Source organism: Cryptomeria japonica, chromosome 3 (genome assembly GCF_030272615.1).
Source record: "Cryptomeria japonica chromosome 3, Sugi_1.0, whole genome shotgun sequence".
NCBI lineage: Eukaryota > Viridiplantae > Streptophyta > Pinopsida > Cupressales > Cupressaceae > Cryptomeria > Cryptomeria japonica.
In genome coordinates, this window is record NC_081407.1 from 207,465,857 (window position 1) to 207,610,035 (window position 144,179).

Here is a 144,179-nt window from a genome sequence, read left to right on the forward strand (position 1 = left end):
ATAAAGTGGTCAAAAAACTAAAGTTTGTGAAAGAAAATTTTTAAAGGTGGAATAAGGTATGCTTTGAGAACATTTTTGCTTTGAAAGCTACTATTCTTTCATATTTAAAAGATATTTAGGATGAGATTCATAATAATGGATATATTAATACTTCAAGAGATGCTGAAGATGAAATTCTTATGATATATCATGATATAATAGCAAAAGAAGAAACTTTCCAGAAACAAAAGGTCAAGAAATGTTTGGTTGAAGGAAGGGGACAGAAACACTAAATACTTTCATATGATCACTTTAAAACATAAGGCCATCAATAGGATATCACAGATCAAAGTTAATGGTAGAATTGTTGAAGATGAAGAATCTATGAGAAAGGTTGCCATGGAGTTTTTCTCCAACCTCCTTGCTAAGGATCAAAATTTGGATCTGCAATCTCAAAAGAACCTTATGGATTGTATTTCAGCTATCTTGGAGGATGACCAGAACTCTTACCTGATTGCTATCCCTTCCAACGATGAGATTCTGAAAGTTGTCAACTCCTTTGAAGGTAACAAGGCGTCGGGCCTGTATGGTTTTCCCATGTTTTTTTTCAAATGTATTGGCATATTGTTGGAGATGATGTTTCCAGAGCTGTGAAAGAGTTTTTTGGTGCTAGAAGAATTTTGAAAGAGATAAATGGCACTTTTATTGCTCTTATACCCAAAAAGATGGGAGTCGATTCCATGGATCTATTTAGACCTATAAGCCTTTGCAATTCTCTATACAATATTATCTCTAAGGTTCTAACCTCTAGAATCTTGAAGTTGCTTCCTTCTATCATTTCTCCTCAACAAAGTGGTTTTGTCCCTGGAAGACAAATCTTGGATTCGATAATTTCAGTCCATGAAAACATTCACTCTTTGTCTAGTGCTAAAAAAGAAGGCTTTCTTCTGAAGCTTGACTTAAATCCAAAGCCCACGATATAGTGGACTAGGATTTAATGATGAAAGTTCTTTTGACTTTTGGTTTTTGTTTTAGAAGTATTAGTCTTATTAGGAAATTAGTCTCTTCGGATTATTTTTTTGTCTTAATTAATGGGTCTCCTTCCCCTTTTTTCAAGTCCTCAAGGGGACTCAAATAGGGAGATCCTCTATCTCCGGTTATTTTTATTATCATGGCGGAATGTTTGGGGAGATGCATTGGAAATTTGGTTGAGAAGGGGGAGTTTTGTGGTTTGAAACCTTCTTCAGCGGATCAAGTTTGCTCTCATCAACAGTTTGTGGATGATTCTATAATAATGGGGAAGGCTTCAATGCAGGATTCAAGGAGTTTAAAGAAAGCATTGGACAATTACGGGTCAACTACTAGGCAACTTATTAATTGGTCTAAAAGTTTTGTTTACTTCATCAATACTCCGGAGAGAAGAAAGATAAAAATAAGCAATATTTTTGGGTGTCAATTGGGGAGTCTTCCTGCTTCCTATTTGGGGCTCCCCTTATGTCAAGATCCTCCTGATACTTTTTGGGGAGCCTTGGTGGACAAGTTCCATAAGAAGTTAGCAGGTTGGAAGGGTTCTCTTCTTAGCCAAGCTGGTAAGGTTCAACTATTGAAATCAACTCTTCAAAGTATTCCTCTTTATGCCATCAACCTTTTCAGAATTCCTGCTAAGTTTGGAGAGGCTATTGAAAAAATTCAAAGAACTTTTTATGGACAGGGGTCGAGGAGAAGAAGAGAATAAATCTGATTGCATGGGATAAGATTTGTAAGCCAATAAGAAAGGGAGGTCTAGGTCTAAGAAGAATAAGAGACATGAACGAATTTCTTATGACCAAGCAGATTTGGAGAGGGCACAATAACCAAGGAGAATGGAAACTGATATGGGACAACAAGTATAAAAAGCAATATCCTACACTTCTAAGCTTCCTCAATGCAAAAGATATCCCAATTGGATCCAACATCTGGAAAAATGTGTCTAGAACAAGAGATCTAATTGCCAAAGGTGTGAAATGGAAGATGGAGAAAGGGAACCTTATCAAATTCCGGGAAGACACCTGGTTGCTCGAGTCCCCTTTTAGTGAAAGTCCTAATTGGAGTAGATTTCAGAACCAGTGCAAGGAAAAATATGGCTCTATGGTGGGTGACTACTCGGAAGATGGATAGTGGAAGGATTTATCTCAAGTTGATCCTTCCTTGGGAAGTCTGAACAAAATAATGAACTCCATGGTGGTGGTGGAAGATGAAGATCAATTAATCTGGAAACTCACAACAAATGGTAAATTTATTGTGGCCTCTCTTTATCATCAACAATTTTCTAAAATGGAGAACCCTTGTTGGGCTAAGGCTTGGGTTAAAGGCTTAACCCCTAAAATTAATATTTTCTTCTAGACAACCCTTCAAGATAAAATTCTAAATATTGATAACCTCAGAAAAAGAGGTATGCGTATGCCTAGTGTTTGTTTTCTTTGTATGCAGAATGAGGAGACCATCAACCGCCTGCTCTTTCATTGTCCCTTCTCTACTGTTTTCTGGGGAAGATGTTTGGATCACTTCAATATCAGTTGGAGTTTCCCGGAATCAGTTCAAGAGGTTTTTAACTCTTGGTAGCACCCATCAAGGAACAAGTCTACTATTTTGTTGTAGAAAGTGGCTTTACCCCATATGTGCTGGGGTATATGGAAAGAGAGAAACGAAAGAGTGTTCAAAGAAAAGGTGTCTAAGGCTCAAATTGTGTTTGAGAAAATAAAAAGAAATATATTGGAAAATATTAATATCATAGGTGATATTGCCAATCCTCAAGACAAGGATGATCAAATGATCTTCAAGAAGTGGAGATTAAAAGGAAGTGATCACTTTCAGACTAATCCTAGAGAGGGTGTGAAATGAGAATGTCCTCCCAATGGTTGGATGAAAATCAACTTTGATGGAGCTTCAAAGGGTAACCTTGGTATTGTGGGATGTGGTGTGATCCTAAGGGATGAACGAGGAAAATGCAAAATTATTAAATGCATACCTATAGGAAATCAAACTAATCATGTTGTTGAGGCTATGGCAACTTATCATGGGATGGTCCTAGCAAAGGAAGCAAACTGTACCAAAGTCTAGTGTGAAGGAGACTCATTGAATATAATAAATTGTTTGAACAAGGAGTTCCTGCCATCTTGGTCAATAAACAATGCTATTAAAGCAGCGAAGAAAATAAGTGACAAATTCGAAATGTGTGTTTTCACACACATGTACAGGGAAGAAAATTCGTGTGCTGACTGGGCCACCAACCTGGCCTGTCAAATGAAGGAAATCATTACTATTAATGGTGAGAGAGAACTTGCATGTGAACCGAAATCCTTGTTCGATCTGGACTGTATCCAGACAAGGCAATGTTGCACCATCAACCATAATTTCTAAATGTCTCTTCCACTTATTTCGATGCAGGTTTACAATGGTGGTGATAACATTTATTTAAGTGTCTTTTCATAATTGCTTGGCACAGATTCAGGGTTGTTTTTCAAGGCAACTACAGAAACCATAGAAGAAGAATCGGAGCCGAGAGAAGGAAATTCAGTGATTGCGAAGGAAAAATGGGAGGGAACAAAAAAAGGTTCGAACCTACCTCTTGCTCGGAATGGAAGAAGAACAAAGAGGTTTGGGAAATTCTTTAGAAGGGGGGTCTAAGTGTGTTTATGGAGAGGCTTAGTGGGAAAGATCCAACGGTCACTAAGCACTTTATCAAGAATTGGAAGAATGGTAAAGTTTTGGTGGGGACCCAGATGATGACTGTGGATGAGGAGATTATTGTTGAAGCCATGGGGATGATGACAAAGGGTATGAAATTTTACAGAGATCGTAGCATCTCTGATAAGGCGGCGGACAAATTTCTTGTCATGGAAGGTGAGAAGAAGAAAATGGTGAAGGTTGACAACTCCCATCACTCCCCAAAAGGTATATGCAGGCCATGGAGGTTCATTTTATTTGCTACAATTACCTATATAACGTTGGATGGCAGGTTTACGAGAGCTTACGGGCACCACTTTGTATTGCTCAATCATTTTCGCCATGGGGAAAAGGTAAGCCTACCATATTATCTTGCTTGTTCCATGGACCATACTATCAAAGAGATACAGAAAGATCCCAAGGGAGACCATGCTCTTCATCAGGGTTTTATGGCTCTTGTGTATAAAGTGCTGAAAGGGAAATGCATTGAAAAACCTATTAAAGGTAAAAATGCAAGGGATGAGGACACAGAGAGTGAGGTTAGTGGTTTTAACTTCGATTCAGAGACTGAAGGCGAGTCAGAAGAGCTAAGTAAAAAGGGGAGGAATAAGGGTAAGAGGAAGAGGATAGTGGTGGATTCAGATATTTTGGAGTCTGAGGCCGAGTCCTTCGAAGGTAAATTCATCAAAAACAAGAAAGGGAAAGGCACTAGAAAGCAAACCCAGAGGAAGAAGAACATTAGTAGGGGAGGTAACAAAGATATTAATCAAATTTTAATTGATTTTGATGAGGAGGCAGAGAAGGATATAAATGATAATGTGCAGGATAAGGAGGGGGATGAGAATCCAGTTGTGGGCAACAATGAGGATTTAAATACCCAAGGTCTGTAGAAAGAGGATCAAGAGGACAAAAGGGGCAAATCTAGTGACTGTGTTGGAGAAAATGAGAGTATTAAGGGTTTTTCTGATATCATCAGCACAATGGTGAAAGACATAGGTAGCCTGAAGAAGGGTATGAATACTGTCAAAAGAGCCACGATAAGCGACAAACCCCTATTTGAAAATGTCAAAGAATTGCCGGTGGCAATTAATAATGCGGAAGCCATTGAAAACATGGTGAGTAAAATTATTGCAACTGAAAAAAAGGTCAAGGAAATGGAAGAAAATAAGGAGGTGAAAGGGATGGAAATTTCTATGAACAATCTGGGCAGCAGAGTTGACAGGATGGAACTCACAGTAAAGAAGATAGATGAACAAAACTTCCAAATTCTCAAAGCCTCGGTGGACAACATGAACATTTTGATTAACAAATTTGAAGACATCAAAGATAAAGAGGGCAACAAGGATCAACCACACAAAAAAGGTCACGAGAAAAGGACCAGAGCCAATACCAGAAATAAGGGCGACATCAAGGGTCGAGAGCTGGATGACTTAAAGACCTCTGCAAACAACATGAAGCAGATGGTGGTCCATGCTGAAGACATCATGAAAAATATCTGGCTGTCTGGGTCTGGGTCTGGGTCTCTGTCTTTGTGTTGTCTTTTTGCTTTCCTTTCGCTGTCTTTTTGTGGTTCTTCATGTTATGTGTGTTAAGATCCCTTTTTGTTCGGACGGGATCAGTTTTTATAAATGGAGTGATTAGACACGATTCTTTCTAGCTCTTTTGCTCTCCTGATATGTAAAAGGTTCAGGTTCCTTTCAAAAACCTGTTTTTACTTAATCAAAACACAATGATAACCTTTGAATGAGATTATTATATGGTAATATTTGACTCCCATCTTAGATCACCTGATAATCTTCTCACACCTATCCTTACATCACCTAGAAACTTTCTAACTCCTATTCTATAGTCTCCATCTCCACTAGTTTATTAGCCACTAAATAAAGAAGAATAAGCTGCAATAAAATTTTCAACAAGAATGAATCCAAAATGGAGCCACATCCATGTATTTATGAAACACAATTTTAAAACTCAAATTGGGCACCCGAATCCCACTACTCAAAATAAAGGAAACTTTCCTTTTGCCAAATGTTTCCTATCATCAACAAACTCCGAATGAAAATGCCAACTTCACCAAACTGCTAATCACCACTACAAGAAAAAATACAAAGTTATGTAAAAAATCCCAAGTCCCCATGCCAAAAGGAGGGAAAATATTTAAATTTAAATATATTTGGTATTAGGCAATATTATAATCTCAACCAAATCACCAAAGTTATTATTACATCCCAAATTGTCATCTGATCCCGATTTTCTATTTTGGGATTGTTGACTTACTATTTTTAGTAAGTTGCCATTTCTAGAAAGTTTTTTAAAAGGGAGATGACTTCACTTGTTTATTGCGATTAGGATTACTACCTATAAATTCAAAAAGGAAGAGGTTGTTGCATCATTACTTTTAGAGGATATATGAAAGAAACTTCTAAATTAGCCTAGGAGGCCCTATCTTTTCATGGAAGATTGAAAGAAAAAGGAAAAAAGGAAAGAGGTAAGATGAGTCTAGATCCAAATATTATGGGAGACCTAAATTTCCTTGTAATATCAAGGAAAAATCTTGGATTTATTTAAAAGTTGGTCATTTCAAAAGAGACTACAAGGAAGAGAAAAAGAAAAAGAAGAGCAATTCTAATGATGACTTAAATTTTTTATCCAAGGATGATGGTGATTCCTTTGCGATGACCTTGGCTACACGTGAATAAATTGGTGCATAATTGATAGACTCTAGTGCCTCTTTTCACATTTGTTGCTCCTATAGCCCACTTAAAATTATTTTTATCCCTTCTCATTGTTTCAGTTAGTGGTGCACAAATACTACTAAAATTTTTGATAAAGTTTTGGTAAAAACTTGCCAAACCGTGAAAATGTCTCACCATAGTAGCACTCCTTGGGGTAGGCCATTCAGTGATATCCCTCACCTTCTCTAGGTATATTTTAAGACTATTTACTAAGACAACAAATCCTAGATACACTAACTCCTTCACAAAATTGTACTTCTTTAAATTAATCAACAACTTCTCTTAACTTCTCAAAGACTCTTCAAATATGTGTTAAATGATCCCCCAATGTCTTACTAGAAACCAAAATATCCTCCAAGTAAAAAATAACAATTTTCCCAAAAACTCTTTGATACCTCATTCATGAGTGACATGAATGTGCTTAATGCATTGGTTATCCCAAAAGGCACAACTAACTACTCATACAATCCCTCCTTGGTTTTGAAATTTGTCTTCCATTCATCCCCTTATCTAATTTGGATCTAGTGATATCCACTCTTCAGATCTATCTTTTGTGAAGTACTTAGCTACACTCAAACAATCCATAATGTCATCCATCCTTGGCAAGGAAAATTAATACTTAGTAGTAATATTTTTAAAGACTTAGGAGTGTGTACACATCCTCCACTCTCCATCCTTCTTCGGTGCTAGTACCATAGGTATTGCACATGGACTCAAACTCTCTTGAAGTGATCCCTTTAGCAATAGGTATTGCACTCGTGTATACAATTCTTCATTCTCTATTAGAGTAATTCTATGGGTTATCTTAGTCTTCAAATTCGATCTTGGGATCAAGTCCATCTAATGACTAATCTCTCTTATTGGTGGAAAACCTTCAGGTACATAATCAGATACAATATCTTGAAACTCATCCAATAAATTTTAAACTTCTATTGGTACATCTTCTACTTCCTTTTTATCGACTTTAGGATCAAAGTAGAACACATATGCTCATGCTTCATACCATCTAATTTTTTTTTCTTTAACTAAACAAATTATTGCAAGTTACTACATACCTTTTTCTTCTACCTCTTTAGGGGCTTTAATTTGTCACAAACTTCATCCTTTTTCAAGGAATAAGTATTTGCATATTCATCATGCACTACATATTTGCTAAATTGCTACAATTTCCCTAATAACATGTGTCAGACATCCATTGGAATTATATCACATAGTACCTCATTGTGATAGTTCCCAATCTTGAACTTCACCAAACAATGTTCATTGACCAAAGCTTCATGGTCCTCCTTCAACCATGCAATCTTGTTAAGATTCCAAGGGTTTCAAGTGTGCCTCTTCTTTCCATTGAGTTGATTTGATTTAATTTTTTTAAAGATGTTGAAATTAGGTTAAATGTGTGTAAATTGAAGCAATTATGCATAAACAGTGAGCTACAGTCATCAAACGGAGCCACGAATTTGGATCTGAGAAATATGTGGGTGCTTGGATATATTCCCACAAGGTCAACTTGAATTGTTAGGATCAAAATGTTCGTCACTCCAAGCCTTTGAACTTTTCGCCATCCAAAAGGGAACCTGTTCATCTCTGCGAATAATGTTGATCTTGAAAATTACAACTTTATACCTATTTCCTGCACACAAAAGGGGAAATTGTTGGGATAATGGGTTTGCCTAGGTCAAGCCCCGATTTAGGAATTAACCTTGAATGAAATAATGCAAATGCTGAAATAAATAATAGAAAGATATACCTCAGATCTACAATTGTTGATGATGATGCTTTGCTTCTTGGATGTAATCACATATGTTGTATGAAATGACATGAACATGATAAAACCCTAATCACACAAATATGTTTTCATATGAATGATATAATTCTGCTCCACAATGGTTGAATGAAGAATATGGATCCTTGAAGAAATCTGAAAAATGCTCGATGATGGATGCTTCACAGATGCAAGAATGTTTGAGGATGGATACTTAAAATGGATAGATGAAATTAGGTTGATCAAATATCTTTATATAGGGGTATCTAGGTCATTTATTCATTAGGCCGACCTCTAACGGTCATGCAGAGCCACAAAAGTGAATTCCCATCAAAGAGATAGGACCCTTGCCCTATTTCAAAATTGGGCCCAACTAAGAGGGACCGGGGTGATGGGTGCCCTGATCCTTCTCAAAAAGGGACCATAATTAAGCCCTTGGGAGAGGACACCCCCCTAGGAGATCCATCAGTGGATGTACATGACATCAAAACTGGAGATAAGGCACGAAACAAACTTAGATAGGAGATGAGGAGGGGACACACTAAAGTAGGGGCATAAATATGAGGTGTAAATTGGCCTGGTGACAATTTATGATGCTACACTCTTCCTCTTTTATCTCCATTATTTTGTTCATGAGGATGGTAGGTGTTATCTCTCTTCTGGTTTTGAATGGTACTAGATTCTTTATTCTTCTTTAGGTCTTCATTTTGGCCTCCATAAGACTATACAACAATCATTTTGGCACGAACTTCTCTTTGCTTGTTCTCAAATATTCTATTCAATTTCTCTCATACCTTCAAAGTAAATTGATATGCACCTTCAATGGTAGACATTCTTACCAAACACAAATCTTCTTAAATACTTAGCTTCAACCCATTTATGTGATAGGCAACTTTCTCCTTGTTGATCTTGGAATGACTTATTCTGATCAAGACTCAGCTCTTTCTTTTGTATACTCTTTAACAAATTTTCTCACTTGCTTCAACTATTGCATCTTCTTTAGCAAATAAATCTCATTGTCAACATGAATGAACTATCTCCTCAATTTTTCACCATTCGATCCCATCCTATTATTTTCTTTTTTCTTCTTCTATTTCTTTTCTACCTAAACTTATTTCCGCCATATACTAGCATGACAATTAACTTTATTTTTGCGAACTTGGCCCTCTCAAGATCTTCTATTTATTCATACTTGAAATACTCCTCCATATCATTTATCTAGTTGATCAACTCTTTCAGATTTCATTTTTTGAAAAATCTAGACTCTTTGATCTTTGGCCTCTTCCCAATCTTGGAAATGCCCCTAAAAAATATATCTTCTTTAGGATTTCTTATCACTTGTTCTTCTTCGAATTGTTCTCCTTCACATTCATCCTCACTTTCATCTCTTCCTATAACATCAACTAGTCTATGAAACTCCTCTTGTAGTGCTTGAACTTGTCTATGGAGGGCTCTAAAACCCTCTTCTATCACAACAATATTTCTTCCTCCATGATTCCTTCATAAAGGTATTTTTATCACTTTTCTCACAAACTCACAATCATCATCCTGGTACAAACTACCTCACATTCAACGATCTGTTTACACACTTAAGGAGATTCTACTCTAATACCAATTGATAAAGGGTACTCCCCTTACAAAACCAAACACACAACAACAACATAAAAATAAACAAACAAATGTAAGAAAGAAACACTTTCTCTCTATTATCCCAATGAAATAAAACTACAACACTAAAAAATAACATGATATAGCCACATGGGCTTTCTCATTACAATAATCTACAAGTCACAACCACAACCTAGACTATTGGAACTGTCTTTTGTCACACCCCATTTGCCTTCTGTATTTGGACCATATAGTAGCCCTAGAATATTCTCGAAAGTGTTATTCCCCATTTTTGGGTGCCAAAAGTCTAACCATCCATTTTGCCGCTCAAGAAGATATATTATTGAAAATAAAAAATTTAGAGTTTTGGTAGTACAACTTATAGAAGTCATAACTTTCAATCCAGTTCTTAGATCTTTACTCATTATATATTGTTGGTAATATCATGAAGAGGCTTGCAATGCCAACACAATTTATTTTGTTGGTGTTTTCCAACCGAGTCTCCTAGAATCCTCTAAAGACTAGCCTTCACTTTGTATCAAGAATTTCTAGGCTAGTGGCCAATGAACAAGGCTAAACCCTAGTTAAATCTTCTGCACTTTTATCTCTACAAACTAAGGATGGTGATCCTATGGCAATACCTTATCGATTCAACCTTTAAACAATGATATTGCATCTATTAGAAAATATATTCTCACATGCAAAATCCAAATATCTAATGTGTCCTTCAAGGCTAGATTATCTTGGATTTGGTTATCCTAATGATCAAACAATACCAAGTCCTAAAACTAAGCAAATTTAAAACAAAAATCTAAATGAAATGAATTTTTTTTTAATTTTTTGAAACTTTGAATGCCTTCAAATCCCAACCCTTGAATTACTTAGACTAATGCCTTATAGGGTGATAGAGTCCAACCTAAACAATACCATCTACAACCTTTACACATATGGTTTCAATCCAAGGGAAACTTGATTCAATGCCTTACACTAAACCACCCAATGCTATTTGAAATGCAACTCTACTTTGAGATCCTAAACATCACATTCAATCCCTTATATCTTGACCAAAGCAATTTAACTACTTCCTTGCAATAGAGAAGAAATCAAAATACACAGTGCATTATAGAGGGAACTATTAAGCATTACTTAAACATTCCAAAAGGATTAAACACAACATGCAGGAAACAATTGCACCAAACAATTTTGTACTCCATTTTTAATTATTAGATATAAAAACATGTTTTACACTTGCAAAATGATATGTTTGTCCTTCACTATCAAATCCTATTACAACACTACTCCAAGCTCTCCTAGAGATCAAAATTTCAAAAGCTAAGAAGAAGATACAATGGCTTTGAATTCCCTTTTACAAAAGCAAGAGAGTGAACAAGTGTCAAGCTCATTGTACAATTGTTGTTCATACATTTGAAAGTCATAAATGGCCATCATCCTAAGAATTAAGATGTCAAAAAGTAGTGGAGAGTTAAAATAGAAAAGAAATCAGAGAGGGGAGAGTATTCTTTTTAGTTACAAAATTGGTAGTGGACTCCATTCCTTGGAAGAAAGTGTTGACTGATGCCCAAAAATAGTATATTGACATGTGAATTCAAAGTCAATCTTCTCCATACTTCTCATCCCACTATGCGAATGTTGCATTGTCAGGCCAAGGATAACTCAACACCACCTTTAACTTACCAAGGTCTCCTAAATATTTTGAATCCAAAATTGCCCTTGAATATTTTTGATAGCTTTCACAAATGATCTCAAAAGCAAAAAGTTCATCCAACAACTAATTCAACTTTTCCATGTTCATTTCATTCTCCTCATATACAATCGAAACTACTTTTGACAATAATGAACTAACTTCAAACTTCCACTAATCCAATAACTTTAGATTGCCTTGATCATCCATTATATTTGATAGCACCTTGCACTCCATTTGCTCAATCATCTTCAAAATTTGCTCCAATTGTGCTTTCAACTTCATGGAGGATGACACTACCTCCTCAAGGATCATCACATGATCAAATGTCTCTTTTAGCTCTAGTGGCGCATTGTTGTCATGCTTTGACCTCTTAATCATGTCTACTAGAATTTGAGTTCTATTTAGCCACTTTTCCTTGACTAGATCCAGTTGCTGCATATCTTAATTGTACTTCAATTTTGCATCTACAAGGTCACAATATCCCTTCTAAGCATCATCAACCCTGAGATTTATCTTTGACAACCTACGACTGATCAAACCAATCACTATCTCTACTATCAATTGCTTCCTTGAGGTCCTCTCCTTCTCAAATTCATCTTTCAATTATTTTACCTCAGTTACCAAGGACTCCCTTTCTGTAAACTCAAACACTGAAGGTGTAGGAGCTTGGATTACTAAGATTATTCTTGCCTCCAATATCTCATTTTTTTTAGTAGCTTTTGATTTTCAATCACTTGTTGCATATGTTTCTCCTTCAAAGCTTCATGATTAGTATACAATCTATCAATGACTGCCTTACTGAACAAAGCATTGCTCACCATTAGGTTTGTTGCCTCAAGAGTTGAAGCATCAATCACCCTCTTGACCAATGCACTCCCCCTAAACTGATCATAGCTTTGAAAATAATTTGGCTTGTCAATGCTTGGTAACAAAGCCCATATTGGCCACAATCCAAAATTGGAGCTGAAGATTGAACTTGACAAATTTTGCTCCACCTCCTCCTCTAAACGGTAAATTCTCTTTTATTCTTTTCTTGTAGATAGGAATACCAAAGCAGTGGCAATATCCCATCTAGGTAACAACAAAACTCCTGCATCTTTCACTATTTTCTCTCCTGGTCCAGGATTATATTGTTAGCATTAAATCAAATTCTTGTTAAAATAATATTTCATGCAACCTGTACTTTTTAAATTTAGATTTAAGAAGTTAAATTTATTCTATCCCACATTTTAAATTTTTGTTATTAAATATCCTTCCTCTGATTTTTTAAAATTCCTCATAATTTTTAAAATTTAATGATACAACTATAAATTTAACTTTCCTTATTGAATGAAATATAAAAAAAAAATCACACCTCTTAAAATTTTAAATGTTTAAGGCTACCTATAATTACAAAAGCCAAATAAATATTTGCTATTTAATAGTAAAAATAAAACGATTCACTGGTATTCTAAATCCCAAAAATTCATGGTCTTGATCCGAATGAAAGGCATTCATAACATTTCCCGTAGAAGTTTGGCCCTCTAATCCTGCGACTGATCTTTCTGTTTTGCGTCTGTTTCGGAGGGAATGTTATAAGAATTGCAATAAAAAAGTATGAGCGGCAAGAGGGGTTTGTTCTTATTAGCTGGATCTTTCATTGCAGGGAGGGCTACGCTTCCTGCTTGCCCCGTACCAGCTATTTTGAAGAGGAGTTTTTGCAGCGCATTAACTAAACGTGTGGGTGCATTGAGGGTGGAGGAAGTGGAGAAGATACTGGGAGAAGTGAGGGCGCAGGACGTGAATAGCATCTATGTGGGCAATCACTGCGAGTGGGCCGAATACATGGTGCTTGCCACTGGCAAATCGGATTGGCATGTTCGCAACATTGCCCAGGCCATACTTCACAACATCAAGCAGAAGAAAAAGAACAACAAGGACGGGGACGAGATTTATTTGCCCGGTATAGAAGGGCGACAGGGAGGGAAGTGGTTGGTGATAGACACAGGCAGTGTTATTGTTCATGCCCTTCATGAGAATGCTCGTGAATATTACGATTTGGACTCTCTTTGGAGGAACCGCGGACCATCAAATCAGGTTAGCAGCTCCATTTTATTCATATTCATCTGTTTTCTAATGCAATTTTGTCATCATTGTCATACCCTTAACTCCGTTTGCAGCAAATAAAGGGGACTTTACAGTCATATCTTCCTAGATTGCTTGTCCTCAAGTAATTTCAACTTAGTTCTAAGATCACTATGCTGAACCAAGCTGAAACTGAGTATGATCCCAGAGTCCCAAGTCAGTATAGAAGATCTGTTCCACCATTTACTCCAAGTACTGTCCTGCTGAACACCTGTACAAGAGACCTCAAGAGCAATCCAAAATTGCAAAAATTCGGTCTCCTCAGAGAACTGCCCTTCGAGGATTGCGATCCGAGGCACCATAAGAGGAAGCTTGAGAAATTCATCATAATATAAACCCAGGAAACAATAATCGTTTGGGGAATTAATCGGCAAAACAAAAGTATTAAGATTTTTTCAAAAAATGGGGAAAAAATCGGATTTACAAAAAAACATAAAAAATTGCAGAAAAACAATCAAAAACTACTTTTTTTAAATATTTTAGGGCATTTTTATAGCATAGAGATATTGCAGGCAAATAAAATAGACACTTGAACACATGAATTGCAGGAAATAGATTTTCGTTGTTTATATCCATATCACTGATTACGTTGCACAAAATATTCTACACCATAAATAATATCCAGATGGTGATAGATGTCAAAATGTCAATTACAATATAGTTTGTGATTTTAAACAAAGTCAACCTGTAAACTAAGTACAAAATTCCAAAATATCAAATGTAGGCAATGACATGCTAGAGGGCAGGAGGCCTTGATGATGAAGCTCTTGGGTAAGAGCCTATCCTAATTCATTCAATCCATTCAGGACCAAGTTGGCTTGCCTCATGAGATCAAAATTTTCAGTCTCAAGCGGACGATCAACAACAACATAATCATCATCAACATCATCAACATCATCAGCAGCAATCAACTCACACTCTGGATATATCTCATTGAGGTCAATTGACAAGCTTTCCTCAATAGTTCTTGATTTTGCCCATGTAGAAATTAGTGTTTCTCTTACAAGTGAAAAACACAATGAATAGTGAATACAATTTTAAAAACTGCAACTATATATTAATATTCTCACCTTGAGCTTTCCTTATCTTCAAGCGAAGGTTGTGATGAACAAATACTAAGTCATTCAGCCGTTGTTGTGATAGGAGGTTGCGTTTCTTGGAATGTATGTGTTAAAAAACACTCCAATTACACTCACAAGCTGATGAGCTGCACGGTTGGCTCAAAATGCGCACTGCCATCCACCTTAAATTTGGTATTTCGTCTCCAAAAGAAGTCCACCATGCAGCTGAAAAACACATTATATGGAGATGATATTGTAAGACTAAGAATATCTTATAATCTTAACAAGCTTAATGAGCATGTTGGCAAAATAAAGAGATTGTCAAAAGTTTATAGAGTCTACCTGATTGAATAGTCTTTCTGCTTTGTATAGCAGCCCTAGAAGAGAGAAAACCCTTAGCATGCTTGTACACTTCCAACTCTATCGTAGCCGCATCAAATTTTTCCAAGTTTGGAAACATTTTTTCCATGCATTTGAAGAAGTCTTGTTTGATCTCAGCATCAATTTCCAAGAAGTCAATCTCATAGAATAACAAAGGATTGAGAAAGTATCCTGCAGCATGGAGAGGAGTGTGCATCTGTCCATCCCATCTCCTATCAATTATGTCCCACAATGGCATATACCTATCCCTGTTATTTTCCATCTTACTCCTTGTCACCTCCTTGGCCCTATCCATGGCCTCATACACATATCCCATGGGATGTTTTTCCCCATCCACTAGTCTCAAGACTTTTACTAAAGGCTTTGAAAATTCTACAATTTGCTCAATTGATTCCCAAAAGGTGGTAGAATACATATACTCTGCCACTGCTATGCCATTTGCTTGAGTTGTGAAGCCAGACTCCATCCACTCAGCTGAAACAAACATTCACCAAAAATTACCTTTCTGTTCACATAATTTTTGTAATGCAAGGAAATATGTTGCAAATTTCGTTACCCCTGGTCGAACTAGCTCCTTGCCTCCTGTGAAAGAGCACATTATAGCCAAAACCCTCGTGTGATTATAACCAAATTTGGTAACCTTGTGAGCCTTGTGAAATGCCGCCTTAACCCATTCAATTTTTCCAATGTCCTCTAGGGTTAGATCAAGGCAATGTACTGCACATGGTGTAAAAAACACGAAAAAGTATTTATCTGTCAGAAGTCTCCCTGCAGCAACACAAGCAGCAGCATTGTCTGTCATAAATTGAACCACATTTTGTGGCCCTACATCCGTAACTACCACGTCATACATCTCAAACAATGCATTTGTGGATTTCATCATATTAGATGCATCCATAGATTCCAGAAAAAACAGTGCCAATCTCACAAGAGACAAGGAAGTTAATGAGAGTTCGGTTCCTTCTATCTGTCCAACCATTTGACATGATACTGCAACCAGTTCTAGCCCACTGTAACCGATGTTGTTTACCAACATCTTGAACATCCTTTACTACATCTTTTAGCATACCAACCCTCAATGATTCATAAGATGGGGCTTGAAACCTAGGTCTTACAGCTGCAATAGCATCTACCATGGGTTGCCAATATGGATTTCTGGAAGCATGGAATGCCATGTGAGAGGAGTACCAAAAATTACCAATTGCCTTCTTTGCTTGTTCAATGACAGTTTTCCTCCATCCTATACTCTCCAAAGTGGTTTGTGATCTTGGTGTAGTACAAGGTTGGAAGAAAGTATTAATGTTTCCTCCACCTATGTTTGGTCCGCGTGCTATAGAATTAGGTGTTGACCCACATTCCCTGAAATTCCCATCTTCGCCATCCTCCTCACCCAAATGGTTCATCCTGGGATCTGCAGAACTAGAACCTAGTTCAACCCCAATTTTTGCCTTTTTGGCCTTACTCTCAGCAATCCCGTCAAGAGATTGCTTTGCTGATACGAGACATCAGCAGGGCATGCTTTGCATATCACGGTGTTATTTCCTTGTTCTTTGGACAAATGTCATTTGAAACGATAAATTCCACCACTGATCTCTTCTAGACACCAATTGCACTTGACCTTCGTGCTACCAGGAACTGTTGTGCAATGTGTCCACGCAAAGTCTTTTTTAAGTGGCATTCTGATCAAGAATCAGATCTATAAAAACATCACACTCAATCTTTAACTTTTGAGGGATCTAGGGTTGGGCTTGTGTATAATAATTGCATTTGAATTACATTGACATGGGAAATTGGAAACCTAAATGTAATTGAATTTCAAGTTTACACCAATGGTATACTTCAATCATTGCTCAATACATAATCTAGTAGATGACCACAAACAACAGTGACATTAATTCATAAATTTAGGACATCAAGACAAAGAACTAATAGTAGAAGTCACACACAGTTATATGGGCACCTATATCAGACCTTTGACACTTAAAGAAGCAATGATATGTAAGGTAGATGTAAGAGCAATGTATGTGACAATGTTAAGAGCAGAGTTAAGAAGAGTAAAATGACTATTGGAGGAGGACAACATTACTGTGACATTTGTTATAAGGGCATATTAAAGAATGGGATTGGGTCAAGTATCAAGCTACAAGTCTAACATTCACCTTCACTAATATATAATATAATGAGCAAAAAGACAGTCCATGATGGTTATTAGTTAACAATTGGAAGATGCCATGCAAAGTTATATCAAAATCAAGATCTAATAGAATATTAGTTGGGCAAAGCTAAGACTTCATATTGTCACAAGTCATAATAAAGACACAATTTCATAAGCATGTTAAGTAGACTGGTTTCCAAGCGCCCTATGACAAGTAATTCCCCATCCTTTGTTAGGATTGATGATTAGGAAATAAGTAAGGATTGGGGCTTAAGTATAGTAACTGCCAAATGTATTATGAATCCTAATTGTTCCTTAATTTTTATAATCTGATTTAAGACATAATAATGCAGTCATTGGGAATTGGCCTTAACTTATGAATTGTTTTCTATCACAAAAAACCAAAACAAGGAAATTCTTAAGTGATATGGTTGAGCAGGTAGGGTGTCAGTGGTAGGTTACCCAATTTTATAAAAAATATATAACTATTTTTTGTACAATTTAAACTGTATAAATTAATAGAGAAAATGGAGTTTAATATGATTTTTATTATATAGAAAATAGAGTAAAAATATATATACAAAAAACATATACAGAAAATATTTTTAAATATTTTCTGTATAAATTTCCTATATATACTTTATTTTCTGTAAAAATTTATACAGAAAATATAGCCACTGTATAAATTAGTGGCTATATTTTTTGTATAAATTTTTACAGTGGCTATATTTTCTGTATAAATTTATACAGAAAATAGAGTATATATTTTCTGCATTAATTTATACTAAAATAGAAATTAATACTATACTTTCTGTATACAGCCATTAATATAGAAAATTAATACAAAAGATTTATAAAGAAAAATTAATACTCTATAAAATACATAAATATACAGAAAAATATTCTATTTTTTGTATAAATTTTCTGTATTAATTTTCTATAAAATACAGAAAATTAAAATACAGAAAATTAATATAGAAAAATTAATACTCTATTAATACAGAGAATAGAATATTTTCTGTATAAATTTATACTGCAAATCACATAAAAAATATTCGATGTCATACAATCAAATGTAGAGAATTTTCAGCAAAAAACCTGGCAGTTGGCAATGGCGCAAGACCTCACAGTGGCTCTTCTTCCTGTCAGTTGGCAATGGCGCGACCTCACAGTGGCTCTTCTTCCCGTTGAGCTCCCATCGTCCAAATTTTGCAGTGGCTTTCGTCGGTTAATTTGCAAAGACACCTTCCGTCGCATATTTATAAAAAATTTCACCTTTTTTAACGTTATGCGTCGCGTTTAGGGTTTGTGTGGGTTATTATTCTGCGCTGGCGATTTTTAATGATTAATCGAGTCTCACTTGTCCGATTTTTTGCCCGATTACACCCGAAAAAATCGTTGACCGATCAAAACGCGATTTTTTGGGGGAATTAATCGGCCAGACCCCCGATCAATGATTAATCAGGTATAATCGCGTTTTTTTGTAGAGTGTTGCTTCTATGATATAAACTATCTCATTCCCAACACCCTGCACTTTTTTAAAATAACTGACATTGAAGACTAATTTGTTGTTCCAAACATGAGTGCGATTTGAATACAAGCAGTAATATCAATTTGATGCCCAAACATCCAACCAACAATCAAATTGATTAGCCAAATCAGTCATCAACTCCATCTGGGACTCAAAAATAACTCTTTCATTGAGCTGATTGGACTGAAAGTGCTCAAATCTGCAGTTGTACAAGTCTTAATTTTCAAGTTGCAACATTTGCAAAGAAAAACTATCACTGAAGAACTGAAAAATCTTGGTCAAAATAAAATTTCCACTTGTAACCAATGATCCTTGCTGCTATGAAAAGAGCTAAACTAGAAGACCTATAGTCTTCTAGTTTAGCTCTCTTTGTAGCAGCAAGGGTCATTTGTTACATGTGTTTTTTTTTGGAACTTTATACTTAATTTGTAGGATGATTTTGTACAAAGTAGAGTGAAAATTTGAAAACTATTAGCATCTACACAGTTGAATCCTAATAAAAATATCTTAACTTGACACGCTTCGGAAAATACTCCTACTTATCTATTGGTATCTAGTTATTATTTATTCGTTATGAAGTACACATTATGCAATGCAATGTAATCAGTGATATGAACATAAATTACGAAAATCTATTTTCCAAAATTGATGGGCTAAACTCTCAATTATATTTGTTCTCTATATCTCTATGCTGTTGAAATGCCTTTAAATTTAAAAAATGGTAGGCTTTTCTTCATTTTTCTACATTTTTTTACCTTGTTTTCTAAATCCAATTTTTTCTCATCTAAATCTTTGATTTTTTGAAAAAATCTTATACTTTTGGGTTATCAAATTTATCTTCAAAAGATTTTTGTCGCTATGGGTCAAATAATCATTCCCCTCTACGAAAGCATGAATGAGCTTGTAGTTTTGCATTTTTTGCTTCAATTCTTGACGTGAAATTTAATATTTTAAAACTAATATAAATTGTATTAACTTCTAATATGTTTAATTTAACGTAATATATTTAAATTTTAATATTCTTTTTTATTTAATTTTATTTGTAAGATGTGTTTATTTATTTATTGATAAAAAGCTAGTACATCATTGTAAGCCCTTGATATAGGGATGTTACAGAAAAGGCAACACAAATCTCTGTCAACATATCTTTCTAAAAATGTCACACTAAATTGCAGCAAACAATAAGCTGTGTTCTCATTAATACCCTTCTCTAAGAGACTTCCATCCTTTCCACTTCTTGGCAGATCTTAGCAACATCTGGTGCTTACCAGAAGGGGTTTTCTTTCTTTTGACCTCTGTCCACCTATGTTCATTGTGAAAAGAGGACCATGTTGTTTTGGTTTATTTCCTCTGGGGGGCTCTTCCCCCCCAAATCTCTTTTCTTGATCCAACTGAGCTACTGGCTTGGTACTCAGTCCTACCACTTTTGGGAACCCGAGGAGGCGACTGAAGGCTCTAAAGACGCTAGGGCTTTACATTCTTGGAGTTCTTCTGAAGCTTAGTAGGGACTACATCCAAAGAAGCTCGTGGATGTTGATGTTATTGTAGCGGCGGGAGATTCTTTCTCCCATCAAATTCAAGATCAGCAGTGTACAAGACCTGATTTGGTCACAAGCATGGGCATATTCAGCGATTACCACAGAGTGGTATCGGTCCATTAAAGGAGATATCGATATACTGCCGCCAATATGAGGAATTGATTATTTAGGAATCGACGGAGTACAAAATTGATTATCATTTGTTAAGAATACGTTAAGTGATAAACAAGGGTTATGAGATAACATGATCATTATCAAAGTAATATCATTAAGTAATGATAATAATTAAAGAGATGAGACACATCCATTCTTATGCCTTTCCATCTCTTAATGCGGGTATATGAAGACACTCGACTTGTCTTCTCAAGGGTCGAATATTGTTTATATGACTTGTATCCCTATTTGGGTTTGCTTCAGCCGAGCATCTGCCTTGACACTAAATCGGGTTGCACGGATTAGAGTGACAGTCAGGCACCGCACCATTATCTGCATACCTCAAGGAACAATCAGACACAGTGAATTAATTATTATCACTATGTGTAGCAAAACAGGACCGACAGTATAAGTATACAGTTATATTAGAAACAGTAGAAATATATTATAGGTATACTGTAACTTACAATTCTTATTGCAAGTGGTATTTGCCATTTTCTACTACAAGGTTGATGTCAATTACTTCGAAGAAGTCACTTGTGAATAAAGTATAAGCTAATAGTCTCATATTTCGAAGAATTCACATAACGGGACATTACACCTTCACTTCATCATTATATTGGCCTTGAGATTGGCCAAGTTGTAAAGGCAAATTTTCTGTATTATTCAATAATATAAGAGATATTATTGGCTGGGTTTTTCTCCCTCAAGAAGGAGGGTTTTCCCAGGGTATTTGCTGTGTTCAAGTGTTTATCATTTCTGTACTTCTGCTTATTTTATTTCTGATCCTAAAACTAACAGTGGATAAGCCCTAGAATCCATCCCTTGAGGATTTTCTGTAAGATTAGTATTAGTATTAGTATTTGTGCATGCCATTGAAATAGGTTCAGAGGAACTCTCCTCAACTTGAGAAGAAATCAGATAGTGGTGAGATTCTGCACCAATCCACCAAGTGGGGGTGCTACACTCAGTCTGTTTTCCAAAATCAAAATTGTTTGGTTTTGGACATTGATGTGTTTGATGCTCAGTTGAGGAGCACTTCCTGCATCTGAAGGCTATCTTTTCACAATTTACTTGCTGTCTCCAATTTCTCTTGCCTACTTTTAGAGAAATCTCTGCTGGTAAACCATTGGAGAGATCCATCTCTAGGCAAATCCAAGCATAAGTGGTGCTCGCATATTTGAGACTCTCTTTTGAGGCACATAAAAATTTGCCCAGTCCATTGCCTATGGCTGCAAACAATCCAACTCCCAGAATTGAATGGGAAGATAAGGTAAAAGGACCCACATAAATGTAGATGCGAAGATAGAGTTCGGGGGTTGAAAGATGGGTACCAAGCCTTCATACACAAAAAGTCCACTTGAAACACCCATGGTCCATTTTTTAACATTTTCTCCTTTTCTTCCAGGGATTCAAACTCAAGGATGAAGAAACCCTTTGCATAGAGTAAAATGCTAATCTCATCCTCTAAGCTATCTTTCCAATGGGTAGTGATCCAAGCATGGAGATTGCATAGCTTGGGCCACCTCTTTACAAATCTGCATATAAATGCATGGTCCTCAAGAAACTATTCCCTATCATGCACTCGACCATCCACACCTCTTTGGGATGAGCCTAGAATGATGCAGAAAAAAAGGGGAATGATTTTTGTCTCTCTTAGCGGTAGAGGAACCCACAATCTTGTTCCTCTCACAGCCTTCCCATTTCCCCAAATCTAAAAACAAGGAGGGTGTAATGTCCCCTTCCGCCTAGAGTCAATCAGGGTTAATTTTGCTAGACTTAATTATTCTCGGAGGCTAGAGCAAAATAAAATTACAATGGAATTAAGTGATTAATTAAATATGAAGTTATGCCAATGCACAAATTAAAAGTTGTTCTTGTTTGATTAATAAGGTGGGCCCGTTTACAATATTGTGAGCGCCTAAGTTAATTATTAATGGGGAGCGATTTATATATATTGGACAATTAATTTTTATAAGGCAATTTATATTAGTGCCTAAATTGCTCATAACTAGCAATTAAATGATGAGCCAATGGTTATAATTTTAATGAAGGTGATCTCCTTATTTAAAAGCCAATTCAAAATGTTTATATTTTTAAAAAGGGCACCGATACATGAGATAGGCAATTTATAAGGAGGAAAATGGTGGTTTGGAAGGAATTCACGTTCATTTCTTTCTTTGAACTTATTTGAGCACTATTCGCGTGTTCTTCCTCAGCCTTAGGATGAAACCCTAGTGGTCTTCGGGCAGCCTGGACGCAATCCCAGGCTATTCTTGCGGTGGCTTCAACTCCGAATCACAGAGAGTTCTCAGTTCTGCAGGCTCAAGGCTTAAAACAAGTATCGCACAACAAGATGGAGACATCTTTGTTTTGGGGCTGGACACTAGGAGTAGAAATGGCTTCATACAGCTAGCGTCGTTATTGTTGGCAGTGGTTTGTAAAATCAGAAAATTGCATTCCTGCTGTGGGAGTCAGGGTAGATAGGAGAACTTCTTAATGTACCCGTATCTTCCAGCTGATCAATAATCAATTTCTCTGCCAGAGTGTGATATTGGATGTTGAACTCAACTACATCTTAAATAGCTTCTGATCTTTTCCTCATTTTTGGAGGGCTTTAGAACTAAAACATGTCCTCAGCTCTATAAAGTATATATTTTGCTTGACAACAAAGGCAAGACATGTTGACAACGTTTTGGGACAGCATCAGAAGAAGAGGTACCAACAACGATTACATGTACATCCTGCTTGCTGAAAGAGCAATGCAAATAGTTGTTGGTATTTTGTCTATTTCAGGTCATGCTTCTAGTACTGGGTATGTGTATGACAAGACCTGTGAATTTACTGGTCTGGTGCAGTAGAATATATGCAATGTAACAAATATATATTTTCCTTACATAAACATTAATATTTGTAAGTTTGTATCTTCCTTGGAAAATTCTGTCCTTAATCTTTCTTTGCAAGATATATTGTTGCATACACAATGTTAAACATGCTCTAAAACAAAACTTCATATCAAAACCAAACTCATTGCAAACTTCACAAGTTTAATTAGTAAGGATATTTCAGAGGGTTCATGAATCTTACCCTTAGTATTAGGCAAGGCATTTGAAGTCTCATTGCTTGAATCGTTTTGCAGGGGCTTATTACTAGGTCCAAAAACGGTAGAGGGGCCAAACGACCCATTCCCCATTGGTTGCGAATCTTGACGAAATTTTTTGGAGCAGAGAGGGTGTCTCTTAGCTGGATGAAGTGAGTTGGGTTTGCAAATCCTAGCACCAGACTAGGGGACTTCCACGAAGCTCTTTTCTCTGTTCGGGCCTAATCCCATACATGAAGAAAAAAAACCATGGCCTATAGTGAAAGGATCAAAGCTTGAAAATCGTTCAATCCCATAGCTAGAATCACTACCGCTGGATCCATGGCGTCCACACGCAAAAGGAGGTCAAGGGTAGGTAGAGCACAACATCGCGATCAGCTTTTTCTTAGAGTGATTTAAATTCTAATATTCTTAATCTAATATAATATATTCAATTTCAATATTTTATATGTAATTTAATATAACATATTTAATTTTTAATATTAGATTTATATTTGTCAAACTTAGTCACAAATTTCTTCTTGAATTTTATCAATTGATAAAATTGTTCAAATTTTTTCCCTTCCAGACTTTAACACAAATATGAACCTTGTGACGTAGCAACACGTGCCAAGGCACAAGCCACTGCAACCCTAACCAAGCTTGTTGAGCTCATTTGAAACAATGAGAGCAGCACCCATGGTTAACAAACAACATACCTTGTTATGAAAAGCTTAAATCAAACTCAATGTTGAGAAAGATGAACCACAAGCCATGGCTGACTCTATGCCATCATAAACAAAGAGAGTGGAGATAAACTCTACAATGTATGTCTTCTTTGTCTCGAACTTAAACACCTCATTGAAGTTGCGAAATTATGTGCTCAATACCATCTTGATTACAAGGAGCCCTCTTTGAGCTATTAAGTTTAGAGATGAGGCTAAATAATTAACTTTTTAAACTTTTCTACTAATGTATTATAAAATTTGTATAATTTGGCTTATAGGTTTTAATTTTTAAATTATTATTTAGAATTTTATAAGTATTAATCAATGTAAAGCCACTTAGAATAATTTTATTAAGTATTATTAATATATATTTAGACTAGATTAGTATGGTATTTTGATTTTAGGGTGCAAATATGTTTTTGATTTTTATATGTTTATTATATGGATTACCCAAAACCTGTGATACCAGGTTCTCTTGTTTGAATGCTCTAGCCCAGACCAAGTCCACATGGGTCGTGGTTCACAATGGGTGCGACCAGGGTTCACCCCAGGGGCCCTGGGGTGGTTGCACCCAGGTGAACCTAGGCACGAATCCAGTCCACATTTCACAGGGGAATTGAACAATGCAATGATAAAACAAATAAACTCTAGATAATCATTTATGACTTGAGCAAGGCCTGAAGACACAAAATCAATTTCCAAATAGTGGACAAGTTCCTAGCCTACCTATGGAAGGATATAATTTTCACCCAGATATGACAGAGATGGCAGTATGCGTACCAAGGGAGGAGGGTGGTGTATTCGATAACCCTGATCCTAAGCCATCTTTGAGATTTTCCTCAAACTACTTCAAATAAAAATTGAACCTTGTCGAAAAAAATTGTGCAACCTATATATGGTGTTGTATAAAACGACTTTTGCATATTGTGGGACCTAACCAATGAAAGTCCACAACAAAAAAATTTGTAATTTTGTATATTTCTTTAAATTTTTGCATATATATATATACACACACACGTGTACAGATGAACCCAACTCACGAACCCAAAAGGCAAAAATTTTTTGCCTGAACCCACAAATTAGGTTCGCGTTGTCGAACCCAATCCCGAACTTGAATCGGTAACTTAGCCCAAAACGTATCCAGTCCACTCCTAATTTTTTTTGTGTACTAGGCTATTGTACCCATGTACCCTTTCTATACCAAATTCCAATTTGGTAACTTAGCATAATTCTGCCATCCTTATGAATTAAGGGCATATTGCATTTTGTTAAAAAAGATTAATAGTTATACAATTTCATGAAGCATCAACAACACTTGACAAAACCTAAGGTAAATTCTATGGATGGATATCAGTAACAACTCAATTCTTGCTCTCTAGGTTCAAAACATTGAAAACAAAATTGACATTGGGAATGCCTAAACATCCCTGAGATGGTCAAGCTACTAGATGTTCCTGGCCATCCTAGGGATTGTCAAACATCTTGGTCCACACTTAGCTGTTGAAATAATAGCTAGTTCGGATCAAATATAAGTATTACTTGTATTGGGCTGGACCCAAACGCATTATGTAACTTGTAATTTGGTTCGGCCCTATAATGGGTGATGTAACTTGTGAATAGGGCTAACCCTATAATGACTAATGTAACTTGTAAATGAGTCTAACCCTATAATGGGCGATGCAACTTGTGAATAGGGCTAACCCTATAATGACTAATGTAACTCGTAAATGAGTCTAACCCTATAATGGGCATTGTAACTTGTAAATGGAAATAGGGCAGACCCTATCACATGTAACTCGGAATTTATATTGGTCCGACCCTATAGTTGTAACTTGTAATTTTGGGCGCCAAAATTATGAATGTATACAAGGCCGACCTAAGTCAATCTAGGCAGACAAGTCACCTATATATACAGATCATTCTTACATCAAATGGATACATTGATCCAGCGAATTGTCTCCACTATTCTGCAAATTATCTCTGCACATATTCAAGCGAGTTCCTTCCGCAAAGCAGCAAATTTATACCTTCAGCAAGTGACCTGATCCAAGGGGCAGCGAACTCACTTTCAGGGACAGTGAAGGTGCTTTTGGGGCAGCAAATCATCTTCTCAGTCAGCACGCTGTCAAGTGGATGATTCAGACCAGTAGATTGCTTTACCTGATCAGCTAACCATCTACAGCAAGGATATTCAGACCAGCAGACTGCTTTACCTGATTAGCTAACCATCTACAACAAGGATATTCAGATAAGTTTGCCCTAGCACTGTCATACTGCTGTATGCCCTAGTTCGGATTACAGTGTGCTGATATATTGCTTCTAGTGTTGAAGCAAAACTTGTAAGAATCATACCGATTTGGTCTAATACAATCTAAGATTTTGATTGCTGGGTTTTTCACCTCCAAGAGGGAGGTTTTCCCAGGGTACCCTTGTGTTCTGTGTGTTCTTTGTGTTGATTTTCTGTCATTGCTATCTAAATTTAACAGTCTGATTCTATAATTAACATTAACCTCTAATATGTTATTATAATAATATAAAGGGATTATTGAATTAAAGATTCTAGTAAATTCTTATAGTTGAAAAGGGTTATCATTGAAAAATATTCGAAAAGGAGGTTTTAGTCAGTGATCCCTGTACGGGAATCAGCTTGGCCTCAATGGTTAGTTTCATGATGGACCCACATTGCATAGCTGAAATTGTAGGAAAAAGTTATGGTAGGGTGATTTTAGTTATTGATTCCTGCATGAGAAGTGCAACAAGCTTGGCCTCGGTAGTTAGTTTTGTGAGGGATCTACATTGCATATTAGAAGTTGTGGGAAGAAGGTAGGCATTGTATGGTAGGGTGGTTTTGTACGAGTAGGAGAGGTTTTTGGCAAGAAACTCATTGTACTTTAATACACAACAATGAATAATGGAGACCTTTATGACTCAAGTTATGTGTTTTCTTGTTACATGATGATAGGGTATTCAAGGAGGTTCTTAAGAAAAGGTACCAAATTGCATCAGTTAGGAGTGCAATATAATTCTCTAACAAGATCTCCATGCCTTCAAATATCTTGCTAAATTCATAGATCTTATCTCTTCAAATCGCCAAATTTGCTGAATTGTGATCTCCTTTCAGATCTAACCCCAACAAAATGCCAAACAGGACCAAACACCTCCTTTGTCATTGATCAACATCGCTATGCACCCTATAGTTGCAATGTTTCAAAACCCTTGGTATTACACCTCAGGCTACAGTGCCGTTTGAGTTTTCAGTGTGATATTCCATGAGGAAAAAAACATGAAGTATTTGTAAACATGTGAGAATAATAGAAGAATGAATGTGAATGTGATTGTAAATAGGTTGTGTTGATGTGTTTTTTATGCACTTCGAACACAAAATAAAATACTAAGTGTTCTATCCTCTCTTGAACAAGGAAATCTCAAATGCTAAACAAATGTGATTGATTAAGGTGACCCCAAGGTTTCTTTAGTCAGGCCTTGACGATACAATTGGATAAACTTAGTGTATATGATGTGATATGTTGGTAATCACAAAGGGACTTATGTTAATGAATCATAGTTGGAACTTGCAAACAAACTAACTCAAACTCAAACAAAGATCAAAAGGGAAAGGGTTTAGAGAAACTATGCGAATCCTAAGGACAATGATGATAATGAATAATGCTTTGATAGACAAACTCCTTCAAACCAAGATTTGCTTTGCCATGATAACAACAACTACACAAAATTGGTGCAATCTCCCAAGGAAACGACAAGATTTTCATACTATGAACCATTCATTCAAATACCCATTGCTGATGCAATCCAAATGAACATCCACAGTCAAACTTAGCAACAATAATTAGGCTCAAACTAACTTTACACTATAGCTTACAATCAACAAATCACAAAAAGTATGAACCAAGAAATTGATCACATATCATTGCATTTCTCCTTTAAGATCAACAAAATTTAACTAAAACTTGAATTGAAACTTGAGAAGTAGAAACCATGCAACATGTAGAAACCATATCTTCAATGAAAATAGTATGCTTATTCCATCAAGCCTTGGCAACAATCTCCGTCTTCCCTCCTACTCTACTCCTACTTGGCCAACTAGTCTTCTAGTATTGAACTATTAACCTATTGTCTATTAACATTTGCAAATGAAAGGCCAAGCCCTTATAGATACCCCAATTACAATTCAAGGGCCAGGGTTGATTTGAAATCAACGGCCAAGATTACATGATGAAACCCTAATTAGTGTTAGTAATAACTAACACTTCTTTATGACCAATGAGATCATTACAACACTTTGGACACATGTCCTTTTAGAACCAATAGGAAATAAGTTGTAATTTCCTTCTGTCTTTGACTAAGTTCAATGAATCTGGATGCTTTGACTTGGAAGCATGTGATTGGTGGATGAAGGTGAGTTGTCACCACCTCAGCTACTTGCACGCTTTGTAGACTTGATACCTCGTCGCAAGCAATATCTTTTGATACTCAACATCATCATGTGGCTTTTGATTGATTGTGATGGGTCATATTCCCAAATTGCACCATCTTCTAACTTTGATTAACTCTTCTGAAACTATCTGCTCAAGAGATGCATTCCTTGCTATTCATCTTCTTCCTTCATCGCCTTCATGATGTCAATGCTTGATCTTCATGTGTGGTCGTTGCAAGTGTATCCTCCATCTGCATTTACCTTGTCCTCTTATCATCACTTATGCATGATGTCCTTGGCCGGGATTACTTCTTTGTTGTACTGACCTTGGTTCTTGGATTTCTGAAGGAAATTCAAGATCATTGTAGCATCTAACCATCATCATGTAATGTTTTTCTTTTATCATGATTGATTGATCTTCCCTTCAAGTGGTGAAGTCCTTTTTAGAGGAATCCATTTCTTCATTCTTCATGCTATTGAGGCATCCTCTTTCATGTAGTTGAGTTCTTCCATGTCTTAATTCTTGATTTTGATCTCCCTTTTGTTGTTGTTGGTGAGTCCTCTTTCATGCATCTCATCATTAATACTTGTGCATCGCATCATTCATACTTGTGAATCTTGATCTCTTCATTACATTGTTGAGTCTTGCATCATGATATGGTGTTCCTCCTCTTCATGCATCTCTCCTTGCATCCATCATTCCTGACAAAGCAAGGTGAAACCTTAGATTTTAATTGACCAATTCATTTTATGTAAAACAATATCAACAACAACAATATTAACTCAAACACTTCCCCTCAAATTCTTTGAACAATCTCTGATTTTATTCTTTAATGTTTGAGAATTCAGAAAAAAATTGCTTTCAATCAGATTTGAAAATGTCCAATTCTGTGAATAAATTATTCCAAAACTGGGTGCAAATTGCTTTATAGCCTTTTCGAATTACCATCTCCCTTCTAATTCGATTATCATCTCCTTTGTTCCTTCGAATGCTTAACCAAATTCGGGTTCTGTTGTTGTAAGTCGCTTTCACAATTGCTGATGATCTTCTCCTCTTTTGCAGGTCTGCTCCTTACTTCTGAGTTGAATGAATTTGAGAATGATTGATGGGAACAAACGATCATCACCTTGCTTTATATTTGTTGAGGTGGTAATTAAAAGGATGTCAACCTTGACAAGGCTTTGCAAATTAAATGTTTTTAAAGAATTTACCACCTTCCTTAAAGTCGGCCATCACCACGTTTCCAGCCGCAAGCACTCTATACACGCTTTGCACCATAAGGTAGCCGACTTGAACAAACAAGCATTCACCCCTTTAATTTTGGAAATTTCATGCCTTTATGCACAATTTCGGGATTTCTACATGCTCATGTATGATTTTGGAAATGTGGCATGCTCATGTAGGATTTCAGGCTTTTCACCTTTTCATGCAAGAAATCAGGGTTTTTACCACTTAATGTAATAATTGTTAAATGTCAAATTTAATCATTTTCTTGACTTGCTTTGATAATTTGGATCCTTAACTCAATGATTTCTTGAAAACATATAAGGCATTAGCACAAGGGTTTTGGGGTTTCTGCACTATAGGGCGGAGATTGGGAGTCCTCATGCAATACATGGCGGAATTTCATGATTCTCATGTATAACCTAGTGAAAATTGAGAGTTCTTGTGCATATCTGTACGGAGATTGCATTATCACATGCATAGTAGGGCGGGGATTACTTATGCTCATGTATAAGGAGGCGGAGATTTGTAGTGCACATGCAATCCTTGGCAAAGATTAGGCAGTCATGTATTGAGGGGTGGAAATAAGAAAATGCCATGTATAAAGTGCTCAATGCAAAGTGGAGATTCACCTAAGGTGTTCATTGCTGAGCGGGGTTTCAAGTTAATCTTGCATTACAAGTTAGAGTTTCAAGGTGATCATGTATTGCAAGATGGAAATTCCATGTTCTCATGCGTAAAATGTAAAATGCAAGGCGGACTTTACAAGTGCTCATGTATACAAGGCAGATCCTAGGGACAACCATGTATGTGCGAGCAGAGGCAACACTTGATCATGCATTCTCAACGCAAAATTTAACCTTACTCTTGCAATCTCAAACAAAATCACACCTTTGCATTACTCCTTCAAACGAACTTCACCCTTTGCAACCTTGAACATGCAATTTTGAGTGAAATTTGGAAGGGATTTTGCATGTAGATTAACACTTAGGGCGGATATGCGACTTGATTTTGATGCTCACAATTCCAACAGAATTGCAAGCAATCATGAATTTTCACCTCCACACAAGATTTGTTCAAAATCTCATCCATCATGACCTTGACAAAACTAACCCTTCTCATTCTAAGGCCAGAGACTATGAAATCATCGTCAAACTAAAGAAAAACTAAGCAGAACACTAACCCTATCCAGCGAAAAGTGGGGGGTCCCCATTTGCAATGGGGTGATGTGTGAAAACATCACAACAGGTGGGAATGTGCATCTAATAATTACCCATACAATAAGTAACATACAAAGTGGGTTGACCATTGAAGAGCCTACATGCTTGTTATACAACCCAATGTACTCTGTAAACTAAGGAAACACAAAAGGCCTGATATAGATATTTACATCCACCCTAACACCGTGACTATAGATGGGATAGACTTAGAGGGTCCAAGTTTGGGATGATAGCTTAGGTTAGAGGTAGGGGAATGTGTTCGCTTTGCCTGATCCCCCTTGAAGCTTGGGGGAAGCCTGTTGGTGATTAGGATCAAGAACAAAATGTCATGGGTTGTTATCCTGCTCCACACCTAATCACACTAATCCTTAGGAAACCAAATTTTTTTCAAGATCTCTCTTAAAAAGCCCCACTCTGCATAGTTGTAAGCTTTGGTAATTTCTAACTTAATAAACAATCATTTTCCTTTGCCCATTTTAGAGAATGGAGAAGCTCTTGAATATTGACTATTCTATCAAGGATTTGCTTCAGCTCCATGAAATGACACCTTGTTTGTAGGATATTTTATTGGAAAGGACTGATTTAAGTTTACCTCTCATGGATTAGCAATGATCTTATACACAACATTGCACTAGAATATAGGCCTCAAATCACTGAAATTAGTTTGATCTTCCTTCTTAGGATTAAGTATGATGAACATAACGAGCTTTACAAGCATCTTACTCGACTCTCTTTGATTTATTTAGAACTCCTGTTACTATTTTGTCTTGATTTCCTAAAATACTTGAAAGAACCTTGTAGAGTGTTGTTTATAACTAGGTAAGAGGGTTCGGATTGCCTCAAGGCAACATCCGAACCCTCATAGGACTGGGTCCTATCCATAAGGCAACGTGCCCCCCACATAGGATTGGGTCCTATCCATAAGGCAACGTGCCCCCCCCACATAGGACTGGGTCCTATCCTAAAAGGTAACGTGCCCCAAGGATAAGCCCAGCCCTATCCTAAATACCCCGCGCTACAACAAATATTGACGACCAAATTAAAGGAGGCCGACTTGCAATAAAACAAAGTTAAAGATGCATATAAAGATAAGACACCTTGCAATTCAATATCAATCAATTCATGCAATCAGCGAAATAGCTCTGCAATTGAAGGTGCGAAATAAAGGAGAAGATTGGGCGAACCTGTTCAAGAAGATAGAAGGCATTTAGTATCCCTTGATGAAGACTTGATGTATTTAGAAGGGCAAATCTGATATGATAAAAGGGATCAGATCTGAAGAGTCCAGCTAAGTATTGTATTTGTGCAATTAAGAGAGAATATATAATCTGACTTGTGGGTCTTTAATGTTGGGTTTTTCCTCCTTGGAGGTTTTCCCAGGGTATTTGCATTTGTCTCTTGTTTACTTGTTTCATTTCTGAGTTTACTGAATTATGGTGTAATAAAATATCACAAATCTGATTAACAAACCAAGGGCATAATGAAAAGACATCAACTTGATTACTGATCTAGGGCACAAAATTCACATGGTATCAGAGCTAGGTTATACTAACCCTCAAATTTCAGTAAGCTCTTACCTTCAGGTTTCTGTTCATCCTTTATTAAATGACAGGGGAGAAGTTAGAGGACATCATTGGGTTCTCATCAAGGAGTCATTCTTTAATTCATTGTGGAGATTCAAGTGAAGAACCTCCTTTCAGATTTTCAGATCTCTAGTGCATACTGTGGAGTTATTACCTTATTCAGACCTTCAGAGTTGTTGACTTTCAGAATTGGTCTAAACCCTAGATTGCTGACTATGCTAAGGCACATCAAGAGGAGATTGCAAAGATAGTTTCTTTTTGGGAAGCCTTCGGTTCTAGTGTCAAAGTTATCTAAACGTCAACATGTGCAATTTCCTTAATTCTTTATTAACTTTGTGATGAGAGACTTTATAACTTTGTCAATTTGTTTGCATGGGGTTTCTTTGTCAAGTTGTAATTGTTGATAAAATTAAATGTTAAATTGGCCTTAAGGCCTTCAACATTTAATTATATATTAGTTAAGTCATAAACTGATTATAAGTGAATCGGTTTATTAGAAACCATCAGGACTCTTGAGAGTAAAGAGTCACAACTTCTCAGGAAGTCATTTAGTGTTATATATCAATATGATACGATGTCATTTGAACAAAGATTGATCATTAATTAATAGATGCAGCGAATGTAACAGGAATTCAATCAAGTTCCTACAGCAATAAAGATAGAGTCGTGGTTCAACCAAATCTGCAGTTCAATCAGAATACGTCTAGGATTAAGAGACAGTCTGTAACACACGGAAGGATAAATAAATCAAATAATTATCTGTGCATACATCCATGATAGATTGAACCACATTCATCATCGGTGGTATACATTCAAGGGAAAGTGAACATTGACTATTCTCTGCTTGCTGTCTAGTTACTTTTGTGGGAACGTTGGAATAGTAAAACAGCATAAACTGTATACTCCACTGATAAAATTAAAGAAAACTATATTCCTCCGTCTGATCACAAAATCAACAGCAAGTTGATGAGGTTGTTGTCTTTTCTCATGAGCATGAGAGGAAAAAGACAACAAGAACATTTGAAGGAGGTCTATGACAGACAATATATGCAATGAACAAATGTTCCCATATAGAAATATAATAAATGCCCCTCTCACCTGCCATACAAAAGAAGATAGTCAGATTTATATTTTAATCAGTAATACAAGATAGATGTTAATTCTGATCCATAAATTTAACAGTAATAATAAGGGTTTCATTTGGGTTTGTGTTTACTTAGTTTTGTAAAACCCTTGTTGGTTTGTGTGAAAGGAAAATGATATTCTCTTTGAATTAACTCGTGTTGGGCCAATCATGTCTTGAGGTTCTCTGTGACAGGTGTTTATCCTTGGAGGTCTGCAAGCAAGTTTTTGCCTATGTGTTGATGTGTATTTTGTACACAATCATACACAGAATAAAATACCCAAAGGCATCTTATCCTCTCTTGAATAAAGTCTCTAACTGCTGAAGATATTGCAAGAAGGATCAGTTAGGGTGACTCCAATGTTCTTGTAAGTAGGGTCTCTACGTGTGGATAAGCACCAGTGGTCGTTGTGATTGCTGTGTCATCAAGGGGCCTTACGTTTCCGAAGAATTTTCTAAACTAAACAAGCTCTCAAAAAATATCAAAGGGGAGGGTTTGCAAGGGATCTAATCTAGTCTAACCCTAAGAATGACTCCATGTAGACGAGACTTGGCAAGATTCTACCAACTTCAATATTGCCATAAATTAACAACTCAATTGAAATTGATGCGATCTTCTAAGGTAACAAATGATTTTTCAATACATCAAGTATCAAGGACACTATCACGAAGGTACATATCCAAGATACAACAATGATTGAAGGTTTAAGCGATTCAAATATCTCCAGTCGACCACGCAAGGCGTTCCTACAATCAGCAAGAAGCTAGTGGTTTGGAAAGTGAATCTCACCGACGATCAAGTCCAACACTTTGTCCTTCGAATTAACACACTACTTTGATTGAGAATGATTCAAGAAAATGAACAACCATGAAGATAACCACGAGAATTGCAATAAAACACCATAACTTCAATATTTTATTGATCTCAAAGCCATCATGTACAACAATTGTTTGAAATTCCTCCCTCAAAGCTCAATCTTGCTACAAAAACAACTTGCTTCTAATCTCTCTAATTTCTCCTTAATCTCTAATTTTTCTAGTTCTAGTTACAAAATGAAAAGAAATGAGGGTATATATAGCATCCTCAATTACAATGAACGGTCCAGATCGAAAGAAGATCAATGGCCAAGATTATGACACCTAAACCCTAATTAGGGTTTGTTACAACCATTACATAACATTTAATGCTTGACCAATGAAATAATTGTATTGCTTAGACACATGTCCTCTCTGGAAAATTCCACCAATGGATAGCTGGGGTAGGTACATCGGAGTTTGTGCCACCTTCCATGAGTTAGGTACATTGAATCTGGACATGCTGAGGTGGACCACACTGACTGGAGGAGTGATGACTGGGATGCCACCTCATCTGACACTTGTAACTTGGTAGATATTCAACTTGATGTTGTTGAGAAGCTATCTTTAATTAACTCTTCTGAAATTATTTGCTTCTTCAATGAACCCTTGTTCTGACTTCTTGTGTCCTTGATGTGTAGGATGATTGATGTACCTCGCCTTGGAATACTGGATTGGAAGAGGTCACCCTTATCTTGATGATGCTGGATCGAAGAAGGCCGTCCTTGTCGATGCTAGGCTGGAGGAGGTCGCCCTTGTCCTTGCTAGGCTGGATCGAAGAAGGTCGTCCTTGTCCTTGCTTGATCGTCCTTGATCCGGCTTGATTTTCCTTGAGGAGAGTCTTCCGACTTGTAGATCTTTCGAGCTTGGAGTCGCCATCTTGATACCTACACAACATTTCAAAATTAGTAATATATCTTGAAATGTATAACATAGATTAGATTAAATTTAGGAAACTTCATGATAAGTCTTTGAGTTATCATTTCCTAAATTCGATTGAGCTAATGGAATTTCAAATTTTCAAAATTCAAAATTTAAACCCATGACGATCAAAATTCAAAATTAAGACAAGGGATCTTCGCCATACCTCTCTTGCGAGCTAACTCTAAAAATGCAAAATAAGGCGATTTGTCTAGACAAAAATTGGAGTTTTGAAGATTTCAACGTGATCTTCCTCAAGCGAACACCTTCCTTAGTAACTTCGCCAACCTTAGGTATCTTCAACGTGATGATGGCAAATTCGCTTCACTTCAAACCAAATGCGCACTCTCCTTGGATGGAATTTCGCACTTCTCCTTGTCTTCCAAATCGCAAATGAAAGGATGATAAAATGATGGTTTGAAATGAGATATCACATCTTCATTATATAGGCGCTCACCCTCTAATTGCACATAGGCCGACTTTTGGAAATAAGGCAAAAATAAGCACAAATTTTAAATAAAAATCAAGGCCGACTTTTTTAAAATATGGAAAAACAAAAAAACCCAAGCGCCCCAATTTATTTATTTAAAATAATAATTAATTAATTTAATGCCTTCGTATTTAATAGTTTCGATTTTTTAAAGGCAAAATTAATTAATTAAATGTCTTGTGTGCACTTATTAAATGTCCATTTTAATTGAATATTTCAAATTTTAGCGAATTTTAGCATTTAATACAATTTGAACATGATGTTAGCGCCAAAATATGGGAGATGTAAGGGGTACAAACCACATCGCTCTGGTCCCTGGGAGAGGGACAGGAGCGATCTAGCATTTTGCTCTTGAATTTCTCGTCCTTTACGTTTAAAATCACTTCCTCTGCGTTGAAACTGGCATCTACATTGGGAATCTTGAGCTTGATCTATTCAATTTTGTAGATGAATGCCTTTTAAGATCATTATCGCCCTGGTCCCTGACTGAGGGACAGGAGCGATCTTGCATTTACTCCTTGGTCTTTGCCTCCTTAATCACTAATTTATATCACAAGGCAAGTAACAACTTTATTCTTTCATTCCACGCATACTCACTTGTCCTTTACAAAGCAAATTTAATATTTTGAGTGAATATCGCCTTGGTTCCTTGGTGAGGGACAGGAGCGATCTTGACATTCTAGCTCAAATTTGTCATCTTTTAACCTTAACTCCTTGTTCATCACATTTCAAATGACATTTTCAACCTAGTGTAACTTTGCTTCGATGTGATCTTTGGAAAGAATGATTTTATGAATATCGCCCTGGTCCTTGACTGAAGGATAGGAGCGAACTTGCTTCTTTCCTCAAGTTGGTCACCTTTTGATGTTTGGTTCCTTGCTTATCATCTTCTCAAAGACATTTTCGACCTTGTGCGACCTTGCCTTGCTATCGTTTTTTGAAGGAAATGACTAGTTTAATGAATATCGCCCTGGTCCTTGATTGAAGGACAGGAGCGAACTTTAGTCTATGGTCCAAATCCTTCATCCTATTGATATCAAATTGTCTTCAAGGCGTGAAATGGTGTCCTTTATTCCTTCTTGAACGTATGAAACGAAAGTGGCCTTCAAAGTTTAAGCATATTTGACTATTTCGCCTTGGTTCCTTGGAGAGGGACAGGAGCGAACTTGGGTAGTTTCATCACATTTTGCGGTCTTTGCAACTTCATTTCTCTTCGAGGCGTTCCAAACATCATTGCCCCCTTGTACCTTAGTCTGGAGTGATTTAAACTTGGAGGGAATATTAAATAACCTTGATTTTGCCCTGGTCCCTGGCTGAGGGACAGGGGCGAACTTTCACTTATAAGTTTATTCGTGCTTTGCCAACCTTCAAACTTATTTTCAATGGGCTCGTTATGTTCTCCTTCATTCACCTTTGACATGGAATTCGTCTCAACTTGGCGAGAAATTTGTCTAAGGAAGAAATCGCTCTGGTACCTGGCAGAGGGATAGGAGCGTCTAGGACAATATGAGCTTCACTTGGCGTCTTGCAATCTTCAAATTATCTTCAATGGATTCGTTACACCTCCTTTGCTTGCCTCAAACTTAACACTCACTTGATCTTCGCCCAAAACTTGTCTTATAAGAAAAATCGCTCTGGTCCCTTGGAGAGGGACGGGAGCTATCACTAAAATTCGCCCTGGTCCCTGGCAGAGGGACAGGAGCGATTTTGCTTCTAGGGCCAATTTTCCTCATTATGGTACTTTCAAGTTATATTCAACTGATAAGATGTACTTCTTTTGTTTTCCTCAAATCGCGAAATCATTCAAATCTTTCAAGGACAAGGCAATTTTGGATTTCAAGCTCTGGTCCTTCAGTGAGGGACAGGAGCGATTTTGTCCTTCTGGCACATTTCCTTGTTTGCAAATTTCTTCAAATTATGTTCAATGGATAGAACATGCCCCCCTTTATATCTTCCAATCCAAAAATCGTCTTGATCCTGCAAGGACAGTGAAATTTTGAGAAACAAGCTCCGGTCCTTCAGTGAGGGACAGGAGCGATTTTTGTCCCTAAGGGCAAATGTTCAATTTTCGTTGCAAATGACTAAGTCTGGACGCTCCATCATGTTGATTTCACCTTTCATCATGTCCTTAACACTTTAGCTTGATCAAAATGAAGTCAGAATGGTTCAGACAAGACATTTCGCCCTGGTCCCTGACTGAGGGACAGGAGCGATTTGTCCTAAAACTCCAAAAAATTCGCCATTTTCAAATCTCAAAATCCTCAAAGGTTTCAATTCGCGTTCAAACGCATCTCCTGGCGACCCTGCACAAGACAAATGAAACAAATTAATAACCAGGATGCCTAAAATATCATTTTCGCCCTGGTCCCTGGCTGAGGGACAGGAGCGATTTTGCTTCCACAGGCCAAAATATCATGATTTTAGAGTTTTAAACACTTGACAAGGCAACAATAAGACTCTTCCAATGTCTGGAATCAATTATCAGAATTTTCAAAATTTGGTCAAAATCATTCAATCAGACAAAATTCCACAATTCCATCATCAACCCTTAGGCAAAATTTGGATTTATATTCAAAATTCCGACTGAACCTAGACCAACCTACTCAACCTCTGACGAATTTACCCCATTTCAAAATTGCATCCTACGAGAGGAAGCTCAACAATCTCTCAAAATTGGACTGGACTCTGGCTTAAAATGATCAAAACGGAAACCCTAAGGCTTGACCCTAATCCAGACGACTGACTCACTAACCCAAAACCCTAAAAGCAGAGAGAGAAACAGGCAAAACCGAGCAAAAAGAGGGGGTCCCCATTTTAATGGGGCGATGTGTGAAATGGTCACAACACTATGTTATCCCGAGTTAGCATCCTTATATCATCCCTGTTGCATTTAAGCTCATTAAATGTTGTGACAAATGCATTGTCAGTTATCTGTTAAAATAACTGCATGACAAGTTTCTTTCAGTTAAATGGTTATGATGATGCTCTGTCCTACATAGTAAAAGTTAGAATGTATTGTTGATTTCCTAGGATTTTCGATAACATTTATTGGCAATCTTGTTGTATAATCTCTTGATGGAATTTATCCCCATCTTATCTCAACAATTGTGCTATGGGTCCACCTTATTGAAAGATAGATGGACAGGATCCTTGAGATTAATATGAAAGATTGATTGTGCAGGAGGAGCACCTCCTTCTGTGATGGTATACTCTAACCCATGTTGATTGATTACCTTTTATTATGAGTTTGAGCATGTAATTCGGTTCTTGAATCAAGCATTTTCAATTTCATCATAGAGTATGATTTCCTATCCGGGAGTACAGGAAATTAATTGGATCTTTCAATGGCTTGGAATGCTTCTGAAACAGGGCATACTAAATCTTCAAGAGAAATTATTGGGATGAGCATACACTCAAAGGAAGTTCAAGTACCTTGGAAGTTGCGATTAGACACAACTGCTGCTGAGAGGGAGTTCCAGCTATTTTGGTATATCTTAAGGGGTTATGAGATTCAAGTGTGCAGATTGAAGGCGGCCATGTATGGCCTCTAACAGGACTCTAGTGCTTGGTATGAAAGAATACTAGTTAAGTTTAGAATTTTTCTAAATGATGCTAACTCTACCTTAAGTCATCCAATGATGAAATGCTAATTATAGTTCGATATGTGTAAAGATGAACTTATCATTAGATGTAAGAAAGAACTAGCTTCAGAATTTGAAATGAAGGACTTACGTTGAATGCATTATTTTCTAGGTCTAGAAGTATGGCAAAGGTCTAACGAAATTTGAAATCAAGGAAAGTATACTATTGATATTTTGAAAAGATTTAGAATGATGGATTGTAAACCCATGTCTACTCCTATGGAATCTAACTTAAAGAAGTTAAGTGTTTGTGCAGCTAACTTTGATTTTGCAGATCCATCAAAGTACAGGCAGTTGATTGGATCACTGATGTATCTAGTTAACACTAAACCAGTCATATGTCTTGCAGTGAATGCTCTTAGTCAGTTTATGAGCTTGCCCAAACATGTTTATCGTGTTGCAGCCAAGCACATCCCAAGATACTTGCAAGGCATAGTTGATTATGGACTGAAGCTGCTTAAGTTCAGATTAGTCAAGAAGTGTTACGGACAAGGAAAACTCTTCAAGCATTCACCCACTGCGACCTCTTGGACCTACAGAGACAGTCTTCAGTGGCATTAAGTAGATAAATACATTGTTGCAAGTGTTGCATCAAGAGAAGCAGTGTGGTTTCTCAAAATTCTTCTTGTGCTATTTTGATTTATTATCAGGGTTATATATTGATACCTGACAATTCAGTGTTTTATGGTAGGTCAATCCTGTGTTGCAGATGTTCTCTTGAAGCTTGAGATAGACTTGGAGCTGTGAAGAACACCGCCTTGGTTGAGAGGGAGTCTCAACCTTTGTGATACATTGTATTTTATCATCCTCTGCGAGTGATGAAAAGTGGATCCAGTCTATACTTGTGTGCGAGCTGGAAGACTATGTTATGTAGTTCCATTCTATGCTTGTGTGCAAGATGGAAGACTACAATATTCTGATTATGTCTATTCCATTTCTTGCTTGTGTGCAAGATGGAAGATTATGGTGTTACATTCTTCTTTGAGAGAAGACTGAGGCAGTACAAGGTGGATATTATGGAACACTTGCTCTGATACTCTCTCAGGAGTATTTGAAGTTGTCAGCTAAGTTCGGATTACAACTTAAACATTGTATGTATTACTTAGGGTTGGGCCCTAATCTTGTAACCTGGTTGTAAGATTATCACTTCATTCAGGATATGGTGCAAAGAGGAACCATTCAGCTAAATTATATTAGCACAGATGAACAGGTTGCAGATATTCTTACCAAACCCTTATCCAGAATGAAGTTCGAATACTTCAAGAGACAGACTTGGTATTGTGGAAAGTGAAACCCTGGTTGAGAGGGAGTTTCAATCTCCGTGACTCTACCTGCAGCGTTTTGATCATTCTTTGCTTGTGTGCAAGAATGAGAAGTATCCAATCTATGCTTGTATGCTAGATGGAAAATTGTAATTATGTAAAGACCCACTTGTGTATTACACTTTCTATGCTTGTGTGCTAGAACCATCCTATGCTCGTGTGCTAGGTGGAAGATGTAATTCTATGCTTGTGTGCTAGATGGAACTCTAAAGGTTCATATTATGTATTCTCTTCTTCCATAGTTAAGAGGGAGTGTTGTTTATAACTAGGTAAGAGGGTTTAGATTGCCTCAAGGCAACATCCGAACCCTCATAGGACTGGGTCCTATCCATAAGGCAACGTGCCCCCCACATAGGACTGGGTCCTATCCATAACGCAACGTGCCCCCCCCACATAGGACTGGGTTCTATCCTAAAAGGTAACGTGCCCCAAGGATAAGCCCAACCCTATCCTAAATACCCCATGCTACAACAAATATTGGCGCCCAAATTAAAGGAGGCCGACTTGCAATAAAACAAAGTTAAAGATGCTTATAAAGATAAGACACCTTGCAATTCAATATCAATCAATTCATGCAATCAGCGAAATAGCTCTGCAATTGAAGGTGCGAAATAAAGGAGAAGATTGGGCGAACCTGTTCAAGAAGATAGAAGGCATTTAGTATCCCTTGATGAAGACTTGATGTATTTAGAAGGGCAAATCTGATATGATAAAAGGGATCAGATCTGAAGAGTCCAGCTAAGTATCGTATTTGTGCAATTAAGAGAGAATATATAATCTGACCTGTGGGTCTTTAATGCTGGGTTTTTCCTCCTTGGAGGTTTTCCCAGGGTATTTGCGTTTGTCTCTTGTTTACTTGTTTCATTTCTGAGTTTACTGAATTATGGTGTAATAAAATATCACAAATCTGATTAACAAACCAAGGGCATAATGAAAAGACATCAACCTGATTACTGATCTAGGGCACAAAATTCACATAGAGTCTGTTAGAACTGGGAATCTTCTACATTTCAAGGATCATTCCCTTAATTTCCTCTTCTATAAAGGAGACATTAGAGCTTTGTTTTGCCCTCACGTGATAAATTGGCAAATGTGATTTGGGAAGAAGTTTAGTGTATCTTCTTGACCTGTACATACTGCCATCAAGAAGATGTAATGGAATTGATACACTTAGCTTGCCTCTTAGCCACAATCTATCATTGATTTTTTTAATCTCCATAGAGGTGTCAAGCTTCTCTAGATATTTGTCTGCACTATGTCACTAAATCTCTTCCCTGGTATAAATCTCTTCAAAATGGGCAAATGGTACTTCTTTTTCTTACCTCTACAGTTTGAACATACATACCTTTGTCTTGAATTTAGATTTTATGATTTATGATTTATCTGTGTTTTGGAATATTTCCCCTTTCTATTTGTTGTTATATTTCCTCTGTCCCTTCCACTTGATTTCTATGGCTATAAGAAACTACATCTTTTCAATTTCCCTATTAATAGACAAACCTGAAAGAAATGATACTGTTGCTTATTTTTTCTCTATACCTATGACAGCCACTTGCAGGTGTATTCTTTCTAGCATATATTGATTTGTGGCGTGGTATCTTCTGATAAGATTTCTCTTTTGTATCAGATGTGAATTACATTTTGTCAACCTTGTAAGCTAAAATTCAATCTTAACATTTTGTTTTTTTGGGATAGCTTGAAGTTTTGTGCCGTTTCGCATTGTCCTTATTATATTTTTGAATTAGTTTAAAGTTTTTGTATATTATTATATATTTGTATTTTGGCATTTTTTTCCCTTTCTATTTGTTGTCATATTTCCTGTGTCCCTTCCACTTATTTCTATGGCTATAAAAAACTACATCTTTTGAGTTTCCTATGAATAGAAAAACCCTAATGAAATGAACTGTTGCTAAGTTTTTCTGAAGAGAAACTAAATTTTTACATGGGATTTACTGGAGTTTGCTGGATTCTCATCGTAAAATATACAGTTATACCAACCTTTAAACATTCCGGAAACAAAAATTCATCTTTCCTGCAGTTTGGCCTTACAAGTGTTAATGCATGATAGCTTCGATAAGATAAATGATTGAATGAGAGATAAATGAAGTCTCTCATTCAATCATTTATCCTATCGATAAATTATGATGAAAAACTTCAAGCTTTTAATCCTTCATTTGATAACCATTCTTCATTTGTAGATGATTAGTCTACTTAGTTCGATCAAATGCTTAAATATCGATAATCATCCTATAGCATAGAATCTCGATTAATATCGGTTATATTATTAACTATGTTCACCGATTATTAAATCGGGTTAACCAGTGTATTCCGATTTATATCGGTTAATATATTTAACAGTGAACAATAATGATTATCGGATTAACTAACACCGATTGGTATCGGGTGGCAATGTAAGTTTGCACCAATTGATATCGGGTTAAGTATGCACCAATTGGTATCGGGTGGCAAGGTAAATACGCACCGATTGGTATCGGGCTGTTAAGTTAAGTATACACCGATTGGTATCGGTTTGTTAAACATCCACCGTTTGTAATTACTGTGATAAGCCAAGGGGCACGATAAAGTAATGTCTTGATTGGTCATGTCTAAAAGACATGACCGGTCAAGGCATTGCTTGATCGTACCTAGCTTGCATATACATATCAATTGGTATTTGTGAGAAGGACATCGAAATCAATAAATGCTCCTCTCACCTGCCATAGAAAAGAAGATAGTCAGATTTATTATATAAAATAGATAATACACAGATCAAGTAAAGATCAACTAGAATATAACTTGCATATTGAATTGAGAATTGAACATCATTTACATGGTATCAGAGCTATAGTTAAATCGAACCTGAGGCTGTTCAATTTTGTGAAAAATTCAAACAAGCATATATTCAACATCAAAATTCTTCTAATGGCTAACGCTATCAGATTTGAAGATAGACTCGGAGGAGGTGATGACTTCTCAGTGTGGAAGTTTAGAATTCAAATGATTCTAAAAGAAAATAAAGTCGAATCATTTGTAAAAACTGAAACTGCAGAAGTGGAGATTGAACCTGACAAAACAACTTGGAGAGAGGGAAATGAAAAAGGGCCATCAAAATCATAGTTGATGGGGTGAGAAATAATATTATGCCCATCATAAGAAAACATGAAACAACCTACAACATGTTCAAAGCACTTGAAGATGCATTTGAGATATCTAATGCTAGTAGAACCTTGGCTTTAAAGAGAGAAATAAATCACATAGCCATGATCAAAGGAGAATCAGTCAATGCCTACTTCATGCGAATATCAACCCTAAGGGATGAACTGACAACTCTTGGATATGAGATCCAAAGCAAAGAATTAACACTCATTGCTTTAGATGGGTTGCCTAGCATATGGGAAACTTTCGTCCAAGGCATCAGTGCAAGGGATGAATTTCCAAAATTCGATAGGCTAAAGGCTGACTGTCTCCAAGAGGAATCAAGGCAAAATAAGAAAGGGATCAAGCAAAAGAATATAGATGAAGATCTCCAAGTTCTAAATACAAACTCAAACAAGAAAAACAAGCAGAAACAATTTAGAAAGAGAAAAGGTCGTCACGGCAAAAACACCTTCAAGAAGGACCTTTCACAGATTCAATGTTACAGATGTGACAAATTTGGGCACTATGTTGCCAAATGTCCAGAAAGAGCCAACCAACAAGCCACATTTGCCAAAACAGGAAAATCTAAAAGGGAAGAGGACCCCGAGAAGTATGTACTCTACTCAGCACTCACAAACCAAGCATCAAACAAAGTTAACTCCTGGGTGATCGACAGTGGCTGTTCCAGACACATTACAAGATTCAGAGAAGTGCTAGACTCCATGAAAGAGGTGAATGATGAGGAAGTAACTATTGGAGATGACTCCACACATCCAGTCAGAGGAGTTGGAACCTGCACCATCAAACTAAAGTCAGGTGTATCATTACAACTTAAAAGAGTACTATATGTCCCAGGCATCAAGAGAAACCTAGTCTCAATATCAGCACTGGAGGACAATGGATACAGAGTGACCTTCATGGACAACAGAGTGTTGGCTTGGCCAAAGAATTCATCCATCAAGAAAGCTAAAACTATTGGTCGAAGACAAGGCTACTTGTATGAGCTATGCATAGAGCCCAACTTAGTCCTAATCCATGAAACTATAGATGCTAATGAAGTCTGGCATAGAAGACTAGGTCACCTGAATTTTAGAGTTTTATCATCAATGGGAGACCTTGTCACAGGCCTACCTAAGTTAAATCAATATCATTCAGGGGTATGCAAAGGATGTGCCCTCGGTAAAAATACTAAGGGTGCTTTTCAAAATAGTACTAGGAAAACAAGTAAAATTTTAGAGTTAGTTCATTCTGATGTATGTGGACCCATGTCTGTACCTTCTTTGGGAGGATTTTTGTATTATGTAATATTTGTTGATGACTACTCTAGGAAATCTTGGATCTACTTTCTGAAATGTAAAGAATCAGAAGAGATCCTCAATAGGTTTAAAGAATTCAAATCACTAACAGAGAACTACTTAGGAAATAAAATTAAAACCCTAAGAACTGATAATGGGGGGGAATACACATCAGAAATATTTAAAGATTTTTGTAAAAATTCAGGGATTAAGAGGGAGTTAACAATACCTTATAATCCTCAACAAAATGGGGTAGCTGAGAGGAAAAATAGGACAATTGTTGAAGCTGCCAAAGCTATGATTCTTGATCAGAATCTAAATGTCAATCTTTGGGCGGAAGCAACTAGCACTGCTGTATATATTTGAAATAGATGTCCTCACTCCCATCTTGAAGATAAGACCCATGAGGAAGTCTTTACTAAATCAAAACTAGATATCAGCCACCTTAGGATATTTGGATGCCCTGTCTATATTCATGTACCTAGGGAGAAAATATTAAAATTAGAGCCTTCTGGAAAAAGGGGAATCCTTGTAGGATATAGTGAAACCTCCAAGGCCTATAAGATCTATATACCTGGTCAAAAAAATATTGAACTAAGTAGGGATGTGATCTTTGGAGAAGACTTAACCTTCAAAAGAGCCCAAAGCTCAGTAGAGCCTGAAGTCTATATCCCTACCCCTAGCATAGATGAAGATCCTACTCCTGAGCTTCAGAGGGAGAATCCTGAGGAAACTATAGGTGACACTCAAAACCCACCTAGAGAAAACCTCAAGAAAAGACCAGTATGGGCCACCAAGACTATAGCAAAAGCTCAGAAGTTTTTTGCTCCTTCAAGAACCTTCAAGGAAATAAAAAGGCCTAATAAATTCACTAGCTATGTTGCCCTTATGAATGATCTCTCTAAAGCCGAACCAAACAATGTATCAGATGCACTTGAACATCAAGTATGGAAGGATGCCATGTCTGAAGAGTACCAGTTCATTATGAAGAATGATGTTTGGGAGATTGTTCCTAGGCCAACTAAGAAATCTGTTGTTTCACCTAAATGGCTTTTCAAGATCAAACATGTTGCAGATGGCAGTATTGAAAAACACAAGACCAGATTTGTAGCTAGAGGGTTCTCACAAAGGGAAGGAATAGATTATGAAGAAACATTTACACCTGTTGCTAGGTATACATCAGTAAGAGTTGTACTAGCCATTGAGCATCAAAGGGGTGGAAGGCACACCAGATGGATGTTCAGACAACATTTCTAAATGGTGAGATCTCAGAAGAAGTCTACTTAGAGCAACCTGAAGGGTTTGAAATTCATGATGCAGAGTCTCATGTGTGTAGACTCAAGAAAGCTCTCTATGGGCTTAAATAGGCTCCCAGGGCTTGGTATGAAAGAATTGACACCTATCTCTCAGGACTAGGCTTCTCTAAGAATGATGCAGATCCTAATCTTTACTACAAAAAAAATAAAGGTGATATGCTAATATTAATTTTATATGTTGATGACTTACTAATCACAGGAAATGATCACCTTATAGATCAATGCAAGAAAGATCTATCCCAAGAATTTGATATGAAGGACTTGGGACTCCTTCATTACTTCCTAGGATTGGAAGTATGGCAGAATTTTGACAACATTATACTAAACCAAGGAAAGTATACCTTGGACATTTTGAAGAGATTCAGAATGCTAAACTGTAGGCCCATGACCTCTCCAATGGAAACCAATTTACATAAACTTAAAGAAGCAGCAACAGAGTCACAACCCACTGACCCTACTCAATACAGACAAATGATTGGGTCCTTGATGTACCTGGTAAATACAAGACCAGATATCTGTTGTGCAGTTAATGCTCTAAGTCAGTTTATGTGTGAACCTAAGGAGATACACCTGATTGCAGTAAAACACATTATGAGATACCTACAAGGTACCCTAAACTTTGGTCTCAACTATGAGAAAGTTGATATAGACCTACATGGATTTACAGATTCAGATTGGGCTGGAAGTATGACTGACAGAAAAAGCACTTCAGGGTGTTGCTTCAGTCTAGGTTCAGCTATGATATCTTGGATTAGCAGGAAGCAGTCTTCTGTAGCCCAAAGCTCCACCGAGGCCGAATACATTGCAGCTTCTATGGCTGCCCGAGAGGCAGTATGGGTTAGGAAGTTGCTTGTGGGGTTGTTTGGAGAGCCTATGAAACCCACTGTTATACATTGTGACAATCAGAGGTGCATAAAATTTTCAGTAAATCCAGTGTTCCATGACAGATCCAAGCATATTGAGATTCCATACCACTATGTGCGAGATATGGTAGACAGGAATGTGATCCAATTAGAATATGTTTGTACAGGAGATCAAACTGCAGATATTTTGACCAAACCTCTTTCCAGAGTGAAGGTTGATCACTTCAGAAAAGGTTTAGGTATGATAGAAAGGTAATTTGCTTTGTAATCTGTATTTGCATATCAATAAGATGTTTAATGTGTAAACTTCTTTGTCATGATAGGACATTTTTGGATTTTATCCCCTGAGTTCATGTCTAAGAGGTGACGATCTCTCAAGATAATGAACACTTGTATGTAGACATTATAAGGTGATGATCTTATGATGTTCAAACCAATTATCATGTTGGATCTCTGGTGTGTCATGGATGTGCCATGATTGTGTTGTGGTAAAACATTTGTATAAGATATTAGTGCACATACCACAACTTGGATAAGATGAGAATTTAATCTTTCTTATATGATTAGGCAATACTGATATCACGTGCTTAGGTGATATCCTGTCATTACAAGATTGACGTGATGAACATTTGTATCACGTGTTTAGATGATACTTCATATCATGCGATTAGGTGATATGATTCTCTAGAAAGTCAGATTGTGTAAAGAATACTAACCATCATTTGAATTTTGATGCTTGATATATTGTTTTTCATTTATCTTACCTAGCTAAGAGGGAGTCTTAATGCATGATAGCTTCGGTAAGATAAATGATTGAATGAGAGATAAATGAAGTCTCTCATTCAATCATTTATCCTATTGATAAATTATGATGAAAAACTTCAAGCTATTAATCCTTCATTTGATAACCATTCTTCATTTGTATATGATCAATCTACTTAGTTCGATCAAATGCTTAACTATCGATAATCATCCTATAGCATAGAATCCTGATTAATATCGGTTATATTATTAACTGTGTTCACCGATTATTAAAACGGGCTAACCAGTGTATTCCGATTTATATCAGTTAATATATTTAACAGTGAACAATAATGATTATCAGATTAACTAACACCGATTGGTATCGGGTGGCAATGTAAGTTTGCACCGATTGATATCGGGTTAAGTATGCACCGATTGGTATCGGGTGGCAAGGTAAATACGCACCGATTGGTATCGGGCTGTTAAGTAAAGTATACACCGATTGGTATCAGTTTGTTAAACATCCACTGTTTGTAATTACTGCGATAAGCCAAGGGGCACGATAAAGTAATGTCTTGATCGGTCATGTCTAAAAGACATGACTGGTCAAGGCATTGCTTGATCGTACCCAGCTTGCATATACATATCAATTGGCATTTGTGAGAAGGACATCAAAATCAATAAATGCTCCTCTCACCTGCCATAGAAAAGAAGATGGTCAGATTTATTATATAAAATAGATAATACACAGATCAAGTAAAGATCAACTAGAATATAACTTGCATATTGAATTGAGAATTGAACATCATTTACAACATGAACTATTTCTAGTTTTCTTTGACTAGATTTTTAGTTGTTTGGTTAATGTTTGTTCCCTTGACTAGAAGATGGATATCGTTCCTTCTATCATGGGTTTGGGGTTTTTCTATCATGTCTGTATTGATTATTACACAAGTGAGGGTCGAGGCTTAAAGTTATGACATAACAGACATATTTTGCATGCTTATTCTATAACTTATTTTTCATCTTCTAAATATTCCAAAACAGGACAGCATGTCAAAAGAGGTTGTATTCTCATATTTTGTAGCATTTCTTGCTAATAATACACTGAACATAGATTGCTTTGAAGGCAATGACCATCTATGCCTATAATGACACATTATGCCAATTTATTTTTTGGGATAGAAGGGGATAAATTGATTTTTAATATTGTGAATGCCAATTTTTTACTCACTCATTTCAGAGGAAAGAGCTTACTGTTATTGTCTCATAGCAGATGGCGTTGGGTTATCAGTCTTTTTAAGAAATGAATTTGACTAATTCTATATGTTATTCTTGTGCAGTTAGAGGATCTGGAGAATTCTCTCAAAAAGGGTAGCAGGAGAAGGACAAGACCATTGACAAGTATTAACTACAAAAGGGCTGAAGTTTAGATCTGGAAGGAGTATCGGATATATTGTTCTCTATAAGATTGTGCCCATATTTAATACTTATCACATGCATTTCATTGAAAGGAAAATAATTTTGGTATTTTCAAGTCAATTTTTATTTTAACTAGGTAATTCAAATTTTTTTTATGAGACTCTTCTTCAGTTTTCCAAATTCCATCAATCTTGTAAGTTTGATTTTTTCATGTTGTATTCTATTTATTAGCATTTGAATGCTTATGCGCCATAATGTAAACACTTGGATCAGTATAGGATATGCTCTTGAATTCCAAGTCACTGAGTGGCCAGTTTGCAGGCATAAAAGCTTGAAAGTAATTTTAGTTTATCATAAGGATTATTATTATGCATTTGTTGTTCCCTACCCAGAATGTGGGTATGGTTATGAATGTTGGAGGACTCAAACTATTTCTATATTGGTTGCACTTGTTTTCAGGGGATGTCTTGCATGAATATATCATATACAAGCTATAGAATCTTTAAGTTCATAATAGTGACGTTGCCTGACCAAAGAGGGTGGTATATTTGGGTATCTTTTTCTTTCAATATTATACATATAGTTTCAACTTTTTACCTATAGATCTCTCTGAGGGTGTTAAGCATTATACGAAAACACAATTCCAACAATTTTTGTATGGACAAAGTTCTCAAATTTGAGAACACAATTGTTGGATATTCCATCATTTAGTATGTGTATAGGTTGTTTGTAGTTTGTTGTTATTTGTTTTGGTTTGTTTTATTTTGTTATTGTCTATTGCTAAAACATAGAATATTGGTTGAACCTGTGAGTGCTATTTTAGAGCACACAGTTGCCTTATTCAACCTATATATTTGTAGATCATATTGGCATATGATATGAGAAAATTATCAATTCGATTGCTCTGCAAATGTTAATATGGTATCAGAGCAGGAAAGAATCATGAATCTTTCCAATTCCACGTCTTATCTTTGAATAGCATCAGAGCAAGATCAGACCCGCATGGTTCGAGTTTATTTTCGTAATTCCATTTTATCATTGTTTGAGGCCCATCCAAATAGGCACCTTCACCATTCTGTGGTGCTCTCCTCTTCCGTGGCTGGAAAGAGATTTTTTAATCGGTGGTGTTTATGTTGCAAAGCCCGAAGTGTTTATGTCGCGCTCTCCTCTTCTGATGGTTTTTTTTATTGTTTTTTTTTGACATCAGCCTTCTGTTGAGAAGCGATTTGACTTCTGTTGAGAATCTTGCGAAGGCTTGAATTTCCTCCTGCTCGGATTTTATTGGGGTCGCTCTTTGGTTCTGTGATATATCTTGTTGATTCATTGGCTGAGGTATTAGGAGGTGATTTGCCATGTTCTGAGCTGCCAAATCCGTTCATGATCCACATATTTCTTCCTTTCACAGTGACTCCTCATTTTGTCTCGATCTGTGTTGGATTGGGTTTCATTGATTATCTTGTTCTCTGGCTGTGATTTGTTGGTGCTGACCTGTGGTGATTCCTGTGCGCTTGGATCTTTAAACATCGGAGAAACAACGATTTGCTATTGGACTGGTTTTTGTTGATTGCCTTAGCCTGTGGTTGAGTGTGGTTGTATTTGACTTGCATTGTTGATTCCCTTGCAAGTAATTGCTCACCTCGCCACTGTTGTGATCGATGAGACTGGGACACATTTGCAAAAGACTGGCTTTCCTGGAAGCAAATGCTTTTGCTTGTGGACATGATCTGCTGATGTGATGTTCTCTTCCTGATTGTTAGTGCATTGAAGCAGCCCGATCCAGTCCATACGAGCCACGTTCAAATACACGAGAGCGCTTGAGAGATTGCATGGTAAAGCCCATATGGAGATCCCAGACGTAGCAATGTGAGCATAAAGTCATTGCTGGCCATTATAAATTTGATATGTTTTTTTTTAAGCCTCAAATACCTTTGCATGTTGTGGAAAGTTTGTTGCTGGTTGCTGTGTTTGTAGAGGTAAGATTGTGTTAGTGGGGTATAGATGCTGACAAAGAAGTCCTATTCATTATAAGCAAACTCAATAGAAATAGACTATGTTTGCATGTAATTATGTTTGCCATAAGATCATGTCAAAAATACCATGTCCTTTATCTAGTTTAAACCTAGCTTTGGCAAACTTAAAAATGAATTATTGTAAGGTTCAGGGGTGTTCTTTTTTTTTTTCAACTTAGTTCTATCGTGGATCATAGAGTTGAGTGGCTAGAAATAGGACAAAATAGCATCTATATCAAGCTAACAAAATGGCAGCAAGTTCTCCAAAATTTATTCTTCTAGACTCTCAGCTATTGTGCGGAAACAATTATTCCACATGGAAGACCAAACTCAAAACTCAACTCGAGTTTGAGGAAGTTTGGGATATGGTTAGTGGCACCATAACACGTCATAAAACGAACATTGATGAATAGAAGAAATTTGATCAAGTCGATAGAAATGCAAAGTTGATCATTTTTTTAAGTGTATCTAATGATGTTCAGCCCTTTATCCATATGATTCATCCACATCCAAAGATGCATGGGACAAGCTCAAGACAATGTATGAGGCGAAGAATCAGAATCAAAACCTGAATTTGTAGTGTCTGGTACACAGCTTGAAGATGAAGAATGGAGAACAATTAGAATCCTTCCTCAAAAGGATTGCAAAGTTGAGAGCCTTGCTACAAGCATTTGGAGAAACAGTTGATGATGCAATGTTAGTGCCTATTATTCTACGAGCACTATCCATATACAAGGTGTTTGTGACAACTTTGAATGTCATAGAGACGACACCCACTTTTGAGAAGCTAGTGAATCTTCTTTAGAAAGAAGAGTCAATAAGCTAGGGACACGATCAGGATGACCATGCCATGACTAAACGTTATAAAGGCAAGAAGACGATACAACAATTTGGTGAACCTCCCACTTCTAGAAATTCAGCTAGACCTTAGAAGAAGTGTCCAATATGTGAAAGAGATGGACAATGTGAAAAATTGTTGGTTTAACTCTTCAACAAAGGACCATCCAACAAATCACATCAAAAGAAGCCCTTTCAAAGTGGCAAATCACAATCAGAGCAAAAGAAACAAAGTAATGTTGCTAAAGCAAATGATTCTCCGGATAAAAGATGGTTAACAATCCACCACAATATAGTATGTGGACTTAGGTGCTACAAAGCACATGACTAGATGGAAGGAGTGGTTTCTCACATTGAAACCCCATCAAGGTACAATCACTCTTGGAGATGACACCACCCATCAAATCAAAGGTATTGGTGACATCTCTTTGTAGTTTGTATTAATCGTTGTAGGCTTAGTAATGTTTTGTACGTGTCAGGGCTTCCAAAAATCTCCTATTTGTTAATCAATTTCTTGACCACAATCGTAGGATTGAGTTTGATAGCAATAAGGATAAAAATATGTTTTATCAAAGATAAAGATAACTCTAAAAATGCAAAGATTGTTGCTAGTGGTACTAAGATTGGTAGAATGTTTAGGCTTGATACAATTGTTAATAATTAGGCCTTAGTGTCGAAGGACAATAACCTTGCTACGCTTTGGCATCATAGATTTGGTCATTTGAGCATTAGTTATTTGCTAAAACTTAGACAAAAAAGCATAGTCAAAGGGCTTACAACACTTGAGAAATCGAGTGCTATATGTTCCAGCTATATTGTTGGAAAGCAACATAGAGCACCCTTTATCCAAGTGAGCATCGTGTCAGCCAACTTTTGCAATTGGTGCATACCGATCTGTGCGGCCCTATGACACCTACTTGTAAAGGATACAAGTATTTTCAGCTTTTTGTTGATGATCACACAAGAAAAATGTGGGTCTATTGTTTGCAACATAAAGATGAAGTTTTTTTCTACTTCAAAGAGTTTTGCTCTGTTGTGGATAAAGATATGCATCATCGTATTCGTGTCATCCGCTCAGATCGAGGGGGAGAATACACTAGCACAAAATTCTCCACATATATAAAGGAAAATGGCATTCGATGTCAACTCATTGCAACATATACACTTAAGCAAAATGGTGCTGCAGAACAAAGAAATTGTATCATCATGGAGATGGTTCAAAGCATGCTGAAAGATTCTCAACTAGAGCATGCATATTGGGCTGAAGCTATTCACATATCAGTTTTATCTTTTGAATTGTGCACCAACCAAAGCCCTTGATGGCATCACTCCAGAAGAAGCATGGACAGGGGTAAAGCCTTCTATATCTCATCTTCATGTTTTTGGATGCATTGTCTATATGCACATTCCTAAACAAAAGAGGATGAAGCTAGATGAAAAAATCATTGCAATGTATTCGTCTTGGATATAGTAATGAATCTAAGGCATATCGCCTTATGGATCCTAAGACAAAGAAGATTTACATTAGTAGAGATGTTATTTTTTATGAGAAGAATGATGAAAGTTCTCTCGCATCATCTTTTTTAGACAGTGCTCCTATATTCAACATGGATGGTAGAAATGATGGGAATGTTGATAATCAATCAACACTCGCCAATGTCTCAAAACCATTACTAAAATGGTACACTAGTACCATTTGAGATGCAAAGCTAGATGGGGTCCAGCCACTTCCACTTCAGATTCAAGGACTCGCAGTATGGCCTGCAATGAGGTAAACTTTTCACTAATGACTTCAGTCGTTGATAATTTTGAGTCGTCCACTCTTCTGGAATCACTTGAATCAAAGCCTTGGAAAGAGGGTATGGAGGCAGAGTATCAATCTCTGATGAAAAATAACACTTGGTAGCTTTTAGATCTACCACCTAGTAAGAAAGCAACTGGATGTAAATGGATATTCAAAACAAAGTATAAAGTAGATGGTAGTATAGATAAACATAAGGCTAGACTTGTAGCCAAGGGCTATGCCCAGAAAGAAGGGATAGACTATGAGGAAACCTTCGCTCCCACAACAAAGATAAAAACAATTAGAATGATTTTCACTTTAGTTGCTCGATTTGGATGGAAAATGTATCAAATGGATGTAAAAATTGATTTTCTTAATGGAGACCTTAAAGAAGAGGAAGAGGTCTATATGACCCAACCTAAAGGGTATATTGCACTTGGTAAAGAAGAAAAGGTATGCAAACTTGTCAAGTTCCTTTATGGTCTCAAACAGGCTCCTAGAGCTTGGTATATGAAAATTGATGAACATCTGCTACAACATGGTTTAACTAGGCATCCATATGATCCAAATCTCTACCTCAAGGATCAAGGGGGGGATATTGTGATAATTAATGTATATGTTGATGACTTAGTTATCGCAAGTTACTCAAAAGAAATGATTGATACAACCAAAAATGATCTCAAGAAGGCTTTTGATATGAGAGATCTCATGTTGTTGCACTATCGTCTTGGTCTAGAGGTATGGAAAACTAATCACCATATCTTTGCATCTCAAAGAAAATATTCCAAGACACTACTTGAGAAGTTCAGAATGATGGATTCCAAACCCTTCTACGCCTATGGAATCAGGATTGCAGTTATCTACACCTGATCCATCTCCTCAGGTGAATGCAACCGTCTATCGTCAAATGATTGAGGGTTTGATTTACTCGACTTACACCAAACTAGATATTAGTTTTGCTGTTAATTATCTATCAAGATTCATGCAAGAACCAAAAATGTGTCATTGGAAAGCAACAAAATGGGTACTAAGATATATCTAAGGTACAATGAATGATGGTTTGGAATATAAAAGGAGTGATCAATTCTTCTTGATAGGGTACACAAATGCAGAGTATGCAAGTTCAGTTGATGATAGGAAATCCATATCTGGATTTGTTTTCTTCCTAGATTCAAGATCTATTTCTTGGGGAAGTAAGAAACAAGCCATAGTTGTTTGTTCTTCAACAAAAGCAAAATATTGGGCAGCAATTTGTGAAGCAATTTGGCTACGTCGCATTTTAGAAAAATTGGGGGCACCTCAAAACAAGCCTACCATCTTCTATAGTGACAATCAGAGTGTTCTCAAGCTTGTTTGTAATCCAGTGTTTCATGAACAAACTAAGTATATTGAAGTTGTTTGTCACTTCATACGAGAACATGTTCAACAAAACAACATCCAGCTTCAATTCTACTCAATTCTAGAACAACGTGCTGATATCTTCACCAAGCTTCTTGCATGTGTCAAGTTTGAAAGTTTTCAGGATTCTCTTATTAGTACTTTAAAGCAATGATGTAATAAGGGGGGAATGTTGGATATTCCATCATTTAGTATGTGTATAGGTTGTTTGTAGTTTGTAGTTTGTTATTATTTGTTTTAGTTTGTTTTATTTTGTTATTGTCCATTGCTAAAACATAGAATATTGGCTAAACCCGTTAGTGCTATTTTAGAGCGCATGGTTGCCTTATTCAACCTATATATTTGTAGATCATATTGGCATATGATATGAGAAAATTATCAATTCGATTGCTCTGCAAATGTTAATAATAATGTGGTCATTGTTATGGTCGTGGTTAATTTGGATGCTATAGGCATGTATCCTTTTATGTGAGCATAATGCAAGTCTTTTGACTTTTCATGTGTGTTTGTCTCCATCAATCTATGGGTATATGCACCAAGTTGTGGTACCAAAAAGGTGCCACACTTAAAAAAAAAATGAAAAATGCTCATAAGGCACACGCCTTACAAGGCACGTGCACTATAGGGCGCGCACCCTATAGTGCGTGCACCTTATGAACATTTAAAACTTAAAAAAAACCCATGTCCGCATTTTGGATGCATTCTGCATTCCCAAACCCGCGTTTTGGCGATTTCGGGTGCTATTTTCTTGCGCTCGCCCTTTGTAAAAGTTTGATATTGGGCACTAAGTTGTCCATCTCTCATAAAAATGCCACCACGCCATCGAAGAGCTCGAAGAGGTATGTATTTTTATTTTCTTATTGTCATTTTTTTATTAATTTGAAGATTAAACTAGGTTTATTATTTAAATTTATTTTCATTATCAGGAAATGAGATTAGACAAGAAAATGTTGAAAACACTCAATCACCTCCTCATGAAGACCATATTGAAGAAGAAGCACATCAAGAACCTCCTACAATCCCTACACATCCCATAGGTACATAAGAAAACCTATTAGGTCAAATAGAAAATAGCCAAAAAGAGCTTGAAGGTTTAATCACAAGGCTAAAAGATCCCACTAGAACAAACTCCCATAGAACAAACCTTGCCAGTTCTTTGCAATCTATTGTATCTCACATACAATATGTGAGTGGGCAAATAAATTTTTGGTCCAATAAGAAGGAAGAACAAAATGAATTTTATGCTGACAAATTATCATATGCAGTAATGAAGAAAAATAAAATTAATAAATTTGACTTGTGTGCTCTTTTTATGGACCCCCGAACGAATCAACCTTTACACCCTGGATGTAGGAGATTCCCTATTCATTGGTGTCATCGTGAAGGGATTAAGAACAATTTTTGGGATAGGTGGTGGATGGTATTTGATCAGTCCCCATGCAATAATCATGAGGCACCCCAATACTTTTTGAGAAAACTGTACTGTGAGTTTGTCCTTAATGAGATCCCAAACTATTTTGATTTTCTAGATTTCCAAGGTAGAGGTGGGGGTTCCTCGCATGATAGAGAGGGTGCACAGCGTGACCCAAATTTCCCACCAAGACCCTTGGCCAGACCTATGGTGGAGCATGTTATTATTCCTTCCATTGTGAAGGAGAGTATTGAGGTCGAAACTCTAGACTCGATTAGCTAACTCACTCAGACCCTTATACAGTATCTTAGGCCTCTAGTAGAGGGTGATGCGAGTGATGATGGTGATTCTTCTAGGCATTGAGTTCCAGCTCATTTTTGTCGATCTTGTGGTTCTCTTTGCACTTATGATCCTAATAGTTCTGAGAATGCACGTGCACGAGCGAAGTTTGCTACAGAGAACATTGTCATGACAAAATCCATGCTGAACAAAACATTTGACATTGATACCCAGGTGAATTTCATTACAAGTTCATTTCATTCTTTTTATTAAATCTTATATGTAAATTTGAGAATATATCTAAATTAGTAAATTATTATGATAAAAAATCAGGGTCAAAGTGTTCACAATACTAGCAACATTCCTGCAGAACCCTTTTTCACGACTTCGTCGACTCCACAGGTATACAACGAGTGAAGAAATATAATTATTATATGTAGATAGTTGAACCTTATGTGAATGATTTTCTAATTACTCATTTTGGATGTCAAATAGTTTGATGCTAGAGCTTCAACATCAACACCTCGTAGTGTATTTCATCGACAATCTTTCACCCAGGTAAACAATTTATCTTTAATGTTGTTATTAAATAATATAGATAGGTTTGGCGATTAATCAATATACTTTGTTTAATTTTCAGATGTTGACATCATAGACTCCTCCTGCTGTCTGCACGTCAATGGAGTGCGGTGTTGTTGTAGTAGTAGCAAGTTCAATTGCTTTAACAAAAGTATGAGACATTTGTAAATTTAGTAAATTTAGCATTACATTTGTATCTTAATAATATGTTATTGAAAATTTTAACGACACTTGTATTTAGTTTAATTTATATTGTGATGCCTACAGGAGGGGCTTGTCACTCCAGATCATGAACGTGCACCTGTTGTGGATGAACATCATGATTATTTGTATGTGGTAAGTGACTATTCTATTATGTCATTCTAAAATTCAATTTTTGTATATGCTAACATCATTCTTTTCATTGTATTAGGTGGAGTTACAAAAAAGTCTGGAGAGGAGGTCGAGTGGACGCACTCGAAAGACACCTGCATCATATACATCTCCATCCCCTCGACAGGCAAAGATATCTCGTGATTTGTTTCCTTCCCTTAGAGGGAATTGAATAGAATAGGGTCCTGTGTTGTATGCCTATATGGCAATTTTGAACATATGTTTCGTATTACGAATATGTGACATTCTATCTCCATATGGCTTTTGGCAAGCTCCTATTTGACTTTATTGGATACCATGTTGTATGCCTATATGGCAAATTTGAACATATGTTTTGTATTGTGAATATGTGACATTCTATGTCCATATGGCTTTTGGCAAGCCCCTATTTGACTTTATTGGATATCATGTTGTATGCCTTTATAGCAATTTTGAACATATGTTTTGTTTTATGAATACGTGAAATTCTATGTCCATATGGCTTTTGGCAAGCCTATTTGTTTGTATTGGATATATTTGATAGTTTTAATGATATACAGTGTTGCATGGATTTGTAGTTTTTTGATTAATGCAAATCATTTATCATGGTTATCCATAATTGCAGTACAAATGATTAAATGAATAATTGCACAAAGTTAATTGTTACTTAAGCTTTGAACCTAAATGTGTTTGTAATCCAAGACACAAGCTTATGGAGATCAACACAAATTCAATAGTTATAGTCGAAATAATACTATATAAAGGAAACATGGAAAGAACCAAAATTAAACAATGTAAGACACCATTGTACCAATATCCATTCTAAAAAAATTGCATAGCCCATAAACTTATATTCATCTAATGCATGCACTTAGGCGATTTCGCTGCTAGGGTGTGGCCCGCAATGATTGGGCGAGTTGGAGAGCAAAAAGAAGGCATTCTTAGCGTAAACCCGGCCACCCCGACGCGTACGAGCTGACGGTTCAGTGTCGCGACGAGTGGATTGAAAGATGGGGCATTGTCTAACTTTTTATTGAACTCATCTGACACTTTTTGTCGCAACCAAGAAAGTGTCGCCACGAGCAACTGGATCTGAGTCTACCGAAACTGAGAGAGGCTTTTTTAGAGTGCCATAACACGACCCCATAGGATCAAATGACTCATTCTTATGATTAACGGGCGTCGAGAAACGTGATGGTGAATATTGACAACTTTGAGCAACTTGAGCACTAGGCGATTTCGCTGCCAGGGTGTGGCCTCGCTGCCAGGGTGTGGCCCTCAACGATCAAGCGAGTTGGAGAGAAAAAAGAAGACATTCCTAGCGTAAACCCGGCCACCCCGACCCGTACGAGTTGACGGTTCGGTGCCACGACGAACAGATTGAAAGATGGGGCATTGTGCAACTTTTCATTGAACTCATTTGACGTTTTTTGTCGCAACCGAGAAAGTGTTGCCACGAGCAATTGGATTCGAGTCTACCGAAACTGAGAGAGACTTTTTTAGAGTGCCATAACATGACCCCGTAGGATCAGACGGCTCATTCTTATGATTAACGGGCGCCGAGAAACACGATGCCGAATATTGACAACTTTGAGCAACTTGAGCACTTGGACGATTTCGCTGCCAGAGTGTGGCCCACAACGATCCGGCGAGTTGGAGAGAAAAAAGAAGGAATTCTTAGCATAAACCCGGCCACCCCGATGCGTACGAGCTAACGGTTCGGTGCTGCGACGAGCGGATTGAAAGATGGGGCATTGTGCAACTTTTCATTGAACCCATCAGACGCTTTTTGTCACAACTGAGAAAGTGTCGCCACGAGCAACTGGATCCGAGTCTACTGAAACCGAGAGAGGCTTTTTTAGAATGCCATAACATGACCCTATAGAATCAAACAGATCATTCTTATGATTAACGGGCGCCGAGAAACGCGATGTCGAATATTGACAACTTTGAGCAACTTGAGCACTTGGGCGATTTCATTGCCAGGGTGTGGCCCGCAACGATTAGGCGAGTTGGAGAGAAAAAAGAAGGCATTCCTAACGTAAACCTGACCACCCCAACGCGTACGAGTTGATGGTTCAGTGCTGCGACAAGCGGATTGAAAGATGGGGCATTGTGCAACTTTTCATTGAACCCATCTGACGCTTTTTGTCGCAACCAAGTAAGTGTCGCCACGAGCAACTGGATACGAGTCTACCGAAACCGAAAGAGGCTTTTTTAGAGTGCCATAACACAATCCCACAGGATCAGACAAATCGTTCTTACATGTCACTAACATCGAGAAAAACGATGCCGAATTTTGACAATTTTTCACACTTAGTGAGATTGACAACAAATGAGCAATTTTTACATCTTTTACCATATTAGCATGGTATACTTCACGAAATGATCCCATGTGATCTCTAATGGTCCAAAATGACATTATTTACATAAAATCACACAAAACAAGACAAAAACACAATTTTTTATATTACAATGCCTCAAATAGTCAAAAATACAAGTCATGTACATATATCCAAATAAGATTGATATTACATTTTTTTACATTTACATTTAATCCAATGAACCATTTGGTCTGCTCTACTCTTTATCGTGTCTAGTATGGCCTCATGGTCAAACTCACGAACCTTCCATAGGTTATTGTTTAGTGGTCTACCCCCATATCTAATCAAATGAACATTTGAAGCTACAACAAAGTTAGAATAATGAAGAATCGTCCTATGTGTCTCGAAGTCCTCAAACAACCACAAGTTAGACTTCTTCACTGAGTACCTTCTAAGCCATGTACCAGTAACAACTACTGATCCTGTGGGGTACTCAATATTTTCTCCATCTACCACAGGGCCATCCAATTTCTTTTTTGCGTCCACACAACGACACAGGTAACAATTTGTTCCTTCTTCATTGTCTTCAGTTGCAATTACTACATAAATATGCCTTGCAATGATAAAGTGAGAAGAATTTAGCAAACAACTAAGGTAAAATATTAAAGTATAAAAAATTGCATGCGGATAATTTACCTGGTTGGACTAAATCTGACACATTGTCAAAGTCAACTGATGCTTCCATCTGTGTTAGTTGTAGTGCACTCGGAGGTCGATATGTCTCAAGTGGGATTAGAGGCCTCATAAACCATTCGTCCACCCACTCCTTTGACTCACTCATTATAGGCACCATATCTACATGAAGAACAATAACATGCCATCCGCTGCGTATGGATAGTCCATGAACCTGCATTAGAGCTTTTGAAAGAGTGTAGCTCACTTTATCCCATCAATGTACAACAATCTTCTAATTTTGCAATGTTAGTATCACCTACCAACCAAAAAAATCTGCGAACTGAAGACTTACCTTGATTACCTGGACCAATTGTACCATTGCACCAATGAGCAATTGATTTTGCATTCCCTTTGTACTTTAACTCTTCTCATGCTAAAGCTCTTTTAATATATGCTTCTGCACCATCATGCTCCCCTTTTCCATGCCCAGCCTCAGAGAAATTCCACATATGCTGAATAGCAGTCAAGTTATGCATCCTACTCAACCAATAAAACATCCGAGAGTTCTTAAATTGCGATGCACAATTATCTGACCATATGATATGTTGATGGAATGATATGCCTCGGCTAGCCAAATCATCGTAGAATATCTGAAAACAACCTTGCACAAACTCGGTAGAGTGTAAGCGATCATCACTGATGTAAAAATGATACTCCCTCAATATATTCCTATCCTCTTCCATACTATCTGTAAATGATGTTCAATTTACATTCAATATCTAAGTTATATTCTATTATCTAATTTGGTATTATTCTTACTATATATATCTGACTATCTTCTTACTTGTGGAAGATGAGAGGAACATTTAATATTTTCTATGATCTATCTCAAGAATGCCATTTCCTATAAGTATATGACAAACAAGGCATGATCAACCAATGCCTTGATTGGTCATGACCGATCAAGACATTACTTGATCGTGTCTTATTGTTAATACTAATAAACTGTATGTTACGTAAATGCCAATCGGTGTGGAGTATAACTGAAGGTTATCGGTGTTTGCCAAGCGCTACCACCCGATAGTATATCGGTGGTTGTCAATGCTAACAACCGATAGTTATCGGTGTGTTAGCCTTGACAACCGATAACTATCGGTGTAGACTAACACACCGATAACTATCAGTGACTAACACAATACTAACCGTTATGCATTTGATATATATTAAATGCACCCTGATATAATATGTAACCCGATCTAATGCAATCCGATTAATATATTAATCGGAGTCATCATTATGTTTGATCGATATTCACCTAGATACAAGATTCATTAGATAGATGAACATAAGGAAGATGCATAGTATGTTTAATTAATCAATAGTTTGATCATATACAAATATAGAATGACTATCAAGGATAATTCAATTGCTTGATGGTTTTATCATAGTTATCGATATGATAAATGATTGAATGAGAGACTTCATTTATCTCTCATTCAATCATTTATCTTACTGAAGCTATTATGCATTAACACTATCATGTGCATGAATGAATGCTATATGCACAAATATAGCAACTTGTGTGGAGTTGTAATATTGTAATTGCACCTCGTTCTGCGGTTGTAATGTGTAGTTCTATGCAAAATCAATAATTGAAACAATTGTATGAAGTGGAAATGTGTCCTTGCATAATTTAAATTGTGAATCCAACCAACGAGCTCAATGTTTATGCCTTGCATACTCATACACTATATTCTCATGAAAGATGCCCATAAACTGATACACTGGAATCTTCTCACTAACCAATTCACACCTTTTTGCTTCTTTTCCATCTTTTAGCATGTAGGCCACTGTCTTATATTTTCCAAATTCTACTAATTCATTACCAATTTCTTGTCCAATATCCATATGTTGACAAATTTGTAAATGTCGCAATCCACCACAATCAACACGTGCCATCCAAGCAACACTTATTGTAATATACTTGACCATCTACTCTTTCACATAAGATGCTAGATATGAATTCCCTTGAAGATGTTGGTGGACCATTTATGTTGCATTCCTGCAAAACATTGTTAGCATGCAAATCTATACATATGTGTTGATAAACATCATAATGGTTAGAAAATTTAACATGTACTCTACAACAAGAAGTTGTGCGTGTGTGATTTATTTTGACATAAAAAGGCTTTACCATTTCAAAGAATCTTTGACTAATTTTAATTTGAGGATACATACATTGAAACTTGGCAAAAAATTATGTTTGAGTCATATCCAAAAAATGTTTTGGATGTGGATCACGGATTTTACTACCAATCCTCCTTCTTACAACATCTCTTTGATTTTATTCTTCCAAAAATATTCAATTAGGGATCTCAAGGCTTCAACAATTGCTTTATCTTTCCGTGGTAATCTACCAGAAAATGCCCATAACTCATTGTTATATGGATCCTCCGCTCTTTGTCGCCTTCCCATAGCTCTCATTAGAGTTTGTCTACTTATCTTCAATTGTTTACTTGTCTTTCTAAGGAGGCGAGCTTTCTTAGTTTGAGTGCTTACAATTGTTGATGTAATGACATGTCGTGTGGCATTACTATCTTTTGTGCGTGAGTTAGAACCAATAGTATCATATGCATTCATCATATTCTTCACAATAGATTTGTCGCTTGATTCAATCGATGTTCTTAGCCCAAGAATCTTCATTATGTGCCTAAATTTCAGATTTCTCATCATTTCAACAAATAGTTGACATCTTCCTGTCTCATTTAAAGGCTCAAAAAATATTTTCCATATCCGGTTAGCATGTCTTTGACAAGTACGCTTCGGAATCTTGTCAACCATTGGTTTCAAAACATTAGCATCAATATCAATCAAATACTTAGGCTTTCTATGCAAAACTCTAGGAGGTGTTCTCAAACTTTGAGTTACCTCAAGATTAGGAATGTCAACAACATTAGGGATAGGTGGCATACCTTCAACCGGAGATGAAAATGATGACATACCTTGAAATTGAGGTGTAGAAGATGGTGTAGCTCCAATACTTGATGTCAGTTGTGAAGTACTTGCAACGTCAAATGTCATAGAGGGAGTGCATTCAATATGAGATGTTGTAGACACCAACGGTGTGCCAATAAGAGATGGTGTGCCTTCAACTTGAGATGTAAGAGATGGGGTGCCTTCAACTTGAATTGTGGTAGACATGCTCTCAACCTCGGGATTCAATTGTCTCATTGCACGAAGGTTTTGCATTTGTTGCCTTTGTGTGGCCAATTTTGTCTCTCTTAGATTGGATGGATATTTCATGTTCCTCTTCAATTGGCACCTCTTCTTCTATGGTATTCAATTTCCTTTCTTCACGAAGTTGCTTCATTCCTTCTCTTTTTTTTGCATTCTTAGCTTCACGCTCTTCCGGTGTTACATTTTTTGGTCATTTCCTCGACATGATGATGATTTCTACATGTACATGCACATAAAAGAGAATAAAGTGAATTCATAAAGAGATTTCAAGAGGTGTAAGGGGCAGTCCTAATGGATCTATGACTGTCCTAATTATGTTAGGACATTCCTAATGCATCTATGATTGTCCTAATTATGCATATGTTAAAATGGATATATGAAATTGAAATTATTTCATGTATTCCTTTTTTAAATTATTTCATAAGATCTTAAAAAGGATGTATGAAATTGCAAATTTTGTTTTAAACCACTAAACAAATAATTTTCTTATGCAACTTCCTTCAAATGCATTGTTAAATCTAATGTAAATCTAATAGGATTATAATCAATTTTGACTCACACTTTTATTCTAACATTTAAACAAAATAACACTTAATAAGTATTTGAATTCTAAAAACAAGAAAATATTACCTCAATTATTCAAATTTGATAAAAAAAACTATGTTCTTCCTCTTTGACGTTGCCAAATGAAAAAAAAGGTGGTGGAGAGCTAATGGAATGTATAAAATAACCTTGCATAAAGTGTCAACACCATGCAAAAAATACTTTTTTGTCTGATCATGCGCAAAACGAAGACAAAATGAGATAATGTGGGCTTGGATCACGGGTCAAGGGTCCCATATAACCATTTTTTAGTGCAGCTCATTTGGCTATACCCTATAATCTATACTCTATACCCTATAGTTTGATAGCCACAACCATAAAAATTAAACCATTTCAAACCTATAACAAATACCCCTAGATCGTATGACGAAATATGCTAAATCCTCGACCCTATACAATAACCATAGATCCTATAACCCAATATGCTAAACCATATGAGGTCGTTATGGGTCGTATGGTGTCCTATGACCCCTTAGGACACCATATGACCCCTTAGGACACATTGTGAACCCTAACGACACGTAAGGGGTTATATGGTATCCTAAGGGATCATAGGACACTATATGACCCGTTAGGACACCATATGACCCCTTAGGACACAATATGGTGTCGTTATGGGTCGTATGGTGTCCTAAGGGGTCATATGGTGTCTTATGGGGCCATCGGACACCATATGACCCCTTAGGTGTCGTTAGGGATCATATTGTGTCTTAGTGGATCATATGGTGTGTTATGACCCCTTAAGACACCATATGACACCTTAGGACACCATACAACCCATAATGACACCATATGGTGTTCTAAGGGGTCATATAGTGTCCTAAGGGGTCATAGGACACCATATGACCCCTTAGGACATAATGTGAACCCTAACGACACGTAAGGGGTTATATGGTATCCTAAGGGGTCATAGGACACCATATGACCCCTTAGGACACATTATGGTGTCGTTATGGGTCGTATGGTGTCGTAAGGGGTCATATGGTATCCTATGACCCCTTAGGACACCATATGACACCTTAGGACACAATATGGTGTCGTTATGGGTCGTATGGTGTCCTAAGGGGTCATATGGTGTCCTATGACCCCTTAGGACACCATATGACCCCTTAGGACACAATATGGTGTCGTTATGGGTCATATGGTGTCCTAAGGGGTCATATGGTGTCCTATGGGGCCATAGGACACCATACGACCCCTTAGGTGTCGTTAGGGATCATATTGTATCTTAACGGGTCATATGGTGTGTTATGACCCCTTAAGACACCATATGAACCCTTAGTACACCATACGACCCATAATTACACCATATGGTGTCCTAAGGGGTCATAGGACACCATATGACCCCTTAGGACACCATACAACCCTTAATTACACCATATGGTGTCCTAAGGGGTCATAGGACACCATATGACCCCTTAGGACACAATGTGAACCCTAACAACACGTAAGGGGTTATATGGTATCCTAAGGGGTCATAGGACACTTTATGACCCGTTAGGACACCATATGACCCCTTAGGACACCATATGACCCATAACGATACTATATGGTGTTCTAAGGGGTCACATGGTGTCGTAAGGGGTCATATGGTGTCCTATGACCCCTTAGGACACCATATGACCCCTAGGACACAATATGGTGTCGTTATGGGTTGTATGGTGTCCTAAGGGGTCATATGGTGTCCTATGGGGTCATAGGACACCATATGACCCCTTAGGTGTCGTTGGGGATCATATTGTGTCTTAACGGGTCATATGGTGTGTTATGACCCCTTGAGACACCATGTGACCCCTTCGGACACCATACAACCCATAATGACACCATATGGTGTCCTAAGGGCTCATATAGTGTCTTAAGGGGTCATAGGACACCATATGATCCCTTAGGACACAATGTGAACCCTAACGACATGTAAAGGGGTTATATGGTATCCTAAGGGGTCATAGGACACCATATGACCCCTTAGGACACCATATGACCCATAACGACACTATATGGTGTTCTAAGGGGTCACATGGAGTCGTAAGGGGCCACATGGTGTCGTAAGGGTCATATGGTGTCATATGACCCCTTAGGACACCATATGACCCTTTAGGACACAATATGGTGTCGTTATGGGTCGTATGGTGTCCTAAGGGGTCATATGGTGTCCTATGGGGTCATAGGACACCATATGACCCCTTAGGTGTCGTTAGGGATCATATTGTGTCTTAACGGGTCATATGGTGTGTTATGACCCCTTAAGACACCATATGACCCCTTAGGACACCATACGACCCATAATGATACCATATGGTGTCCTAAGGGGTCATAGGACACCATATGACCCCTTAGGACACAATGTGAACCCTAACAACACGTAAGGGGTTATATGGTATCCTAAGGGGTCATAGGACACTATATGACCCGTTAGGACACCATATGACCCATAACGACACTATATGGTGTTCTACGGGGTCACATGGTGTCGTAAGGGGTCATATGGTGTCCTATGACCCCTTAGGACACAATATGGTGTTGTTATGGGTCATATGGTGTCTTAAGGGGTCATATGGTGTCCTATGAGGTCATAGGACACCATATGACTCCTTAGGTGTCGTTAGGGATCATATTGTGTCTTAACGAGTCATATGGTGTGTTATGACCTCTTAAGACACCATATGACCCCTTAGGACACCTTATGTTGTCATTATGGGTCGTATGGTGTCCTAATGGATCATCGCACATCATAAGACCATACTGACCCCATATGGTGTACTAGGGGCTCATATGGTGTCCTAAGGGGTCATAGGACACCATACAAACCATACTGACACCATATGGTGTACTAAGGGGTCATATGGTGTCCTAAGGGGTCATAGGACACCATATAACCCCTTAGGACACAATATGACCCCTAACGACACCTAAGGGGTCATATGGTGTCCTATGACCCATTAAGACACCATATAGTGTCGTTATGGGTTGTATGGTGTCCTAAGGGGTCATATGGTGTCCTATGACCACTTAGGACAAAATATGGTGTCGTTATGGGTCCTATGGTAACCTAAGAGGTCATATGGTGTCCTATGACCCCTTAGGACAACATATGACCCCTTAGGTGTTGTTAGGGGTCATATTGTGTCCTAAGGAGTCATATGGTGTCCTATGACCCCTTAGGACCTAGAGAGAGGAGGGAGTGTGGAAGAAACTGAGGGAAAGAGGTGAGAGAGGGAATTAGATGGGTGTAAGGATGAAGAGGGAGATAGCTCAAGGGATAGGAGAATAAGGGAATTGTGAGAGCTAGAGAGGGGAGGGACAAAGAAGAGTATGTATTTATAAGAATGAAGAGCCCGAGAAGAGGTAAGGGGAGGGAGAGAATATGAGATCTAGTTCATAAAGAGAGATGGAACTACGAGGGAAGGGAGATAAAGAAGGGAGAGGCGAGATGGGGGTTTCTGTGTACACATGTGGCGCTCTCCCTATTTGGCGTGCACCAAATGTGGAATATGCACCACATTTGGCATGCGCCAAATGGAAAAATCCATTCATCACATTTGGTGCATGCCAAATAGGGCGAGTGCCATATTTGGCTCGCGCCAAATGGCCCTCTTTGGGAAACATCAAACCTATGGGTTGGATTTTCCTTGGGAATCCAACCCAAAGGTTTGGACGACCATTTTAGGCTAGAGACGTGTTTTTATCAGAACATTGAAAATTTTGACATATTTTTGGTCGTGCTCTCTGTCAGGTTTGCACGTGTTTCAATGAAGTTAAAAAAAATAGTGTGGTAAACTTGTGCTCCCTCTTAGCTATCCAACTATGTAATTTATTTCAAATTTTGATTTCGTTAAGTCTTTCATCTATAATTTCTTTTGTCAGTGCGTTCATTTTTTGTCAAAAACCAACATGCACTATTTTGGGTATAGATTTTTACACGTTCATCAGATTTTGAAAAAACTTGCATTTTTAGAAACTAGACTCCATTCTACACAATTTAATTTATTTTTTTATATTTTTTATTAGTTTTCAATGATTTTAGTGGGGAGCACGCTCAAATTTATGTTTTTCAGGATGTGTCCACTTCAAAAATTAGTAAAAAATCATATACTCATTAAAAAATTAGCTGAAAAATCTGGCATAAACTACAATGTGTTAGCTAATTTCTCACTGAACCAATTTTAAAAATTCAAAAAAAAAGTTAACATTTTACGGGAGCCACAACAGACGCTATGTTATGTTTTTTGCATAAAAACAGGACTACTTTTTGTGGCCCCCCTTTTTGAAGCCCTTAATCTCCACCATTTTCAAAAAAAATTAGTAGTCTAGAAAGTAGACTCGAAGCACTCTGACTCTTGTTCTTGTTGCATCTTCAAATTTGGAGTGTAACTATCTTCAATTTGTCGTTGAAGTTCAGACTTTGTCGATTTAAGAAAAAAAAAAAAAAAAAAAAAAAAAAAAAGTGGCATCTTAAGACCCCCTTTTGGTACCACAACTTGGTGCACATACCCCTATACAATTTAATAAAATTCAATTAATTCTTCTGTTGTAAGTTATTTGATTTTTCTAAATCTATCTAAAGATTTCATGATTATCGGTGTATGGCTCTTGTGGACTTATAAACATATTAGGATTATAGAGTTGCAAGGTACTAGCTTCTATTCAATTTGAAGATATCAAATAAAATGCTCATGTATGATAGTTAATTTTTTCTCATATGATCATTTGATTAGGATATATCCTTCCTTTTGCTAACAATTATTTTGATATACAAGCCCCTTTTTAGTATTAACAGTCTTGATTTGTCTAGCAATGGGATTTTGGTTTTATCAAGTTTTAGACGTAAATTTCTTTAGCTATTGTACCAATGCCAATTAAACTCTAGTGTGTTTGAAAGGTTCATGTTTGTTGCCTCTTTGGCTATGCTTTTTGGACCAAAGTTAATCTACGATAGTGAAATAGATAGATTGTTTTAATTAAATGTTACTACTCACACTTAATGTTAAAAGTTTTTTATTAAGGGTAAACAAGTTTTGAAGGGACCTAAAACCCTATACAAAATAGGTTTTGGAAGGACCTGCAACCCGAACCGAAAGATAAGCTTGAAAGTCCACCCAAAGAAACAGAACACAAATGAGACTTGGCACAACCATACAAAAGATGGGGTACAACACAAGAAGGACCCCCAACAAAAACCAACAGCCCCAACCCAACCAAGATGGATCAAGAATTTGACCTACCCTTGTGGGATCGAAGGGTCATATCAAAAGAGGACTGGGACGATTTAGATTTTTTACTTTTAACGGTGATCGATCCCTCCTCAACCCTAGCATCAACCTTTTGCCAAGAAGATGGGTCCAGAATATAGGACCTCCCATCACCAGGAGGAACAAAGCCAACATCTGGAGAGGCAGGGACAACAGAAATCTGAGAATCAGACAAAGATCCAGCAGCAATCTGGGAAGCGGGAAGGTCATCCACCAAAGAAGAAGATCCAACATCCTTCAAATGATCATTCGGGATGCCACCACAAGCATCCACACGCTCTTGAGGTGAAGCAACATCTGAATCAGAGACAGCAGCCAGAGGCACAATACCATCGGTCTGAGGAACCTGCGCAACCACCTGGGAAAAGCTTTTCTTTTGAACAAAATAGTGTTCAAAGGAGGGACCCTTCCACCAAGAAACAAATCTTTTTTTTCTTTCTATTTGTTTGACATCGTGCAACAACATGCCTAGTCTGGAAGCACTTTTGACATCTAAAGGGGATACCCTCAAAGTCAAGCGGTTGGACCCAAGATCCCAAGGAAGATTCAATCTCTATCTCAGCTCAGAGCCCTTTAGAAACATCAATGTTAACCAAAATCCGAGCATAAGTAGAATGATAAATATGGTAAGAATCCTTATCAATCATTAGGAATTCGCCTAAAGCCTCCCCCACTTCCTCTAGCAGAGAGTCCATCCAAAGATGAAGGGGAAGGTTAGGAAGCCTACCTAGATAGGAATCTCATTAAAAGAGTCAGTAGAAGGGTTAAAATCTGAGAACCAGGGTTTAACCATCAAAACAAATTTGTCCTCCTAGCTGAAAGGAGTATTGCATAAAATTTTCGATCTATCCTTTGCATGTTCAAATTTAGCAATGAAAAACCCTTTGGCTAAAGGAAAAATGTTAACTGAACCCTTTAAGATCGGTTCCCAGCATTGGGAAATCCAAGTGTGCAACTGAGGAAGGCTTGGCCAAAATCCCCGAAACCTGCAAATCAGACCATGAGATTCAAACACAGAGGAGTTGTGGATGATCTCCTTTTTAGTATCAATAGACACCTTGAAAGCCAAGGGTTTGCACATGATAACAGCCACAGGCCCCAAGCCATGGCCAGTCTGATCAACAATAGAGGGTGCCTGATGCACCAGATCACCATCCTCTGTATTAGCAACAAGAGAAACCCCTGCAAAGCCCCCATTCGCAGCACCAGGTAGAGCAGCCTCACTAGGGTATTGAATAAGGGGTTGGACGGCTGCAACAACCAACCTTAGGGTAGCAGCAAATGGCCTCGCAGCGGCAAACAACCTCGCAGTGGCAGACGACATCGCAGTCGACCTTAGGGTAGCGGCAGACGACATCGCAACGATGAGATACTTAATATTAAAAGTTATAAACGATGATTATTATAATAGTCTATCGAGCAAATAAAAGCACAAATTTATCTTAGTAACCTATTAATAAAACTATTATTTCCTGTCCAAAAAGATCCTGAAAAGTGGACATATATAGAAGTTTGAAAGAATCCTACTTTGCTGATGGCAGTTGAAGATTTTTCTTGGAAGCTTTTAAGGGCATTAGTTATTTTCTCAAGTTATGATAGATGTAGTGGGGTATGGTCATGGTAGATTGTAACTTTTTATGTGCCAAATTGAAGGCTAATTGAAGGGCATTGTGGACTTGAGTGGTGGTATTGCCATTGTCTAACTATGAGATGCTTTTGAGCAAGAATTTTATGCTTTATCCAATGTATAAGAAGTTAGAAAGATTAGAGGTTTAACTTCCAAAGATATCAAGCAAAGGTCCTGATAAAAATACAGCTTGGGAATTAGTGTTTGATACGTTCATCTTATTTTTCTTTTGTTTTGAAATTGGTTATGTGAAAAGTGAGTTCAATAGAACTATCTTTAGTTTGTTTAAAATGTTGTATTCACAATGTGTCGTAATGTCATAGAGAAAGATTTCATTGGTTATAGTGAAACCAATTCTTTCTTGCCCTGCTCATTTGATACTGCCATGAAGATACTGTGTGTCCACCTTATCCCATTTCATGAGCAATCTAGTAAGTGTCAACATTTTGTGACCTCCATTCAGATTTTTGAGAGCATCTATTATTCCTATCAATGTCAGTCAGTCTTATGTTAGTAGATTATAAATAAAATACATTTATACATCCTAAAAATGAGTCTAAATTTTACTTTTCATGGCCAATTAATTGTTTAAGCCATTAAGCATTGTTGACACTTACTTGCCTACAACCTTGAAGTGATATCTCTAAAGCTTTTAGATCCATCCACCACTTTCGTTTTCCTAGTAGGGATTACTCAATAGTTATCTCCTTGGCAACCCCCCTTTTATCTCGAGCTATCCAAATTGCCCTTGTGATACGTGTCCAACTTTCCCAATAGTGGTTATTGTATATGAAGGTCTAATCAAGCATCATCTTAGTGCCTTCACCCTTAAGGTACGAAGAAGTAACTGTAATATCCTCTTTTGGTTAAGTGTTCGAGATTGTTTCGACATCTTGAGCCTCAAGTTTGATAAGAGTACAAAGATGTTGGATGATATATTAAATGAACAGAGGTCACCATTTAATAAGATAGGACTTGATTTTAAAGAAAATCAAATAGCCAATAAAGAAGACTTCAAAAGGGCACCAAAGAGTGGACTTGATAATAAAGAAAATCAAATGACCTATAGAGATTTCCAAAAGGCATCAAAGAGAGATTTGTATGTGCTTTGTAATTGCACTCCACTAAATAAGAAAGAAGTGTTTGTGCTTTGTAATTGCACTTCATTGAATAAGCATGAAGTTTTTGTGTTCATTGTAATTGCACAATCCATTGAATAAGTGTAGAAGTGTTTTTTTCCTTTTGAATTTATTGCATAGCACTCCATTAGGTAAAAGAATAGATTTGTATAATACTTTTAGCCAACTAAACAGTTTCTAGTGAAATAGTTTCACCCTAAATAGTTTTGGGCAAAAAAACTTCACTTGAAACCAAGTAGTGTATATTTGTCAAATATGGTTTTATGTGAAATAATTTCACTCAAAACTATAAAATAAAATCTCCCATTGCAAATTTGAATTGTGATCAAATTTACATGTAGGGTTTTATTCGAAACTGTTTAGGTCAAAACCCTTTTGTTCGAAATTATCTTTGTAGATGCTTAACCCCTCATTTAAGACAAATTTAGAAAAAAAAATTAACTTTAACTTTGAATAACTATAACTAGGGGAACTTTCATTAAAATATGAAAATACCCTTTCATGGAACTTACAGTCTAGAATGCTTTTGTTTTTATATTCTGATTAGTTTTAATATATGTATTTTTTTAAATATTGCAAGTAGGTATTTCTTATTAAACATGAAGACGATTATAAATAAAATATATATATTTAAACATATTCAAAAAATTTAAAAAATATATGGTGCACTAGAGGAGAGAATCCTCTCCAAAAGAGTATTAGTAGTTTTTTAAAAATGATAAAAGACACAGAATTTGACATCATATAAAAACTATAACTTTTTAGTGAAGTTTGACTTTAAAATGTTTTACAAAAAAAATCTTCTTCAAGTTTTTTTTCTATGCACTAGATATTGAAGTTATCAATTTGAGAAAAAATAGGGGAAAATAAAATAGTTTGCTTTTTTTTTGTGATATCAACTTGACCTCACTTTTTTTTGAAATTTTTAGCAATTAAAATTTTGTTACTTAATTAACATAAAAAAAATCAAAACATTTTTTAAACTTCTTAAAAAATTACAAGCATAAACTTCATCAAAATTTGTATATTTCATTAATTTGCATCATTTTGAAATTCAAAACATAAAGGCCACTTTTATGCAATCAAAGATAGAAATTTGTCTTTGTTTTGGTCATTTCCTTATAAACGTGTGACATAGGTTTGTACTTTCATCCCACTGGAAAATTGAAGATTTTGTCGAAATTATCACCAAGTGTGTTTCTTTCAAGTTGTTACATTGTAGGCAGTTGTTGAGGTCTACACATGTATGCTCTCACCTTGCCCATCTCAAAAATCGAGTGATCAAAAGGTGATAAGAACATTGCATTGTAGCTTCAATCTAGTCAAAAAATTAAAAAAATAAATATAAAGTGATTATTACATCTAGATTGATTCTTTTTTCTTAGAATCCTGTCAAATGTGTTGATAAATTTGGGGAATCCAATAATCTTACACCATTCCATATCATGGTTGGGTAACTGCATATGAGAATAACATCACACTAATTTCCTAGTTTCATTGAGATCTTTAGATGTCAACTAGGTAAAAATCATAATACAAATCTTTCAATTTGTCTTTTGCAACATCAACCACTTCCCATGATAATTTCCTTGGTGTGATATCTTTGTAGGCTCTAATGCAATTGTACATACATAATCTCAAGGTGAGAAAAAGATAAGGTAAGGTCATTCTCATTGAACTATAATGCCCACAAACTTTTGTTCAATACATTGCACAACTCTACATATCAATACAATAATTAGTGATCTATTATGATTACCCATATATGTGAGACTTATTCTCATGATACAAAGTATTCCAACAAATCATTTATTTAACTTTTACCTAAAATGTTATTTTATTTTTCTATATAAATATCATTCAGATGTTGAATAAATTAAAAAAAAAGATTCATTATTTTTGCATTTACTTAGCACTTGTGGTTAGACAAAATTGTTGCAATAAGTGATGATTAATTAGTGATTAATAGTTGTGTATGACAATAAATTATGTAAAAAAATTAATTTATCAAAAAAATATTCAAGATAAAATTTATATCTATAAATATTTTCATCAGTTTGAAAAATAAACATAAAAAATCTTAATAAAATAAAAAATCTTATAATAAAGCTAGTATATGACATTTCTTGTCAATGCATGTTCAAAAAAATTAAGATGAGCTTCCTATAAAATTTCAACAAATGTTGATGAAATATTTAAATACTCTGAAATGGTAGAACAATTTCTAACCCACCTATTCAAATCTTCAAACCAAAAAGTAAAAACTCTATTACTAATAAAAAAAGATTATATTTTAACCATAAGAAACATGCTCCTTCATAGAGTTGCACAAGTTATAGATATCCAACTTGTTGGCTAGTAGGTTGGCCATCTCACACATGCCTATTCACTAATTTACTAATGCACAAACAACACTTTCCTTTGAGTTGCCATATGCAATTTATTATTTATCATGTTTAAGGTTGAGGTGCAAATTTTTGAGGTGCTTGGGACCATAGCATACAAGGCTCTAGTTTCCAAATCTTTTCTTCATTATGTGTACATTTTCTGAACTTTCTCATATGTGTGGAATAAGTTGGCATCGTTGATTTGGTGGAGAGATTACATTGTAGGGGAAGGATACCAATAATCGTTATAGCTAATTTTGTGCATCTTAAATTCTTCAAGGGTACATCAATTTTTGACGATTTTTTTTTGTTTACTTCACATGCAACTTAAATGTTTATAGCTATTTTTTTGGCCTCTAGGTAGTCACAACAAATAGGATTGGGATTCATTATGTGCACAAGGGTCAAAAAGTGGTTATTTTGAGTTGATGTCTAGTATATATTCTCTATTGCCCCATTATCCATTCGTTTTGACCATGACAAAATTTGTACAACCAATCCAATACTTATGCATAAATGCCCCAATAATTATACACTATTGGTACTTGTTGGTGTAAATAATTATTCATCTTGGATATTATTACACCTTACTTATGTTTACTTAGGAAATGCATTCCATAGTAGTTTGGGTATGAGACACTTGGGTGTTTGTGCCACATTGGGATAGTGTGTGTAGGAGAATTTCCACCTTTTATGGTGTTGATCTTATCTTGTTGTTACATTCCACCTCATGTGGACTACTATATTATTTCTCCTACCGACCCACGCCTATTTCCTACCTACCCTCGTTTCTTATTGAGCTACGTCATGTTTGTGTGCTCACATATCCATAGCCTTGCCTATATAAGCAGACTCATCTACATTGTTTGTACGGGCAATCAATCTATATCTTGTAATGATCTAGTTGATCATATTTTGCATCTTGATAGAATACAGTTTATTCCTATCATCTATTTTGTCTCTCTTATTTGTGCTTTCCATTGCCTCTTGATCTTGGTAAAATCTCACATGGTATCAGAGTCAGTCCATGTCTCACATGGTATCAGAGCCATTAGAGTGTCATTGGTTTGTCAATTGAGAGAAATTTGATGCTATTTAAGGTTGTGTATTTTGGAGCTTTCTATTGCAGGTTATTATTGAATCTTGATGGGTCAAATCTGAGATTACCAATGGATTGAGGAGGTCCAAGAAAGTCAGTTTTGCCTTTTGTTTCATCCAAATTGGACTTCGGAGGCCAAATCTAGAGGCATTTGAAGTTTGAAGCTACGACGAAAATTTTCCAGAAATTATAATTTTGCGGGCAATTTTCAAATAGTGATATCTCACTCATCCAGAATTCTTTTTTTGAGCAATTTATTTTTGTTTTGGGGTAGAATTTCATGATCTGTACATTGGTGTAGGAGTTTTGTGTAAATCAAATATAGGTTTTTCGGAAATCATGAAATCCCATTTTTTACAGCTTTGGAGGCTTCATTTGGGCTCATATGGACTCCTTTTCAGGTGCCATTTTTTTTTAGAGTGCATAATTTTTTGTCCACTTTCATAATCTGCCATTAGTTTGTAGTGATTTTGAGTGGATATTGTACTTTCAGTATTTGGTCATTTTTGGCCTATTTGGTACTTGTATATTGCTTGGATCTCAGTTCAGATCACTAGAAGTATTTGTTGAAGTCTCTTATATCTCATTTTGAGAAGTTGTAATAATTGAAATTAGAAGTCCACTTTTCCATTATTTGCAAGTGCCAACATGATCTTTTTATGGGGGTTCAGTTGTTCATTTATATCTCTTGGTAAAATTCCATTCGAAGGCATCTTCATCTGCAATATTCTACAGGGCTTCTTTGTTGGTGGCATCATTTTCATGTTTCCACATTTGAATATTTTATCATGATGTATGCTCTTGCTTGAGCAATGTTGTACTCGCACTATCATAAAGTACCACACCTCTTTGTATCTTGTCATTGTTGACTATTTGATATAATCCTCGTGTACACATAAATTAGGAATATCTTGTGAGACTTGGTGCATGGCTCCAGTTGAGACTTAGATTGTACACATTTGTGCATGGCTCCCGTGAGACTTGGATTGTACCAGCATTTCTGCCATTTACGAGTATCCAGAAGATGCTCAAAGCAGATTATCTCCAAGCCTGATCTTCTTTTTGTTGCAGCGAGTGATTCATCGTCATCGACTTGGTACTTGGTTTTGTCACACTTTGACATTATTGGTGCAACATAGGCTCTCTTTCTTCCTTATGGGGAGGTATTTTGGTCATCATCATTGGACCATCTTTGTAGGAGATTCGACATTGAGGGAGGGCTTCATGGTCTCTTCTTCTCTCTTCTAGGGGGGACATATTTTTTGTTCTTCTCATTCATCATTGAGAGCATCGTGTGCTTTCATCATCTCTCTTTTGGGAGAGAGTTTTTTCCCATTGGGTTTTTCTCTCTTTCTCCATTTATGGGAGATTGCATTTGCATTTGTACTTGGGTACCTAACATGGCCTCGTAGTCGGGACCCATCTTGCATTGCTTAGTTGCATTGTAGACTTTAGTGCATTCCCCTAAGTTGCACTTAAGGGGGGGTGTTAATGTAAATAATTATTCATCTTGGATATTATTACACCTTACTTAAGTTTACTTAGGAAATGCATTCCATAGTAGTTTGGGTATGAGACACTTGGGTGTTTGTGCCACATTGGGATAGTGTGTGTAGGAGAATTTCCACCTTTTATGGTGTTGATCTTATCTTGTTGTTACATTCCACCTCATGTGGACTATTATATTATTTCTCCTACCTACTCACACCTATTTCCTACCTACCCTCATTTCTTATTGAGCCACATGTCGTGTTTGTGTGCTCACATATCCCTAGCCTTGCCTATATAAGCACGCTCATCTACATTGTTTGTATGGGCAATCAATCTATATCTTGTAATGATCCAATTGATCATATTTTGCATCTTGATAGAATACAGTTTATTCCTATCATCTATTTTGTCTTTCTTATTTGTGCTTTTCATTGCCTCTTGATCTTGGCAAAATCTCACAGTACTGATAAAGTTGCACAATTCCTTTGATTACTAACTTTTTTCCATCTACTAGGTGTACTAGTGGGTGGTTGTTGTCCCACTAGATAATTTTTTAGTGGGCTTTTAATAATTGAAATCCAATGAACAGTTATTGGAATGTGAATGATAATTCTACTTCTTCAACAATCTAGAAGTGTAAATAACATTGTAACTTATCACTAATATATTTGAGGAGGTTACAATATATGAGAACAAGTCAAATTTGAAATGCAAGTTGATTTTTAGGTGATATTTTTTTATTGGTTGTTTGATAATGTTATTTCTTAATTTCAAATGAAGTATATTTTTATGGTTTTTTTTTTTTTAATTTTATAAATTATTTATATAGTGATGTGTTAGTTATGTATATATAATTGCATATATATAATGATAGTAAGAAGGTTGTAATGGAAAAAGTGGATAATAAAAAGAAAATTAATGTAAAATTGATGTTCATCAAATTTAATAAATCTAATAAACTAACATATATATCTTAAATACATCTACCTAAAAATATCAAAAAATATAAATCTCAAAACATCTGTCTTATGAAATAATTATTATAAATACTTTCATAATAATATCTTTTTAATATTTTTAAAATAAATATTTTAATATATTTTTACTATATAAATATCTTAAATACACAACAATCATTTTGTTTATTTAAGAATTATTTAATTTTTATTTTTCAAAATATTTTTATTATGTTTTTTCTTTTTAAATACATTATCACAACATGATGTAAGACACCTCTTATTTTTATATACACAACATTATATTTTATCTTATTATCACTAAAACACCTTTCAACATATTAATAATAATCCATCATCGTTGTTTAAAAATCTTTTAGAATAACATCTATAAATAAGAATCATATCATTTAAAATTCAAATTAGAATTAAGTTTATAATTAATTAAAATATATTTAATTAATTTAAATAAACTTATTTTTTAGAATTAGGGTTAAAATTATCGAATTATTTTAATTTTATAACTATATAATTTTAAGATTATAACACAAAATATAATTTTAGCTTATTGATTATTATTTTAAAATTTAAAACGATCATACAATAACTATAGATTATTTAATCAAATATATTAGAATATTATGTTTAATAATTTTTTTAAAATAATTATTAATTAAGATTTAAGGATATAATTAAAACAACAATTATACTCTCTAAACTTAGTTTTTTTGACTAAAATTAAGGTTAGTATTAAGACTAGAATTAAAAACATTATGATTATGGTTAATTTAGTGCTATGTTTATTATTAGAATTAGGGTTAGGGTGCAAATTAATGTTAAGGTTAGAATGAGGGTTTCAATTACAACTAAGATTCGAACGAGATTAGAATAAAGATAGAAATAGAGTTAGGATTAAGTTTAGATCAAAGTTAAAATTAAGGTTGTCATTAAAGCTAGAATTAGCGGTCACGTTATGGTTAGTGTTAGGATATAGATTATAGTTAGTATTTGCACTACAATTAAGATTAAGCTTAGAGTTGGTATTTGCACTACAATTAAGATTAAACTTAGAGTTGGTATTAAATCAAGTTTAGAATTAAAGTCAAGATGAGCTTAAGTTACAATTAGAATTAGGGTTAGAATTGAAGTTAAGATTAGAATGATGATTAGGATTAGTGTTGATATTAGGGTTAGAATTAAAACTAGAGCTACAATTAAGATTAGAAGCAAGGATAAGTTTAGGCTTAAGGTTAAAATAAAATCAAGGATTTAGATTAAGTTTACTCTTAGAGTTAGAATTAAGCTTAAAGTTACAATTAAAATTAAAGGTAACAATAGAAATAAAGAGTTACAATTACGTTAATATTATAATTAAGATTAGGGTTAAAGATAGAATTAACATTAAGATTAAAATTAGAGTTATAGTTAGGATTAGATTAGGACTAAAGTCAAAATTAGGGTTCAAACATTTAGATTTGCACACGCACACGCACATATATATCTAAAAGAATATATTTATATCAAGTTTTTTAAATTAAAATTGAGATATTTATTATCAAATATCAAAATAACTATACAAACATTTCTTTTAATATTTGTCTTTTATCTACATAAACAAAACCCCTCCGATACTAAATATAATTCTGAAAAATGTACTTGCCCCGACATGTTTAAATTCAATATATTTTTACAAGTTAAATGTATCACTTTTATTGACTTATAAATTTAGACTTGACAACTTTAAAGTTGAGTTTGTTCATTGCAAAAAGTTTAAGAGTTGTTTTATTTGTCCTTATCAAATTCAAAATCAACCAATCAAACTGTAAAGGCTCAACTTCATTTGCTCTTAAAATTTAACAAATGTTTATTCTAATGAACAAACTCAACTTCAACTACGCTACTCACGATTATCACTACTATCAATCAAACTTCAAAATTAAGATCACCATAACAACTATAATATTCATTTATGAATTTACCGAGCAAAAAAATATTCATCTATGAATTTATTTATCAAATATACAACAAATACATTTATTACAATACTACAAATGTGAGTACTTGCCATTGCATGGCCACAATACATATACATGCAAGAATCTATTATCTCAAACTATTATCCAACCTGCCCCGAAATTGATGCATTTAACATGATATGAAAAAGGCCAACAGAAAAAAGTACTCATTCTGCTAATAACGTTTGAATAGAAATAAAACTTGATGAAGATTAAATCATACCTCATAGATCAGTCATAATCAATATACACCAAAACAAATATCGTAGTTTCAACTTGGATGACTCCAACATAAATGAAATTTCTTGTAGGAATATTGTCCACAGAGAGAATATTTCATTCACAATATTTTCTTTGGGAAACAAGAATACAGTTCACAGCATAAACTGCAAACCAAAGAAGAGACCAAAGAAGAGATTTTGGCACTTTTATTTTATTGCATGAAACGTCATGAGTGTTGTTATGATCAAACCAAAATACATACCTCCATGCTAGTTCAATGACTTGGTGTTGAAAGAGTGATTTTCAAAACTTTCAGGCACATAATTTTCTTGGAGGTGGTGACATTTATACATATTCTTACATTTTTTAGCAGCATCACGGCAACATTGATATGATTTTTAATGCTCGTTTCATTCCAAAACAAGTCACCATCTTGCCACAAACAAAAAATCAGTGCATGACGTGTAAAAGAATTTAATCTGGCAGTTGCACTTCGTCCAATTTGATATTTTACAAATTTTAATATAGGAGGGAAAGAATATTTTGTTTCTTGATAAGAATACAAGTAATCCTCAATGTATTATAATATCACAAACCCATTTTCCGTGAACATTTATCTGAAAGATTTGCAATCACAAATCCTGCAAATACCTGTAAATGATGCCAAAGAAATTTCAGCCAAGATTAGACTTTTTCAGGTAACATGTTTAAGCACAAAGTCTATACACTTCACAAGAGTCGATAAGAAAAAATGATATGGTAATATACCTGAGCTGAACCAAGCATATAGATTGCCGAATAGTGGCGCCTATGAATCACCATGTCAGCTGTCATGGCAAGAGGAATGGTGAGGGACATGCCAAGAGTTGCCACTAGAGGTGTCGTCCATACCACAGATAGTGCCCTACGATTATCAATGAAAATATAATTTCAACTTAGCTCTAGTATCAAAGGCCAAACTTAATGTATCGAAGTAAGCATTACTTTATAAGCTGCATACCAAAAGTAATCCGATAGAACACTTCCAATGAATCCATTTGCAATCACAACTTCATCCAGTTTGGCAGATTTAGGAATGGTAAATTTTGGTTCAATGCCAATAGCAGCTAAAGGCCATACTGCAAGATAATGTGAGCATAGATTTTAATTTCATTGTAATATCATCTAGGGCAATTACAAATTAGAAAGCATTAGAGGGCATGATCTGACAGCAAAACTACAAAAGGATAGAAAACCTTCTATTGGAATGGTAAAAGTAGATCATAATGCCTATACTTTGAAAATAAAATTAATTTTCTGTATAGTGCTTATCATGTAAGTATTGATACATTAAGACAAAAGATGAAGCCATGAAAATAAATGTGACTACCAGGAGCATTCAATGAACTTCAATTAAATTCTATAAATTCTCATTGATGCACCCAGATTCGAATGAAAACTACTAAATCCGAGTCTTGTTGAAAACGGACAATACCTTTATAGAGGTGCACAATCATTATCTATATACAAGTCTAGCTCATGATTGGTCTTATTCTTGCAATTACTGCCTTCATATTAAGTGCATTATTTGTTTGATTCTTGTGGTATGTATTGACCTGTTAGGGATCATTTGTATTGCTGGCCTCTTTTGGGATAAATACATTGTGGAAAGACCATCCTTTACAATACATTGATTTGGGGAATCTGCATTGATTATGGTGGTGTCTGTGCTTACAATTGGTGGAGAATGAGTGGCCCATTGGCACCAAAAGGAATGCATTAAAGATATTTGAGATTTTCTATCAGCAGATTATGGTGATCTCATATTCAGTTCTGTAAATTCATTAACGGCTCACATATAGGCAACCCTCACATATTGTGTTCACTGTTGAAATCATATTTATCCATAGAGTTGCTTTTTTGCCATTGGATAAACAGCCTTCTCGACTCTGATAATTCTTACCATCACAAGGTCACAAGTTTAGATTATCAATGGCTCTTAAGTGAGCAAAAAATGAGTAAATGTCGGTTAAAAGAAAAACTGATCAATTAAAGTTGAGCAATGACTACACTAAATTTGGAAACTAGCTAACTAGAGGAAAATGACTTGTTCCAAATGTTACTAAAGCATTATTCTTCACTTCTCAACAAGTAAAGCCTGACAACTTTAATCTAATTAATTAAGGCATGAAGCAGACTGCAGCCAAATAATTTCTCACAAAAACTAAAGCGTTTACCTGGCCACCAAAGAGTTAACAGGGTAAACAGTCCAATATAACCAAAAATCTTCTGTACATCAGCCCTTTCACCTTCAGAACCCGCAAGTTTCTTAAGCAGTACTGTGTAGCAAGAAAACCATGCCAAGGTCATTACATGAAATTTGAATCATAACTCTCGACAATAAACATTATAACACAGGTAGAAAGCATCTCATCTCTCTACATATGACACCAGGGAAAGGAAATGATGGGAATAGAAAGGTAGCTCTACCAGTGAATAGGCCATAACAAACTGCGGAAAGCAGCCCAAACACATCTCCTACAACTGAGTGTTCACCATTTCTGCTCATTAACATGCAAAGAAAGCAATCAAAACAATATTAGTCTAATAATCATATCCATACACAAGGTTGTTTATGACTTCATAACAGCCAATTCAGCAAGCCCAGACAAACAAAAATGCAGGTGTGTAAATACAAATAAGCAATGTTGCAGTCTCCATTATAAATATTTAATTCATAACATCCCTATATAGCAAAACCAGATTTATATTTTATACATAATTGAAAAATTCCATGTTTTTCACCATTTAATACAAAATACCAATGCAAAACATATGTAAATTGGAAAATAATTTTATCTGAAAAGAAAAAAGAGAAAGGGATAGAAAAGAATTACACGGAAGTACTTTGAACAGCATCATCTGCAGCCCATGTCTTCCCAAGAGTAGTCATCGCTACTCCAGCCATGCTTACAAATACTGCAACAACTTTAGCAACGTTTAGAGAATCTAGTCCAAACAGTGCTCCAAAGAATAGGGTAAATAGCCCTGACGTTGAAGATAATATAGTTGTACTTGCCACACTCGTTCTTGCCAAGGCTGCATTAGAAAAATACTGAAACAGATAAAAACACATCAGTGTCTATATACTATTGCCATATAGAGAGAAAATGTTGGTATGCACTTTCGATAAAAATAAAATGAATAAAGAATCATATATTAATGATATGTGAAGAAGTCAATGTACTTCAAGTATGAGCTGTTTTAATTTTTAGTATAGTATAGCAGCTTCTCAAGGTAGTTGTTCCCAACTAAGTTGCCAAATCCGGTACGGGAACAGGAACGGGTACGTGGGTACGAAATGCTGGTACAGCATTAATTTTTTGGGGGGTTGGGTACATTTTCAGTACGTCCATACAGAAATTGTGTGTGTAAATATATACACATATATATACATGCATACATATATACATACATACATATATACATGTATGTAGCTAAAAACTGGAGTTATGTTTAGAATGTCGTATACCAATACATATGCTAAACAAAACCATTACAAATTTCAAATTTTGAAACATAACATACTAATTTAAATTCAGTTTTCAATATCAAAAAGATCAATCTAGAATCTCATGATAGATAAGTTAAGAGTTCACTAATCAAGATTGTAGGTCCTAAGAACATCGAAAAGATCAAACTAGAATCACTAAACATTTTGGAAACATTTTGGCATCTAAAAACATGAACCCCGGAGGTACCCACAAGAGATTCGTTTCAGAATCCGATTCCGATACGTTTTGTACCCGGAATCGCCAAAAAAATCCCACGATTCAGCAACTTAGGTTCCCAACCATTGTATGTACTCACACAGATGAATATATGTTATTGGGACATGGCCATTGGTATGGATTTCCACAACATAATTAGGTTTCATATCACTGTTGTTGATGATGGAAAAGCTTATTCATTTCTCCATTTCTGTTTTTTATGTGATGCGATATTGCTCTACAATAATGTGTTTGTGCGTTGTAAACTATATATTGTTAATTCTAAAGTTTCGCACCTTTATTTTTCGCTCTGTTGTCATACTGAATCTATCTATTGTCTGTGTGAACCACCAAACTCAATCTCCATCAAATCTAAAGCAATCCTATATCCAAATAGTTGATCGATGTAGATACCAATGTCAGTGAAGAGAATTTGGAAAAAGGGAAAAAGGTCAGAAAAAATAAAAGATCATGGAGCAACAGGCTGATTTAAGCAAAGAAAACAAAGACGAAGAAATGGCAAGAGGTTTTAGGTAGGTCCAGGACACCATGGCAACCAAATCTGACTGGAAGGCTAAGGATACACTCACTCCTCTAGATAAGCATGGGATGCAGATGTCCCAACGAGGTGGTGGAGAGGGAATGCAGCCTCAGAGAACATGAAGACACAGTGAAGAAAAAGGAGCAACATGGTCAATAGAATCTATAAATTCAAATTCAGACTATATAAGAATAGCCTTCACTCTCATTGTCTGAAGGAATCTGGAAAAGACATGTATTCTCTACAGTTCTGTGGGGATAGCTAAGAAAAATGGTATAAGTTTATTTATAGAGAGGCAAGAGAAACAATGAACAGAATGGTGTTCAAATTTAAGAGATGAGTTAAATATTTACAACATCAGGAATAACAATAGTTGAAGACAACAGGAGAGGAATGTGCAGAACTTCAAAAAGACAGAAAAAATATCAGACAGCTACACATGGTTGTTCAAGAGCAGACAGTTGATGGCACAATATAGTTGAACAGAATAACAAATCTGTTTAGGAAAACCACATTGATGGGGGGAAGAAAGTGGAAAGAAAAGGTAATCGTCCAGAAAACAGGAGTATCATTGAAGGTGAACAGCCAGACATTGAAGATAAGGGCAGACTTGATGGCGAAGTTAAGAGATGATAGACTGAAGAAGATAGGTACAAAATAACGACTTTGGGTCAGAAGCCACACCCTTCTGCTTGGATGTTAGCAAATTAGGTTGTGTTGACAGTGGTAACTAGGAACTAGAACAAGCACAAACCATCAAATATTGCCAAGGATGCACAGTTTGTAGGCTAAAACAAGAAAGGAAAGTTAGGCAAGTCAATTCAGTAAAACCAGGCGGGGTTGCCATAAAGGCCATCACCAACACCGTCAAAGCTAAAAACTATTAAATTACACAGAAGAAAGCAATCAAGATCTTTTATGTCATTGTAAAAAATTGTTAAAATCTAAGAAGGTAAGAATGTGGAAAGCAAAGGTAATTATCCTGAGAATAGGAGTATTGTTGAAGGTGAAGATAAGTGCAGCTTTGACAGTGAAGTTAAGAGATTATAGACTGCAGAAGACAGGTACCAAGTAACAACTTTGGGTCAGAAGCCACACCCTTTTGCTTGGATGTTTGCAGAATAGGTTATACGTTGACAGTGGTAACTAGGAACTAAAACAAATACAAACCATCCAATATTTCCAAAGGACGCAGTCAGTAGGCTAAAACCAAAAAGGAAGGTTAGGCAAGGCCATTCAGTAAAAAAAGGGAGGTGCCATAAAGGCCACCACCAACAAACATCAAAGCTAAAAACCATAAACTTTCACAGAAGAAAGCAATCAAGATCTTTTATCTCATTGTAAAATATGTTACAATCTAAGTCGTGAACATATCCTATCTGACAACTTTGAGAAGCATGATGGCTCACTCGTTTGAGGTCTGGGGAGCAAAACAAGACAGAGATGAAATCTTGCAAAAAGCTCAAGAGAGCCTTTGAAAAGAATTTAAGTTGTTGCAGGATAAACAAGGTACGAATGACTCTACACACATGTAATAGGAAATTCAAGAAATCAATCTCCATATTGCAGATAGGTTGAGGGAGAGATGGTTTATTAAGGATCTAAACCAAAGTATAAGATGAAATCAAAAATCGTGTTTCCAAGAACAGACAAGTGCAGCAAACAAGACAGTAATGAATTTTCAAAGTGAAGACAAGACGAATGCATGAGTGATGACAACAAGGAACTAAGAGGACATGATGACCTTGTCAAGTCACATACTATAGCATCCCTAAGAAAATACATGATGTTGAATGTAATGTAAGTCTTGGTGTAATGTTTATTCATGAACACTTGTAAAAGGATAACCCAGCTTCATATCCCCCACTGGAAACAAAGTGCCCATAACTACAGAGGACATGTGACAAGATCGTGGTACAACAGTTATAAGGTACAATCAAATGGGATCCATGTTTGAAAATATTAGGAATGTGATCCAAGCAAAACCTGCAGTGCATTAAAGCAGCCCATAACCTCACCTACTTTTACCAAGCAAGTAACGTGCAAAGACTTGAAAAAGAGGCATAGCAAACATAGGTTCTTAATACGATATATCAGAGAAAAAATGCATAGTGGATTTCATTATAGTGCCAATTCCTAGAGAAACCAACAAAAGAGAAAAAAATAATGGAGCAAGAATGGTAAATCAGATTTATAAGGCATATATCAGAGCAAAATTGCATAGTGGATTTCATTATAGTGTCAATTAGTAGAGAAACCAACATAAGAGAAAGGAATAATGGAGAAAGAAAGGTAAATCAGATTTATGAGGCAGGCATAGGCATAATTCCAGAAGCAGATGGATAGCATGCAGTTTATGACATTGTTGAGGAAATTGCTCAAATTATGTTTCGGACATATAGGTTACAGCCATTGATAACAATGGCATCAGAGGTGAGATTTAAAATAATATTCTTTGAAATAAGAAATATTGGAGATCAAACCCCCCTTCCAAAAAATCAGTACAAGAGGCTCAAAATACCAATATTAAGGTGTTCAACTCTGCGGTCAGTTACTCAGCAGATTCATAATATTATTACAGTAATAAGTGGATTCAGATGCAGCATCACTTCTGTTCCAACATAAACAGAACAGTAAGATTGAATAATACTCATGGAAAGAGTTAAGAAGAAGATTACAACTAGACAATAGGAAGCGAAACCCCCAACATTTGAAGGGTGAAACAGATGTGCTGAAGATGAATGGTGTCACAAAGGCAATTTTCATAATTGATTAAGTAGGAAATAGCTGGCAAGATTTAGGAGCAGTTAGTTAGGTAGTTGTGAAAACTTTGAAGTAGCAGATGTCCACAGAAGAAGGAGACCAAGGAAGAAAGCCAAAAAGTGACAAGGCCAAGAAGACATGGCTTCATTAGCTTAGCACCTTTGTAAAAAGTTAAAATGTAAGGCAAAAAATAAGACAGTACCCTTGAGTAATAAATTTTTTTCATAAAAGATCACATTGGATGAAAACCCCACAGTACTTTTGTAAACTAAACTCTAAGTTGCTGAATCGTGGGATTTCTCGGGTGATTCCGGGTACAAAACGTACAGGAATTGGATTCCGAAACGAATCTCCTGTGGGTACATCCGAGGTCTGCGTTTTTAGAAGCCGAAATGTTTCTGAAATGTTTAGTGATTCTAGTTTGATCTTTTTAATATTCTTAATACCTATAGTGCTGATTAGTGAACTCAGAACTTATCTATCATGAGATTCTAGTTTGACATTTTTGATATTGAAAACTGAATTTAAATTAGTATGTTATGTTTCAAAATTTGAAATTTGTAATGGTTTTGTTTAGCATATGTATTGATATATGACATTCTAAACTTAATTCTAGTTTTTAGCTATATATATATATATATATACAATAAATGTACCCAATCCAGAAAACAATTTCTGACATACCAGCGTTTCGTACCCACGTACCCATTCCCGTACCCGATTCGGCAACTTAGACTAAACTTTGATGACACCTCCAGAGGAAATCTATGATTCTAATGATTCCTTCCAGAAAGGTGCATCCTCCATTTGGTGCTCCAAAACGAACAATGAGGTGGAATGGGCATCAGTCATTGAATGTCTCTTGTTGGCATCCACTCTCAGTTGTAAACAACTTATAATCGAAGGTGAGTCCACAATTGTTATCATTGGTTTCAGTAAAATGACGTGTCCAAGTCAGATATGAAAAAGCTTGCTTGATGAGGCCTTGGCCCTCTATAAATCCTTTAAAAACATCTTTTTTATTCACTGCTCCTGGGAATGCAATCAGGCAACCAATTTTTTAGCCAATGTGTGGTGTATCAAGCCCCGGTCTGAGCTTTGGTTAGTGAGAACAGCAGGCCCAAGATGATCTTGAAGCTCTCTTGGTGTCCAGATCCCCACCTTGAGGTTGACCTTGAGTTCCCACAGGTGTTTTTTCGGTTATGTAGGGCTGGTGTGATTTCTCAAATAAATGGTGAAATTTGGGTCTGGTGCTAATTTCTCAAATAAGTGGTGAAATTTGGGTCATCTTGAAAAAAAAGAGAATAAATATCATTTTTTCTCTATTTAATATATAGCATAAGCTGCATTTATGATTCATAGAGGCTTCCTTTATTAAGAGAACAAAAAACAATTTTACTCTATTTGTGCCATTGTTGAGGTTGTCATACCTCTAATAATGCCTCTTGAGAAGCCAACTCTTCAAGTGGTTTGAAGGCAAGCTTTTCACAGTGTTTGTTTCCATCCAATTAGATATTTCTTCTCTGTTTGTTCAAATTTGCAGGTTAGACTGGTGCAGGTGTTGCATTCATTTTCATTTTCCTTTGTGTGAAGATTCCTATGGCAAGGTGCAGGGCTTCTAAGAGGCCTAGGGCCCCTTATACGGAATCTCAATATCTGATCAATGGCTGCAGATTCTCTTAAAATGCTCAAAAGCATCCTTAGCCCACAGAGTATAGATGACACTAGCACAGTACATTGGGGAGTTTCCATTTTGGATGATTTTCTGCAGAATCTGGAGAACATGTCAGATCCTGAGATGCAGAATTGGGTGGTACGTGTGTTGTTACCAAACCATGGAATCTCTTCCTCTTTTGGGTTTGTGAAAGAGGATTCATTTCTTGAGGTGAAAAATGCCTTAATGGCTGGCTACTAAGAGATTTATCATTAAATTTTTAAGCATACAAATTATTAATCTTTTAATCATTAGCCAGAGAAGGTCTGTGACATCTATCTCAACCTGAGGATGGTCATCAAGTATTTGCTTCACCCAAACTGAAGCTAGAAGTCACTGATACTTTCACCCTCCCATTGCTGGAAAATGGGTTGCTGTGCCAGGCCATCAAACGAATGGAGGTGATTCATGGTGTTAAATTCCAGCAGTAATGATTGCAAGAGAGCCAAGCCTTTCTTGAAGGGTGAGATTTGTGGCAGTGGTGACTGGTAAGGGTTTTCTAGGTGGTGCTAAGGTCTTTGCAGGAGGAGTTGGTGGTTGGGGTGTCACTTAGCCACAGATGATCGTTGTGGCTCTACGTTATCTCCTTTTTTTCTTGCTGTGGATTGGTGATTTGATATCTCTTCTTCGTTTTGTTTTTTGGCTTTTGTTTGGAGTCTTGTGCTCTGCCTGTGTTCTTGCAGTCTGTCGTTGCCTGGCTGATATAGCCATTTTTGTTTGCAAAAGATATATTACCATGTTTTAAAAGGCAAAGGTTCCAACAGAACTCTTGTTTGATTATATTTCTTTTTAAAAAAATTAGGGAATTTTACGCCTCTTAACCTAGAGTGGCAAAATAGTTGAATGGATTATTCTGTGATACGTTTACATTCAGGGGCATCCTGGGCTTTGCAATCCTGCACACTCATAAATATTGTTGGATCAAATTTTGGCTTGACTTTTGTGTACGCATGTTCTTTTTCATTTGATTTTACAAGGTTAAAACTTAATTTTGTTCTTTACCTGTCTTTTGCTGTCTGACCATCAGCATCTTTAGAAGATTCTGAATTCTCTTAATCTATCTGCTGTTCACATGTCTTGGCTGTGACCCACATCTTTTGACTTTGTTTTGGCTTGGTTTTATCCTATTTGCTAAGCGCTGCATATTAGTTTGCCAGGGCCCACCACACCTTTTTGTGGTATTTGAAACTCTGCTGGGCGTTGATTTTTTCCTGCAGGTAGCCACGCAATCCTTGATACGGTTGTCTTTTTTTAGCTGGCCATTTACCACTGTTGTGGGGCCTACAGAAGCGAAGTTGGACACAAAACACTGGAAGCTTCGTTTGTGAACACCCACTTAATATCCTCTTGGACGTTCGTTGAAAGAAACTGAATTTTGTTTCTCTTCATTTCTGTTAGGCACAGTATAATACCTACTATGGCACACACGCTATTGTGTGCTGGGCAGTTACCATGGAACTGCATAAAGAATATTTAACTTTGGACTCGCTGGTAGTTTCCTTCATGGCCATTTTTTTAACCAGCATTACCTTCTCACACCTATTCTTAGACCTGTTGCTGTTCCCTATACTGGCATCTATTTTTTTAACTGTCTACTGACCAGCAATTAACATTTTCTGCCAGGCTATTAATTCCTGATCATGGTTTTCCTTTCCTGGTCACTACACTATCTGCCAGAGTCTTAACTCACTCATGAATAGACTGGCTGCAACCTGTTTTTCTCTATGAAAACAAGCATTTGTTTGTGGTTTGGCAAGGAGTGTGGTAGAGAAACAATGAAACATCTTCCTCCTAAGCTGAAGACTGTAGAAAAAGAGTGTATGCTGTGTGTAAGCCTATAACTGTGCGAGTAAGAGCGTGGGTAGAATATAACATGCACAGGAGTCTCAAAAAGGAGACGGGATCATAAGAAGCAGAGTACAGAAGGCTGAAAATCATTCATGCTGGCCTCCATGATTTCCAGAATCTAGTATAAGAAGCGTATAAGGTTAATTTGGCATTGTTTCTGGTTTCCTAAATGCTCTGTCATAAGCTGAGTGCCAGCAGGCTGCAAGTTAAGCTGAAAATATTGAAATTCTGGGATAGAACTTTCCAAATCTCTGTAATTAGCTGTTTCTGAATTTTAAGTAGGAAAATATTTAAACACTTTTAAGTTTTATTTTGCCATCAAATTTCTGAGTTCTTTCTGTTGAAGTCGATAACCTGTGCTTGTGAAGATGCTTGGAGTGGTTAAGCCCCCAGTCCCTGTCTGCATCACTTTGTTTTATGAAACATGCATTTTCATACATAATTTGAAATCTTAAAGAAGTCTTTCTATTTTTGCATGGTTATTTTCATGCTTACACTCTTGCTAATCCAAGTTAATGTAAACACTAATAGTCTAATATAAAATAGTGATTAGAAATTTAAAATTGAGTGTAAGAGCAGTGCTAATTCATTCAATTAATAGGACTTACAGTTAGATCATTGTATAATACTTGTTGCTATGTTATGCACATTTATATGGTCATTTTCAGACATTATTTGACCTTAGCTAATGTGTTAAATACTAATGTAGAATAGTGATTAGAATTGGATACAAAAGAAATGAAAATTAATTAAATTAAAGGAGTGTTGAGTTTAATTCTATTCTATGTATGATCACCTCTTTTGCAATAGTACTAAAAATGTATATATTTTGATGTTGTCATTCATGAAAATAATTGAACTATGCAATGATAAAAATATGTTTTGCATTGCAATTAACTTCTCCGTACCAAATAGACTAGTAATTGCAAGCAAACAGTTCTCTATGTCATTCTTCTTGTGTATCTTCAAATGAATTAAAATAAATATTCCAAGTTCACACCATAGACAGGGAGAATAGATAAGCATCATACAAATCATGCCAGAATCTTAACCCACCTCTGTAGCAAACCAAACTGGTGTGAGTAAACAGCTGATTTTTGCAACCTCTCTTTGAGTGAGCTCTGCTTGAAGCTTCATACTTTGCAAATCTTCCTGATGCTTTGGAATTAAGGTCTTCCCTTCTTCTTCATCCATACTGATATCACCATTGCTTTCTTTTCTTGACAGATAGATTTGCATCTCAGACTCCATATCGTCACATGATGCATGGACCTTCAAGGGAGAATTAAGACAACATGAATTATCAACACTGGAATCTATCACTGTGGAATTTTTCTTGCAGCGCTTCTTTATTGCATTGCAGATCCAATCCTTTGCCAAAGATATAGGAAGATAAACAACCATAAGAGATGCTCCCAAATATGTAAGGGCAAAAGGTTGTCTGTAGGCCAAAAATATAGTCTGCAACATTTCAAAAGAATATAGTTAAAACATACAATAATCTGAATGCAAGTAGCAAATTTCCCTTGAAGACAAAACTCTCAAGTCAATTCAGAAAATAGTGAAACCTGATAGCAGCTAGAAGGTTTGTCATGAAATAACAGTGGAACTAGTTTACAAAAATGCATGCCCTCTTTTGATCTCGAAAATATATGCCAAATAGTGCTAAAAGCATGAATATCAATGCATAGAGTATTCTTTAAACGCTTGAAGCTGACATTTGCAGTTGTATTCAAAAATAGGTATACCTTCACTAAAACTAAGATTTGTTTCCAGTCCAACTTTCAATCGTAACAACTATAACAAAAAAAAGTACACATGAGAATCCTCCAATCTCTAAATAGTAAATTGCAAATACAACTTTTAAGATTTAAAAACTCAAGGAACATCTGTGCATTAGAAAGTTAACCTAGTTTGTTTTAATTGGGGGAGACTATCTAACCTGAAAAAGAATGCTACGAGTCTTTTTCATCACCTGATGATACCAATAGTGGAATTACATTATAACTATTATGAAAAAACATATTTATTGATATTGAATGGTGAAAATGTCCACCACCTCAATTGCAACATTATGCATCCAAGCAAAAAAGAAGCAGTCATTCCAGCACATATTCCTCCCAAAATTTTGAACTAAAACAAAACTGAATCACCACTGCCACCTTGGACGTACATTCTACCTATTCTGACTTCAGATCTTCACTAAAGAAGCAGCCTGGTACGAAGAGAAATTCTGTTAGCATTTGGAATGAATGCATAGCCACAGAGTTCTGGGAGGTCTTCACATTAAGACATTTATCTCCATTTCACTCATTAAGTCAACTCTTTCAATGGAGATAGCAAAAAACTCTTTCATGACAATCCTAAGTCAGTTAGCAATTCGAAGCACCCAAAGCTTCAAATTTCTGCCTCAAGAAAGCCCAAGATTTATTGCATCATCCAGAGTAATACAGTGGCTTGGATAAATACCCTCCATCACCAATTTAAAACTGCAAATACCAGTGCCCAAAGGCAATAACAAGAGATCACCACTTCCCATGGCAACAATGTCCTAAATTCTTAACAGCGAGAATGGTTCCAACATCACATAAATTACATTGTTTCCATCCTTATCATCTTCCAGAAGCAGATATTCCAATACTACTGGGGATAATTCTGCAATTAGCATTTATACCATATGTTTCAAATGCTGTTGTTACTTTGATGGATCTGTCTCCTATCATCACATCCACAAATAAATGCACGACATTGAAGATGGGGAGGATTTATGTCATGCCATAATCTTGTAAACCTGCTCTGATTCCACGTTTGAAATATAGTATGAGCAGAAAAAGAATACCAAGAGCCATATCATAGATTCAAAGTTTTAAAACAATTCTTTTGTAAATATTATTGCAGCCACATAACCTGCTTACATCATAAGTAATGCACTTAATTTATCTATTTTGTGACACTACTCTATAGTCTAAACTGCTGTTGTGAATGTGGAGATGCCCTTTCAACAGGATTGTTAGTCCCTGAGCCTTGTTCTCATATAACTTCAAATCCGTTATCAGATATAGCATACTCAAATGATTTGTTTTGTCTCTCATAATCAAGTTAAACCCTATTTAGCAATATTAGTGTAAATCTAACAACACTGAAGAATCAAGAGAAGATAAAGGTTTCTCATGCAACCCAAAAATGCCTTCCAATCACAGGCTAGATTGTTCAAATCATAGTTGCAGAAATCAGCAAGCATTCGCAGCTCATCTCAAACCCTAAACAATTACTTGCTGTTATCAAAAAAATTGCTGCAAGTTTTTCCCACTCACAACCTCACAGGTAAAATTGCCATTGACTCACAACAAGAGCAAAACAACTTGACCCAATATGAAAAGTGAATTTAGTGAGGTTTTTTTCAAATTTTAAAGATTCATTTTAGGGTATAGAATGAAACTTCTACAGGTTTTTGCTGAGTACTGAGTCTAGTTGACAGGTAGTAGTGTCACAAGAGTGAATAGTAAGCTAGAGTTACAGCCAGTTGCAGGTCTGTGCATGTGGCTGTACATTATTGCTTCTGTAGCAGCGTTATAATTTAATTGAAGTTCTGTTAAACTTTAAAAAAGTTTGTCAAAATTCTAAAACTTTGATTAAATCGCATTGCTATAATTTTGGTTTTCCATGCCTCAGGCTCCTGTTGTAGATGATCCAGCCATAGCATCTAGTTCCACAACACCCACACAGCTGCAGCAGACTTTTCTGAGCTTTAGTCATAGAAGAAATTTATAACTTTGTAATATTTATTGATATTGATATTTGAAGTTCATATGTTTTGAAAATTTAAACTTGTTTTTGGTCTAGATTGCGTAGTGAACTCTAATTTCGTTCTATATATGAGGGAAATCAGTATAATGTTCCAAAAATTCAGTATATGTGTGTCTTTTGCAAAATTATTTTAAAATTTATATATATTTTTAATTTGAAAACCTGCCTAGTTATTGCCACCTTTTTGCCAAGTCCGCGGTTTTTAAAATTTTGGTTCAGTCAAGTAATTGCCAAGTAAAAGTTTTTCAACTATGGTTCAAATAAAGTAACCAATTATAAGGAGTATTGAATAGACAGGTCTAGTTCTAAGTTTCAGGGTTTGCCAGGTTCAGGGCCTAGTACTGGTCCGGTCCGGTTTGGGTTCAGGTCCTGGTCTGGTCTGCCTTTGGGTCTGGCCAGGGTTCGTGCCCAAGCAAGCTGGTTCGTCCAGGGGGGACCCGAGCAAACCTGGGGTGAACCTAGACGCTTGGGCACCCAAATTTATGTTTTTTTTTTGCAAAATTTTATAAAATTTATAGCAATGAGGGTTTCTTGTTTGTAGAGATTGTGTTTCAGACTTGCAAATTTGTGTGATTGTTTTGCAAGTTATCATGCAGGTTTAAGACTTAGTTATTAAAGACAGCAACAGACAATTAATAGATTTATTCAAGTTTTGTTTATGTCTGAAGCAAGATAAAACAGAGCAGCAAACAATTGAGTTCTGACCTCTTACTTGTTAACCTTATACAATGTATGTACTGGAGCAGTGCTCAATCACAACAGCAGAATACCCAAGCATTAGCTCATTCTGATTTACAATCCTCGGCTTATGAAAAGCAACAAAATTATTCAGTTTCTTGTGCTCACTTATGATTTCCACAATTGGACTCACTGAATACGGAAATCCCTAAACTTATATCAGACCTTACAATTTGAGATATACACAATACTTTTAATAGAATAGCTGATCTCCACACAGATTTAGAATCCCAATCTTCTCCTAAATAAACATAAGCTAAATTGCAATTAGCTTCTTATTCCGACACCACTTTCATGATTATCAGTAGTCTGATATGATTTGTATACATTCAACACTGCTTCAGTTGTAAGTCATAGATAAGATCTAACAAGTTTATGGTGGTTTTGTTGTTTATATGATGCTATGTAACATTCTAATCTTAACTCATGCTTCTAGGCTACATAAACTATATATATATATATATTATATAGTTTATGTACTAACAAACCCAAACCCCTTTTCAAAATTTTGTCAAACTGGCGAACCCGAACCAGCAACTTAGGTCTAGTTCATAGTTGTACACAAAAACACCACATATTCCCCACAGCAATAAAAAATTAGGCTATGTTAGCAATCAATCCCATTATTAGTAAACAACCCCTTACTCTTTTACTACTTACCAAAGTTGTATGGAAACAGACATATCCGATACAACTATGGTATCAGATACAAATAAGGCATTTAAATACTATTCGCGAAGGGTCATTCATTCAGGAAGAGCTCGGAATTTCGGAAAGGGATCTATTGGTTCGGGGATAACTAAATGCCTAGAGCTATGTTACTCACTACTCTTCACTTTCTTGTTGCCGCATGCCCCTACCCATATAACTGGGGCTACTGGATCACTAACCAAAAAGAGAGAAAGATTGATTGAACATGTTACGTATAGAATCATCATCTCTCTCCGATTTATTGTTAAAGAAAGATTTAAAGTGAACTACAATTCCTCTACCTTCCTCCCACCCGGCCCATAGATTAGTAGGGGCCCACCCAACCCTAAAGTTTTGGGCCCCTACTATTCTAAAGGTAAATGAAATTCGGATTGCTTATAGATAGTAGGGCAATCTCTCAATCAATCATCGAAATCTTGAACAGAGTGAACCCGGAGAGAGATGGCGATTCTATATGTAACATGCCCGGAACTATACCTTTATCGCCCCACACACGTCCACCCACCCACCCCAATTAATTAGCCTGCTAGAGTAAGAGAAGATAGGGCTGAAGTTTAGTTTCCCTACGTTTTATAGAGCAAAACTGGGGAGGATAATGGCTATATTTATGTTATTACCTGTAGTCCCGACGAAGTGATACATGGAATGCACTGAACGGATGGATCAAGGTGCCAATTCGTCCATTGCTAGAGTCAATCATTCTAAATAAACGATAAACAATTCTATCTTTAAGCGGCTGAAGAGTCCCCAGAATGCAATGAAACAAAGGGGCGGCTACTCAAACTGTAACTAACCTCATGTGCTTGGAAACTCCCTTATCCTAGAGACTCAAGACCCACCCACCCCAGCTCATCCGGAGCAGATTCCATTGTAGATTCATCAGTATCTCTCGCATGAGAGTCGATATTTGAGTCAACATCACAGCCAGCTTCTTCACCGCCATCTCACCATAGGGAGGGATGCTAAGCGGCATCTGATTGAGTTACTAGAAGTGATATGAAGGCCCCTCTCTTTCTATAGGCATATGTTCCTAGTTTTCCAGCATTGCCTTCTGTTCCACTATATGCTAGTGTTCTCTCTGTTGTCTATGCCCTTACCCTAGCCTCTGTAGGGGTTGACACTGGATATGTACCTGGATTTTATCGATCCCAGTATAGATCTAATCACGTGGGGCCCTACTATTCTAATGGCGCCACCTTTGGTCGACACAAAGGCATAGGTAAAGGCAGGAAAGACAGCAGATACAGGCTTAAGCAGCTAATCGATACAATGAATTTTCAAGACCACCCCCCAATATAGAAATGGCTAGATATGGCATTTTTTAATTTTTTTTAAGCATTAGGTAAACTTTTTAACGTGACCAGTGATGCTGGCACAACACACCCTCCAACACCACGTGAAATGCTTTTGACCTAGGGGCCAGAGCTATGAATCGGTGAGATCACAAACAGGGGACCTCATCCCCATTTAACAATGTTGAGGCTCAAACCAGCAAGCACATTGGATCAGCAAAGGCACAAGCCTGAGATCACAATGGCCCAGCCAAGGTTTGAACCTTGGTAATCACAACAACAACACCACTTAACCAACACATTGTGAGAAGAACCCATAGCTAGATATGGCAATTATGATATACACATGTATTCAATTATTTGTACATCTGAACTTGAAGGCATAAAAAATAACATTACAAACCTTATACATATATATTTTGGTTTTTATATTTTTTGATTTTTAGTCTAGACTAATTATTTTGTTATATAATATTGTATCTTTAGTGATTTAAATATATATGTATTTAAACAATTTATTTTTAATGTCTTTTTTTTGCAATTTTTGAGTTTTTTCCATAACTTTATCCAGATATAGCACCCATGCAGCATCCAAAGGCATTAGCAAATACCCAATGAGGGGGTATGTATATATCAGTAGGTGCAGGGAAGATACCAGGAACTCTGATATTTATGTATTAGTGCAGTAGTGTCAATGTCAAATGATGTCAGTACAATCAAATCACTGATGAAATGTAGCAATATAGAAGGAGGTGTTCCTTACAAGACAAACATTGAGAAATGTTGAAATAGTAGCTAGCTCGGATACCTATTGTATTTTAATGTTGTCAATGACAATTAAAATACACTTGTATTATCTTTTAGGTAAACATGTCATTGGGTTGGACCCAAAATGTAATGTGGAAGTCAACTTAATGTGTTATTTGGCTGGACCCAAATGTAGCGCGGAAAGGCAATACAATGTGTCATTGGGCTGGGCCCAAAATGTAACGTGCAAAGGCAATTAAATAACTATTGGGCTGGACCCAAATGTCCAACGTGGGAAATATACAATAACAATATATTATTATTCATGCAAGCCGACTTGAGGAAGATTAGTGCCTAAGGTTGATATATAACTACTCCAAGATGAAATCATTTGAACACACAACCATTTTGATATTCTCCTATCTGCTCTCCTAGCAGCGATCCTTCCTAATGCGAACTTGTGCAAGGCGATTATGCAAACTCTTCAAGGTTGATTGTAGCGAAGTTGTCAAAGTTCATCTCAAGGTCTCTTGTGTAAATCAGATCCAGACATCTGCTGCTCCGCCTTATCATCTGCTGTTAATGAAAGGCTGCATTCATCATTGATTTCTTGAACTGCAATCTGAGATAAGTCATTGCCTTGTAAACTGTCTATATTTGAGATAATACATATCACATTTAAAGGCTGGGTTTTTTCACCTCTAGGAGGGAGGTTTTCCCACGGTATTGGTGTCTTGTGTCTTGTGTTTTATTCCGGTCAGATTACATTCAAGAGGAGTCACGCCTAAAGGCTCTCATGGAGGAGATCAACATGTGCTTGCATCTCAACATGTTAGAAGGAAGGGAGGCCATTGGAAGAAGAACAACTTCAAAAGAAATACACAATCTGATTATAATCAAATATGTTAAATTAACATTTGATTGCTTAAAATTAACATGGTATCAGAGCTTCAGGTTCATTCAAATAATCAGATTATTAGTTGCCCTTCACTTTCAGTTTGCTGTTTAAGTTTTGCAAGATGGTTACAGGTCTGAAAGTAGACGATAGACTTGAAGGTGCCCTCAATTTTACATCATGGAAGGTTCGTATCCTCCTTGCACTTGAAGAATTAGAGTTGTTACAGTTTGTGGAAGATATGGATCTGACTGAACCTTCGGATCCAAAAGAGCTAAAGCAATTCAAAAAGAATGCTCTCAAAGCAAAAAAGTTCCTTATTGATTCTTGAAGGATCATCTTGTTCCAGTCATCTCCAAATTGAAGACAGCTCGAGAGATGTTCAAACATCTAGAAGGGATATATGAGATCAACAACATCAGCCGGACACTCACATTGAGGCAGCAACTTCTTCAAGTCAAAATGTGCAAAGGAGATTCACTCATGTCCTTCTTCATGAAGATTTCAGAATTGAAGGACCAACTTAGCGCCATTGGAAGCGAGGTTGTGGACAAGGATATTGTCATGATTGCGTTGAATGGTCTTCTTGACTCTTGGGATCCCTTCATTCAAAGCATAAGTGGAAGAGCTGAATTCCCTTCCTTCGATCGCCTCCGGTCAGATTGCATTCAAGAGGAGTCACGCCTAAAGGCTCTCATGGAGGAGATCAACATGTGCTTGCATCTCAACATGTTAGAAGGAAGGGAGGCCATTGGAAGAAGAACAACTTCAAAAGAGATAGAGACTTCAAACCTCCTGCTTTCGATTCAAGGAAGAAGCCAAGGGATCTTTCACGTGTCCGTTGCTTCAAATGCGACAAGTTTGGACATTATGTCAAAGAATGTCAGAATTCGCCCATGCAAGGGGAGGCCAACCTGAATGAAGTTGCACACTCAGAGGATAATGAAGACTACCTCTTCATTTCTGCTTTGTCCAACAATGTGCCAACTGATAGCAACACTTGGTTGATCGACAGTGGTGCATCTAGACACATCACGGGATATCAAGAGCATCTCTCAGACTTGATGGAGAAAGAGTCCAATCTTCATGTGGTAATTGGTGATGATGCACAGTATTCGATAAGATGCTTTGGTAGTACTTCTTTAAATTTAATATTTGGTATGTCCTTGCATCTTAATGATATTTTATTTGTCCTTGGAATTAAGAGCAATTTAATTTTTATTTCTGCCCTAGAAGATAAAGGTTATCAAATAGCATTTTCTGAGGGTAAAGTACTTGCATGGCCTAAGAAATCTAGTATTAAATCTGCTTGTGTTATTGGAAATAGATATGATAGTTTGTATAAGCTTTCAGCTAACCCCATTTGAGCACTCATTCATGAAGCTCCTGAATCTAGTGATCTATGGCATAGAAGGCTCGGTCATCTTCACTATCAGGCACTTCCTTCACTTGAAAGGATGGTTAAAGGTATGCCTAAACTTAATCAATCTCATGATGATGCTCGCAAAGGTTGTGCATTAGGTAAGAACACTAAAAGTCCATTTCATAAAAGTGAAAGTAGAGCTAAAGAAAAACTAGCACTTGTTCATTCTGATCTATGTGGACCTATGTTTGTTCCTTCACCTAGCGGATTTCTATACTATGTTACATTTATAGATGATTTTTCTAGAAAGACTTGGATTTACTTTCTAAAATCTAAAGAATCTGATGAAGTGTTAAGTAGGTTTAAAAAATTTAAAGCTCTAGCTGAAACTATGTCTAGTAAAAGGATTAAAGTGTTAAGATCTGACAATGGAGATGAATACACCTCGAGTAGCTTCAATGACTTTTGTGCAGAAACATGAATTAAGAGGGAGTTTTGTGTTCCCTAAAATCCTCAGCAAAATGGTGTAGCTGAACGAAATAATAGAACCATTGTTAAAGCTGCCAAAGCTATGATTCACGATTAGAACCTGCAGATCTTCTTATGGGCTGAAGCATCCAAGATTGTTGTGTACATTCAAAATAGATGTCCTCACCGTGTTCTGAAGAACATAACTCCCGAGGAAGCTTTCACAGGAGTCAAACCAGATATCAGCCACCTAAGGATCTTTGGAAGTCTTGTCTATGTTCATGTGCCAAAGGAAAAGAGGACTAAGTTAGAGCCTTCCGGGAAGAAGGGTATCCTTGTTGGATATAGTGAATCTTCCAAGGCATTTCACATCTACATTCCTGGTCAAAGGTACATTGAGGTAAGTAGGGATATCACCTTTGAAGAAAATATTGCTTTCAAGAAATCTAAAGGTTCTCCTATTGATAATGATAAAGAAGTTAATGATAACCAAGATATGGATATTGATACTAACCCTGAGATTCAAAGGGAGCCTATTGAGCCTCTTGAACCTATTGAGCATGATGATCCTCTTGAGCCTCTAGTTCCGAGTGATGGACCTAGGGATATTGCAGTTAGCAAGAAAAGATCCCTTTGGGTTAGAAGCACAATTCAAGATGCAGAAAAGTTTGCAGCTCCTAGTGGCACTTTCAAAAAAAGTAAGAGACCTCAGAAGCTCCCTAACTATGTTGCAATGATGTGCAACATCATTGAGGCTGAACCATCCAGCATAGAAGAAGCTATGAACCAGCAAACATGGAAGTTAGCTATGGATGAAGAGTATCAATCCATCATCAAGAATGATGTATGGGATGTTGTGCCTAGACCTAAAGGTAAGTATGTTGTTTCTTCCAAATGGTTGTTTAGAATTAAACATGTTGTTGATGGTACTATAAAGAAATATAAAGCTAGATTTGTAGCTCGTAGTTTTTCTCAAAAGGAAGGCATAGATTATGAAGAAACATTTGCTCCTGTTGCTAGATATACTTCTATTAGAACTATTATAGCTATTGATGCAGCCAAAGGTTGGAAATTACATCAAATGGATGTAAAGGCTATCTTCCTTAATGGTGTTATTGAGGAAGAAGTCTATATTGAACAACCTGAAGGTTATGAGATTCATGATAGAGAGACTCATGTGTGCAGGTTGAAGAAAGCTCTCTATGGCCTCAAGCAAGCTCCTAGAGCTTGGTATGAAAGAATTGATAAGTACTTAGTTAGTTGAGGATTTTATAAGTATGATGTTGATCCTAACATTTACTTTAAAGTATTTAATGGTGAAATGCTAATTCTGGTTTTATATGTTGATGATTTATTTCTAACTGGTGAAGATAGTCTCATCATTAGGTGTAAGAAAGAATTAGCTACTGAATTTGAAATGAAGGATCTAGGTCTAATGCATTACTTTCTATGGTTAGAAGTTTGGCAAAGACCTAATGAAATTATTCTAAGTCAAGGTAAATATACTATTGATATATTGAAAAGATTTGGTATGATGGATTGTAAACCTATGTCTACTCCTATGGAAACTAACTTGAAGAAGTTGAGTATTTCTGCAGCTAACTCTGATTTTGCAGATCCCTCAGAGTACAGGCAGTTGATTGGATCCTTGATGTATCTAGTCAATATTAGACTAGATATTTGCTATGCAGTGAGTGCACTTAGCCAATTCACGAACCAACCAAAGCATGTTCACTTGGTGGCAGCCAAGCACATCCTGAAATACTTGCGTGGAACAATTGGCTATGGGCTGAAGTATCCAATCAACACAGCAATCAACTTGGAAGGCTACTCTAATTCTAATTGGACTGGAAGTGTTACTGACAAGAAAAGCACTTCAGGAATCTGTTTCAGCTTGGGTTCCGCTATGATCTCTTGGGCCAATAGGAAATAGTCCTCAGTTGCATTAAGTACTGCAGAAGCTGAATACATTGCCTCAAGTGTGGCAACTAGAGAAGCAATTTGGTTTCACAAGCTTCTTGCTGGGTTGTTTGGACAACCTTGGGAATCCACTATTATTTATTGTGATAATTAGAGTTGTATTAAAATGTCTAATAATCTCGTGTTTCATGACAGGTCAAAACATGTGGAAACTCATTATCACTATATTCGTGATATGGCACAAAGAGGTGCCATTCAGTTGAAATATATCAGCACTGATGAACAGGTTTATGATGTTCTCACCAAGCCTCTAGCTCGGGTGAAATTTGAGTACTTCAGAGAGAAGCTTGGAATGGTGGAGAACACAGCATTGATTGAGAGGGAGTCTCAATCTTAGTGATGCAATTCAGTTTGCATCTTCCACCCTCTGCGGGCAATGCAAGGTGGAGTCACCCTCTGCGGGCAATGCAAGGTGACAGCATGTTCTTCTCTAGGAGAAGGCTAAGGTGTAAGACCTCTTCCACCCTCTGCGGGGAAATGCAAGGTGGGTCCATCCTCTGCGGGCAATGCAAGATGGACATCATGAAATGAGTTCATGATATTTATGTGTTTTACTGCAGGTATACTCTATGAAGCTTATGGTTTCAGTCTTGTGGGCAATGCAAGATGAAAGTCATGAATGGATCATGACATGTGGCAGTTATCCTCCCTAGCTAAGAGGGAGTGTTGAAATAGTAGCTAGCTCGGATGCCTATTGTATTTTAATGTTGTCAATGACAATTAAAATACACTTGTATTATCTTTTAGGTAAACATGTCATTGGGTTGGACCCAAAATGTAACGTGGAAGTCAACTTAATGTGTTATTGGGCTGGACCCAAATGTAGCGTGGAAAGAAGTCATTTGAACACACAACCATTTTGATATTCTCCTATCTGCTCTCCTAGCAGCGATCCTTCCTAATGCGAAATTGTGCAAGGCGATTATGCAAACCCTTCAAGGTTGATTGTAGCGAAGTTGTCAAAGTTCATCTCAAGGTCTCTTGTGTAAATCAGATCCAGACATCTGCTGCTCCGCCTTATCATCTGCTGTTAATGAAGGGCTGCATTCATCACTGATTTCTTGAACTGCAATCTGAGATAAGTCATTGCCTTGTAAACTGTCTATATTTGAGATAATACATATCACATTTAAAGGCTGGGTTTTTTCACCTCCAGGAGGGAGGTTTTCCCAGGCTATTGGTGTCTTGTGTCTTGTGTTTTATTGCTGTTACTGTTTATACACAGTCTGATTATAATCAAATATGTTAAATTAACATCCGATTGCTTAAAATTAGCAAGAAACGCACCTTGATTCAAAACTTCAACATTATATAGAGTTTTCCAAAGAAACGGATTTTCCAGGTAGCAATATACAAAGCCAGCCACTTGAAGCGTATATAATACAAGTTTCTGGCTACCTGATTTGCATATTCTGTGATCTCAAATAAGATATTGTGAAAATAATGCAAAATACTCATTCAAATGCCATTTTAATACTCATTGAAGAGAAGGATTCCCTCTGGATGGTTAAGTAGTACAGCACTGTCGTTTATGGTACATCACTACACTATTCAAAACTCTCCCATCCTCACTGTGTTATGAAGATTATTGCTTATAAAATTATATGCTAGAAGTAATAATCTACATTAATGTTGACAAAAGACAATCCACACCCTGAATCATAATGGATCTGGTAGCTCGGGAAGTAGATCAACTCAGCCTACCTACACAGTAATGAGAAAGTCCTGGTATGTGTCCTACCTTGTCCATGGAAACTTACACTGTACCGTATCAAGATTAGGAAAAATGATCCCAGTTTCAGATCACCAAGATGCTAAAACTCAAAATGGTAGAGTAGGCCACTAATGCAGAGCATGGCCATGGGAAGGTCCTAGATCCAAACCTTAGCTGGTGCATTGAAAATTACATGGGAACATCGTTACCAGAAACGATTAACAACCAACAGCAACAAGAAATTGATTACAAGGTGGTAATAGTCTGTTATGGGCTCTGTGTTCTTGGTCAGAGCTGGTGTGTTTGCCACATAACGGATTCAGAGGACTGTGTTTTTGTCGGCTGCTCACAGATATAGGGTCATTTGTGACATTCCTTCTATGAGTTTAGCCATGGTGCTGGAGTTTAGCCTGGGGGTGCTAGGAGAAAATTTTTGCTAAACTGTGAGTTGGGTTGGTTATCAGCCTGTAGAAGTGATGATTGTGGTCAAGAGTAGAGTGATGCCTTAAGTCAGGCCTGGATTGGCCCAAGTGTAGGTATGAAGGCAAAGAAATGCTCACAGAGGAGCTTCTTTCTTTCTGTATTTGTCTCACCATCAGATGGTGTTTGAGGAGGTCAAGAAGAAAGTTGGAGTTGTTGGTTCGGTGGAGTGGCAGTAAGGTGGATGTGAAGCCAGTGGCTGTTTTAGTGGTTCGTTTCTGGTCAACGCTCTAAGGTGTTATCAGCTGTGAAAAAATTTCTGGTTTTTTTCTAGGGTACCTGGTTAGCGTTGGATTTTTTATTTGGCTCCCAGCTCACCCAGTGGTTTATCCAGGGTTTTCTAATTTCTTTTTTTCAATTGTGGATGTGGTCCCATTAATAAAACCATCTTATCAATTAAAAAAACTTAAAAAGGAAACTGACTACTGGGCAATAACAATAAAAGATGTTGAATGAATATAAAATGATGAACAATACTTTAAAGCTGAATTTTATGAAATGAATTAGTTGTATTCTGATTCAAGAAAGTATTGATATTTGAACAAATAAATACACTAGCATTGATAGCATGTTTAATTAAAAAAGATGATGTTTTGATATTTCTATCCTGCATCTCATATGAATTAATTCATTTATCATATCTAAATCAAAATCGTATAAAACAGAAAATGTCAATATCACAATCCATCATTTATCATTTCTGCTCTCTAGCTATTTCTTTATTTCATCATGATGATGGATCATGTAGTATGATCCAAAACGTTGATGATGAACAGTATCACACATGGTTCAAAACAGAAAGAGAAAAAAACTAACATTATGAACTGTGGAAATTACATGACTTTAGTCCATCATGTTATTTAACCATTAAAAATATATCTCTGCAGCCTAGTTATAATAAAGAAAAAAATAATAAATTTGTTCAAACTGAATCATATAATGCAAGCACTTTGAATATTGAACATTTGCCCCAAAAAAACAGAAGTCAAGTTTTCTAATTTCTCATATCAATACACATTCCTTCTAAGCACTGAAAAATAATGTAATACCAGTCCATCAAATGTAAACCATTTGGTTTACAAGCTGAAAGCAACGTTAAATGTCCACCTTTAAAACAAAGTAATAACTCAAGGAAAATCAAAGTTGTATTTTAACGTTAATAACTTGAATAGATGAAAATAATTTAACACAAACTACTATAATGAACTTTCTCGATTTCCTTTTATTTTATTATTTTGATAACACTAAAGCTTGGTCTCCACAGGGAGTAAGAAAAATGCTTGTGGCTATGGCTGAAATTTAACATGGGTCTGAAACTTGGACACGACGTCATGCATACATTCTAAAATCCACCAATCAGTTTTGCTGCTGATTCAAAGACGGACTTACTCCTCTGTTATGGTTGCGTGGGTTTAACTGTGCTCATGTGGTAATCCAGGGTGATGCTGGTCTGCGAAAAGGCCTTTTATTGATGGTCATTTCATTCAGGTGTCAAGGATCTACCAACAGAATGTCAGGCGGTTCATCTTTAAGTACTAATGTGGGGCATACGCCCACAGAACGGTCCAAGACTGGTGCATTAACTGCAACGAGGCAAGGGACAAGTTGATGAATCAGAATCATACGCAAAAATCGAATCACGCCAAAGTCCTGTTATTGTGGGGCATAGCCTGCATTACTCTTTCAATCTCTCTCCACCCTCATGGACCTGATGGCCCAATTTTACAATAATCAAAATAAACCAATTCCATACCGTTCGATTTAACTAGGCGAGAAGTGAAGAGAATAGCAGATCTAGCAAATGCACCCTGAAAAAGCAGAATAATTAAAAACCTCTGGCAATTAGCTAATTTATCACGTCTATGTAGCTAAACATCGAATTTTATTTTATTTTTGCATAGTGTACAGGGAGGCGAACGAGTTCCAATTTCATTTAGTGAAAACCCAAACGGTCCCAAACGGTCCTCTTCCCCGGGAATGCAAAATGCCCACATTGTCATATTTTCTTAATAGGAGAGCTTGGCCCATTAAAATGAGAACCCAGATCTTCATAGTGTAATTGCTCCAACTTAAAACACAGAATAAATTCCATTCAATTCAATTCAAGCTCAAACGAGAAGAGAACAGAGTGATAGATCTGGAAAAGTAGCCCAATCAAATTAAAAAGATAAAGAAATTGGAACCTGAGTGACTTCGGCGGAGGTGACCCATATAACAACCACCACAGCAATTAGCAGCAGCCCCCCTCTATACTGCCATCGCCCTCCCATCTTCCCTCCAATATCTCCTCCGCCTCAATTATATATATGCATTGGTATATGACAGAGCAGCTCCCTTATTATTCCCAGAGATATGCAGGCCCAGAGTACAAGAAAATTGTTGGAGGCGTTGTTGGGTCTCCTTCCCAACCAGAAGGGCCTGCAATGCTCCACTTCCTCCTAGATTGTCGTTGTGCTTGACGTTTCTGTTAACTTTCCCGTCAAGTTCGCCCCGAGTTTTTAAATTATCGTTTTCTCTTTTGGTTTTTCTGGCGACTTCGTCGAGGGTGCGCACCATGGGGCATTTGGTAACAAAAAGCCATTATTTCTATCCTCCTGTCTAATCTTACAAATTTAGTACAGTTTTTTAAATAATGTTTTTGAATATATTTGTAGATGGTAGTGAATGAATGTCTGTTTCTTTTTAGAAAGTTTCTACTTGTCATCTCAATTGTAATTTATAGAAAAAATGTTATAATGACATGAGCTTTATAATTAAATTTATAAATATGTTATTGAAAATTGATACAACATGAAGAGTGTGAATTGATTATTATTCATTATTTATAGGTCTTGATAATATTAAGTGGTGACTTTTAACATGAATCATTGTCAATATATTGAACATTGATTTTTGTTGAGTACAATTGGAGATATTATTATCTAGATATAGAATAAAGTAGAGAAGGAAGTGTAATATGTATATTTGTGGGCGTTATAAATGTGTAATTGACAATTTTAGTGCAAATGTTTTTGTTATGCATAAAATAGCATCTAAAATTATTGTTGATCATAAACAGTCTTAAAATAGAAAAATTAGACTTACAAAAATATTTGTATTATATATCTAATTGTAATGTTGAGAATGTTTTTTTATATCACCTTGATTTTTTTTTGAATTCGCTAATCGTTGGCATTTATTACTTGTAGTTTATGTTGATCTTTCGTAGAGGAACTTGTCATGCATCATTTCTTTGTAATTCATTTCATTCCAATGGATTGAAGTAAAATAAATTAAAAGAAGCAAAAACTTTTTGGCTCATTTTAGTAGAAAGCTATATATTGTGAAGAATGAAAAGTTATGTTATTTTTAAATGTGAAGTTATTTAATTCTAAGATGTAAATCGACTAAAGAAAATATAATCTAGATGAGAAGGACAAATCTCTTTTTGTATTGAGCTGTGATTGTCGAGTGTCCACCCGCACACCCAAAAAGTTTGAATGAGTTAGTTAAGAATTATTTTTTTAGGAAACAATTGTGGCATGGAGAATGAGAAGATAAATTGAAATAAAATTGTAGAACCAATGCCTTCAATTAATAGATAATAAAAAAAAAAATTAGAATGAAATAAAATACAACAAAAAATGAACTAATCGCATATATAATCCCAAAGAAATCACTAAATCCATGACAAGATTCTACAAAGATTCTAGAAAAATTGTAGCAAATGAAAATTGCCTTTGTTGGGAGTAATTATTTGCAATAAGCAATTTGATCTTTAAATGTTAAAAAATTTAAATATGAGTGAATGCAACTTATTTTAAATTGGAATGTTGTGCAAAGTGTTTTTGTAATGTAAAATGCTTTTAGAATGTACGCAAACGATTACTTGAGAGATCAATTACATTGAATACATTTGTTGTTGATTGCTAAGATGTCTTGTTGATTGCCCAATCTTGCAGTTTTAGGACAGTCATAAAAATGATGAGTATTTTGATTAATCAAGGGCCACAAATACTTGATTAGGGTCTGCACTAACCCCTCACACCCCTCCAAGCCTTCTCCCAACTCACCTACTCAAATAGGTGACAACTCTTTACAAATACTCAAGAGCCCTCACAAGCCTAATAGGTGCCCAATAGGCTTTAACACCCCAAAAGTGATTCCATGCTTCCCAACCCTTTTCCAATCATGGAAATACATTAGAATGGGCTCATTTAACTTGCCCAAGGCCAATTTGGAACTCTCCAACAACTTGACCACACCAAACCCTCAAACACCTACTCACACAAGCCTATCTCCAACCAGGACTCCAAACTATCCTTAGGCATAACTCACATTGACAAATAGGTATTCGCCAACCCAAGGGATTTCATGACACCCTTGAAGAGACTCCACATCATAGACAACTCACTATTCTTCACCCTCCCAACCACCCTAAAGGTCATAAGAGAACTTGTTGCTATATCATTGGTTTGTTGTGGTAGCCACAACTTTGTTTAGGACAGTCATAATAACCTGAGTCATTTCCTCTCTCCAAGGCTTTCTAACACCTTAAAAGGTCACTAAGGACTCCCACACACCTTCCCTAAATGTAATCTACTCACCAAACCCATCCATTGAATCATATTCTCAAAATCTCAATCCATTAGTTCATTAGGACGACAATATACCCAATTTTAGGACAGTCATAAAAATGGTGAGTATTTTGATCAATCAAGGGCCACAAATACTTGATTAGGGTCTGCACTAACCCCTCACACCCCTCCAAGCCTTCACCAGCCTCTAGGATCCCAATCTTGCACTTATATCAACCCACACATCACCAACTTGTTGTCATTTCAGTCTGAGACACAAAAATCAGATTTTGTGTCACTCTTAGCACATTCCATTCTCATCATGGGACCCTATATTGAAAGGAGAATAAAGAATAACATTTACAAGGGTCATCACATCCATTTTAATGAGTTTTTAATGATGGGATGACCAAAAATTACATTACTAGATACCTTAGCAAGGGTTTGTGACATTTTTTACAAAAACAGTGATAGCTTGCACAAAACACAATGAAACTAAATGAAACAAAGACCAAATTTTAGATAATTCACTCCTCTAACATTCCCAATATATTTATAAGGAAAATTAATAAGATTACATGTTGAAAAAATACAATAGATCAGACTCTTACGTCTGAGAAACTGTGAAAATGTAGGGACAAACTTCAAGTTTTCATTGATTGTGCTTTCTTCCATTACCCAAACGACCCTTGGTAGATGAAATGGATATATTTAAATACTTTTCCATCCCTCCAACATCCATAACCACTTTTTGAATATTAACCAACATCAAATCACCCTTAATGCACTTTTTGCATTAAAATTGTATTGACAACTTTTGACAAAAATCAACCCAAGACCCAAAATAGGACCTATATGCCTTAAAAACATTATTAATACATTCAAATAGGCCTAAATACCCTTTATAAATGATTAAATATCCCATTTTATGCCTTTGACACACTTTCACCCTATAATGACAACTTTGACAAAATTGAGACAATCGAGACTATAACTTGAACTCAAACATTACAAATTGGTCTCAAGGACATTATTGCATGAATAATGGTCAATCATGACCTTATTACATCCTGAAATAACACAAAACTTTAAAACAACTCAAGAAGCATATGGCCACCTTGGTGCTCCTGCACCATACACCCCCCTAAAGGAAAAGTCATGTCCCATGAGTGTCATCCAACTCCATCCTGCCATGGGACTCCTTGAACACCTACACCAAAAGGATATAAACCAGCATACAAACACATATCAGATATAATGGGGTTAGAAACCATTTCCAACTGTGGTTCACACCTATAGGTGTTACTTGGTACTTGCACTTACACCCTTTCCTTATCATCTTCAATCCTTCCACCTTGGACCAGCACCTTTGTGCCTGCAAACTTAGTTTGGGTATTGATCTTATCCTTCACAAATGGACAAAAGATTGGCCCAATGAGTATACCATCACCCAACCCTGCTGCCCTAGTACATTCAAGCCTTGAAATGGCCACAACTCCTTCACTCACCAAGGGTTCTCTCCTGCCAAACACAACAAGCTTGGTTTTACCTTTCCTTTTCTCTTTTTCCTGCAAAGAGGTGAGTTTTAAGGCCTTTCCATCCTTCTTGATTAGGCAGGTCTTCTCTCTACCATCATACATTATCTGTCTATCAAATTGCCATGGTCTTCCCAATAACAAATGGCAACAATCCATTAGCAAAACATCATATAAGACCCTATCTTTGTACTCACCAATTTGAAACTCAGCAAATTCTTTCTCATTCACCAATAATGATTGATTATCATTTACCCAAGAGACTTTATAAGGTGCTTCATGTGGTATCCTATCTAGATTCAACTTATCTACCATGTCTCTAGATACCATGTTATCTTGTGAACTCGAATCAATAACAACTTTGCATACTTTACCTCTACACTTACATGTAGTCTTGAACAAAATCCTCCTATAACTGATATCTTACTCTTTAGGTGCCTGCAACAAAGTTCTTCTTACCATCAAAGCCTCTCCATCTGATTCTGGCATAACTTGGGTTGCAGGAAGTTGAAACTCTCACCTTCCTCTTCTTGCACATAATGGACTCTCTTGTCATTCCTTCTTTCACTGCCACTTGATGTGGATCCTTACCTTTTAAGAAACTTAAATATTGGATGTCCAATCTCTTGCCAATTGTAGCATCTATAGGTAAAGGTATTAGAACTTCTACCTCCTCCCAATCTGCCCCTAGAACCTTTGAATCCACCTCTTCGATCAACAACTTGGTCCTTGCCTTTGCTTCCATCTTCTTGGTCTTCATGAGATTGTTTGGATGTAGTGAAGGGTCCTCTACCCCTCTAATTGATGCCTCTTCCTCTCATGGACTTATCTTTCTTCCTCTTCAACTTGTCCTCAACCTTGATTGCCAACTTATAACATTCCTACACCGTCCTTGGTGTAATGAGACTCAACTCATATTGGATGTTGTGTCTCGGGCCATTGAGATACCTTTCCACCATCTCCTCTTCATCTTCTTCATGCTTTTTCCTTATACTTAGTTTGTAGAACTCTTCAATGTAGGCTTGCACATCTAGTTCCTTTTGCTTAAAGTTTTGCAACCTCTTGAACAACTGTACACTATAATCACTAAGAAGAAATTTCCCTTTCAGTTTTGCCACCATTTTGTCCCAAGAAGTTATCTTGGTTTTCCATCTCTTTCTCCACTCAGTTTGTACAAACTCCCACCAAAGCAATGCATGTCCCTACAACCTTGACTTTGCTATCTTTACCTTTTGATCCTCTTGTACATGCTCACAATCAAAATGATTGTCCATGGCCCCTGTCCAATCTAAAATCTCTTCTCCTTCTAACTTCCCTCCATAAATGGGTAAGTCCACCTTAGTCTTATGACTTTCACTCTTGATTTCCTTCAAAAGCCTAACCATCCTATCTTATTCAGGGTCCACTTGCTCCTCTTGCTCCCCCTAGGGTTCTCCTTCAACCTCTTGGTCACTCACATCTCATGTGACCTCATCCCTCTTTTGGTTAGCTTCCAAGGATTCTATTCTAGCATCCATCCTCTCTTCTAGTTCTCTCAACTCTAGAGAATTATTTTCTTTGAGTTCAGTAACCTCTCTTACAATGACACTCTTTGGAGGCATCTTGTCTTCACACTTCTCTCAACCTTCAACTTCCACCTTCAAGGAATCTACTCCCTTTTCTTTGATACCACTTTGATGCAGAGAATCCCAACAAACACAACCTAGGGGAGATCTTTCTCCCAACTCATCTACTCAAATAGGTGACAACTCTTTACAAATACTCAAGAGCCCTCACAAGGCTAATAGGTGCTCAATAGGCTTTAACACCCCAAAAGTGATTCCATGATTCCCAAACCTTTTCCAATCATATAAATACCTTAGACCGAGATCATTTAACTAGATCACAACAAACCCTCAAACACTTACTCACACAAGCCTATCTCCAACTAGGACTCCAATCTGTCCTCAGGCATAACTCACATTGACAAATAGGTATTCACAAAACCAAGGGATTTCATGAAACCCTTAAAGAGACTACCCATCATAGACAACTCACTATTATTCACCCTCCCAAGCACCCTAACGTTCATAAAGAGAACTTGTTGCTATATCATTGGTTTACTGTGGCAGCCACAACTTTGTTTAGGACAATCATAATAGCCTGAGTCATTTATTCTCTCTAGGGATTTACAACACCTTAAAAGGTCACTAAGGAATCCCAAAAACCTTCCTCAAAGTGTCATCTACTCACCAAACCCATCCATTGCATCGTATTCTCAAAATCTCAATCCACTAGTTCATTAGGACAACAATATACCCAGTTTTAGGATAGTCATAAAAATGGTGAGAATTTTGACCAATCAAGGGCCACAAATAATTTATTAGGGTCTTCACTAACCCCTCACACCCCTTCAATCCTTAACCCAACCTTTGGGATCCCAATCTTGCACTTATATATCAACCCACACATAACCAACTTGTTTTTATTTTCAGTCTGAGACGCAAAAATCAAATTTTGTGTCACTCTTAGCACGTGCCATTCTCATCATGGGACCCTGCATTAAAAAGAGAATAAATAATAACATTTAAAAGGGCCATCCCATCCATTGGAATGGGTTTTTAATGATGGGATGACTAAAATTACATTATTTGATGTCACTAGATACTCTAACAAGGATTTGTGACAGTTTTTACAAAAAACAGTGATAACTTGCACAAAACACAATGAAACTAAATGAAAAAAAGACCAAATTTTAGAGGACTCCTCTAACATTCCTAATAGATTTATAAAGAAGATGAATAATATTACATGTTGAAAAATGTAGCAGATCAAACTGTTACGTCTGAGAAACTATGAAAATGCAGGGACAAACTTCAAGTTTTTATTGATTGTGATTTCTTCCATTGCCCAATCGACCCTTGGTTGATGAAATAGAGATATTTAAAGACTTTTCCATCCCTCCAACATCCATAACCACCTTTTGAATATTAACCAACATCAAATCACCCTTAATGCATTTTTTCCATTAAAATTGCATTGACAACTTTTGAAAAAACTCAAGCCAAGACCCAAAATAGGACCTATATGCCTTCAAACCATTTTTAATACATTCAAATAGGCCCAAATACCCTTTGTACATGATTAAATACCCCATTTTATGCCTTTGACACACTTTCACCCTATAATGACAACTTTGACAAAATTATGACAATCAAGACTATAACTTGAACTCAAACATTACAAATTTGTCTCAAGGACCTTATTACATAAAGAACGGTCAATCATGACCTTATTACACCTTTAAATATCATAAAACTTGAAAAAAACTCTTGATGTCCAAAAATAAGCATATGGCCACCTAGGTGCTCCTGCACCAAACTATCATAATTAAAAAAACATACAAATTTTTTTATTATTAACTTCAAGAATATGTAGACTCATCCTCTCTCTTGTCCTCCAAAATATTTTTGAAGTTTTCATTTCAAGATGTTGAACAAATGCTTTAATATAATCCAAATTAATCTATTGATGGATAACCTTTTTGTAAATGTATTCAAGAATATGGTCATCCATAATGACCATTACCTACTTGATTTGGAACAACTAGATTCTGTTAGGTGTATTATCATTCCAATTATGATTTTTTTAGAAATTATACATTGATTATACCAGTTGGGTAATGATTAGCTCTATGTTTATGCACTCGATCAAATATATTTACTCTACATCGATTGTTCTACTCAAGTCCATGCCCAAAGTTCAAGATAGCTAATACGTAGACTAGTCTTACAAGTTTTGGACTCAACAAAGACTTTAAAATTTGAAAAACCCAAGAAATTAAGAGATTTTTAAGGATTCACAACTTTTTTCATGCACCCCTTAACAAATAAACTTTTAAGACACAATAACCTCATCAAATAGAAGCTACTTTGATCACATAGACAAGTATATATCGAGTCACATAAGTATAAATGCAAATTTTAGTTGAAGGAAATAAAATATTTAGATATATAAATATTGTCAAATATATACAAGACTCGTGGAATATGAAATCCATGGTATCAAATCAAATATCAAAACTAAAAATATAAGTCCATGGCTAAGAGGAGCCTACATTACTCATCCTTGGTGTCCAAGATAGGACTTGGATGATGATGTAGCTATGATATTTTCTTATGTCTTAATGACTTCTTGTATATATTCAAGTGAGGAATTATGAAAGTTTTCTTGAAGTTTTCAAGATTGATTGTTTTGTTGTCAAGCTCATTAATAAAGAGGAACAACTATGTTAAAAGATAAATAGTTATGTTCTAGTTTATCCTTAGCTAGGATACTAATAGATGGAATTGTTCTATGAGTTGTTTATACAGGGCATGACAATACATTTTTGCATTATAAAAATACCATTTCTTGCCAGCTATGATTTAACTTGTATTCAATAGTACAATGACTAGTGTAGTATGCCAACTTTTCCTATGACGATCATAAACAAGTTGTCCAATGTATGAAACAAGAAAATACTTGATTGTGGCATTAACTACAAAGATGCAAAGATTTGAAACAAGGGATGTGTAGTTTGTAGATTTTATGATCATGATTCATCATTGGCCTATTACTTCCTTAGACTTATAGTTTGATGGGGACTTGGGGGCAACACCAAAACAAGGTTGAAGGTAACACCCCTCGTGGGGGGTTTGGGATGTGCGAGAGAGATAGGTCTAGATCTTGGGGGAGAGAGAAGAGAGTGAGATAGAGAAAGGTATGTAGAGGGGTTAGAGGAAGAGTAATAGGGAGAGAGATAGGTCTAGGTTTTAGGGGAGATAAAGAGAATGAGATAGAGAGAGTGAGAGAATGGTGATAAGAGCTTGCTAATTATTGAAATTTGACTGTCTAAAAATCTATAAGATCTTTAAAACCTAGAATATGCATTATAATTGGTAGAGATGTGAAACCACTCTCAAACATCTTGTCGATATATACATGAAATATAACTTAAAGTATAAGAAGGGAAACACACATATTGAAATAACGCTTCACATTTTTATTTTTTTAATATTTTTGTCACTTTTTCTTCTAACCACATCGTACAGAGGTGGCTCGCCTCTAGAATTACCGAGTTTGGCAAAGTCTTGTAACATTGATTTGGATGTGAGGATCCAATGCCAAATTTCCATTGTGCATGAGAGTAATTGCATTCATAGTTAATAATGTAGCCATAGTTTAGGAAGCTTGAATATTCCTACAAAATTACATTAGATATAAGGTACTATGAGATTGGCTTTGATGTCTATATAATTATTTCTTTGAATGTTGTAGAATCGATGCTTGTGAGGATTTAATAATATCTTGTGTAAAATTATAACTTATTTAATGGTGGATGCCTTTTATTTATGTCAAGTATTTATTTTCCCCTCTTAAAAATGCACAAACACAAATATTAGAATGAGTAGTATTTTATATAGTCAAATGGCGTAAAGGAGAAATCATACAATAATAGTGCAACAAGTACGTAGTAAATAATATGTAAGTATTCTAGTGTATTTTTGCTACAAAAAAAAAACATATCACTTGATGTAATGTCCAAATTGAGAAGACACATATATTACACTAAATATTTTATTAAATTTAATGCTATCAGGGAGGATTTGTAAAATGATGGTGCAATGAATAGATAATGAACAATAGCTAAGACTTGCCATATACATTTGCTCCAAAAAACATATTGCTCAACATAATGTCTAAATTGAGGAGACAAAAATATTACACTGTGTAACACTCTATAAAAGTTAATGTTGTAAGTGAGAATTTGTACAATGATAGTATAATGAGTATGTAGTAAATAATACCTAATCCTTTCCATATATGTTTGCTTCAAGAAAATATATCACTCAACATAATGTTTAACATTTAAGTTTCGGCATCATAAAAAGCAACTAATGTTCATTGTTTAAGTGATTTGCAGCTCTAGTGAAAGTCATCGTGGCCATTGAAAATTGTTAAAGCACCCAATTACTAAACCTAAAAACCAAAACACTTCATAACAACCAAGATAAGCAACAAATAGATGCTATTTCACCCAAACGTAAACAATTGATTGAGATGTTTACTAATGTACAAACATCTCAAATATATAACAACGGTGTAATGAGGTATGAGCAACTGCCATCTAACTATCTCAACTAAAAAATTAAATGCATGATAAACATTATTAATTTTAACATGTCTAACTAATATATAATTATGTAAAATGTTGGTTACTTAAGTGGAACTTAATTAAATGCAAGTGACATAAAACAACTTTCACACCAACAAGAACTGCGTGTAATTCACGAAGTTGCGGAATGAACCACATTTTAGACTCGAAGCATTACCTGTTGCATAATACTTGTCATGTCTTAATTATCATAGAAGATTGCAATAAGCCTCTAGCACTTCACATATCACATAAAATTTTCATATAGTTTCTTGCATCAACTCAATTTCATAGTCTTGCACATGGTGTGAATCTTGGCTTGTTTGTCTGGCTTCTTCGATAGTTTCATGACAATTTGCTATAACATTTTTTTATAAAGCTTCAATATTACTTTGATAAACTCTTGTCATTTTACAAATGTTGAGTCAGTTACTGACTGTAGCATCCTAAGTTGTACTCGCATACAATTTTGTCCTCACCTAGGCCTCACTTTGGTGTTTCGATTTTCAAAGCCTGATTGCAATGCTGATTCTACTCACACTACCTATCTACCCCACATTTTCATAATCTTCTCAATTCTCCTCCCATTCTAGAGTCCTATTTTCTAGGACTAGGGCATTGGTATGCCTTGGTCCTAAATCAAGACCAAGATGTACCACGCCTTGGTCCTAAATTCTAGGATGAGGGCATACCATGCCCTAAGCCTCTTAATTAGGCCCCAAATTGAAGCCTCACATCGGTAATCACAAATGAGCAGGTATTTGGATCCCATGTTAGCCTTCTCTAGAAATTTAATTGAATTTTCAGGTAGACAAGTATAAAAGGAGGTCTACCCCTCTCATTTGAAATCTAACTAAAATCAAGGTCTCAATTACGCTCTAGCAAATCCAAGTGAGTAAGCAATTAGTGCATTGGAGCAGAAGTGAAGTCAATTTCAAGCATTGAAGATGGCATTAATGATCAATATTTTATGAAGACATCTTACATGAAACCCTAAAATCTTTGTGTGAAGACAAACAAAACTTCATCAAGGTAAACATTATGGTTTCAAGCATTGTTAGAAGTCTGATTGTCATTGCACCAAAAGATCGACCTATTAATGCCCGATACAACCACTAGACTTATAGAATCCACAAGAGGCGGTTAAGCCATGTCACAAACCTAAGCACTGCGTTGCACAACACAAGGAGACCAAGCGCACACACATTGCAACAATCTCCCCAACGCAAGTGGGGGGGATTTGAACCTATGACCCAATCTTTGATACCACTTGTTACAAGTACGATTGTCATTACATAAAAAGATCGACCTGCTAATGCCTAATACAACCACTAGACTTATAGAATCCATTGGAGATAGTTAAGCCATGTCATAAACCCGAGTGTTGCACTACACAACACAAGGAGACCAAGGGCACACACCTTGCAATAAGCATTACATTTCAGATTCAGTCTTTCCCTCAAAAGGAAAGTACTTTATTACATTCTTTCATTACATTTGTCAATTCATTTTCATGGTTAATTTCAAAATTAGGGTTTAAACCTAAGGGAAACCCCTATTTCCAGCATATTTCCCTTTCCTTCTATGTGCAGGAAACAAGTGCAAAGGTATACTCAGGAATTCTGGCAAAATGAATAGTGACGAACAAGTTCAACTTTTGATGGTGAAAAATTCGAAGGAGCAAGGCAAATTTGTGCTACCTGGTCCCAAAAAATTAGGCCGAACTTCTGAGGATAGGTTCTAAACATCTCTTTTTACCCAAATCCAAGCTTGTGGCTCAGTGGGATATTTGTAGCTTATTGTTTATGTTACTTTACTTCAATAATTCATGGGTTTGCCCTAATTTCATAATTACATTACAAACTCAATTAAGAAAGAGGATAATTAATACCAACTAGATGAATCCAATCAGAATTTCAGTCTCTTTCCCATTGGGATTGAGCCTAGATCTATTGGGTTCAACCCCCTTTCAATTTAATTTGGTTAATTGGGCTATTTAGTGGATTTACTTAGTAAAACCCTAATTCCTAATTTTCCATACATTACATTTTTGGTGAGCCTGACATCTTGCATGCCTAATTCTGATTTATTGTCTCAGATCTAAGTTTGTGTGCATTTCAAAATTCAAATTTGCACTCATAATTGTTATTTTTAATTGAATTTCATAAATTTAGAGGTTAAATTCACAAAAACCCTAATTTATTATTTCAAAATTAACTTGTGGGTTGCATATTTTTCGATCTAATTAAATTATTATGACATGTCATGTTATAATTTAAAGGTATTTATTGTTCAAAATTACAATTCAATTTTTTTAATTAATTGGTTAATTAATCATTGTTACAAAAATTGCAATGCTTAATCATAGTTTTCAAATTTGGCATTCAAATTTCCCTCCTTTGTTCATGAGTTTTGTTACCATTAGTCCTACATACAATATTCATGTGAGAAGAAGTTGTAGAATTAAGGCTTCTCAAGGTTTAACTACTAAGGGTATGGAGCCTCAATAAGATCACTTATTTCAAGAGAATGTTGGTGCTTCATCTAATTCAACAAATGACATCATTTATCCCCATTCTCCTGATGTGGATGAATTACTAACTAGGGTTACTATTGACCAATTGGAGAAGATTGACAATGAGTTTGAAAATCTTCAACAATGGATGAGTCAACAATACTTGAAAAGTGAGGCTATACCTTTGCTTGAAGGATTAAAAAAGAATGGTGCAAAGTGATAAAATTGGTGTTAGTTTTTGTTGTGTGGTCTTGCTCGTATTGTTGACACTAATATTATGCTAATCAAAAGTTGTGTTGAAGTTCTTAGTTACTCTCAACCCACTAGTAAAGTTAATCATTCCATTCCTATGCCTACATCCTTGCCTCATGTGCCTACATTTACATCTTCTATCAGGGCTACTTCCACACAAAATGCCAATCCTATACATGTTAGTCATGGGGGAAATCTCGTTAACCAATATTCTTACATACCCCCTTCCATGAGTCTTTCATTCACATCCCAATCATTTCCCATACCAACATACCATAATGTTCCACCTCCTTATTCTCAACCTCCACATAAGTACAACAATGTTACTCCTTCATCACAATCCACAGTGTCCAATTTCAATCCATCCACCGAAGAAACCATCAATAATCTAGCCCAAATTGTTACATTTCTCGACAACAATTGGCTTCCATTACTCAATCCAAGTTCAATGTTCCCACATTTTTAATGAGACCATTATTCAATGACATTGTCCATGTGGTTCCCCCTAAACATATGGAAGTCCCTCAATTGGATTTATATAATAAAAATGTGACCCATTGACTCATGTGAAGAAATTTCAAACTTTGTGTAGTGTTTTTGTTCATGACCAAAGACTTATGGCTAAGTTGTTTACTAGAACCTTTAGGGATAAATCTTTTCAATGGTACTGTTATTTGTCTTCTTATTCTATTACTTCTTTTCAACAATTGACTAGTAACTTCATTTAACAATTTCAAAATAATATTGGTCCTAAAATTAATTTGATTGATAAATTGTATATGGTGAAATTTGGAAGATTAAAAGCTATTGTAAAATCACAAAGATCCAACCACAACAAACCCTAGAGTTCTATAATTAAGAATCCACCATACACCAATAAAAAACCTAAAACATGCAAGTCACAATAGAATAGAAATATTATACCATTCACATGCTTAGTAGGGTTTGATCTCCATTGTTTCCTATCTTCGTTGATCTTGTTTGATATATTTGCTCACAGATTTTGTATTGTGCACAAGAGCTCAACAAAGAACCGATTGTGGTTGTGTAGTCAATTGATCGCTTGAGTGCTCGAATGATTGATTAGGTTGCCGGATTAGGGTTATGAAAAGATGGAGGAATCCTCTTATATAGAGAACACCTTAGCAAATGGAGGGATATGATTAAGAAGTGAAAGGATAAATGGTTGGCTAAGATTAAAGAGTACGTAGAGGAAATGATAAAATAAGAAGGGGGTAGTTAGAGGATAATTAAGAGATGGATGGCAAGTGTCATGGCGGGAAAAACTAATGAATTAATTAAATAAATAAAAAATAATTTATTTAATAGAGGAAGTGGGACTAATTAAATAGATAAAATATTTATTTAATTTAGGGAAAGGATAATTTAAATAAATAAAAATATTTTAAATAGGGAAGGCTAGAAAAGGATAAATGAATTAATTAAAAAAATAAAGATCTTTTTAATTAATAGAAGGCTTAGGATAAAATAATTAAATAAATAAAATATTTATTTAATTAGGCTAGGACAATTTTAGATGTCTACAGATTTAATTCATTTTTAGCAAGGAGTTAAATAAAAAGTGACCGATTTTATTAGTATATATAAACATTTGCATTGTCAAATTGCTTATCAAGTACTTGATCATGATGTTCAAATAAATTTTATTGATAATTTACAAAAAGACATTAGAGATAAGCTTCTATTTTCTGAGTTTACTTCCTTTACATAATTGTGTCCAGTGCTTCATAATTATCAGCTTCAAGTGAGTCGATTTGAATAATCTCCTTCAATGGCTCCAATTGATAAGAATGAGGATGCTTAATAATCGTTTTCAAAGTTTAAATTGAAAAAAGTTACATCAAGATAAACAACAACACCAACACTTCAGTGGCAGCCACGATATCAAGTGTGGCCCCTTTACCCAAATACTTTAGAAAAAAATTAACTCCTCTTTCTGAGTCTTTGCATAGTATAATGTCGAGGTTGATAAATGCTAATGTCTTGAAACTTCTTCCCATCAAGCCAATTGACACTTCTAAACTATTGCCACCCTATCATGATCCAAAAGCCTTTTGTCAATATCATCGTCAACCTAGTCACGATACTGAGAAATGTTATACATTGAGGAGTAAAATTCAAGATTTCGTTGATAATAATACTGTACCCCATTTGTCATACTTTTCTATAGACTCCATTTCTTCATTCATTGCATTAACCCAATGTTATTCTTTAATTGCATCTTCAAAATATGTAGGATAATGAACAAATAAAGTAAAATTTGATTGCAAATCTATTCCATCTTCTTGATTATAAGTTTCTTGTAAACTACTAGTTTTCTTTAATTTAATTCTTGATCTTAATGATGCAAGTGTAGGATTAGAATCATTACTTGTGAATTCAAAGAGGAATGACTTGATGATTCTCTTTGTGAATTGTCTCCTTGTGGACTTCCTTACGAAGTACCCTCTTACATACTTGATTGATCTCCTTGTCCTTCTTGATCTTTATCTTCTTCTATATTATGGGGTATTGTGGAAATGATTTTGTCTATATTTCCGTCCCAAGCTTCTTCTTCTTTGAATACAACATCTCTACTACTAATAAATTTCTTAGTCATAGGCTTAAACAACCTATAAGCTTTGGATTGTTCACAATAACCAATAAAGATGCATTTATCACCTTTATCATCCAACTTGCCTCTTGTTTCCTTTGACACATGTGCAAATGTAACACATCCAAATATTCTAAAGTGAGATACACTATGATGCTTACCACTCCATGCTTGTTGTGGAGCCTTGTCTTTCACACTTTTTGTTGGACACCTATTCAAGATGTAGACTACACAAGCTATTGCTTTGGCCCAATATTCATTAGGTAAATTCTTTCCTTTCAACATTCTTCTTGCCATTTTTATTATTGTCCTATTCTTCCTTTCCACAACACCATTCTTTTGAGGTGTGCAATTTGTAGTAAATTATTTCTTTATTCCATGGTTCTTGCAAGAATCAAAGAACTCATTTGTTTTGTATTTACCTCCTTGGTCAGATCTCAATGCCTTGATAGATAGGCCACTTTATTTCTCAACCAATGCTTTGAATTCTTTGAACTTCTCAAATGCTTCTAATTTATTTCTAGTAAAATAAATCCATGTCTTCCTACTAAAATCATAAATGAATTTTAGAAAACAAATGCTCCACCCTAATGATGGTTTTTGTATTGGACCACATAAATCTGTATGCACAAATTCTAAAGGTGCCAATGCTCGATATTACATTCCCTTCATAATTTTTTCTCTATGTTGTTTAGCCAAAATACAAATTTCACATGAATTTGATGACTCTTCAATTGGGGGTAGTCCTTTTACCATTTTCTTTTTCTATAGAAAACACAATCCTTCGAAGTAAAGATGTCCACAACTTAAGTGCCATACCCATGATTATCTATACATGTTGCTTTAAAATTTTCTTCGACTTTTTCTTTGTTTTCACCTTTCATTCAAAGTGAAAACATCCTATTATTTATTATTTTGACTTTTTCAAAACTAGGTACAAAATAAACATTAGGAATAGTCCTCTTATCAAGATTTGTTACTACTTTTATTGCACCTTTACTCATTAATTCTACAATGTTATCATTACCCAATTTTTCTTCTATTTTGATTGAAGTATCCAAGCTTTCAAATAAGTTTCTATTTCCCATCATATGATTTCTACAACCACTATCTAAAAACCAAAAATCACTAGGACTCTCTTGAGCTACATGGCATGTTATAAACAATGTCCCTAAATTACTTTCTAAAAACTTTGCATTTTGTTTTCCTATATCTACTTTGTCTCTTTTGACATTCATTGGCAAAATGTCCATTTTTTGTAATAATAACACTCAACATTAGTCTTATCATATCTTTGTGATGGGTGATTATAATTGCGCCCTCTAAAATATTTGACCTCTCTTTTCTCCTAGACCAGGACTTCTCCCTTCTCTTTAAAATTTAATTCTACATCTTCCTCGAAATCTTGAGTTTCTTCTTCCTCTACCTCTACCAAATGCCATATGTGTCTTGAATGCACTTTCCAATGAAATATTGTTATTTTTGTTCAACCTATATTCATGTGATAATAATGATCCAAACAATTCATCTATAGACAATTTTGATAGATCTTTAGTTTCTTCAATGGAAACCACAATAGTATCAAATTTGCTTGGTAAAATTTTAAGAATTTTTTCTACAACTTTTTGATTTGTTAATTCATCACCATTTAGTCTAATTTGATTAAAAACATTTATGACTTGAGTTGAGTACCGAATCTGAATCTTCTATTTGAATATTTTCAAAGTCTCTTCTAAGTTCTTGCAATTTGGCCACTTTTACTTTAGTTATTCCTTGATAAGTATCTCCCATGCCTTTTTGGCTGAAGACGCAGATTTAATTCTCTTAAAAATTAATTCATCCATATCTAGTTGAATAAATTGCAAAGCCCTTTTACCCTTTTTCCTATTTTCCCTAAGTTCATCCTTGTGAGTTATGTTTAATGTTGACTTATTAGTTGGTTCTGTAAATCAGTTTTCTACTATGTCTAATAATTCTTGAGATCGAAATAGTGTATTCATCTATATAGCCCAATTGTCATAGTTCTTACCTATAAAAAATGGGATCTGAGGCTACAAATAAGTAATATTGATGCCATAATTCTAGTCCAATCCACTACAATAATTTTTCTATAAAAATATATTTAACTCTGGAAGCCTCCTTTGAATGATCTTGCTTGAGCTGTAGTTTGTAAAAAATTTGATGAGCTTTATCAAAAGTTGTGGTTCCTTTCAATTTCCACCTCTTTTCAACGATAGACAAGGACTTCCCCTTATTTGACTATGCACTTTCCTTTTGTCTGTAAAAAAAAACTCTAAAGGTGGGCTCTTTTTTTGAATAGTCTTCTCCACTCCTAGATAGCATATAGTTTCCTCAGTAGCTGGGCTAGAAAATAACCTTCTTGCAATCTACTCCTTTAGTGTTTTCTTGAATCCTCTCGTCTCCTCATATTTTTAATATCTCCACATGACTTTGATACCACTATGAAAGTGGGTAGAGGTGAGAACAAAAAATAGAGAATGATATATGATGTGCTACTGCACAAATACAAGTTACTTTATTCACTTGTATGCAAAATGGTTTACATTTTCCCCTTTTATAGAGGTCTTTAGAAGGATACAAAAGTTTTTGGAATGGTCTTTCATACACAATTGTTTATCTTATTTTATAGTTACTTCTAGATGGTGCATTTATTTCTGGTATGTGGTAGAAATTACAAGATAATTCCTATAATTATAGCACCATGCATGCAAAATGGTGACCCTGATTAAGAATTAAATTACAACACTAGAGACATATATATCAAGGATATGAGTTTATGTTTGTGTTAGAGAGTACACTCTCTGAGATTACAGATTCAAAGTTGGGACACATCGGTTTACAAGATTTCTGGAAAACAATGGAAGAAGGAGAAAGGTTGCCATCATCACATAAGATATTTGAAAGTAGGTTAATTTATGTCGTAGTTTTTCTAGTATTAGTCCAATATTTAAACTTGGTCTTAAAATGCATGAAATGTTGCAATCCCCAAACTAGAGAAATCAAGACAACTGATGATAAAATGATAATAAAATTGGATGGTCTTTCCTATTGGTGTATTACATTACATAGTAGATTTAGTTTTAGTTTAAACTAATAAATAACCATTTGGTTGGTTTGTATGGTGCAGTTTTGTAACAAATTCAACTTTTGTTTTTGTATTACCTATTTAAACGAATCTCGTCTGAATCAATATATATCAAATTCAGTTCTATCTTTTCCCTTTATCATTCACATATGGTATCAGAGTGGGTGACCATGGTGTTTACTCTGTGATAGAGAGTTTAATGATGAATGATTCTCTGTCATTTCTTTAGGCATGTTTAGTGTCCTAAATTTGCACCCTTTTCAGTTTTGATTGCATTTGGGGCCCTCACCTTAGCGCCTGCATCTCCATGCTTGATCGAGACCTATTTATTTCCTCACCATGCAATAAAGCCTTATTTTCACATTCTCATCTTGCTAGACCCTTAACCTTGGCCCAATTATGGGGTAGGACAACGACGTGGAACCTTGGTCCTCACCAGGACCATGGCATCATGCCATGGTCCTCTCTAATTGGGGCCCATTTTAAACCCTAGGTCGTATCTTGAATTTGAGTGGGAAACCTTCCTTCGTGTCGGCCTATGTCAGAAAATTAGCATAATTGATGATGAACAAGTATATAAGGAGGTCTTCCCCTCTCATTTTGGATAATAAGATAAAATTAGGAGCACTACATTCAAGAAATCAAGCGTTCAAGCATTGAAGTATTCATCACCAAACATTTATAGAGGTCTTCAAGGTTGCATATTCTTCATCCATCAATTGTGGAGCAACTTTACATCTTTCATTTGCAAGCATGTGTGTGTGATTAAGGTTTTGTCATGTTCATGCCATTTTCATACAACATATGTGATTACATTTAAGAAGCAAAGCATCATCATCATTCATTGCAGATTTGAGGTATACCTTTCCACCATTTTATTTCAATTATTTGCAATATTTCATTCAAGGTTGATTCCAAACCGAGGTTTGAATTAGAAAACCCCTATTCCCAACCTATTTCCCTTTCTTTATGTGTGCAAGAAATAGGTGCACAACTATACTTCTCAGAATAAGATTCAGACATAGAGACAAAACAACCCTTTTCGATGCACAAAAAATTTGGAGGACTGTGTTGCTGTGTCATGGTCCCTACTTTTTTGGGGCATTTTCGCAGGGCAAATCCGAATCAACTTACATTACTTAGATTCAAGTGCACAACAAAATCCCGAACCTATAGCTCATTATTTTTCTTAGTTTTGTCTTCAAATTCAACAGTTTACCCTAAATCAACATTTCAACTTACAAAAGAGGAAACCAAAATTAATTTAATCCATTTAGTATCTAGTCCTTATTTGATTTGTGACTAAATCTAGTGGATTCCCTTCCCTCTTTTGATGTAATGTTTCCCAAGTGAAAATTGATTTAGTGGTTTCTCCCTTCTATGTTGCAAATCACTAAATCAAATTTTCCCCATTACAACATGTTGTTTGTAGGGAATGTTGTTCTAAATTATTTTTCCTCTTGATGAATCTCTACTAGGATTGGTTTTGATGCAAGGTGAATGGAAGAGTGGAGTATTAAGCTTGTTTGAATGCTATAATTGTGGACTATTATTTGTAGCCACCCATCAACTTTCTTTAAGTGGCATGATCTTGATCTCTGGACATTATAAAAAAATTGCTAGACATAAGGCATTAAAAATCAAGGGATAGTAATAAAGAATAGAACTTGCCTACTTCTTCATTTTATTGGAAATTTTTCAAAGCCATTGTGAGAAGGAAATGAGAATGACATGAGTTGAAAGCAAAGACCAAGTCTTAGTTATAATAGAATGTTGGACAGTGTTGTGGTGAGTTGATTTTGAGGATCTTTCCCCACACATTGAGGTTATATTTTATTTCAATATTACCATTGGGGCAAAGACTAAAAATATAAAGTAGACCTGTCAATTGATTTTTTGTACCTATTTTCTATGTTCCGTGTTGGCTGATATAATCAATGAGGTGAATAGGCAAGTACAATTTGATAGACTAACTAAAAGAGGCATGATTTTCTGGTTTGACAATTATTGTTTTTGAGAGCTTTGTGATTGTGGGTGCAAAACAATGGCTATCACAGACAGCTAGGTACTCAGGCTAGAGACACAAGTTTCCATTGAGCAACTATCTGAATTCCATTCTTTTGACTCATTTTATTAATCCAAGGACGTGTAACTTGAAATGGGATTGCAAAGTATATGCACTAAGAACATATAGGAACAAGTCTATCCCACTTTTAGGCAATTGAAAGTAATTAAACAACTGTTTACAGAAAGGAAATTTCTTGGAATCATGACTTTAAAGATAACATTAATTTCTCCTAACAAAATATCAATTCTTCAACTTGTACATAAATAACTATTCTGCCCTGTCGTGGCTACATGAACAATCACATAGTTATAAATTGTGGCTGCAGGAACATACATCGAGCAAGTGAATGAAACATAACTAATCAACTTGAAGGACAAAGTGCATAAAAGACAACCATACTGAATTCTCACCAAGTGGGCCCCCTTGGACGAGTCTCATGGAATGAGAACTATAACATAAATTAAAAATTAAGCCCACAACCATATCAGAAACACCATATTGACTTGGAAAGTAGATAATCTTCTTTATTCAGAAATCAACTAGACAACATAACATTGCTCAATACAAAATCATGACCTAACTAACAGAGAAATGCGTAAAGGATTTATAACATTCATCCTTAACAACCATCCAAAACATTCACTCCACTTGCTACTATCTAGGTGGAAGCTTTATTTAATAATCATAAAATCTAGGAAAGCTAAGATAATCAGGACTCTTGTCCTTCTTTGAACATTTGTATATTTTTCCTATATCCTCTCTAACATCCCTCATGACAACTAATAGTCTTTATTAACAGATCAGGATTAGTCTACAGACTTCTTATTGAGCAAGGACAGTAGTGACCAAGTCTTCAACAGATTTTTGAACTCTTCCTGCCTTGCTATCCATCCTTTGTCCACGTTACCCTGTTGCTATGAATGAGAACCTGTTCCTTCATAAAGATCATTATGTACAACTGCCACACAAAAGTTAGAGCAAACATTCTATTTGTGCACATCATGATCATTTATTTCGAACACATTCACTAGTCATACATAAAAATAGTAAATACTTATAATTTCATTTATAAGGTTCATGGTTCTATCAAAATAAAGGTTTTAGCTACAAGTAATAAAACTTATCAAAACAAGCATATAGGGTCGATTAAAGTATGTTTATGAAGTCCATCAGTAAATACAAAAACCCCTAACGATGGCAAACTATCTATGAAAGAAATATAAAACCATGATTCATCACACCATCCAACTGAAGGTTTTGTTGGTCCACCAACATATGCTCCCCCAACAAAGGTCTTTTGATTTTCAATCCAACTCAGTAGCAAAAGTCTCCCCTCGTGTCTTAGAAATAGAGCTCCAGTAGAACCCCTGGTTCTTTATGAGATTCTCCCATTTGTCTTGTTCCTGTTCAACATCATAATACTGCAATTGCTCCCAGTGAGGAATAGGCCACCATAACATCGGTGGTTGGAAGATCAAGGGAATCCACTTTTCATGATGTAACCACCCCAAATGTATATAAGTGGTTGCTCACCTAAGTGCTACATGATAGTTTCTTAAAAAATGTGGCTCTGATCTCTTAAGGTCCTCTGGTAACCCATTCCATCTCTGAGCCAGATGTCCATACACTGTTCTTGCAGATGTTTCTGCCATTTGTTCAAATTCAGTGTGAACTTCTTCTCTCAGTGATAAAATCCTTCTTTTGACCTTTGGATAAGAAGTAAGCTGGTTCCATCTATAGTAAATTTAATCTGGGTCCCCTACTTCAGCCCTCAATGGTAATGGGACAACTTGTTCCATATTCATTTATTCTGTAGCTTGTTCACCCCTCTTATTTTCATTCTAAATATAAGACATAAATGCCCTAAGATGAACATCTTCGATAGAAAGAAGTGGGTTCCACTGACGAGTGTATGGAATAACATAGTTGTGAAGATAGAATTCACAAAGTAAGTTCTTTTGCTCAAGAGGAGAGGTATTATAGGCATTTGAAAAACTCATCGGGAGTCATTAATGATGAATTCAGTCCTGACAGCTCCCTACTCTTCATCTTCTGCTTCTTTCTCTTCTTCTGCTGTTTCTTCTTGTTCATCCTTCGCTTCTTTCTGTTCTTCCTCTTCATTAGTCTGAACCATGTTTTGAATTTCATGCTTTGTTTCATTCAATGTTTCTCCTCCCAATTCTTTATTGCCTCGTGTATTCTTATCCACTTCTTCTTCTGAGAACTCTTCTAAATGAGACATTTCATATTCATGCTCTTCTTCTTCACTAGAAGAAGAGGATTGAGACAATACCTTAGGAGAGTTTTCTCGAGGAGATTCTTCCTCGTCAAATTTTGAGCTTGGAATTTCAATTATCTCTCTTGTAGCTTCTTTCCCTTTAAATTTCTTTTGAACCCTAGTTCCTAGAACTAATTTTTCATTCTTATTACTCTTGGATGAGGGTTTCTATTTTTTAGGAACTTTCTGAATGACTTTTTGAGTGGCATTTTCATCCTCACTAGAAGAATTTTCACTGTGATCCTTAGTAGGTTTAGAGGATGAATCCCCTAGAGCTTTTCCAAAGGTGGAAATTTTCCTTAATGGACGGGCCCCACTTATCGCCAGAAAATCTACCCACTACATCCCAAGGTTGCTTTCTACTAGGGCTTGCTTAACCAATAGATGAATTAAGCAATGGTGAGACACAGAGTGAAGGTTACCTTTTTGTACCTGAGCTTCCATTTGCTTAAGTATATTGTAAAGGAAATTTGGAACATTCATCTTCCTACCATGTCTTAAATGACATAACAATTTGAGATGAACAAAATGTAATTGAGATTGTCTCCCCTCACAAGTAATGTACTTAATATTATAGGTTACCCTGTGATCCCAGAGAGATGGAAGAGACAACATGTTAGTTCCTTGCTTAGTAACCTCCAAAGGAGGGTCATCATGCTCTGTAAACGGTGCTTTGGCAGACCTGACATCGTTAGTTTCTGGAAATGGCTCACCGTCCCTAGGCAAACCAAAAACTTGAGCAATATGTTCCTCTGTAACATGAACCCTTAATCCTTTCACCACAACCATATTATCCTTCAAAGATTATGCAAATTCGAGAGCTAAATCATCTTCATAAGTATGTAATTTTAGGAAATAGTCTAACCACCCACATCCTTTATACAAAGGTTCACAATCCTGATCTTGTAATATTAGAGTGTGGTTTGTAGGCTCTCTTTTAATAGGGGAACCTCCCATTACTACGACTGTTATTGTCTTCAAGAAAATCTTCTTCTGTTAAACCCGAAATATGAAGCTTTATGCTTTCGAACAACAAGAGGAAAAAATGTGTACTAGGCAGGCTTCCAAATAGAACAGAGTTTTACACAAACTCGACTTGAAAGGAAAAAGTTTAAAAATTTGTCAAATTAGGAATAAACTAGACTTTAAAAATTTGCCAAATTAGGAATAAACTAGACTTTAAAAATGGAAAATAAAAACTAACCCATTCCTTTAACCCGAGTTAACATTCTTATTCAAATTTGTACAAGTCTAATAATGGCAATACCTTATCTCACAATCAATTCCCACCCAACTGAAGATAGACGTAGTGTCCACACATGCGTAAGGGTAGGAAATCATAATGCAATCATGATTATTTAAAATTTGAATGAAATGACAAAAAAATGTGAATCAAAAGTTGTAATCATGAAAGTGTAAATATACTTACGTGCTTTGTGATGTGATTGTGGCGCGATATGATTTGTGTTGGCACATGCGATGTAAGAGCAAATTGTTGTTGAAATGTTCAAAGAAGAATTATGGTGGCAGAAGTGAAATGAAAGACAAGAAAGAAAAATCATATGGAGATGATGTGGAATGAAATGGAAAAAGAAACTCCAGGTGGACATGGAGTTTTTATTATGATTTTTGACAACTGGCATCAAGTAAATGGTGGACCTGGAGGCTCACCTTCAATAGTTGCAGGAAGAGTCATAAGTGGTTGAAACTGTTGAAGAAACTCCTCCTTGGTGCTTGTGTAGCATCATAAAATTGGGATCCTTGCAATTTTCATCCGCATTTGGGTTTTTGCATTAGCGGACAAATCCCTAAGCTTGATCGGAGACTTGAAACATGCTCATGTAATAAAAAACTTTCATTTTTCATCATACTACACTGTCTTTTGTTGTTGCATGTCCTAAATCAGGGCAGGACAAGGGCATGGCACCCCTGTCCTCTCAGGACAGGGACATGGCACCCTTGTCCTGGCCCTATTTTGGGACGCCTTTGGTCTCCCCTTGCATTCGGCTTGTCAATTTGTGAGTGGGAAAAGTCTTCCTATGTCGGCTAAGACATGAACTTACCTAAACACCCCTAATTGGCAAGTATATAAGGAGCACCTCCCCTCCTATTTGCATAAGCGATCATAGGGTGAACAAGCGAGAGGTCTCCATTATCGTTATCAAGCGTTCAAACATTTAGTCAAACATTGAGCATTTCAAGTCTCCTTTCAAGGCTAGGTGTTGCATTCAAGACAAGGATTCAACCATTGAAGAGGAGATTTCTATCAACATTCAAGACATCCTATTACACATATCCACTCAAGAAAATTCATCTACGAAGGTATCAACCTTTCAATTACATCCCCTCCTCGAGGTGTATTTACTTCAAACATTTCCTTTCATTTACTTGCATCATTTTTCAACCACTTGGTTAATTCCAAAACGGGGCTTGACCTGAAGGCAAACCCCCAATCCCAACAACATTTCCCTCTCTTTTCTGTGTGTAGGTTGCAGGTGCATGACTGTAATTGCAGGTTTAGGCTTCATTTTTAGAGATAGGAAAACCCTTTTCAACGCGCGGATTTTTCAGAGGACCATGCATTATACTTACACATAGTCCCTGCAACTTTTTCTCAAATTTGTAGGGAAGCTTCATCTCGACATTCTACTACTAATTCCAAGTGCACAACTTCATCCCGCATCTCTATCTCAAGATATAATCATTTCTTTGTTATTTATGCACTTAGTCTCAATTTGCTTAATTTAAATAATCTATTACAAAAGAGGGTTAATTTACTTTCCTAATACTTTCTAAAATTACTGCAGTTCACTTAGTATTCAATCTCTTACCATTGGGGATTGGATCTAATGAATTCAACCCCTCTTTTGAATGTAATGTGTGAAAAATTGAAGGGGATCCTTTGTGAAACTTTCATCCTTCTTTTGAGGGGAGTAAAACTTTCCACTTGATCTCCCCTCATCATGTTTCACCACATTACAACTTGGTTTATGATATAGGCGGAGTCTGTGGCCATTGACAAGCAGTTTGAACCTTGCATTGTCAATAGTTGTCAGCTTGACTGTGCCATTATCAAACACTTGTTCAATTTCGTAAGGGACTAGCCATCTTGTTTGTAACTTCCCCGGATTATCCTTAAATCTTGAATCATAAAATAAAGCCCAGTCCCCAACATGAAAAGTTTTAGCTTTGATGTATTTGTCATGCCACTTCATGCGGTGTTGTTGGACTAAAAGTGTATTCTGCAATGCCGATTTCCTTAATTCATCCAATTGATTGAGATGCAATATTATTTCATGTTGTGCCTTTGATAATTGCATACCTAATTGTACTGTTGTACATAGAGTTTTATGCTCAAATTCAATGGGCATGACAACATGTTTACCATTAACTAGTTCAAAGGGTGTAAACCCTGTTGTTATTTTCCAGGATGTTTGGTAGGCCAATACTGCTTCTGGGAGGCGATTTGCCTAATCTTTCCTATGCAGTGCAACTGTTTTGGTGAGGATGGCCTCAATTTCTCTGTTAGTCACTTTAGCTTGATTATTGGCATGAGGATGATAGGGTGTAGAATTTTTATGTCAGATAGTATACTCGTCTATCATAAAAACAATCAGGTTAGATGTGAATTGTGTATCTTGATCGATTACAAGTTCTTGAGGTACTCCATATCTACTAAATATATCCTCATACAAGAACTCTGCAACTTTATTGTCCTTGGCATGTTTCATTGCTTTGACTTCAACCCATTTAGTTAGGTAGTCTGTACAGACTAAGATGTAGGATTGTCCATTAGATGGAGGAATAATTGGACCAATGAAGTCCATAACCCATTTATCAAATGGGGTAACAACTACCCATGGATGCAAGGGCATCTCATCTAAATTTGTTGGGCGCCCCATCATCTGGCATCTATCACGTTTTATAGTATAGTTAGTTGCATCCTTATGTAGGGTAGGCCAATAATACCCTGTGTTAAGTATCTTGATTGTTGTTCTTTTGGCTGCAAAATGACCACCACAAGGTTCATCATGACATGCATGGAGGATGTCAAATGTTTTATCTTCTCGAATGCATCTTCTCATAACATTTTCTGGTCTAGTATAGAACAAAAATCCATTCACCCGTGTATGGAAATCTCTTTTCAATCAAAATTCTCTTATCCTTTGGGGAAAAGGAGTTAGGTACCTTACCCGTAACTAAATAATTAACTATATCCACATACCATGGTATGTGCACTGTGATTGCAAACAAATGCTCATCCGGAAAAGAGTCATTTATTATAGGCTCATCAGGTTGGTGTGTAAGTCTGGATAAGAAATCAACAACAACATTTGTCTTTTCTGGTTCGTCAATGATGGTAATTTCAAATTCTTGCATCAAGAGGAGCCATCTTGCCAGTATTCCTGAAACAACTGGTTTGTTCATAAGGTATCTTATTGTTGTATGATCAGTATAAACAAAGACTTGATATCCTGTAATGTAATGTCTAAACTTATTGAGAGCATATATGACTGTTAACATCTCCTTTTCTATGATAGTATGATTGAGTTAAGATCCCTACAAATTTGTTGCTTATGAAATAGACTTCATTTTCTAGGGCTCATTCTTTTTGAGCAAGAACTGATCCTACTGCACGGTCAAAGGCATCGATATATATATATATATATATATATATATATATATATATATATATAAAGACAGGTTCCACTTGGGGCCTTGTAGGACTGATGCATGTGTGAGTACTGTTTTGAGTTCTTGAAATGCTTTGTCACATAATGGTGTCCATTGAAAGTCAACATCTTTTAACAAAAAACCAAACAAAGGGCTTGCAATGGTACTAATTTTTTTGATAAATATCCTATAGTAACCAACATGCCCCAAGAAACTACATACATCTTTTTTCTTGGTAGGGACTGGAAGAGTTTGAATTATCTCAATTTTAGCAGGGTCCACTTGAATTCCTTTGGCTGAAATGTAATGTCCCAAGACTACTCCTTGCATCATAAGAAATAATTTCTTACTATTGAGGGATAGATTATGATCTTGGCACTTTTGTAGCACCTTAGATAGATTATCAAGTGCTTCTTGAAATTCATCACCGTATGTGGTGAAATCATCCATATAAATTTCCATACAATTGTGTGAGATGTCTGCAAAAATACTTAGAACTGCACTTTGAAATGTTGCTGGAGCATTACATAACCAATGGAAGGATAGAGTAAGCATAGGCTCCCCAAGGACAAGTGAAAGTTGTCTTTTCCTGGTCCTCTGGTGCTATTTGAATATGATTATAACCACTAAACCCATCAAGAAATGAGAAATATTTCTTACTTGCTAGAGAGTCAAGTACCTAATCAATGAAAGGTAGTAGAAAGTGATATTTTTTGGTAGCTTTTTTCAATTCTCTGTAATCTACACATACTCTCCATTTACTTTTCTTCTTAGGAACAATTACCAATGGTGAAACCCATTGGCTATCTGAGATGGGGTAGATGAATCTGGCATCCAATAGCTTTTGTAATTCTATCTTCACAATTTCTTTAAGGGATGGATTAACTCTTCTTTGAGGCTGTTTGATTGGCGTAGTGTTCTCGTAAATGTAAATTCTTTGAGTACATAGCTTAGGATCTAAGCCTACCATATCAGTGTAATCCCAAGCAAAGGCCTGCAACAATTCTCTTAATGACTGCTCCTGTTGTGTTGATAGTTGATTATTAATAATGAGTTACTTTCCAGTTACCACTTCAATTTGTTTAGTCATTTCTTTCATTAAGACTTCATTCACACTAGGTAGCTTGACTACTTGAGGTAACAAGGTATGAAGAAATGTTGGAGTAAGAAAATCAGATGTTTGTAATAGCTATTTTGAAGAGCATTCAAAATTACCAACAATATCTTTTGTTTGAGCTTCTTGTGTACATGTATTGTTCAACACTTGTATCAATAGTTGATCTTCATCATAGAGGTGGAGAAGAGGACCTCTATCAATCATCATAAGTTTTACCACAGATTTAGCATCTTCTTTAGATTCATCTCCCAAATTAGGCTAGGCGAAGTATTATGATTCTTCTTGAGGTTGAGCAGGCGGAAAGAGTGTCAATTTTTTTGTACTATTTCCATTTGAAATAGTCATGTTCCCAGATCTACAACCAATATAAGCATTTGTAGTAGCCAACCAAGGTCTTCCCAAAATAACTGGATAGCCTCCCAAAGTAGTCTTAGGTGATAGAATCATAAAATCAATAGGATACTCCCAAGATTCAAGAGTTACTACAATGTCTTCTATGATACCATTTGGTTTAACTGTGGAACTATCAACTAGGTTGAGGACTGTATGAGTAGGTCTTATATGGGCCAAATTTAGACTTTGCATAATCTTCTTGGTCATTACATTAATAGCAACTCCTAGGTCTATGAGAGCATTTTGAATCATGACTCCATTTATCATAATTGAAACAACTGGGCTACCAGGGTTTGAGAACTTAGGCATGATCACTTTTCCTAGCACGATGTCAATTAGGTTACCCAAGACATGAAATATTGTAGGGCTTCCATCCAGGTTTCTTTAAAAAAGCTTCCCTAAGAGATTTGCTATATATAAGTTATCCTTAATGACCTGGAAAAGAGGAATTTTTATGGAGACTTGCTTAAGCTGATCCATAAAATCAAATGTTGGCTCAAGAACAAATTTCGGTTGTGCCAATCTTTGAGGGAATGAAGGTTTTGGATCTTTAGGGCCATTAGGTGACAAAACTGGGGTAGATTCAACTATTTCTTCCTCCTCATTGGCAAACTTTGTGATTATTGGAGTAGCTAGTGATTGCAAAGTTTTTCTTGACCTTAGATGAACATCACTGATATTAACTAAGTAGGAAGGATATTAGTTAGACTCTATTGAATACACAAGTTGCTGATGTGGTTTATTGTTAGGATTAGGGGCAAGCTGGGTAGGAAATTGTGTAGGTCTTGGGGGAACATTTGCAAGTGGCATAATTGTTGAACATAATATGCCATTGAGAGGGGGGGTGAGTCAATGGTTTTGAAATCTTAACCTCTTAATACTAAGAGAGATTACCGATTACCAATCCTAATGCCAAGTTAACTATCAATAAGAAAAGAAAATATATCATAAAGAAAGCACACACAAATTCACATCACATAACACCAGTATATACGAGGAAAACCCAAGATGGGAAAAACCTTGATGAGAAATGTTGTTGGAGTCTATTGCTCCAATCCAGCCTCACAATGAAAATCTCGGTTACAATATTTAGGGCACCAACCCAAGGAGCACCAAACCCTAATTTAGGGTGCCAACCCAAGGAGCACCAACCCCTACAACAAGCTCCAACTCAGTGCTCTATAATGAACATAATCAGTTACAAAAGTAATAATTTGATTACAAGTGAAACTTGTAACCATTGCATACACATCACCCTGTCGGTTTCTCACCTTCACTGCCTTACCGGTTGACTCCTACTCTTCCTTCTATCTCTCTCTCTATCTCTCTTCTCACCTTCACCTGCTGCTGCTGACACACCGGTTCTACCTCTACCTGTTGGATGAACAGTCAGATCATATACCTGCTGCCAGTTACTCTGTTCATCGGTTTATCCTTTCTCCGCTCTCTACTTGCCGGATCTTTTCTCCCATACACACATACAACTACTTCTCTCTGCAATGCCTTCTAGCTAGATTGAACACCACCCGTTCCCACCTCTGCAACTCACTTTGCAGTTTACCGATTACACTGATCTTGCTGGTTAAGCCACTACTAAACCCTCTCACCGGTTTTACCTTCCTTGCTGGCTTTCTGCTTCAGATTCTGAGTTCCTTGACTCTTCTCAGTCTTATCTATTCTCTACGTTTCTCAAGATCACTCTTCTCCGCCAACCAACATTACCCCTTCAATCTTTGATCAACATTAAATATATTAGAGCTTTCTCGCCAACACGCGAGTTTTAACTTTGGTGCATTAGGGTTTGCTTACCGACCAATTTGGCGTACTAGATCCAATCAAATCTCTTCTCAGATATTGTGGACCTGCAACAAGTTGTCCATCGTTGCCAATCTTGTGGCTTCGAATGCATATTCGCTATGTTTAGCAAATACGACATACTAATCACCGACCCGCTTCTATCCATCACACCGTGGTTATCTTTTCTAAGTTGATAAGTTGATTAGATCTCCTACTTTGATCAAATCACCAGGGGCGTCCTTTGATTTTCCTTGAGCCACACACTTCTGCAATTCCTCCGTGATTGTTGCAGTCAACATTTAATGTCGACCAATGCCAACAACCCCACCGACATGACACTTCACTGACCTCTACATGCTTGCCACTTCAACTCCATATGGCCTCTCTATCGGTATTCGTCAGCTTAGACCTATGTGTCAGTTTAGATAAGATAACCGACCAAACACTTAACCGATGCACACCTACCAGTCATCTAACCCTACCGGTACACCTCACCTTACCGATATAACCTAGCTTCACCAGTGGACCTTCATACCATCACCTTCTCCATCTTTCTGGTGTATCACATTTACCCGATCATCAACCATGCTGGTCCTCAACAACTATCTAGGATGACTCGCCACGTACATCTTCATCAGATTGAGAGCACTTCATTTTTGTCTCTCTATTCACTTAGTTGTATGCTGGTATCCGCCTTGTTTACTGGTTGGGACACTTGATGACTTCATGTTGTCAACCTCCAACCATCTCCATCAGAACCTTGGTAACTCTGAGTGTGCAACTACAGAGATTCAACTTCATTAGATTGGTTCTCCCCTCAACTCTTCCTTCTCTGTCCCTGCAATACATCTTGACTCCACATGTTGATCCGGTGTGCATCTAAGATCTTGACCTCTGGAGGCTTTCTCATCTTCCTTTTTGGTCATTTGGTCTATGCATCCAAAACCTGCCTTTGCTTACTTTGACTATCTTATCCCAGAGAGTCATGATGTATGCCATGTATGTTGTGAGATAAGCAAGGTATTATCACTTATCGGTGGGAAGAATAGAGAACTGCACTTCAACTACAAAACATCATTGGAGGAAGATCTATGTCACCTGTCGGTAATGATGTGACTTCACTAAGGAGAGGATACATCTCCAACTTGACATATGTCCCAATGCCTTTTCCATATGTCATCTTTGCTCACTGAAGCAACACACTTTCTATCAACCTTCTCTTCATCTGGTGGGAGTCCTGGTAGATGGCATCACACTAGCATACCGGTTGCACTGTTGACCCTTCATTAGTTCATGTAGTCACACAAATCTGTCCATTTTAATTAAATGAATATTTAGCTATTTATTTGATTAAAAATCCACTAGCCACTAGTTAATTAAATTAATATTTAATTAATTCATCCCCAAACATTCTTCTATTAATTAAATAAATTATTCAATTTATTTTAATTAATTAATTAAATCAAATTCAAATCAATTAAATAAATAAAATCTATTTATTTAATTAAATCCCCCTATTCCTCTTTTAAATAAATTAAATAAAAACATTTATTTAAATCATTATCCCCCCCCCACTTGCATTTTCCTACAAATGCAACTTGCACACATTTATTGAAATAAATGAATTTTTATTTTAATAAAATCCTATTTTCCCTCACCCACCAAATCCACTTGCAAAAATCTAATCCCCTTCTAGATTCTTCTAAACCCTTCCTAATTAGCCTAATCCATCCCCTAATTATTGTCACATTCTTAAGCAAAATGGAGTCACTTCTCAAAGACTCCAAAGTCTTTGAAAAACATTTAATGCTTTGTGTGTTCAACAAATTAACCCCCAAAGTCTTCCAAGACCACTAATGGCTCTTACATGACCATTTATGGCTCTTACATAACCATTTATGGTTATTTCAAACTTGTCCCCCCAAACATTTATTGTTTTGACCATATTCATCCATTTCACATTTGCACAAGAATTTATCCATTGGATACAAGCTTTTATTTTTTGAATAAAGAGTTTATTCATTCAACCAACCTTGGCTCTAAAATCTCAAAGTCATGTCAAGCATTTAATGCTTATTCCCTCCCCTCTCAACCTATCTCACATTGACACTTGTCATCCTGGGATTGGGTTGAAAGCCCTCACATGGATTTGAAACCATTCAATCCTGACCCTTGTTGAGATTGCTCAATCTCAACCATCCATTGCTCCATTTTTCTTATAAATAGAGCCCATTTCTTCATAATCCAGATCCTGAAAACTTGTATGCATTTAAGCTATAGGCATTTTAAGAGAGCATTTTAGCATAGGCAATCTAATATCTTGTTATTTTGGTTAAAATATATCATTTTAGCATCAATAGCATAACATTAGCTTTTCATTTCACATTTAGAGCTATACTACAATCTCAATCCTCCATAAGCATCCATAGTTCAAAAAGCTGCTGAGAGCTACACTATTTTGGAACTTGGAGAGGAGAGGAACAAGGGAGAAAGAAACTAAGAGCATGTTAGGAGGTATTTGGAGATGCCTCATCATGTTTGCTTTGATAGTTAAATATGTTTGCATGTTTTTAGTGTCTCTCTTGGTATGCCTTTTTAGATTAGTTTTTGATTGACTAACACTGACGGTTTTGTGTTTTTTGTGTTGTTTATCATTTGCTAACCTTGTACAATTTAGGTAGGCATCATTTGGTGAACCTGACGTGAATCCAAGCACCAAAAACATATCATTTTTTTTAACTAACATGTCTGATTGTTGAAATTGTCACACAGGTTGCGCTTTGGCGCTATTAAACACGTTCCAGTGCTACCGTCATTTATGCTTTTAGCGCTATTGTCAGAACAATAGCTCTATTGACCAACTTTTAGTGCTTTTGCAACTGTTTTAGCGCTTTGGTAGTTCTTCTAGCGCTATTGACAAACTTCTAGCGCTTTTGGCCTCTCTGTCTCTCCCATTCTTTAAGCGCTTTTGTGTTAAGTAGCGCCTCTGCTTAAACACAGACTAGCGCTATTGTAACAGAGTGTCATCCAAATCGCCTTGTAACCACAAAAATGGAAATTCTTAGGCTTGTGGAAGCCCCCCTTGAACATCGATTTTACTAACACGTTTTTGTTTGTGCAGGTTAAAAACTCACCATAAAAATCACAAACTTGTCTTTTGGTGCTTAAAAACTTGACAAAACACAAAATTGTATTGCTTTCCAGTTAGGATAACTTGTCTTTTGCTGCTTAAAATCAACAAACAAATTTGCTTTCCTTGCATCAAACTTAAAATCACAAGCCACACTTCAATTTTCGGCAAATAAAAAGAACAATCCACTTGTTTAGATTTTTGCAAAACAAATTTTACTTCAAGCAAACGCGTTTTTCATTAAGTTGACCAGGATTTTCGAATTCTAGATTACAAAACACATTGCCTTTGAAGTTAAAAAGAACACCATGGCTGTTGGAGCAACATCTCCAAATAGTTAGACCACATTTTGAAATGATGGATTAAAAAGAACAAATGTCTTTTGTGTTTGGCACACTTGTGCACAAAGGTCAGTCGAGTGGTCCTACCTCTAACACACACTATCCTCTCCATTGGCTTTCGTGGTCCTAGGTGCAAGAGAAAAGTGTTAGTAACACTCAAAATTTTATCTTTTTAAGAGAGGCCTACCAAGGGATCGATACTCTTGGGCACGACCTCGAGCGGTAAATCCTTCGAGCCGCTATAGAAATCAGGTGAGAGCGAAAGCTGTAGCCTTGGGTATAGCTGTTCCTACAATGTAACTGGCCGAAAGGACAAATGGGCCCCACCACCAGTTACAAGGCTCTTAAGTGAGTCACTGCAGAATGAACTTATGTCCAAAAACATCGAACATGACTAAACACCTTTAAGTAGTAGCCCACCCGCTCTATTGATTGAGAATATTTGCGATATAATTTAGTGCAAGAGCATAGATGGTTTTTCTCCCAAGATACTCACCATACATATTTCCTTGAGTAGAAACATAGCTTTTTGAAAAGTCACTTGTGGCTTGATAAAAGTGGTGACTCCCCCATCATAGGGATCATCTATTTGTTATGCTCGTGCAAGACTTAGTATATCACATCCTTACCTGCCACGGTGGGATTCATAAGGTATGTAGTACCAAAGTCAAAGAAATATCAAGATGTGGGCTAAATTTATCACAACTGGCCATTTGACCTTAGGGATAAAAAGTGTTTGAAGTGTGTTCGTTTTAAAGACCTAGTGCAAATTGAGCCAACTTCAAGCTTTGGAAATACACCTTAAAATACATCTAAAGGAAGGGTCGTATACAAGTCCAAGGATTGGGTTGATCTAGACTCATACTCATTTGTGCCTTTTAGGCAACATTCTTGTGTTTGTGTGCTTGCTTTATTTTCTTGTCAAAGAAACATCAAATCAGAAAATCACTTTCCAAAAAAAAAAACAAAAAAAAACAAAAACAAAAACAAAAAACAAAAAAAAAACAAAGTATTCATCCAAACAACCACATCAAAAACAAAGTGCAAAACAACAAGGAATCAAATTTTATGACCATTCTTCACATCTTGCGAAAGAAGAAGTGTCATCAGAATATCAACTTGAAAAGAAGACCATTAAGCTCAAAGGCTTTGATCAAAAGGAGGAAATTCTTCTATATCAATCGACAAATCTTTGTCTCCCATAGAGTCTTTCTACATCGCATACGTCTATACCTTCAAGGTAAAACAAACGAATTTGATTCAGAATCATTGAACCACAGAGCTTTTATGCAATATAGAGCTCTGAGTTA

The 144,179-nt window shown here is 36.2% G+C and overlaps 3 protein-coding genes across 4 annotated transcripts; 2 read left to right on the forward strand and 1 right to left on the reverse strand.

The window, feature by feature from the left end:
- Positions 1–12,932: 12,932 nt before the first annotated feature.
- LOC131855746 (protein Iojap-related, mitochondrial-like) lies at positions 12,933–50,119 on the forward strand. Its single transcript, XM_057974006.1, has 2 exons — positions 12,933–13,570; positions 49,759–50,119. The coding sequence occupies exons 1-2, from the start codon at positions 13,091–13,093 to the stop codon at positions 49,846–49,848; spliced, it is 570 nt and encodes a 189-aa protein (XP_057829989.1). The 5' UTR covers positions 12,933–13,090; the 3' UTR covers positions 49,849–50,119.
- Positions 50,120–57,967: 7,848 nt separating this feature from the next.
- Positions 57,968–58,944, forward strand: LOC131041026 (uncharacterized). Its single transcript, XM_057974007.2, has 4 exons — positions 57,968–58,112; positions 58,195–58,284; positions 58,401–58,469; positions 58,546–58,944. The coding sequence occupies exons 2-4, from the start codon at positions 58,234–58,236 to the stop codon at positions 58,675–58,677; spliced, it is 252 nt and encodes an 83-aa protein (XP_057829990.2). The 5' UTR covers positions 57,968–58,112; positions 58,195–58,233; the 3' UTR covers positions 58,678–58,944.
- A 22,589-nt stretch (positions 58,945–81,533) lies between these two features.
- On the reverse strand, positions 81,534–108,889 carry LOC131041025 (thiamine-repressible mitochondrial transport protein THI74). Of its 2 annotated transcripts, none has more exons than XM_057974004.2 (8): positions 108,502–108,889; positions 93,180–93,584; positions 84,385–84,602; positions 83,978–84,048; positions 83,725–83,826; positions 82,509–82,626; positions 82,277–82,412; positions 81,534–82,159 (listed from the first exon to the last, which is right to left on the reverse strand). In XM_057974004.2, exons 1-8 carry the CDS (start codon positions 108,586–108,588, stop codon positions 82,097–82,099), a joined length of 1,200 nt encoding a protein of 399 aa, XP_057829987.1. In that variant the 5' UTR covers positions 108,589–108,889; the 3' UTR covers positions 81,534–82,096. The 2 variants fall into 2 exon arrangements, with proteins under 2 accessions (XP_057829987.1, XP_057829988.1); XM_057974005.2 differs by lacking the exon at positions 108,502–108,889 and adding an exon at positions 107,708–107,994.
- Between the last annotated feature and the right edge of the window lie 35,290 nt (positions 108,890–144,179).

Bases quoted from the DNA above. Each gene is read 5' to 3' on its own strand.
- LOC131041026 (XM_057974007.2), top strand. From the start codon at position 58,234: ATGGAGTGCGGTGTTGTTGTAGTAGTAGCAAGTTCAATTGCTTTAACA. The intron at 58,285-58,400 runs GTATGAGACATT...TGATGCCTACAG, and splicing joins GTTCAATTGCTTTAACAAAA to GAGGGGCTTGTCACTCCAGA. The intron at 58,470-58,545 runs GTAAGTGACTAT...TCATTGTATTAG, and splicing joins ATCATGATTATTTGTATGTG to GTGGAGTTACAAAAAAGTCT.
- LOC131855746 (XM_057974006.1), top strand. From the start codon at position 13,091: ATGAGCGGCAAGAGGGGTTTGTTCTTATTAGCTGGATCTTTCATTGCA. The intron at 13,571-49,758 runs GTTAGCAGCTCC...ATTCTTGTGCAG, and splicing joins ACCGCGGACCATCAAATCAG to TTAGAGGATCTGGAGAATTC.
- LOC131041025 (XM_057974004.2), bottom strand. From the start codon at position 108,588: ATGGGAGGGCGATGGCAGTATAGAGGGGGGCTGCTGCTAATTGCTGTG. The intron at 93,585-108,501 runs GTTCCAATTTCT...GAAATGTTGCAG, and splicing joins CCTCCGCCGAAGTCACTCAG to ACTATATTTTTGGCCTACAG. The intron at 82,627-83,724 runs GTAAACGCTTTA...ATTATCTTGCAG, and splicing joins GTTAACTCTTTGGTGGCCAG to TATGGCCTTTAGCTGCTATT.